This window comes from Neopsephotus bourkii, unplaced genomic scaffold, assembly GCF_033783945.1.
Source record: "Neopsephotus bourkii isolate Nb327-2 ecotype Australia unplaced genomic scaffold, CSIRO-AGI_Nbou_v1 NB_716, whole genome shotgun sequence".
NCBI lineage: Eukaryota > Metazoa > Chordata > Aves > Psittaciformes > Psittacidae > Neopsephotus > Neopsephotus bourkii.
The window spans coordinates 2230083-2374261 of NW_026901215.1; the positions used below are offsets into that span (position 1 = coordinate 2230083).

The window sequence follows — 144179 nt, forward strand, 5'->3', positions numbered from 1 at the left end:
TTCCTTTGAAAACTGCTTAGTCATAAAATATTCGTAATTATAACCTTGATGCTACAATTAAAGTAATGTTAATGCTTCTATTAATAAAACCTTAAATTGCAAGTAGGTAAAGTTTATATTTAGCTCCAATTTTTCATCGTGAGATATAGATACAAAGGGGGAGGAGGGGGAAAGGCCTAAGCACTTCGCTTTTAAAGGCCTAAGCATATCGCTTTTAAAAAGCTGTCTTTTGAAAGTTCATTGGACTTGAGTTTTCCCAGTGTTGTCCATACTCGTGCTTTCATCAGAGGAACAAGATTGAGTTACTACAGCTTTTCCATTTGCAGATATTTGTTAGCATGCACTTATTCTGATGTCTTTGTGTTACGTAACAGTGAACCTGCAATATTAAACTTAACAGACCCAGATTTTAAATGCTAACATACTTAGTGCATTTCTCTCATGGAAGACAGTTTTCTGACCATAGAGTGGCTACTGCAGTGAGTCTGTAAAATGCTCATTATTGTGAAACATTCTGGAGGGTACTCACATTTGATGTGAGCAGTAGGAGCCCGGCTGATAGCTAGCAATTAATTAGTGAAACACCATATGTTAGCAGCCACGCAGCAGATGTGTGTGTGTACATGGCAGAACAGAGCAGAAAATTCTACAGTTGTAATTCAAGCAAGGAAAAAAGGCTAATCTAAGCCAGGATCCCAAATAACAACTTTGATTTATTTTCAAGTACCTTTCTGAATGCTTAAAATGTTTATATTTTTAGTGTGGTTATTGTGGGTAAATTCTATTTGTGTGACTGCTAGTGGTATCTTGTTACAAGATAACTGAGCTCTTTTTTATGAATTTCCACTGACTGAAAGCTCACATGCCAAAGCCTGTTGTGTCATACAGCAATTTTTCCAGGTATATGTGTTAAGAAATCAAAATGGACTTTGTAACCTAGGCACTAAAACACTGCTTAGTTCTACATACTACTCTTAGGTATTGCTAAACCATTCCTTCAAATGAGGTTGTATTTTTCTTGCTGTAGAAAGTGATTGTTAAGAGCATCCTTTAAACTTGGTGAACTTAATTCTCAAACTGCTGTTGCTGTTTCATATCACCTCAAGTACTGCCAAATCCAACCAGACAAGAGATGGAGTCACTTAGTAGCAAGGCAGATCCAGCACCTAGGTTAAGTTTAAATAATAAAAAGGCAATATCACGGTCTTCTATTTTAGAAACAGTCTGCAAGAAGTGAGTGTTGAGAGATCCCATAGAAAATATGTAGGCAAAACAGAATTGTATGTAGAAGGATAACTACAGCCTATGGATGGAGCTAACTGGTCGCTTTTCCATAGAATTCATTTTTGTTTTAAGAAAGCCAGTATATTCTAGCTCTCCTAAACTTTGCTCATGGAAAACTTTAGTGTGTTTCAGGATGAGGTACAGGCACATGGAAGATGCAGTTCTCCCAAATCTTGCAATTTTAGGTGAAAGTCAAGCAACTGGAAATCACAAGTGCAAGTTTGAAATAGGGTCAAGAACAGCACCAAGAAAGGAAATGGCTCATCTAAAGCACATGAATAATAGAACAGGACGTTGTGTTCCTGAAATGCTATTCAATGGCTTTGTGATAGATCAGGTGTTTTTTTTTTATACCAGCAGATTTTGTACATTTAAATAAGCAAACAAAACAATATCTTGGAATTCTGTAATTAGCACTACATATAAATGTGCTGCAAGAATTTCCTTTGCCTTTAACAAAAGAGAGGTAGGCTATCACAATTGATTTCGGGGAATATTATGCCTGTACATACATCCCTGGTGCCATTCTGTTGTCTTCCTACTCTGCAGTGAATCACTTTTCCTGTGGAGCAATGGTTATTCTCATGAGGGCCTGCACAACCCAGGATTAGAGCCGAGTGAGACAGCCTTGAACTCTCTCTGACTCAGCTGAGCCGAGGAGGCCTGGAGTCGAAGAAATGTAAGCAGAACGTTGAAACAGGAGCTTGCTGGCCACAAGGAATGCGCTGCTTATCGCAGGGCATGCACCCTGCTGTTGCAGAGATATGTGTGTAAAACTTAGCTTAGCCAATAGCAATGTATAGACAGGCGCGTGGACAGGTTTATGTAGCCAATGAAAGATGTACAGCTGTCACGTAAACTATCACCAATGGTATAAATTAGGTGAGCCTGTGCAATAGATGAACAGGAAGCATAACTCATATTGGGATTGTCTTCTTGATTCGGGTCACTCCTCCGACGTTTTCCCTTGTTCCTAATCTAGCCATTCTACTTCTTTGTCTGCCCTCTATCTCTCTGTACTCTCTCAGTTTCTTTTCTTGTCAGTTAGGTTGAAAAAATGCCTTGCATAAAGAGAGGTATTTAAGACTGAGTAAATAGATGGTTGATCTAGCATATAGACAGTTTAAGGGAGCATAATTCAGTTGTTGCCTTCTTAAAATTGGGAATCATGCAGCCAACAATGTTGGGTATTTTTCTTGTTTCATGTTATTTTCTAACAAAGTCTTAGAACCTACATCTCCAACTTTTTGGCTTTTTCAAGGTCATGCAGGGCCTCTGTCTATTCTATTATTTTTCTGTTGTATAAAGGAGCCTTTTTTTGCCTGTTTTATCAGTGGTTTGTTTCACCACTGGTGGAAATACCATCGAGGATTGCCTGCTCCCTAGTAATAACAAAGTTGTAGGTTTTCGCTGGGTATGAAACATTAGTGTTTACTCAGCCAGTGTGAGCAGTACAATGTGAGAGATTGGGCTGTAATCTGTAGTCTCTCAGAAAGCTGCTTGAAAGGCAAAATTGTAATTTTGCATTATGCAAGTGTAAAAAGAGGAGGATGATGTATATAGAAGGATTCATTTTTATTAATATGTAGTGCTTATATGATTAAAAAACCTTAGGAATTAGGTGAGGGAGAGATAATGCAGAATTACGTTTTGCCACCTCATGGATGAAAAATTAAGTGAAACCGATGTGTAGTCTGGGCAGCCTTTAACACAAAGAATCTCAATAACAGAAGAATAATACGTTAGTGTTTCCCATGTCCTGTATCATGTCAGTTGATTCAGTAAGCTAAATATGTAGTGCAATACAAGGCTAATACCAGTAGAGGTCATGAAAGCAGGAATAAAAGCATGAAAAACACCAAGGTTATCTGTGAGGGTTAAAAAGTAAGGGCTGAAAAGCAAATTGAACAGCCAGAGAAAGTGTGGAAGTACCAAATGAAATTCAGTAGCTTACATGGCTGTATAATATCTTGCACTAACTACAAATTTACTGAAAGTGTCTCCATCTCAGAAAGAATCAAACTAATCAATACAAGTTAGAGGTTTAAGGTGCATCAATATGCAGTGTTATCTGCTAATAAGATGTAACTAAATCATATACTGGATTAAAGAACATTCAGGAAGATATTTCATAAACCAAAAGCAAAGCGTCATTCATCCTGATCAGGAATGGCAGGCTTTTAATTAAGACCAAATCTGTATTCAAGGGAAAAAACAAAATCAGTGGAGGTAAATCCTATTTACTTATTCAAGCTTCTCTTTCTAAAATATCAGCATTTATATATGCAAAATTTTCATGATAGTATGCAGCAAAATTATTTTCGTTTGGTTATTAAATCAAGACGAGTACTTCTATTAGAGTCTGGGAAGGTTAAGCTTAATTAGGAAGCTGTTAAATTCCATTTAATTTTCAGGAGTAACTTTCAGTAGTCTGATTTATGTAAAATACATCAGTCTGTATGCACAGTGCCAGGAGGGCAAATAAAGATATAAGGAAAAAAAAAAGTCTATTTATCAATATAAATAGTTTGACAGCAAAGCACTGCTACCTACAGTTGTGGCCTTTATTCCCCTACTTTAGCAAAAGCTGTAAGTCACTTGGATGCAAAAGTGGGATAATTTTAAATACCAAAGGCAATACAAAGCAATTCCCCTAAATGCCTTTTCTGATTTAAATGGTACTACAGCTATTTCTTTAGAATGAAGTCTAGCTCCATTACAGACGAATCTTTAGTTTTTAATGAAATACTATTGATCAACCTGAAAGGATTGAGCCAAATGTTTGAAACTCATCTATCTATGTGTTTGCAGGTCCATGGGTTTGAATGCTTCTAGTTTGGGTCCCACTGTTTTTTGTTTTCTTTACAAAGGTCTAACCATTATTATTGTAGGTAACACTATCCTCCAAAATTTAGAAGTTTGAGGCTTTGGCATGTTTTAGCCAGTGTTTGTTGAGAAAAACAATCCCCCCTTTTTAAGAAAGATTAATTTTAATCTACTGAAAAGTAAAAAAAAATATAAATAGTTTTTCCCTCCTCATTTGTGGCACCGCTGTTGTAAATAGGGAATCTGAGTCATTGAAAGACCTTTGATTATACTGTGGTGAATTAGACTTTCCTAATTACTCTGACACTAGACAGGAAGAGAGAAGCTCGCAGTTTTCTTTCTTAGTCTTTTTTCAGTCCTCCTGGACAGGCATAAATGAAAGTATACTTGGACTGTAAAAAATGATCTTCTGATAGGTATTAAAAATTCTTCCTCTGGTAAATCTGCTGTACTGTGATAAACAGAATCAATTGTACAAATTTGTAGAAAAATGACAGATTTCAGAGATCTATAAATTTTAATTATTGTGGGGGTTTTTTTTTTGAAAAAAAAAACAAAACAAAACAACCCAAACCCAAAAAACCCTGCAAAAACCCCAACCAACCCACCAGTACTTTTATAATGAGAGATTCAAGGTGACATATATCATGATTAGCATAACAATAATTCTGAGAAAAAATAACTGTAGGACTCAAAAAATAACCTGTAAGTTGAGCACTGATAAAATCCAGAATTAAACTCCAGGTATTATTCTGATTGAAAATGAAGCTTTTCAGCTATTTTACGGGCAAGAAAGTTGGCCATTAAAAGTGGGATAAATGTAGCAGTGTTCATAGTTATAAGTCACTTACAGTGAGGACAGCCAAGTGTTCAGGAGCTTGGTCAGGTGCCTGTGTCTGGGATCCTTTCTGCTCTCACTTCTCAAGCAATGCCTATATTCTTTATATCATGTATATCCATATTATCCATACTGGAGACATTGTGAAGCAAACAGCTAATTCCATCTGAGTGTGAGAGAAGAGGTCTCAAAGAATGATTTTAGTTGTAAATACTTTTGCTAGGTAAAACAATGAAGCATGAGAAAAGCTGACTGATAAACCTTGACATGAACAGTGATCAGATCTGCAGTGACTCTGGTTTTCACTATGTGTGGACTCATTGATGTGTAATCAAGAGTGTGCTCCTGTTGCAGCATTAGCACAATTCAGCTTTGAAAAGACAGTTACCCATAAGATACAAATTCTTGAAGAACGAATTTTTCATGCCAGTGCTTGCAGAACTACATACTTAGAACTCTGTCTAAGCAGTTAATACTGTTTGATAGCAGTGACGCATTCCCACTGCCCTATTAGCATATGCCTTCTAGCTTTACCTATTTCAAGAACATGTAATAAGAAATTCAGGCCACTGTACCTCTGACATTTATTTATGTTTTTGAACTGCATATTTCATTGGGTTTACAAGGAACTGTACATTCACTTTCTGTCCCTGTACTCAAGCTATCTGCCCTTTTTACCATGCTCCAGCAGTAGCTTATTACATTGCTATGGGTTCTGCATTTTAGATTTCTACTGCCTGAATAACATTTAGGCAGTTGCCTCTCTGATCCCTCTATGCCTTCACTGGAATAATGCATGTGCTCCAAGTAGAAGTGATCAATCCATGTAACAGCCAGAAGGAAAGTTTTCAGTTGTGAGCAGGAGCAAATCCTGCAGAGACAGTCAGTCAGACAGTGGGAGGGTAAACGTGACAGTGGGGGTATTAGTATTTTTTGGCACCTCTCAGGTAGGCAACTTGAGAGCTTCGGAGGTCACAGGCAAATGCTGAGCTAACTGATCTCAATTAAGCTGGGAGGCAGAGGTTTGGGGAGATGCCTAGAAATACTCTATTCAGCAAATCCCTTTAAAAAGTTTTGACCCCAAAAAACATTTTGTGAACTAAAATATGCGGGTGAAAAAAAGAAAAAATATTGCCAGAGGCATGCTGCAGAGCCTAGTGAGACTTTCCATAGATTAACATCACGTTTTGTAAAATCTAGTGGATGTAAATTTGAGCTGACAAACAACTTATTAAAATTGGGAATGCCCCATGTCTCAATGGGAATAGCCGGTGTCAAATTAAGACTCTAAACAGAGTTCTAAATTCCTTTCTGTGGGTTCATGGGAAAAAGGAAAATCGCAGATTTGTACATAATAAGAGGTACAAAATGATATTAGAATTGTAGTTCCAATTAAAAAAATGGGTATAGAAGCACTTCACCGAACAGTTCTTTATGGTGCAACCACTACAATGTGAGGAGCTTTGTGCTAAAGTTGGCATGATTATCGCTCAAGTATTTCTCCTCTGCAATGTTGAATAAACTTTTCTCCATCTCTTTAATCCTTCTGGTTAAAATCTTGCCCTCTAATTGCTCATACAGATTGTGTACTGCACTGGATAAGGTTTTGTCACCCTTTTTGTTTGATTTTCCTTTTGGTTTTGTTCATCAAAATGTTAAAAAAAACCCTCAAACCCAAATCCCATAACAAACAGAAAAACTCAAAACAGAAAAACTCCCCCCCCCCAAGAGTTTTCTAACATTTAGTATTAATATCAGTGTTCACAGAGTCAGAAATTTGATTATGCTAACAATATGTTTGCCTGAGATCCCAGAAGCTGAAGAAAATGAGAGTGAGTAACCTTGCACTAGCTGTAAAATTAATTCATACTGAAAGATACTATGACTGATTTTAAAAGATATCAACTGCATAACAAAGCAAAGAAACTCAAGCTAGAAATGCTTTGAACTAAGTATTTGCACTGAAGTTTTAGGACTAATACTGAGAAACTAATGCTTGTATTTCAAAGCACTTAAAAATGTGAAACATTTCAGTAAGAGGGGACTATGAATGGTTTAGACCCAAGGGAGTATGTTTGCACAGCAGAGGACAGGGTGCTGCAAGTGATTGCAACAAATTTGAGGTAGCCAAGAAACACTGGGACAAATTTTGTCTCAGGCAAAGCTTTTATTGTGTTAGAGACCAGAGCAGTTGGTAAGTTAGATGTTGCTCTAGAAATGAGCTTTTGGAAGGAAAATCTTGGAGTACTTAGTGGCTTGAATTTATATCACGAAAGCAGGTACAATAAATTAAAGCAAAAATGGAATGTGTAGATTCGCGAGGATGTTCTTGGAGTTACAAACCTCCACCTAAACAATATTCACATTCACTTAATGTTTTTAAGGAGGGATAAAAATAGGAATGACAGAAGTACAGAATGAGTCAGTGCAAGCCAAGGGGAAAAGTGGATGATCCACCCTTAAGGGGCATGAAATTGGTCATGACTTGTGTCTGAAATACTGAGCTTTTATTTAAACTCTGATTTTAATAGGAAAAACAATGACAAGAAGTTGAGCATTTAGGATGCAGTGGGACAACTACTGACCTTGAAGAAATCATGCTTATTTATTTGAATGTGTGCTGAATTAGCCTCATGGGAAAAAACCATAAGGAATTAAAAAAGAACTGTATGAAATGTAGCCTGTCAGCCTGGGGATATGCATATGAACAGGACAGGACCTAGTTTATCAACTCACCATACATCTTTCTCACCTATTGACCATTTAGATCCTTAGTTACCAGATAAAATGAAGTAAATAGGACACTGTGCTTGACAAATGAATATTGATGAGGAAATGACTTGCGGCTTTTAACATTTTATAGTAAGGAGGATAAAGGAGGGTTCCTGAATTCATAAAGGTATTATGCAACTCCGTGCCATAGAGCAACTTCCTGATGATAATGCTCTTAGAGGAACACCACCACCTGCTCTTGAGAAAATTGCCCTGCTTCTAGTGGCTCCCTTACTGTATTTTGACTAGAGTCGAAACTCTAAAAATTTACTTGGTTTCCAGCTTTCTGTTTTTCAGCTTTGCACAGCTTCTGCCTGGAAAAATAGAAATAGAAGACTTAAAGGCAATAGCTGATTTTTTTAAAAAAATATGCTTTTCTCATGGCTTCAGGTGTAAATTGTGTAGGACTCCTTTCTCCAACCAGGAAAGGAGAAGAGGCTCTTAAACTCATTACACAGAAGCACCTAACTCCCTTTCTGATACAAATGTTGTAAGCAATTGAAGGCAGATAATTTTCTTGTAGTGAGTTATCACAAAGTGTGTCTGTTAACCATCAGGAAATGAGGAACTGTGAGAAACTTGTTCTGAAGTAATTGGCAGCTGTGTAGGGGTTTGGATTTTTCCTTTTTCCTTCCTTTTTTTTTCTTTCTCTTAATTATAATATACTAAGAGAAATTTACTTGCTGCACTTGTGAAATTATTTCCTAGATTTTCTGCCTTCAGATGTATATTTTCAGACCAATATTGCTAATCAAGCTATGGTTTAACAGAAGTTAGTCCTTTAACTAAGTTCAACTGGCAAAAAGGAAGGGAAAATACCACTATTTCTGCTCAAATCAGAATATATCATGACGGCTATTTACCTTAATCCATGACTATGAATTTCTTATTCCTGTTATCGACCAGTAACTCACACTTACAGGGAAAACCCCTGCAGGTAAGCAGTCTTCCATGAAGCAGGCTATTCCCTTACTTGGCTCACAGTGAGACTTGAAAAAAGGCTGTGTCAACTTGGCCGCCTGACAAACCTCTTACTTTATCGACCATCGTAAGATAAATCTCTAAAGCATATTTAGTTTGGAAATGAAGCTGGTATTTAATCTCTTTGTGGGCATTTTAAACCCATTGTTTTTTTTCTATGTAATAACATTTTCTATTGCTTATGACAATCATTAATGTTTTCTGAAATGCTGCATTTATTTGCTTAAGTTATTCCAAATTTTTTCTAACCAGCACTGAATCAAGCATGCCTGGCTGCCGGGAATGCTGACAAATATCAGTGTCCATGGATGGTTAACTAAGCAATGAGCTATTCATCATCCCAGTGTAGAACATACTGTATCTTTGAAAGGCATAAGAACATATGTATTTCTTTCCCATGTAATACAGAATGTAAATTAGATTTGTAGCTGGCAGTAGCAGAAATAGATTAATAGATACGGTAAACAGAAGCTAAACTTTGCTTCAGATTTGGGCAGGAGCAGAGCACAATGGCTTGTTTTCTAACAGAAAACTCCTCTTCCACCTGGTAAATCAGTCAGTCAGTTAAGGGTCACTCATAATGCTCCAGGCTGCATAGGTGGCATTGTTGTATGTATTATACCTGCACTATAGTACCTGTGACGCATCCTGCAAATTGGGCAAACTGCTTTTTCAGCAGCTGTATAGGATCCTACTTATGTGAAAAGATTTCTTTGCTGCTTCGCTGGTCTGTTTGACTCTTTCTGTAGCACAGCTGTATTTTGAATCTGAGTAATGATGGTGACTAATAGATATTTCAATAATATCTTTATTTTCTGGATTGGCAGAAATATGTAAGGTTAAAAGTAAGTAATGAAGTACATAATTTAAACTGAGAGTATGCTCTGTGAGATGGAGACAGTCATGAGAAGTTTATGTTTTTATACTGGTGAATTTACTGTTTTAAAGGTGGAAATCCACCTAAGAAAACTCAACTTCTAGCTGAAGGTGTATTTAAATTTAAGAAAAAAAAAAAAAAGATAACAGAAACCAATCCAAACTCTGATGCACTGGTGTAGCTGGCATATGTTTCAGCTCTGAGGTCTTGGTTCCCAACCAACCACACAGTAGAGATTGGTGCAGCTTATAGTAATCTTGTCACTGTGAGTAGTTCTGCCTGCAATGACCAGAGTATGTGGGAAATGGCAATGGCATGGTCAGGTCTTAGAGCAGAAGCAGGCTTAGAGAAAAGGTAAAGTTGTGGGGTTTGTCAAGAGATATTGGCCACTTCCTGAATTCAGGGTTATTGACTCAGGTTCAGTATCCTGCTGAACAGAAGTGTGGGACTGTGGGTACATAGCCTTTCCATACTAAGTTCCCTAACCTATCAATGAGCACACCTTTAAGCTAGCTTGCACCATGTAATTTTTAAAAAGAAAAGTTTATTATTATTTTTAGAAGCACTGTATTGACTTTGCTGCAGGCAATGGGTAGAGGGATAATGGCACTGTGTCTCAGGAAAGGATTGTTAGCATTCAGTTAGAGTAAATGATTGCTGTTAGCATTCAGCTGGAATAAGTGATTACTGCCAAGAGACAGCTATACTGCAAGCTCTTCAGCTGTTCTCTTTCAGTGGTGGTGCCTATACTTGAAGAGCTTTCTCAAATCTTACATTCGGTCTTCCAGAAGAGTTATCGGGATATCAGATCTCTGCTCTTCTGGAGGAGTGAAAGGTGAAAAATCCCTCTGTGTATTAGAGTATTTGGAATAAAGGAAAAGCTATAGGAACTTCAGCAGCCTCAGAAACAATTAGTGCTTTAGGTAGTTGCTTTGTAATGAAACAATCACTTATACATTAATTAGGGGAGAAAAAGATGGTGAGAGGTTAAAGGAGAGATGTTTGCTTGTGACTTTTTAAATGTGATACCAAATGCAATTGGCCACCTGCAGGCAGAATTCATTAATACCAAATTTTATTTAATGTTGGAACAGCAGGAATTTACTGAAAATAATTGGGAAAAAAAAAAGAAAAGAAAAAAAGATGGACCATTTAACTCCCTTCACAGAAAATCCTTCTTCCAAAAGCAGCTATGAATTTAGCAAAAATGTAGATCTTATAGTCATCCAAGGAAAAGGGAAGCAATGGTAGTACAGTTCTAACAAAAAATACAAGATAGTGTTAAATTGTCCTGTCATGAGACTAGAGAGTCACTTTGTGTTGTCTCATTTGCTGGTAATGATAGCTTATAAAGATTTCAGAGAACACACAACACGGCCCTTTCAGCTTTAATTGTGCAGGTAGAATACACAGTCCTCTGCAAATTGAATTCTCTCAAAATGTACCCCTTTAGCTCAGTTTCTAGTGTAAGATTTAAAAAGAGAGGGTTAGGCAAAGGCAATGGCTATTGTGTGGCAGTCTGCCAGAGGAACAGTGGCTTTCCACCTGAATTTGTTTGTGTAGAATGAACCTGACTTTTCCAGCAGTATAACCTGTCCAAAGAGCCAGTGTCCAGCTCCTGCCCATGTCTTGGTGCTGCTGCTGGTGCAGGACAGAGCCAGACCCAGAGTGATGGCACAGAGCTGGAGGGTGGCTGCTCCCAGAAGCTGCTCATGTGGCTTCAGGAGCAACCAGCGCTGCTCATCTCCTGGGAGCAGCAGGAGGAGCAAGGAGCAAGGCTCTGCTGAGAACTCCTGGTCTGGTTCTGTCAGCAGGATTTGAATAATGAAGTGTACAGCATCACTTCACAGTATCACAGTATGTTAGAGATTGGAAGGGACCTCAAAAGATCATCTAGTCCAATCCCCCTGCCGGAGCAGGAACACCTAGATAAGGTTACACAGGAACGTGTCCAGGCGGGTTTTGAATGTCTCCAGAGAAGGAGACTTCACAACCTCCCTGGGCAGCCTGTTCCAGTGTTCTGTCACCCTCACTGAGAAGAAGTTTCTTCTCAAGTTTAAGTGGAACCTCTTGTGTTCCAGTTTGTACCCATTGCCCCTTGTCCTATCATTGTTTGCCACTGAGAAGAGCCTTACATGTCTTTTCTATAGTTATGTTGCTATTTACTTGTAACCATTCTGAACCTGGGTCCTGTTTCTTCAGCTGGCTCTCTGGAGGCTATGATCAAAACCCCCTTGGCTGTGTGGAGCCCTAGCATGTACTTTTTGAAACGTAAGTATACCTGACGGAACACATCAGGCTTGCAGGAGGAAAGACAGGAGAGAATTATGTAGGAATTCTTTAATAATGCAATATATAAAAAATTGAATATAAGATTTGGTTTAACAGGAATCTGTCAAATGTGAGGATTTACTGTTACCTTTAATTGACATAATTACAAAAATGTAATTATGTACACTTCAGTGTACATGCTCATTTCAGTGTTTTTGCACAAGAAAATCTTGCCTGTTCTGTTGGTTTTACTGGTACATTTCCCATATTAGCTTCCTTGTTTTTTGTCCTAAGACAAAAGTGTTTTTTCCTGTATTTTTGCTTTGCCAACCAAAAAAAGGTGAGGTTTTTTGTTGGTGGTGATGATTTGGTTTTTTGGGGTTTTTGTTTGGTTGCTTTTTTTGTTTGTTTGTTTTTAACAGCACAATAGTTTTATAAAGAAAAGGTAAAGGTTTCTGGCTAAGTTCACACAAGTATTCTTACTTCAACATCCAGCAAATAGCATTAGGAAGGTAGGGGGAGCCGGCTCATTCATATAGCTCTGCAAATATGAGAAGGCAGAAATTTTTGCTGTCATCTTTTGCTTGCTCAAAATTGGATATAGTATGTACAAGCAAAGGTGAAATTTTAGCTGTCACCTTTTGCTTGCTCAAAATTGGATATAGTATGTACAAGCAAAGGTGATGGTTCAAAAGCCTTTGTGAATATGCACAATGTGTTATGTACTGATTGACATTTTCAAGAGAGATGACTGCCAGTTATTCAGATTTAATTTTAGGCCACCTGAGCTAAAAAACAACCCATCCCAAAAAAACCCCAACAAACTCAAGCCCTCCTTTGTCTTCACAAAGCACCCTAATGCAGTCTGTGTGGGTGTGCTCTTCAGTTGGTTTTGAGGCCAGCAGTTCCTACACTGAATATGCCCTCAGTTTATAGCAAGCTGTTGAGGAAATGAGGTGGAGTGTAGAAATGAAGAGTGAACAGTGCTTCACTGAAACACGGCCTTGTAGGGTCAGCTACAGGTAGAATTTTTTTTGCATCCTGAAGGCAAAACATAACGCTTCAGACATAGGCAGTAAAACAGTGCTCGCACAGGCGAGATTGTACCTGGAGTGAGGACTACAGATCCTGATAGTTTTACCAAACTGCTCAAACCCAAAAGCACAAGGCCAGATTTGTAACTGAATGGACTTACTGTGTCAGGCATGGTGCTTGGTTAAAGCTGGGATGCCTGTGTTGCCTCTGAGGAGGGAGTCAGGCATTCACATTGAACACAGTAACTTTTGGGAGGGTTGTAACATAGTCCTTTAATTGCTCTTACAGAATGAATGGCACTTATTTCAATATTTAGTTACCACTGCTATTCCTGTTGCTGTGTTTACCCCCTGCTGGTTTCTGCCTCCTAAGCTGGCAAATATAGCTCAGTGTCTATAAATAGCTGTTATTCATTGCAAGTATTCAGCTCCTGAAAGCAGTCACATCCTGATGAGTGTTTTAAGTGCCAATCTGAGACCACATATCAGCACCTGCTGATCTGAGATTCATTCTACTTTGAAATTCACTGTCTTTAGTAATAGCATTTCAATCAACATATGTTTGAAAACATCTTGCAGTCTTTCATCAAGACAAAACTTAGCACTGTGAAAATTCTCTTAAATGGGTAAATGTAAATACTTGGTGGCTTTAGTAATGATATATTCTTGTATTTGAAATCAAGAATAAAGACATCATCATTTTCCAGAATTCTTTCCTTGCTATAACATTCTAGCATATTCTTTTAGCAAATGGTTATGCTCTGCATTTTTTACTTTAGAAATACTGTAGCTTGGATTGCAAAGTTAAGTCACAGGCAGCTCAGTTTGTACTTTTGAGATGTGCTGAAGCAGCCATGAATCAATATTGACTTCATTTCTCCACTGTGGCTTTGAAAACTGCATAGTTTGGTGTCTTGGGTAATTCTGGAGGGCCATAAGAATGGGCAACAGAAAAGGGATTGCTAATATGTCTAAACCATAACTTCTTTCCTAGCAGGCAAACCTTCATTCTCCATTTGTTGCTCTGCTTTTAGTCTAACCTTGACCTTTTCAATTGGCTATTTAATTCAGGATATTAACAACCTCACTACGTTCACGGTTTAAGACTTTTTTTGTACAGTTTGTTACGCAACTGAGAAAACTGACTTAAGGCCTTCTGAATACCTTTTCTTCTGTGTAGGAGCCTGCGATTTGTTTTTCAGAGAAACACTCTGGTAGTAGCTCAACTGAACAAATTTCAGACTAGACCTTTCAGCTCCCTTGTCTGCTTGCTCCCTACCAAATCCAAATTTTGAGATGCAGATGGAGTGCTAGTGCCTTAACTGTACAGCTGCAGCTTGTTCTTACTGGAGGCTTTCTGAAGAGCCAGCAATGCATTTTGAACTTTCATAGATTATGCAGGAAAGTGGCTTTGGATCTAGGGGGTTTTATAATTATGATTTGTTTTCTGCAAATGAACTGAATTTTCTCTTTTGAAAGGTGTCCAAAAGTTACAATGTTGATTTATTTCTAGTGCCTGTTTGCAAATATTTCTCAGCTGGGTTATGATTCAGTGACTGCAAAATGGGCATTCACTGGCTGCAGTATGTACTGCTTCAGGTGTGCCCGAACCAAGGGTTCTCATATCTGCCTGCCAATACTAAATATTTCAATAAGCTTGCAAAGGAGAATTAAGATTATCAAAAGAAAATAGGTGGCTAAAGTTCCATTTGACAAGACAGACTGCTCTTCCCAGTTTTCAGTATGTCCACAGAAATAGTTTTCATTTCAGGAAGCCTTTAGGATGTCTTTAATTGCCCTTTTCTCCTGTCTCAGCTGGCAATAGTTGTTGCTCATATTGTTTTGTATTTCTTTTTAATTTACTCTTTCCTATCGGAAAACCCCCAGAAAGGCACAGTTCCGGTGGACATGAAAGACTCAGTTTACTCTTAATGCCTGGAGAAGTCATCTGTGGAATCTGTGTATCTGGTTGTGTGTAAGGACTGATCAAAGTGGTATTGGCACTACTGGGTGCTGTGATTAAGTAATCAGTCTTGCTTTTGATACAAAACCAGAAGTATGTTAAAAGCATACTTATGATGGTGAACTAGCAGATTTATTTCACCACTGTGAAAGGCATTTTATAAAATTAGCTATTTCTGCAGGCCAACAGTTTGCAGTGTCCTCTTCATAATGTTTTGGGGTTTGCTTTTTTTTGTTAAGGAGTACTATGCATTATGATTCACTTGCCAATTTTCCATTTTCTTTTCCTCATCTGTATCCTTTAAGGTAGTTTGTTATGTGTGGCAAAGTAACTTGCTTGACATAGAGCAGACCAGAACTGAATGAAGCTGACTGCAATTTAATAGGTAGTATATGGTTGCCAGTGTTACATCTGTGCAAAACTGGATTTCCAATTAAAAGATTGACTGGTTTTTTTTGGTGGTTTGTTTTTGTTTGATTTTGTGGTGGTTTTTTTTTTAATATACATACTTTCTATCATTCAGTGGTAAGTAAATAGTTTTTTCTGAAAGTTCTTGACAGAGAATGAGGTGAAATCTGCCTTGCAAACAAACAGGGATACAGATTGAAATAGCTAAGGACCCACCTACATACTCAAATACTGAGATTTGAAAATGTAAACTATGTATAGACAAGAAAACACACCAGCAAGAATTGTCCTGTCCTGTTATGAATAGCATAGTATGTGAGCAACAGTGATCTGCCTTCTGCACACATTAGGAAATAACTTTTAACTGGTAGGAGGTCTCACAGGTGGAAGAATGCAGCCTGGTCTGTATGTGCTTTATAGATAACTGGGCTATGTATGGGCAGATAAGAAAAAAGAATGGATGCATCAAAATATTCTAAAGCATCTATCAGTTTTAAGAAAATAGATTGAAATGTGAAATGTGGTGGACAAGAGGACTTCAACATTTTTATAAAACATTTCCTCTTAAGTAATCATCTTGGACACAAGATTACTACAAGAATTACTCCTTTAAGGAGACAAACAACTGTAAGCACCAAAGAGATTTTTATAGTGACAAAGTACAGTCCCATTACTGAGAAAATGAGAACTTTGCTCTGCTATTGAATCAAAATGTGCTGACTGGAGCACTGCCCCCAGAGTTATTGAAATGCCTTTAAATAAAGTTAAAATAAGTGTTTAAGTGGTTTTCTTGTGTGCTAGCATGAAGTGGTCTGGGCAGATTTGCCCACTTCAAATTAGAGGATTCGGTTTTACTTCTCTTCTTAAATGGGAATGGGTTTTATTTTAGTTTATTTGATTGTGAAACATTTGAATTTAACCTACTAATAGCACACTTGAGTCTTCCAATTAAGACTTACAGTAAGGTTACATATTTTGTGATGGGTATGGACACTACACAAGGCATAGATTTAGACCAACTCCATTCCATCTATACCATCACGCAATTAAGAATGATGGATGTATAAAGTAATATAACATCAACATGATGTTTTAAGTTGTGTTACTGTAAGGTGTGATAGAAAAGTGACTGAAGCTTTTATTTGTTCACTGAAGATTTTTTTTAACAGAAGCCTTAACACTTTCAATGTCAAAAATAAAAATGCACCACTCTGTAAGGCAACTGAGGAAGAAAAGGTGGTAGTAGCATTTCTGTTCAGTAGTGAATGACAAGTGATGTATATATACTTATGTAGACAATCTCTTCCTCTCTTTGTAAAAGTTCCTCTTTTACAAAGGAACTGTGCTTTCAACTGTATTTGATTCCTTAAATAAGGTTATCTTATAGTTATCTGGAGTAAAGTTCTAAAAATTGTTTAATGGGCTGGGATATATGTGGTGTCAAACTGCACAGTAGAGTTTTCATGTGATAGGTACATTATAGAGCAGGCACAGTCCTGACCAAACAGAATTTATGACTGTGAAGGTCAGCAAACTTTGTAATAGATCTCTCTAACTTGAAATTTATTGTGCTTATCTTGGTTGGTCTGGTTTCTGGATGAGTTCTAAATTGCGGTGTACAGATGTTCTCACAGATTGTCATGTACATTACCTCTTAGGTTATTCTAATGTAGTTAATAGAGGTGTAAAACTATTACAATATCAGTATCAAAGTGTTGATTCCAGAATTTCCTTCTTCATCAAGTCCAAATACAGATTATGAAGGTACTCTTTTTGCAGACAGTATGAAGAATAGGAAGGTAAAGATGCACTGACTTCACATTAGGGTGTTTTAGAATGTGTTTGCAAGTCATAGACTTGTTGGCAACCAGGTTTCTCCTGGGCAACCACAAACTCTATTTCAGTTAACCCAGTTTAGTTACAGGAAAAACAACATGAAATTAATTATCTGTGACTGATGCATCTAAATGTGAATTTGCATATCATACACCTTCTAAAGGGATTTGCAAGTGGCTATTTCTGTAAGCAGTGAGCACCCAGATATTCTGACTTGGGGCATCACTGATATCTGAGAGCTGCAACTAATTTGCATATTGTTAAATCATGAGATATTTTGTATTAATGAATAAATTTCATCTAACATGTCTAGATGTTATCTGTTCATAATCATGACTTTGTCAGGTACTCTCAGAAGACAGCTAAGGAAGTGCAAGGTACTGTGTTGCTTCATTTCATGAATTGCTTTCTTACGACCTGAAACTCTGTTCTGGCACCATTGTCCCTTATGGACCAGAAATAGTGTGGATAATTGTATTGGCTTTAGCTGGGGTAGAGTTATTTTTTTCCCAGCAGCTAGTATAGGGCTATGGTTTGGATTTGTGCTGGTAGCAGTGTTGATCACACAGGGATGTTATAGTTATTGGTGAGAAGTGCTTATAGAAAATCAAGGCCTTTTCTGCTCTCCACCCCAACAGTAGCGAGGTTTGGGGGGGCATGATAAAAGGGGGCACAGGCAGTACCCCAACTGACCCAAGGGGTACCCAAAGCCGTATGATATTTGTGCAGCTTTTGCTTTCCCTGTTAAACTCTATCTCAGCCCAGTTTTCTCACTTTTAGCCTTCCTATTGTACCAACCCATCTCACTGCAAGGGGAGAGAGGGAGTGGCTGGGTGGTGCTCGGTTGCTGGCTGGCATTAAACACCAACAATTATGCAGGTAGCTACATTGTGCAGGTCTTTTTAGGGATCCTGAGTGGAAATAAGTGCTATTGTGTGATATTTGCTGGCAGTGAGAATCCAGTGATCACCTGGAATCTGCAGGGTTCTGTTGCCTCATGAGACTTACTTCCTTTCTGACTCCCTTTCTGTTTTTTATATAGCCTACTTGAAGGACTTAGAATGATGTTTCTTTGTAAAATGTGTCACTCAGAGGGACTGTCTATTGCCTCAGAGGTTGAGGAGGGTTTAGTCAATAGATCTTTCCGATAGCTTTATTCGATACCATGTAAACTCAGCATGTTTTGATAATATTTGAAATGAAATAGAATATTTCTCAATTCAGCTTCTCAGCAAATGTCACTACTTGTAAAAATTTTATCATGCTACATATGCGTCTGTTTGACTTTTATTCACAAGAATACAAAGCTCTGAAAACTTCTTTAGTTTCCTGAGTGCAAACTGTATGGAAATTTACAGAGAATATCAGAAACTGAAAAATTGAGCTATATGCCAGTTCTAGCAATCAGTTTTCATTAAAAATAAACATTGGCTCTTGCCCAGCATAGGGTAGATGCTTTTTTATTCACACAGCTTTTTCCTGCATATTTTCTTCCTTATTTTATGAAAGAATGGCACCACAGGGATTCAACAAAGTGCTGTATTTAAGAGTTGTGATTCATAAAATGCAAGAGAATTCTGGCATCTCAATTTTGCTGATCTGTTTTCCAAACACACTATTTATTTGTGTGACAGAAGAGTTGCTTGTCTGTTCCTAGTTAGTAATATGAAGAATTTGCTTCTTGCTATTGCAATCTGGGATGTTGGTCTGGTTATGGAACAGACTGAACTACAGCTGTGAAGGAAGCCATCATTTGTCATATGGGTAAAAGCTGCAGCTCAGTAATGAAGCTGAGAAAAAAAGGGAAAAGTAGAACACTTTTACATGTAAAGTTAAACTTCTACTAGCTGTTAAAGCAGCAATAACTCTGTATAGTTCTATGTACTTTGAAAGAGATATTTTTTTTTTCCCAGTATTCAGCAAATACTCTTCCTAAAGTTTAGCAAAGCAGAAACAAAGGAAGAAGCTCAGAACTGGTGAGCTAGAACTGGTGGTACTGAGGAAGTATAAAGCTTTATAGACTTAGTAATAAAGGTAAAATGCAACAGCTATTTTCCTAATGTTATATTTTCAAAAAATCACAAGAAAAATACAAGATTCTGAGCAGATGTGGAGTGGCTTATTGGGTCACATGGGATAGATCATGGCAATACAGCTCAGAAGGATACACACAAAGAATACCAAAGGAGTTTTGATGTGAACTGAATGTAGAATATTAAGTAGATTTGGACCAAATCTACTTATACATAAGCACTAATCCATGGTAAGTATCCTATCCTAATTTTTCTTAAATAGGTTACAGTACGTGAAAACACTTAACTGTTGTGGTTTGAGCTGATTCTAAAGAAATGTCAGAACAAGTTACACAAAAATATGTTTATATCTGAACTTCTTGCATTCCATATCTTTTATCTAAAAGTACCTAGATATGCCAAAAAAGTTTAATGTTGTTATAAAATGTTTCTTGACTGTTAATTTTATTATCTCTTCTCCCAGGACACTCCTGTTGTATTAGAAACCTATTGACATTGTGTCAGAGTAAATATTTGGTGCTCAATGAATAAGTTGGCTATATTTTTTTTTTGCAATGGGTACCAGTGGCAGACTAAGTCTAATAGTTTCCCAGCACAGCACTGAAGATTATTCTGAAGTACATAGAGACTAATCTCTTATTTTAAAACTTAAACCTGATCCATAAACTACAAAGTATAAGGCAGAAGCAGAGTGAAGAGAATAAATAGATGGACCACAGTGATGGGCAGTAAAAATGCTATGGGGCTGCTGGATTTCAAGTGGTAGTAAGCTTCTCAGTGAGAAAAAACACAGAAAAACCCAAACTGCATCTTAGAGTACTGTGATAGAGGGATTGGAGTCCCTTAGTGACATACATTATATAAGTAGGTTAAATAAGTAATTTTGTGGTTTAGAGGAAATGCCATGCCACTTCTGCAAGCTGAGATAGAAATCGGATCCATGAGCACCTATAGGCAAGAAAATGGATAAAAGTGAATCATTTCTGATTGTGCCACTACAGTAAAACTGTAAGAAACAGCAGCTATGAATAACAGTAGAAGGAAAGACAATAAATATTATTATATGCTTTAATAATGCATTTCTCTCTGGAATTAGGGATTATATTGATGTTTCTATCTCAATTAAAAAAAATAATAATTCCCAACTGGAAAACCCACACTAGTGCAATAGTTAGTACCTTTCCAGGAACAGGAAGCTCTTCTTTTTGTTTTCCTTTGTTAATGTTGGGGGTTTTTATTAGTCATCTAGCTGAATGCTACTGCTGTTCCGTATTGTATCTGATTAAGCCTGGGTTGTAGAAAAGGCAGATGTTCTTATCAATATTTTCATATAGGCCCTTTCAAAGGAAAGATGTTTTCTCAGATTTTGAAACATCCAGGGTAGGAAGCTTCTGAAGTCCGTGATACCAGTTGCTAGAAGAGAGTACAGAGGTATCTTTTCCCATTATAGAGCATTAACAAAAATTCACAGCGAAAAGTCTAGAAAGCTCATCTTTGTCATTGGGTTGAAGATAACAGAGCAGGGAATGGGAAGGAAGATGTGCAATTAACGTTGCACTAAGAGAGGATTAAAGATGCAAGATGGGAAACAGTACATTGAAAAGACATTTATTCCAATTTTGGCTTGGCTTTTTATAAATACAAGCTATCTAATGGTGCTCTGCACTGCTAAACTCAGCATTTCATTAATACTGTTTACATTTAAGCAGGAGATTCCTAGCAAGGAAGTCTGTTTAGACAATCTTAATCTCTCCTGTAATGGGAAAGGAGTTTACAGTGTGGCAGACAACTGGGCGCTCAGTTTGGTTTGACTTCCCAAATACGTTGATATGCTTTCTTGTAACCAAAAACTAGTTTAGGTGCACCAGATTTTAAACTAATATTAGCTGCTACCTGCCAGGAATATTTATGCTTTGCTACTGAAAACTGATGTCCTGACTCAACTTCTGTAATTTAACAGCATTTTCCCTTGAAACTTGCCTGACATGTGGCATTTTCCAGTGGCAAAATAACTACTCTTTAGAGTTACTTTTATCTACCTCACAACAGTCAACAGTGGCAGAGATGAGTCAGTCCTGCAGGCAGTGTTACCTGAGCAGGTATTAGCAACTGGGGGTTTGTCACAATATTCCCTGTTTCTCTGTTACTTTCTGCTAAGAGAGGATGCCTGGAACTTTGCTCCAACATGTAACTGTAGTTCTTACAAGGAGATTCAGGGCATGGTCGTACCTGGAAGTGAGCCATCTGGCCCTCCCAGTAAGCAACTAAGCATTGAGAGACAAAACACTGGATTTGAACTGTTTTGTGTTTCTGAATAAGGAAAACTAGGAACTTACATTGAAAGAAACAAAACCAGAAATACTTTCTCATATTTTTAAAGCTTGTCTATTATTTGGGTTTTGGGTTTTTTTTTCCTGTTAATGTTCAAGGTAAAAAACTTACTTAATATACGCTCATTAGATTTAAAGCCAAAAGTCCACAGAAATGCATTTGCAATTGAAATGTAATTTGCAGCAAAGAGAACATTCTCCCTTTAAGCAGTATTGGTTATTTATATGAATCACCTAATCAGAAGTTTAAAAAATGACTTTGCATTACTTAGTTTATTAACACCTCATATATATTTTGAACTTGTGATAACTGCTCCAGATGAGATTCATAAACTCAGAATTGTTTGCTAAGGGATATGATTGAGCAATCCAATTGATAAAAGAAATTACAGGCAGCTTGAGGATGAAAAGAGGCAAAAATAACCGACCATCTTTAGAGTTCATAACTGCTCTTAAGAAAAGAATTAAGAAATTACAAGCTAAATGTTGGCTAACTATGTTCAGTGGGAAACCAGCAAACATATACGAGGCAGGGGTGATATTTAAGGTCCCTTCCAACTCTAACCAACCTGTAGAACCATAGGGTTCTATGAGACATCAAGTGAAAATTTGCAATAGAATTCTAAAGCCCACATTAGGCTGGTGTGGTGGTAACACTTTTTTCTGCCATTGTTAGGCACTGGACACAGCTATAGGAAATAATCTGCGAGGAGGGAGTAGAGGGAGCCAGCCAAACCACTGTTAGTGATTATGCCTCTTTCCTTGGTAAGAAAGGAGACAAGCAGAAGCCACTCGTTTGCTCCTGGTAGTTACTTGAATAGCCCTTTATCTCTGTCCTCATGCTTAAAACTCTGCAACTGGCTTGGAATTTGACCTGTGATTAGGAAATCGAGAAAGAGTTGGTCTTTTGGTGTCCAGGTAGCCTGTATTATAGCTAGCTGTCAGTCTCTCAGAGGACAAGATCCACATTTAGCTACTGTCCTTCAGGGGAGACACAAAGCAAGTGCAGAGGTGGAGGAGAGATCTGAGACCTCAGGAAAACCAAAACCAAAACCCTAGAAACAGGACCCCTACAACTGGGAGTGACTAAATGAAAAAAATAAGGATTTTTAATGTATTTTTTTTTAACCTAACGATTAAGATGAAAAATTCTCCAAATCCATGAGGTGTTATGAGCTTAAAATATGGAAATGGAGTTTCAGATTTGACTAGGTATATTTTTTAAGACCAAACAAAATGAAGCATAAAAATGCTTTGGATTCTCCATCACTGCCAATCTTTAAGAACAAATTAGATAGAAATTTCTTGGAAGCATGTAGCTAGGTATAGCTGAGTCTGCTCTGAGGCACTTAAAGGAATCCCTTCTTCCCTTGTGCTTTTTTTACTGTGTCATGACTCCAGTGTTGATTTTGTTGTCATTGTTCTGGTCAGCCCAAGTGAGGAGAAACACATTGGGGCGTTTTCCTACTTTTGCTTCATTCTTCATCAAAACAATGCAATGCTTTCTCTGTGTCTTAAAGGAGGCACGAGGAGGCATGTTTCTAATAAACTTGAACAGAGGTTTGGTATCTGTCAGCAGAAGTGATCTAATACCAAAGCATAACTTTATAGAAAGAGTTATGAGAGCACATATTTATTCAAACACACGAAGTTTTCAAATGCATACTGCTGAACAGGTTCTGTACTGTAGTAAGATGTAGGAGGTTGGAAAGGAGATAATTATTATTCCCAAAGACCATCTTTCTCCCAAGTGGATAGTGATATTTACGAGGCAGTGGGAGTAAGAATGCTTGGCTTTCTTCCTGATATGTTTGTTTGCCCATCAGTGAATTTTGATGTGAACGTAACTTGTCTGAAATTGGCAGCCACATCTGTCTATCCATATCCTGTGCCACCCATGGTCATCTTGGTGCTGTGTGGGAAGATGTGTGAGTGGGCTAGCAAAATGTTATCTTTAACAATAATAAAGTGTAACAGCTTGGGAAAATGCCGTTCTGTGGAGTTGTCTAGACTGAAAACAAGCCAAGCACATCAAAGGAACTAAATCCTTGACAAGGGGTTTGAAAAATAGATTTAGGCATACAGAGGAACCGGAACCTGGCAAACATGGAAGGGAATGGAAGTCTAATGGATAAAGTCAAAGATAAAAGTTTGAGAATGGACACCTCTTTCTAGAATTCAGTTATTGCTTTATGAATGCTTTCTCTTGGGGGGTTTCAGAATTGGTATTTTGTGTCAACCATTTGTCCTACACAGCTGCCAGTTTTTCTATTTATTCCTGTTTTTAATGAATCTCTTTAAAAATACCTTTTGAGAATTACACTGGCCTGTAGAGTTTGTCACCTTCAAGAGAACAAAATCCTCTCATGTGTCAGGAAAGTAATAAAGGATGAAGGCTTGGAGTAGAGAAGCTGGTAGCTCATTTGTTATTTTCATAGGAGACTTTAAAAAGTGAGCAGGTATATGTGGGAAATGAAAATTGTAAGAAGAGGCTGAAGGGCAACAAACTACACATTTTGACAAGGTAGCTTTAGTAGGATCATAAGAGCTTTGGTCAAGGAGTTCAATTTAGTATGATTTTTGAGTCATGCTGTGGGGTTTTTTTTGTCTGTGAAAGTAGGAGTAAGAAGTGGTGCTTGCATCAAAAATGCTCAGGCAATTGCAGTGCAATGAGGGAGACATGCCTCCCCCCTCAAAGTTGCGTATTAAAAACATATATACACCATAGGACTTGTTTTTAAATCTGTTTCATTTGCTTGTGCTGCTTCTGGGAAAATGGATAAGAAGGGAACTTACTGCAAATCAGAACATTTACTTGCTTTGTTGCTGTAGTTCTGACTGTGGAAAAGTAGACAGGAGAGCTGTGTCTTTATTAGTCCATTATATTTTGCTGAGCTTCCATTTAGGCCTACAAGTCCTTCTCTTGTCAGCAGTGCATAATCTTTAGTGTGTTCGGGCTTATGTGTAATGGCATTGCACTTAATCTGTTAAGGCGACATGATTCAAACCCAGTCTTCTGGAATTTAAAAACTTTTCTTTAAATATTCCTATTGCTTCTCCTCCCCTCACCCCTGTTCTTTTAATACATCAGTTTTTCATTTGTATCCACTCCGTTATAAAAATATTTTAGGCAACTTTCCAGAAATCTTCTAGATTTTTTTTTGGCAATGCTTATTAGTGATAATTTCTCCAGCAGGTGCCTTCTATCCTGCATCAGTAGTAGTTTTAATACCTAACTGCTACTTGGCCCAAAACTACCTCTGGTAGCTTTTAGTGACCTGAATTTCAAATCTGAAGGCAGTAGAAGCTGTGGGGCTCAGAAGCTATGAAAAATCAAGGCAAAATTGGCTACTTGAGATAGTTGTCTTGGGCTTTCATCTGCAATAAGGAACTTTATAATTTTGTCTCCAAAACACACTGCAGTGACTTGTCTTCCTGACTATGGTCCACTTTGTAGTGCAAGTTCCAGGCAAGGCACCAGCAGACCTGTCAATACTCCTCTGCCCTTTCTAGGTCACAGGCAGACCAGTAAGTTGTGATATTCAGTCCCTCTCTAATGGATTTGTACACAGTTAATTACGAAGGGCCATTCTCCTGGACTGCAGCCAGAGTGTAAAGCTTTCTGAAACCCACTTTTCTATATGTGTCTGAACTTTTTGCTCCCAAAAGGTGAGGACTGTGAAATTTGCTCCTCATCTGCAGAGCAGATGGTAGCAGTGCCAGTTTCTATAGGATCAACTTACATGAACGCTGACGTGGAGGATCAGTCCTTTGCAATGAAAGGTTAATTAAATGTCTTGTGCTTGAGTCCTACTTTTTCTAACTATAGTGCTGATTTATTCTCTGAAAATTTGAATACAGCCAAGTTGCCTGCAGCAGCACTTACCAGGTATCTTCATTATCTCTCAGAAGTGTAAGAGTCAGACTGCAGTTCAGCTAGACTTGGATTCTATTTTCTAGTGAAATGTAGCCTTCAAGTTTGAAATATTCACATTGCATGAGGCAACCTTGGTCTGGCAGAGGTACTACATAGGCATGTTTTGCATCAGCAAAACCTTTTGCAGTAGGAATTAAGGAGAGAATGTGATTAAATCTTTTTGAGTGTATTTTTTAGCTTTAAAATGGAGAAGAAAAGCATAGTAGGTTTGTGTTCAATTGCATTTACATAATAGGATAATTCATTTTTTTATATAATCATAGTGCTAGTTCGCTGAGGCTTCTGACAAAAGTAATATGATTAAGTTGTCAGCAATAGGACTTTGAAAAACCTATGGTAGACTCTCAATGTATTTTCATGGGATTGGGAGTATGGGGACACAGCTGACCAATCTGACCGTTTTTCTTCTGGAAATTTTGAGAATTTCCTCTGACATCAACAGAAATAAAAACATGTTTCTAAATCATAAATTTTGGTAAAACTCATAATCCATCGTAGCCTGCTTGTTTCTAGAGGGAGGTCAGTCTTACGAGAGGTGATGGCTCATCTTCTGTGGGCTGTAAGACGTTTTTTTTCTTGCGCTGCATTTTCATTTACCTGTTGAGATTCCCATCTCCAGTGTGCTGAGGGGACACTACTCTTACATAAGGATTGCCACTGTTGGCCACCACATTTAACACAACCTAAATCAATGCCTTTTTATTGTGTGATGGTTCAGCAGTTACCTCATAATAGCTGAAAATACTGTGCAGTGGGAAAAAGAGTACTTTCAGACACAGGCAGAGACAGGGCCAGAGAGGAGAGTTTCCCAGGATAAGCTTTTTCCCCACTGATGAGAGAAATCCTTGAATAACCTTATGATCCTGGTGTAAGTCAATACCGTGAGGCTTTAAGTTACGAATTCTCAGTAAATCTGTCTTACACTTCTCTACTCTAAATCAATCTCTGATATTTGTGTGGGTTTTTTTCCACTTAATTCAAGATTAGCAGATTTTAAGAGCAAAGTGGACTACAGTGAGCCTGTCAACGAGATCAGTTGGTTTTCCTAAATTAATTCATGACTAAATTTGGAATAACAATTTCTTCAAGAATGGGAAAAAAAATAAATAATGGTGTCCTGTTGTTCTGGCTTAAGGAAGCTAAAGATATATAGAAAATATAAAAAATATTTCAAAAAGAAACATTGTAAACTTTTGTTCTGAAAAAAATGGAAATGAACTTTTAAATTTGTTGATTTCCATTAGTACTTTGAGACAGATAAAAACATGTCTATAAAATATTTGATACTCGGACATAGTGGAGGTCTAAGTTTACATATTGTGTAAAAGAGCCTACTGTAAATAATTACAGATCATAGAAGCAACACTTGTCTACCTGTTGCATTTGGCTATGAATATAATTTCCATATTTTCAACCTGAATAATCATAAGAAAGAATTCATCTTTGGTATTTGGACAAACTATTTTGTTATAATAGTTGTAAAAGGCTCCCCATTAGCTTTTAAGAAATGGGTTTCTTTTATTAAAAAATAAATGTTGAAAACAAGAAGTTTCAAGACTACTTCGAGTCCTACAGCCATACCTCTTGTTCTTTTCCAACCAGCCATTACAATAAAAAGGAGTAGGAAAGTTAATAACTGAATTGTCATTTGGGGATGGATAATGAATCTCTGAATTTAATAAGTATTTGTCATAATTTAAACCCAGTCAGCCATAAATCATCCACACAGTCTCTCTCTCACTCCCCCTTCTTTCCCTCTGCTCGCTCCTGGAGGGATGGGGAGGAGAATTGAAAAGAATTTAACTCCCAGGGGTTGAGATAAGAACAGTTTAGTCACTAAGGTATAACACAAATCACTACTGCTACCACCAATAATAACAATGATAAAGGAAATAACAAGGGAAGAGAGTACAACACCTCACCACCCGCCAACTGATACCTCACCCCACCCAGCAGTGAACCAGCCCTTCAAGGTAACTCCCAGTTTACATCCTGGGATGACGTGCTGTGGTATGGAATACATCTTTGGCTAGTTTGGGTCAGGTGTCCTGTTTCTTGTTTCCTTCTGGCTTCCCCTCCTCCCTGGCAGAGCATGAGGCTCAGAAAGTCCTTGGTCAGAGTGAACCATTGATCAGTAACTGAAAACATTGGTGTTATCAGCACTGCTCCCAGGCCGAAAGTCAAAAACACAGCGCTGCACCAGCTACTAAGAAGAAGAAAAAATGACTGCTACTGCTGAACCCAGGACAGTATTGTATTTCTGTCTTGGGATATGCTGTTCCTTTGATAATTTTTAGCGTTTCAGAAGTTTCTAACAAAAACATTCATTACTTTGTGGGGTAGAGAAGGATGTAGGATATCAACTGTCTTGTCTTCCTTTCTCTGGCATTATAGCTACTATCTTGAAAGAGGCACTCGCCTCAGAGTAGTGAAATAATAGTTCTATATGGTGTGCACTTCCCTTTTCAGAAAAACAGGTTCATGAGTGCAGTTAATAGATAGTAGTGAAAAATATTTCGTGAATATTTTGACTTTTAACTAGAATACTGTATCCACGGTATTTGCTCCTCACGTCCTGCCTCTTCATAATCCTTTTTTTCATCTGTGATTTAGTTTGTGTGAATGCTGATTAAACACAATTTTTTATACACTACTAAGATTTGTATAATCAAAACATGATTTTACCAAGTATGAATAGTTTACAAAGGTCAGCTCACACAATCAGAACAGAATCAATCAGAGTTTGATGATCACAGTGCAAGGGCTGAATACTTGAACAGTCCAATACATATTTTGAGAGTTCTCCATAGGTTGAAATTCACAACTTGTAATAAATTAATAAAACATAGATGGTTTTGAGACAGAAAAGGGCAAATCAGTTAAATGAATTCTCACAATGTTTGTGTATGGCTGTTCCATTCATAATGTCACCACAATTTATTTAATGATGTGTATTTAAGGAAATTTTTCTCCTTTTTTTAGTTGCCATTTTCATATAATGTTGCCTACATCAAAATTGGAGAACCTTGAAAAAATAAGCAGTCATGAGTTTACTGAATTAACTTACTTAAGAGCAACTGATGTGTGATAGATACAGAATTTTAGGTCAATTAAGAAATTTAGAGAAGGTTAAATAGCAGAATACTTCCTGATAGCTGAATAAACAACGTATTTTAGTTTGAGTTTTCTGCTAGAACACCCAACAATTTCTTGTTGGTATTGCATGTTGAAAATTAACACAGTAATTAAGCACATTATCTTTCTAATTTATATTTACAGTGTCATCTGATGCTGCTTATTTGTATCATTAATCCTATGTAATAAAAGTGTAACCCATTTTAATGTAAAAAAATCTGTTAATTATTTTTTAGAAGTAATATTTTTCCTTGGGGACTTGTGTATTTCAGTAACTGGGAAGTCTAGATTCACAATGGCTGCCACTGTTGGAGGCTCAAAAAGGAGAAGCAGAAAAAGAGCAAACCACTAATCCTCTAAACTGGAGAGCTAGAAAAAGGTGAGCAAAGACTATATTCCTAATAATAGATTAGATTGCTGTCTATGCTAAGAATTTTTCAGATATGTTTGATTCAACTTAGCCTGTGATAAACTTAAGATATTAGACTGTTACAGAGTGCTCTGTGTGTAGGATGATGATTTACAATACTATTCAGCCAGGGACCTTGGAGCAGAAAGTCAGATAGAGTCAGATCACTCTATATTTTAGCACTGTCGAATTACAATACAATGGAGCAATGGTTATGACCTGTTGACATTTTATGCGAGAGGAGACTGAAAACAAATATGTCTGCAATGTTAGAAACTGTTGTCAAACCTCCGGAAAGTTGCCAAAGTATAAAGAAAGATGTAAAACAGAACCACAGTATGAGCTCAGAGTCTTTCAAACTGTCACTGTCAAAATGATGCTTCATATTTGTGTAAAAGGGAACAGTACTTGAGACAGTGGTGGGTAGTATCTGGTTTCCTCCTAGTTGTAAAAGCTTGTCACCAGAAACAACTGAATACCATAGTGCAAAAGCTTTTTCCAAATCCCAGTGGAAGAAACAGGAGGAAATGTTCCATTCAGTCTCAGTAAGCATCTATGGTATGTTAAAAAAATAGAGCCATCCAGAAGAATCAAAACAGGGGTGGGCTTGCCATCTCTCAATACCCCTAGGGTATTTTAGCACCCATGCTGTAAAGTGGAGAAGTAAGTAACAAGACCTACTGCTTGGAAACTCAACAATTAAAATAACTGTAGACAAAGAGAAAATGTTAGTTCGACAGAGCTCACCTTTTATACTGTGTGGCCATAGTAGGCAGCTGCTAACATTCTACTACATCTTCTGGACTTCAAGTTGATTTTGAGTAGAAAACAGATCAGGGATTTGGGCTGGTGAACATTTGATATAGCCTGATCCATTTTCTCCTATTAGTGAGACTTAATGTGATTCCATTCTGACCTAGGGTCTAGCATATGTGGGAATACCTCGTGGTTTTGCAGTGTGTTAGTTAAGGTACAAGGCTGTTTATCACATTACTTTTAAGATAATTCCTCTCCAGTTGTACACATTTAGCCATTGAGTGTCCTAACACGCTTTTATCCACAGTAAAGTTTTGACTACCCCTCTTCCCCCTCCCAAAATCTTTATTAGAGCTCTGTATGACTTTGAGATACTAAGAAAAGGGAAATAAACTTGCACTGCCTAATTGGTATCAATGTGAATTTTAGGACTCAAACTGTGTCATTCTCTACTGAGTAGTCCCAGGAAAAACTACAAAAGCTGTAGAATCTGTTAAAAAACATTAATTTATTGAGGAGCATTTGCAGAAAATATTAACTGCTCATCTGTGAGAGATAACAAGATTTTCACATGTATTTAATTAAACTGTAGACTTCCATGTTTGTGTAATAGGCTGCTTTGCTTGCTTGCTTGGTTGCGTACTCTTTTTGCTCTTTTTAATTATTTCTATTTCTTATGCAAGAATCCTCATCACACCTGCTTTTTGCTCTAAGCACTTTGTTGTTTTTCACAGCTGGGTCTTCAGTGACAGCTTTCTTTGCTGTGTTTTTTGTGCATAAAGAACAAAACATACATTTCAAACTCAGTGACTTTCATTTTAGATTAGGAAACTGAAATACAAAGCAAGAACAAATCTAAAATCTTCATAAGAGGGAAAGCAAGGAATCTGTAAGATCTGCAGTTTAAAAATCTCTGTAAAACCTTTTATCTTTAATCCTCTTATAATGCTGTCACTGGCTGACAGGCAGGTGGAGAGATTTTTCATTTAATGGCATAGAAAGGACAGATTTGTGATTAAGGCATAGATTGAGTCTCAAAGTATTCGAGTGCAGTTTACATCTTTTGATGTAAACTTTGTATGGGTGTCGTTCACATTGCCTGTATCTTTCCTTTCCTCTTCTCTAATGATAGCATTCCTCTGCCTATTGTCATAAGCTAAAAAGTGCCATGTTTTGCACTGGAACCATTAAATTTGCTATAATCTGAAATTTAGGCCTGATATATTGTTATACGGTAACTCCAGTTCAGGGATGCAACTGTGTGTGTGCTTGTTGCCTTTGGAATGTCACACTAAGAGCATACTCAGTGAAATATCTCCATACACTCACTGAACTGATACCGAAGAAGGAAAACCTGCAGCACTTTTCAAAGAAACGTACCTAGGGATGTGTCTGTTAGCAATGTACAAGCACTAATCAAATTTCAGTGATGTGAGAAGGATGGGGATATGTTTATATTTCACTGTGTTCCTAATCCTGAACTATAAGGACAAATGAATATTCATCTCTGATGCCACACAGGCAGCAGTGGATATTTCAAGGGCAGCTTCAGTAGAATTTGAAATGCATATCTATGTTTTAAAACACTCCTACTGGAAACTCTTATTTCTTATTCATGTTATCGGACATAAGGACAGTTTACTTTGATGCTCATATTTAGGTTCTTTGGCTTTGTATCTCATTTGACTTCTGTGTTACTCATCTCATCATGAAAACAGGTACTTTTTCAACTAAAAGTAACATGCCTTTTTTAATTTTAGTCTTATTTTTGTGCACTGGGAAGATACATGAGCACTCACATAGTATTCAGTTTTGTAGATTTACAGGATAAGTGAAGGGAAGATTTTAGCAGCAGAAAAACTGATCACCAATTTGTGATGGTTTGGGGAACAAAACACACTTTTTCCAACTTAGGAAACTGCAAGTTGGTTCTAATTACACATTTGTATTTAGGGGAGGAGAGCTGTATCTCAAGCTAACTTTTCATTTCATCCTTTCTATAGACCCAACTGGAAAATAATCAAGTAAAAGAATGAGAGGGGAGGTGGGGTGGGGGAGAAGAAGAAAGAGTCTTGAATAAATGTGGCCATTGCATTTACCACTTTTCTGAAGAGTTGAACCATCAGTAAAGTTCTTGGTAGGAAGAATTGTTTCCTACCAGTGTGATGCAATTTATCTGCTTTTTGCTTGCAGATCATGGAAAGCTCTGTGCAGGTATCCAGACTTGCTGCAGGTGCTCTGTCTCCCCTATTCTTTTGTCATTTTGGTTTAGAAGGTACAGGAACTGAGTTATCGTCACACTGTCCAGTCAGTTTACAATCATTTAACCTTTAAATTCTCCTTCAGAAAAATAATCTTTTAATTCTCTCTCAGAAAAGTTCTCCTTCAGAAGCGTGAGTTATCCTCACACTGTCCAGTGAGTTTACAATCATTTAATCTTTTAATTCTCCTTCAAAAAAAGCTATTAGAAATAATTTTTCTGTTTATCATTGCCTACAAATAATGCATTTAGCTTTTAAAGTGAGTAAACTCAGGGTATGTGAATAACATTGTCCAGATCAGATGTAGAGTATGCATCCTTGGTTTCTATGGTAGCTAAAGGAATTTCTTAAAAAGTTGCCTGTAAAATTCAAGGTACAGTTTGTGTTGTTAGCTGAGTGTGAGGAGAGTTATGGGTTTATTGTTTCTTGAAACAGAAAAACGTTAATTTTATGTAACGGTATTAGTCAATGATTGGGGAATCATTCTGGGGTCATAGAGACTAAACCCTGAGGTTTTCACTGCCTGTGGGTTCACTGTTCTGACATGAGAACATACTGGCCTGCTAGCAGCCCAAAATTAAGATCATTAATTTTATCAGTGTAATAGTAACCTGAATGGATGTAGCTGGATGTGGGCTATAGATTTTGTAAAGATGAGGTAAAGGTGCTTTTTGGATTAAAAACCTGCAAAAAAAGACTCAAACCAAATCACTTGAGATGATTAGGACTAATGCTGTCTGGAGGTGGCATTCGTAGTTTTTCCCTCTTTAATGGGGTTAGGCAGTTTGCTGGACAGTTGGAAAATGCAAAACAATGCTTCACCTAGTCTCAAAATATTCCAGGTAGCATGATATTTCACAAAGAATATTTGAGTAATATTTATGAATCTCGTAAACGAGAACACTTTTTACTGCAAAATATGTATTATGATAAAACTGCAGCTTACTGAAGAAGGTGCTATAACCAAATAGTATTTTTAATATTAAGTGGTGGAATGAACACTTTAAAGGTGTGAGTGAGACACACAGTAATGAATATTGTTGCCTTTTTAAGCACCTTGATATTTTGGTTTACATAAGGAAGCGTGGCAAAGAGAGAATGCATCACAAGTGATAATTTTTATTCTGTTTATACCTGTCCAGCTGTCTGAGAACTTGTAAAGACCCTTGTAACCGTCTCCTGCACTACTTCTGTTACGCTAATCTGTGTGTCTCTGTTGCCTTCTATACATCTCTGCAAGTTTGGGTGCAGTCAGCAAAATACCTGAAAGAATGCAATAAGCCACAACCACCAGTGGTTCTGCAGTTTTGGGGACCATTTTTGGTAACACATTTTACAGTAGTTGTGTGCTGGTGTGGTAGATCTCAGTAGAAACTTCCTCGGTACCTCTAAGCTCATATAAATGGGCATGTGCAATCTTAGGCTAATGGCAAAAATGGGCATGTAGGAGGAAATGACTACGTCCGTATCAGTTTAAAGGCCAATTTCCCCTGGTTTTCCAACATATAATAACGAAATGTCAGTGTTTTCTCTATAAAAGCTCTGGAGAAAATGCGAAAATAGGAATTCTGAAGTTAACATTGATGAATAAGTGGTAACTCTCTACATGGGGCTTTTTTAATGTTCTAACTTCTGTCCTTAAGTTCTGATTGTCTAAACATACTAAAGAACAGGAAAAAATGAGATTATTAATTTAAATATATCTATGTCTAAGGAAAGTTTTAGAGAGAGGATTGATGTCTCTTTCTGAACAAGGTAAAACCAGATTAAAATATAGATCTACAGAGCTAAGTACAGATGCTAACTTAGCTTTATGTGGGGATGTATTCAATGATACCTGTGATATAAGTCTCAAATGGTTCTGATTTTTGAACTGTAATATATTTCAAATTACGGAAAAGAGGAATGTAAACACTTTTAAAGTGTGTTAACTCTTAAAGATGTAGCTAGTGAGGTTTTACATTTGTGGGTTCCATATTTCTAGGATACAGTTTTGCTTTATTTTAATTTCCTATCTAATTCTTATTAAGCAAAGGGCTTCTTTTGTATTTTAACTCTTTGAAAAGCTTTTTTTTTCTCATAACTGATGATAATTGCTGAGCATCCTTACAAAACTGGCTGTTGCTATTCAGAATAAAATACAATCTGTTCTACTATAGCATAAATGATTTTCATGAGCCTTTTTGATTAGTATTTTGCCTGCTACCTACAAATTAAACAGAGCTTTAAAAGTTAATCTGATTTTTGTTGCTAAAATTCATAAGCTCATATTTTCCCTTTCTGTTTCAAAATGTTCATTGAACACATTTTCTAAGCAACATCAGAATGTCAATCCACTTACTGGAACTGTGGCAAATTATTCAGATGGGGTAAAATTATTTAATTGTACTAGTACTCTAAATGATTGAGTACTGTTAGGGATCTAGTGTGCGTCTCACAGGATTGGTTATGAGTGGTCTTAGTTGACCAAGATTATTTCTCTAAATTACTAGTTTCTTAAATTTCTGAGATTTTTAGTAAGAAAAATAAGGGACAGGAACTAAGCTGCCAATAATTTGATAATACCACTTTCCAGTTCTAGGCATTGTTTCTCCCTTAGAAGACAGGGTAAAATAAGGACATTTTGATAGGGAGTATCTTCTCACATTGTACTCTTCCTTTGCACTGCATATGAATTCAGGTGTACTGAGGGTAGCTCCTGTGCCTGGGTGCTGGGATGAGTGGGAGGGAAGGTAGGAGGAGCAATACCGAATACTTAGCATTTAGCTGGCAAAATCCTCTGAAGAATTTTTGCAATAATCTCAAATGTGTCTGGGATATGAGCTTCAACGTGCTTACATTATCAAAGCCCATGTATACGCATTTACCACTCAACATTATTATTAGTTCCTCTTTGTAGGTAGGAAAAATAAACTCTGAAGACTAAATTATGTGTTCACATGATGAGCTTGTATCCATCTCTTCCCCTAGGAAATTTTATCCTAGTGTCTTACTTAAGGTTTGAGATGAATTTTAAGAAAGATAAATGTTTATGCTTAAATTCACTGTAAAAGACAAAATCACAGAAAAAAAATGGATCAAATTATTTTCAAATTTCAGAGATCTTGAGCAGAAGTAACCACTACAGTTTTAATGGGCAAGCATCCTGGATTTTTGTTCGTAATAGCTCTAAAATACGCTATTTCAGAGGAGATGTATGCTACCGTTTACACTTTGGCACTAGCAGCAAGAAGCTAAACAAGAGTGGTGTAGAGTAATTAACAAAAACTTAAGGTTCTTAATTTTAAGTTAGAAGCCTGCGTCAGTTTATTAATAACTATTACTAGGTGATAGCACTGAGGTATTAATAAAGTCTCCTGTTTATCATTAATGCTGTACCATCCTAATCATAGTACGTTTCCCACATTATGCTTTTATGTGTTGCCAGAATTTCTCACTGCTTTGGTTTAGGAACACTGGACCAGCAAACATGGGAGTAAAGGCACCAGTAGCACTTGAGTAGTAAATCAGTAAGTAAGGCAATTGGCAGAATATACTAGTGGAACACATAGCTGCTCACACAAGTTGCAGCGCTCTGAATGAGAATTTTCCATGATCTAAATTCCTTCATGGGCAAGTGAGAAGGCCCTTGAGAGGATTTTGCAAGAAAGCTATGATTTTGGTTAAAAGAATCTCATGATTTTTTTGAGTTTTCTATTCAGTCCTACTTTTAGATGTATTTGGGACTTAGGTTTGTTTCTTTGCATGCAAGGGATAGGGTATGAGGTCAACAACAGCAGGAAGGAGGAACTGCCCTATCTTTGCTTTAAAGTGAATGCTCCAAAGGACAGAAAAGGCTTCCAATGCCTAAAAATGTTATTTTATTGAAACAAAGACTAATTTACTAGAACAAGATGACTCTTCAAACTGAGACTGTTCTGATCAACTATGGCAGATCATGCAGAGCAGTTTGAAACTAATATTTCCATGTGTGTTAAGAGTTTGTGAGCTGGTTTCTTTGACACAGCTTTGCTTTCTACTGTACAGATTTTGGACAGATCTGTGATGTGAGCTAATGCTTCCCCATGTAATATGCTCTCAGGGAAACCACCTGTTGTGGTGATTTGGACCTGTCTGACCAGCTGCTCTGTGGGTCCTAGAGGGGAGCAGAAGGCATAGACAGTCACACTCCCTGTTACTTACTCAAGCTGGTAATAAAAATCTAATTTAGGATGTTTCTACAGTAAATTTAAATAAATAAATTATTCTAACAAATAAGAGGTAGAGGTGTAGTTGATATTCTTTGTAGTTTAATGCAGGAAAGTCATTAAATTTGGGTGGATGTTCAGTGAGAACAAAGGAGCTGGCAAAAGGAAAATGCCTTTTCCTACCAGAAATCTCATTGTGGCAGTAAATTAAAGAGCATGCATATAAGTAAAACACAAATGAGAAGCAGAAAAACCTGTGAAATCTAAATAGATCTGTGATACAGAGTTGCTGAAGTTGGTGGTCTGGTCTTTCACTTCTAGTCTTAAGGGAAGCACTGAAAAGAATTGTGAGAATCTGTGAATATGCATTGTTTTGTCAATACAAGCATGCAGACTTTAAGACATGGTAAATTTTATGTTTTTGTTTGGGCTTTTTTCTTTAATAACAGTGGCTCTTTAACGAAGTGTTTCTTTAACAGCAAAGTCTCCTGTTGTGCCAAATCTTCTCAAGCAGGTCTGTCTGACTTTCAAGCACTTGATAGCCTCATCTACTATTTTCCTAAGCATCTTGTAAATATATTAGCTGGATAGATGTCTCTGTGTGCTTGTGTCTCATTTTAGGAATGAAATGAGAAGTCTTGGTTTGGAGTTTTTTCTTCCTATGGGTAAGTTAACATCAGGCTTCTCACACCAGAGTGACTGAACCTGTAGTTAGGCTTACAGCATATACCTGATAATTCTGAAGAGAGTGATGGCTGATGAAACCTCATCAGATATAGATTTCAATATGCCAGTATCAAAAAACATGTGTCTGGTGGGAAGATTGATACTGCTAATGTTTTTCGTGCTGGTTGAATTAAATCTATATTAATCTTCTCATTTCTTATTTTCCCTTTTTTCATTCTGATAATCAGTATGAATTTTATGTGAATCCAAATGAGAAAACTTTATCATATTGTGCCTTTTTTTTTCCCCTGCAAGAAAGAGAACCTTGTTTAATATGTTTTTCTGAACTAATCCAGCATTGTTGAATGAGTTATTCAAATGGTTTGCTGACTTGTAAGCAAAGCCTTTAGTTCATCTCTTATTCAAGATCTTTTTAAAGGTCATGAACCTTCTTTTATATATTCAACAGATATGTTTTTCATTGTAAATCTTGACTTTAAAAAGAAAAGCACAGTAATGTGTAAAAGTAATCTTTTCATCTGCAGGACCCTTCTAAATAAGGAGGGAAAGTGCTTTGGTTTTAATTTTTACAAATGGAACAGTAGGTCTCTCACAGGTATAATAAACTGATATATCTGTGAAGCTTTTCATAAGATGTAATTAAATTCTTTTTGCAGAGGAACTGAAACGGGCAACACTAAAATGTCAATTTTTCCCCTGGGCTGTAATTAAGTTCCATTTAGGTGGGTCCTTCATATTTTTTCTTCTTGTGGTCATACTTATTATTGGATTCTGCCTTGGATCCCTTTGCTTAAAATAATGGGCTTTATTCTTCCAACTGCATAAGCCCATGAACAGTCTTTACTTTCACTAAATCCTTATCTTAGACCTAGCTATTTATTACCCAGACTTTGGGGTAAGGCAGATAATCTAAAACTGTTTTCCCAATTCTTCTTTTTGGTTCTGTATAAAGTTATGCTATCTACTAAAATCTGTGCAGTTAAAAAAGTTTTCTTCACAGGTTTTCTGATTTCACACATTATTCATATGTTCAAGTATTTTATAAGTATTATTTTTCTACCCATGTTTTTAAACTGAAGGGCTTTGGGAGTGCAGGATGAAAGAAGTCCAAATATTTGGACTTTTTGTATTTGCCAGTATGTGCTGCTGTGCCTGGGTCATTGAGACTAATACACATAATAGATTTGCGTAGTCCATTCAGGTTAGATAGATTTATGCGACTGTGGGGAAAATCAGGTAGAAATGAGTGAACTAAAAAACTGACTTGCCTTTTTTTTCCCCTTTCTTTCCTTTTCTTTTTTTTTTCTTTTGTGTGTGTGTGTGTGTGTGTGTACATATAAGCTGTGCTGGGAACTGCACCCTTAGGAGCTTCAGCATTTTGTATTGTACAAAGGCTAAATTTATTCAATACTGTCTAATTAAAGTATAGTCTTTCTGTGGTTGCCTAACACTGAAAATAGGAGAACTGTTGTAAAGTCACGTTATCTTTCTGGATGCTAGCTCTTTATTTACAAACAAGGGGTTGTAAATATAACTGTATAAAGATTTATGAATGCTTTTGAGGGTGTTTTCTTTTGGTATGAGAACATGAGGTGTGTTGCCAGACCTTGTACTAACAGAAAAAACCAACCTGGGATACACTGGGGAAAAAATCCGTGTTGGGGATATGAGGGTTGGGGGGCAGCCTTGGCTGAAGTGACTGTGAGATGGTGGAGTTCAGGATCCTGCATGGAGGAAGCAGGGCAATAAGTAAGATTACAACCAGGAGAGTTGTAAGCTTCAGGGGAGCTAACTTTGCCCTCTTTAAGGATTTACTTGGACAAATCCCATGAGTTACTGCTCTAGAAGGTAGAGAGGTCAAAGGAGGTTGCTTAACATTCAAACGTCACTTCCTCCAGAGATCATGGACTCTCCTTCTCTGGTCTTCATGATCCACCTGGATGTGAGCTTGTGCAACCTGCTTAGGCAGGGGCATTGGAGTAGATGACTTGCAGAGATCCTTTCCACAACCCCAGCCATTCTGTGATTAGGTGTATTGTGCCACTAGCGCATACTTGATAAAACCCTTAAATGACCAACTGAACATCCTCAGGCATGTCACAGAGCAGTAATAGCTACCTGCAGTGTGAGTAGCTTGAAAACATTTCAGCAAGTCTATTATATTAAGAGTGAGTTTATTGCCTAGAATGCAACTGGGAGAGTTAATATGTGTAACGTATAGATTAATATAACATTTTACATGTGAATATGTCTGTATAGATAGGTTTCTGAGTAGTTTTCTTCTAAATAATATCTCTCATCATATCCAAATGCTGTTTTGCTTGCTGTTTTGCTTGCTATTTTGTTTGCTGTGGTGGCAGTCTGGCTTTACAATGCAAAGGTCATCTTTTAAATCTCTGCTGAATAGCTCATATAATCTCTATTCAGAGGAACACTGTGCTTTTTGGTCAGTTAGCACTAGGTTGTGCTAAGGTGTCACTGTCTCCCTGCGAATTACGTGTTTCTCCATCAGCTGTTCTTTTGAATGTCGTCCATTTTCCACAGGAGGAAATAACATCACCAAAATAAGTGGGGCATGAGTGGAGATGTTGGGTAATGACCAATTAGGATTGATTTCCATTACTTGGTGTATGATATATGGTAAGAAAAGGTTTGGATTTTGTTTGTTTGGTTTGGGGTTTTTTTTTTGTTATTTTTAAAAATAAGATAATCTTCAAAATGGTTTTAGAGATTTAGTCTCCATCTTTGAAAGTTGTGTGAACCATTAAAATGAGACAAGGCAGAGGGTTATGAGGATTATAATCACTTATATTTAGGCATCTGATGAACCCAACTAATCAAGTAGTCTAATCTTTGAAGCTTGCATTTAACAAACGGATCACGAGAAAACTGGGATTGAGTGCAGCAGTTTTATTGAAAAAGTCCACAGGTGTGTGCAATTCCTTTATTAAAATGTTTTCAAATGCATTGGACAAGGAGCAATTGATGATCAAGAATTATTCCTTTTTTATACATTTTTATTTCCAAAACTATACAAACATAACATTGGAAAACTTTCCTTTTCCTCCATTTTAGCTATTAATAATACTGTAATGATAAGTTATATATCTCCCTTTTCAACCTGCAAGCCACTTTCCTGGAGGTGACATTTTACATCTTTGAAAACTAAAAAAAAGGTCAGTCATATTTACATGTGCTTAAGGTTGCATAATTGAGCATCATACAGGTTCTGAAAACCAGTGGATAAATGGTCTTCAAGAGTCGCCCTCATGGGTTGGAGGTTTTAAATACACATAAACTGCATACATGTGATTTAGTAGCCAAGACGCTCTCTGTTCTTTTTTATTTTCAAGGCTATCTCTAAACTGTGTGCTAGCCATGGTAAAGGTTTGTTTTTAGTAAAGGTACTCACTGAGTGAAAAGCAGCACTGACAACAACTATTGCTGATGAAGGACATGAATGGGCAGAGAACTGTATGTGTATATATAATACAAAATCTAATGTTTAAAAATGAACTTGCATCTTTCATGTAAAAATAATGTGTAGAATAAAAGCTATTTCCTGGACGGGATTAGAGAATCCAAAAAAACAAACCCACAAATATTTATGTAAGGAAAAAAAGTAGAGCTCAACATGGGAAAAGAACAGTAGAAGCACATGGATTAAATTCAGAAGCTGATATTGCAATGTATAATTACTGGAAATTCAGTTGAAATATAGCAACATTATCAATGAAAAATGAAGGCTACAACTGCAGCAGACACATTCAGTACATTTTATGAACTATTATATTGGCCATACAGATTTGTCTACATGTTATTTATTTGAATCCTTAAGGCTTTTCTAATGTCTTACATGAAAGTGCTGTCTGCTTGGATCTTCCATGCATGAGGGAAGGGGATAATTTTTCAAGGAAAAAAAAAATTGTCCACATTTCAATTACAATAGCACATCCAGAGACACAAAATAAAAGACAAAACTTTATGGTACCTTTGTTTCATTTATTTTGGCCCCCAAAAGATGCATGCACTAGAATTTATGTACTACAAGGTATTGAAATATTTACAGCATTGTACATGTGCTCTTAAAGGGATGGCAAATGGAAGGGTTTATTTTTATCTTGGTGGGAGTAGAAGTTTACTTTCCTAGCTTAATACCCATTCAGAGTGAGAGATGACTCTTCCAAAAAGAAAAGCCCACAGAGAATCAAGCTATAGCATAATCATAGCCAGTGTTAAGCTGTACAGCACGTTACCTGGAAATTCTTCTCTCGGACTTCTGTCTGAAATACGAGTACCAAGTGATGTTGCCATGCTCCCCTTACCCTGCCTGCTCTGTTTCTCTCTATTCCAGCAGGTATAGCGGTGTATTACCTGTTTATTTTTATTTCAAATTCTTTTGACATGTTGAATGGACATTTAATTCACAATAACCTGGTGGCAGTTTTTGGACAAATGATATGATTGATATTCACGGGGTTATGGCACTAAAGAATTCAGACCACTATAAAGCGCATCATAAATACTTCAAGTGGATTTAGGAAGCCATCTCTCTAAGAAATTCAGTGAGTAAGGCTCATATCACTGATTTCCTTCTGCTTTTAAAGGTAAAGATATGATACCCAATACACCAGGTTAAACAAGCAGAAGGCAGTTGGGAAGAAGATGCGGGCATAGGAGTCCATTTTGGCAATGCGGATATGTATTCTTCCATGCCTCCATGCTCCTGTTCGACAATCCTCAAAGCAGCAAAAAAAACTGGCACAGTCCTTGCCATCAAGACACTCATACCCGTATTCTTCATCCCTTTCTTGGAGGTGTGTAGCATTGTTCATTTGAATAGTAGCTGATCGAGGCCGGATGTCAATTGTAGGTGCCTAAGGTGGAGTAGCAAAAAAAGACAAAGATGGCAGGAGGGAGAGACATTGTTATTATCACCAGACCAACAGATAGATGGAGACTTATAGTCAACATGTGAATGATGGTTCTGCATGGAGTACATGGGAGATTGCTGAGGACTTCTAATGGCAGTATTACCTTAAACTCATTAAAATCAGTTGCGTCATATACTTTACAGGGAAGCAGCACAAATCAATATGAAGTTAATAGCTGTGGACAGCTGGCTTGAAAGCCAAACAAGGAAACATCAGAGGTTAAAGGAAACATTCAGAAATGTAATTGATGGTATTTTTTAATTTCTTATGGTTTGTATTTTACATAGCTGCTTGATATCTGAAAGCAATGTGTGCACTGCACATAGAAAGAACTGGAATAATCAGTGGAAATGCAGGATTTTAAATTAGGGCTGGTTCATGTTCAGACAGGAGCAAATATATATATATACACACACACAGAGGGAAAAAAAAGGAAAAGCTGGTTCTTTTGAATAAACAAGCTAGGACAATCTCTGTAAGACTCTCCACTTGTTTGAATAGATGCAGTTCATCATCTACTAATGTTCACCAACTAGAAGGTTCAACATGTTCCAGATTTTATATAGTAGCTGCACATAAATTTCTATACATGTATAGATATACACGTATATATTCGGAAGAAATTGAGCAAATGAAGCATTTAAAACACATTTGAGCACTCGGTGAACACTAGGATGATGGGCGCTGAAATTTCCTACTGATGGTTAGTAGGGTAAAATAACAACAATTCCATTCCATAACTATGCGTATTTGGTGTTTGGTTTTTGTTGGTTTTGTTTGTTTGTTTTTTGTTTTGTGGGGGTTTTTTTGTGGTTTTTTTTTTTTTTTTCCCCAAGGAATCTCTGCATTTCTGAATGAAGAGAATGTTTAGATGTGGCCTATAGCTAGATACATATCCTAATGTGCTAAGAGTCTATTGATCCAGTGATGGCATTAAAAATATATATGCAACTTAAACCCTTTCAAAACTCTGACTTTTTTGCATAAGCATAACAGCATTTGAGTAATTGATGATGGGATTAAATTTTCTTCAGGTCACTGTCAGAACACATTTAGTTTTATAATTCGGAGTGAAATCACAGAGGTTGAAAAGGTGGGGTCAGTGTTGAGTTGTAAGAGGGTGCATTGCAGGTTTCTGGTGTAGGTGCTGCTATTGAATCCCATGGCAACTTGAGAAAGAGTGGAGCAGAAACGTTTTGACGTTAAACTCAGTTCACGGGATGCAATAATGTTGGCCACTCTTGAACTTACTTCAGTTCGGAACCGTAGTGAATCATTATTTAGGCTGCTGAATCAGCTCTACAAATTGTCTAGAAATATGTAACCATTCTACTGAATTAGGAAGTTACCTGAAGTAGAATGTTTAGATGTCTCATTAAAAAAACCCACCCAACAAAGCACCACTCTCATATAAGCTCTGATAGTTAAATTCAGCAGTCGCATGCAGTGAATTTCCATTCCAAAAAGCATTATACCTTGAAGGAAAACATCCGAAGAAGCTTTCATTTTGTAGACAGAAAAGAGAATCAGAGGGTTTTGTTTAAATTAAAGAAAGGAAAGAAAGAAAGAGACAAAAATAATGTAAATTAAAAATATGTTTCTAAAACATAGTAAGTCAAAAAGAACTAAATTTATAGAAAAGTTGGGATAATAGCAATTTAAACAAGTATGTAATATAACCCCCCCACATTTTTGACTTGTCACTGTCTTATAACTAAACCTGGGCCAAAGACATAAGGTATCAAACTCAATTTAGATCTTTAATATTCCCAGGGGATCCCAATCTTTTATGTTGAACTGTTTTGAAAGAAACCATTCACAGTTTACAAAAACACTTTTAGTAGAAAAAATTCTTTTTACCTGCAGCCTGCATCCTGAACACTCTACTTCTAAGTTTTTTAGACTCTGTGATTTTGAACCTGGCAATCATCTACAGTTCTGTTTGTCCCCAGGTGCTCATAGATAAGTAATATAAAGAACAAGTCATCTGCCCTTTTATGAATATCTTTGAGACAACTCAGTTTGAGGTAGTTAATCTTGGCTCCTTTACTGCACTGTAAAAGGCACACGTGCACACAGCCGGCCTTTTATTGCAGCCTAAGACAGGCCAAGATGCATCACCTGCCAGCAGTGCTTCTTTCTTTTGACCAGAAGAGAAGCCTATGATGAAATCGTACTTTAGCATACCTAAAGTAAGGTAAGAATTCTTGTGCTGTATGTTAAAACAAAAAATACATAAATAGCATCTTCAGAAGTCTTTGAAGATTTTAGGACAGCAAATCTGAGTGACTAGATGCCTGAAATGGATTTGACAGTGCTCTCTATTAATGTAAACCACTTTTTCTTTGCATTTTTCACGGGCATATTTGGGCTGTTTTGTAGACAGCTAGGCTACTTTTCTCTCTAGGATTTTACACTAATTATTTTCACTTCAGAGATTCTATACGACAGACCTTTTAGTTCAGGTGCAAAAGGCAAGAAGAAATCTGTCCTGTACAAAATAAGCAATGAACTTTTTCCCTACCTGGGCAAAACCTTAAACACCTAGTGAAGGTGCTTCCAGGATTTAGTTATTGTGGCAATTGAATACACTTATTTATTACTGTGTAGCGCACATCCATAAGTAACATTGTTAACTGCTATCTGAATCACTCTCTAAGGGAGAAAAGTAGATAAAGGGGATAAGAAATATAAGAAAAGAAGATATGAAAACAATGAAAAGTAAACAGATGCTTAAGGGGAAATTAGAAAAAGCACACTGTAGTTTGAATATAAATGTTTAACTGTAGTCTTGATAGTAAGAAAAACAGTCATATCAATAATACATGCGTAAGTTAATGCCAGAGATTATTGCTAAAGCTAAGACAGAGAAAGTGACAGTCCTTCCATAAAGGTCACAGCGAGAGCTCTATCTATGACATAAATAATGGTTTTGATGATAGTTGTGATTTGCAGAACACTTTGGTTAAAAGGATCCTTATTCTAAGAAATTAGTTTTTCTGGCATCCAGACAACTGTAATGTACGAACTTTTCATTCTTGAGGTGAATTTTACGTTCCTATTAATACAAAGGAAGAGTATATATCACCAGTGTCTGAAAAGAAAGTACAAGCATGAAGAGGGAGTTAAATGCTTTCTTAGAAAATGTAATTAAATTTTAGACCTTGCTGCTAAAAAGATACATACTGGGTTTTTCTTCTTTTTGTCTTTATCCTTGCTTGGCTTTCTGTTGCTGACAAAGTAGTGCAAAGTTCCATATTCCACCAGTGCAGAGAAAACAAAAATAAAGCAGACTGACACAAAAAGATCCATTGCTGTCACATAGGAGACTTTGGGAAGAGATTTACGAGCAATTGTACTTAGGGTGGTCATTGTCAGGACAGTTGTAATACCTGGCAGATAGAGAGAAAACAACAGAAATATTACTTCAGTTGCAAACTGATATTGTTGGTTCTCTCTGAGAGGTTTTGAAGTATGCCTGGAGTTCAAACATATATTAAACAGCACATCACAGCAGTGAATGTGGATTCAGTGAGAGCTTCAAGGATGAACACGGGATATGAAACATTTTTGCATGGTCTCTGCAAGTGTTCTTGTGCAGAATAGCTTGGTTAGATTGATTCTGAGTCTAAGAAATTTAATTTACTTGTTTAGTTCTGTAGTTTACTTCTAGGAGGCCTTCACTTTCGTGACATTTATTTTTAGGCTGTGTGTGCTCAAACACTGAAACAAGGTGTAGAAAAAAGACCTTGTGTCAGTGAGAAAATCATAGTGGAGAATAAAAATCTCTTTACTCCATTCTTTAAAGTAAACTCAACACCAATCTCAAACGTTTTGTGGTGTTGGGATAAGTTTTTAGTTGCAGAGTGATAGCAATGCCAATAAGAAAGAAACTTGCAGCCATTTTAGGTGGTGGAAATTAAAATTCTTAAAGCATGTAATCCATGAGGAACTGCAGGACAAAACGTGTAGATTCGTATGTGTGCTCTGTAAGGGAATAAAACTGTTTTCTTTCTCTTGCTTAAATGAATTCTAGTTGTGCAGGCATGCTAGCCCCACACAAATTATCTGCTGCTTAAGTGATTTCTTGCATATAAAGCTGGAAGAGAGAGACTCTCAGGGCTCCTTATAAATGTAAAACTGTGAGGTCAGATTTCTCCTTGTGCCAGACCAGTGTCTCTTCTGGTCTTCATAAGTGACTGTACTCTATAACTGTAAAGTACTGTGACATACTTCACTGTGCCTTCTCCTTTCAGAACATTACTGCCTGTACTACAATGTGAGGAACATTAAAAATGCAGCAAAACAGTTAAAATCCATCACATTTATATGGTAAATTTCATGCCACTGATTTCTCCTTCTCAGTGGTACAAATAGACTAATTCTCAACAGAGGGAGAGAAACTGTTCTGTATATTCAAGTAAAATTTAAATAACAGCTGAATGCCTTATTGTTTCTATACTTCTTTAAAGCAGATGTTATAACCTCATTTTAGAGAGGAAATGAAAAAGGCAATACAACGCTTAAAACTTTCAGTCATGGGAGCCAGTGGTCCTCTATTCCTCTGTTTCTTTCAAGGGAGATCTGGAATGAAAATGCTGTCCCTTCCTTTGCATTCCAGTGCTCTATGCTGTAGTTCTGTGAAGAAATGAAAATGCAGAAGGAAATACTAAAATGATTCTCACTTGCGTGGATTTAATGGAGAAGTAGAAAATGTGTTTAACTTTGTCTAGTTGAAAGTTTCTATTTTGCTAATCCTTGCAGCTCCAGCTGCTTTGCACAAGCAACGTTAATTTGGTCTCTTATTTTATTTGTGGAACAGTTGTTAAATGTGTAGAAATTGCTAATTCTGATTATTTGCATGTCACATTTTCACGGATAGGATTTTAGATGCCACCAAATTCAGTTGTTTTTGTTGCCTGGAGGCTAGATTTGATTATTGGTCTCTAAAGCAGAAGTCAGGGTAGTACATTCTTCCCTTTTTACCACTATAGCACATAGCCAGAAATTTTGATCGCTTACTTGATATGTACTTCATTTGTATTGCCAGTCACCATGATATGGAAGTAGAGCAAGTAAAACTAACACATCCCTGCTTTAGTATACAGCAATGTTCCCCATTCTCTTGATGTTTATAAAAATATTACTGTCATCAGAAAAGATGCAAAAGTTTTGGTTGTAAGCAGTTTACAATACTCAAGATCTGACAGTAAAAAGGAAGAGATGCAAATACAGTTTAGGGTGTATTATTCTTTGGAAATTACTGAATCCTTTTAAACGAGGAGAGCTCATGTGAATTTGCCTTGCCTCTTACATTTGCAAACTGATGATCTGCAGAGGTGTCAGTTAAATGTCAGAACACTTGCATAAAATCTGGAAGAAAAAATAGCTCACCTAGTGATGTTCTGGCTGGAACTGCATCCTTGTTAATCCAGAAAGAGACCCAGGATAACACAACAATAAGCGTGCAGGGAATGTAGGTCTGAATAGTGAAATAACCCATTCTCCTGCTCAGGTTAAAGTAAACAGACATGACTACGTAGTCTCCTGTAAAATAAAAGGATACTGAAATAGAATAATATATTAAAAACCCAATGCAGGATTTCTGTATTAGCTAGGGTTTTCCTGTTGTGTGTCAGGGGTATATATATTAAACTAATTTACCAGATATATTCACAGCAAATACATACCTCTTCAACACTGGTATAGCTCAAGAACTGGTGGATTTTCTACACTATTAAAGAGAACAGTTTGGCAGGTTTAAATAACTTCAAGATTTCAAGGGTAACCTGCCTTGCATAGCACAGCGGGCTTCCTTCTACCTGCGTCATTCCTCATAGCTTGCAAATGCCTGGTGCAGTCCTCTTACAACAACTGACTGGTGGTGGTCCAGCAAACCTCCAGTCACCATGCTGTCCCTCTTAGCATGCCCTCAGCTCTGCTCTCAAATAATGCATGCTTTCAGATGTACTTTCTAAATTATTCATGCTAGCAACTCTTCTTCAGGGCTAGGCAGTGTCAATAATTAATTTTTTTATTTGCCTGAGATCTTCTATTTTATTATTTCCTCTAAAAGGATTTGAACCCACACCTCCTAATTGCCCCCCAAAAGCCACGCTATATGTTACTCTGTGCATAACACGTTATTTCCATTCAGTAGTTTTATGATTCTTTTTCCAGTTGTTTCTCCCTTTCAAGCTATTAAGTAAATTCCGTCTGGATTCAGGAGTACAGCAAAGCTTCAGGTTTAGATGTACTTTTATTAAACTAAAAGAACCTAGTTCTCATCCTCAGATTACAGCACTCCTGGGAAATCTTAATTGCAAAGAACTACAGAAACCCAGACTACAAAAGACTTCATTGCAATTCAGTGAAAGGCAATCCGGAGAAGTTTCAAACTGCAACAGAATAGGATTTGCAAATTGAGAGTAAGATAGTTTTCCAGCATTATCAAAGAGACTGTGACAAATGTGTATTCTGCTTAGATCAGTACCTTTAGTTACCATTGAGTTCTCTGTTTTCAGGCATAATTAAAATTTTAATTTCTCCCAGAATAATTCCTTTGATCCTGGTCACAGAAGAAACTTCAGAGATAATATTCCAGCTGGTGCTTCTTTGGGGGTTTTGATGGGGTTTTTTTTCCCAATGTGAATGTCCACATCCCAAGGATTAACTGGTTTTAATTTAATTACAATATCTTACAGTTAAACCAAGACTTAAAAACCAAATTATATATGCATGGTTTATGAGGCGATATGGCTGAATATGAGCAACCAATTCAAGTAACTACAGTCTGTTTATCCTGTTAATTTGTGGGTAAGTTTGCATTATATGTGTATGTCCTGAATGATACAAACACACCATCCCCCCTCCAAAAAAAAACCAAACCAAGAAACATACCACTGATCAGGAACACTGTAAAACTGAAGCCATAAAATTACTATATGACTCATTCTTCATCCATCTGGATCATCTGTAAAGTTCCTGAGAAGTTATCATTTTGTCAATTTGGGGAATTTTTATTAATTCGTCTTTATATATGCTATTACTATCATATATGCTATCAGGGATTTCTCCTGCTATACAAAGGTAGGTATTACTTTAAGCTGCATCTGTATTATTTCCATTCAAATAGTTTAAAGGGGAAGGCTGTTTCCATGTTCAGCGTTATCATATTACTTCAATGTTGAAGTACTATATCAGATCCTAGGCAACTAGTTTTATTCACATCTTTGTCCTGTTCTTGGACCCGTCTTTTTGTCCAACTTTTTGGTTAATACTAGCCCTCTTGATTTGTAGAATCTTTAATTCAGAAAGAACAGAAAATATCAGAATCTAGTACACAACCAGAACTTTGTTACAGGTATTAGATTCAAATCCAAAACTCAACACCTGTGCTGAGAAAACAAGCAGATGAGTCCAGATGACCTAGACCAAGGCATGCTGTAAAGACTTCATGCATGACCTTTCTTGAGTAATAGTGTGTGCAAGCCAAGCCAAACAGTGGCGTGGACAACACAGTAATATCCCTGTATGTGTATATTTAGGGTGAGTAGCCTCAATCCTTCAATTTTATAGACTGTTTCCACATAGTTTCATTGTGTTTTTCTCTTGGTGGTTGTCATCTGGTCTCTGTGGAGAAAATTTTGATTTTTCCCTTAATGCAAGGAGTGGTTTTTATCCAGTAAGCTCTTACAATCATTTTTTACAATACTTTCTTAATTTTAAAATGAATGTTTTTTTCTTCAAAATATAATGTGGAAGAACTTTTAAACCATTAAGTAACTTGTAAAGGCCTCAGTTCATTCAGCAGCAATGAGGCATTACTTTGAATTCTCTGTCATCTTAAAGATGTACCAATCCATTTCCATAGAGCAACAGCAGAGTTCTGTCACAGAACATTTGCTACACAAACTGGAGATGCTCCAGGTAGAAGTGTTTTATATCGAGTTGAACACAATTTCTTTTGCTTTGTTTTTTTTTCCTTTTAAATACTGGACTTCTTAACCAATTATGTTTCAAAATAGCATATCTCAGCTAACATGCTGCAGAAGGTAAGTCATGATGTAACTGTTGTAGATTTTGTTCAACCCTCACGAACATTATTGCACCTTCCTTTATGCAAACACTTTTTTCCCTAATGGATATAAGTAAAAAATCCAAAACACTCCAGGATGATATCCATAGGAAACACTGTATCAACTCCTGATATTCATAGACAAAATCCACAGAATTATTCTGGCAGACCTTATTTCTCATGCCTTGTAGAATTTGGAACATTTTACTGAAAGCTCAAAGAAATAAGAGGCCGTATAAATGTTATACAGGCTTCAAGGTTTCTACTAATGGAGAAGTTAAATCAAAGGAAACAGAAATTTCAGTTTCAACTCTAACTTGCCAGGCAGTATAGAATTGACTACTCTGAAGAATCATTGAAGGATGCATAAATTCCTTTAATACATGTTGCTTTCTAATCCAAAGTCCTGCTGGTGCTGCAGACACTGCTGCATTTTGGAGTAAATCCCACTGTTTCAGAGAATCTTACTAAGGAAAGGAATAATATTAATACCTCAGAGAGGTGTTTTGTCTATTTCTTACCTTTCTTGGTTGGGATTTTGCGAATGATGATTTATTTCAAGGTAAGAGTGATAATAACAAATATAATTTAGGAAATGTCAGGATAAAGCAAGCCAATAGTTCTTCAATGTATTGAATGTCTCTTCCAGCTTGAAGTAGTAAATAAAGGACTAAGGAAAACAGGACTAAGTGGTGGCATGCTCCAGAGAAGCATCTTGCTAGTATTACCTAGTTTATGTAAGTGATGTTGGAATGATAAAACAGCAGGCCTTCTGAGATTTTGAATAAGAGAAGTACTCTGAGTATACAAATTAACGTAAGACCAAAGATACGCCATTTAGGACCTAGTATCAGTTGTCAGAATGTGTACATCCTAAATGTAAAATACATTAACTCCTCTGGGGAGCATGGACTTGACAGTATTTCACTTTAATCACATCTTTTATGATGGAGTCTTGCCCCAGCCCTGGTTTCAACCACATTTGTTTTTCTGACTCTATTAATGGAATTCTTTGCTCTTCAGCTGGGGCCAGCTTAAGTACTCTCTGTTATATTCAGATCATCTCTGTGCCTGAGGTGATTTTTCACTCCTGGTGTGATGCCTGTATGGAGCTGTCAAACTGAGGCATTATTTTAGTAAAAAATGGCCAGACTTGATCCTTAGCACAGTGTCATTCATTAGCCCTCACTTGGCAAATTGATAATCTTTTCATTATTGCTTCATCCTCTTTCCCAGAGCTCTGACTCTTGTTTATATCCAGTATTGTCTACTACAGCAAGAAAGCTTCTCAGGCTGCCAGATTGCTCTTTGGAGGGCTAATATACTTTTGGATTTTTCTAGAAATGAATGATAATACAACCTGGCAGTATCTTTGTAAGACAACATACTTAAATATTTAATATTTGGCATCCTAATTAGAAGATTTTTGGATTACTTAGCCTTTCACCAGAGACATCACAGTCTTGCTGTCCTCCCTAAGGTATATATAGCTATTATATATGTCTAGAAAATAATACCTAGATAATTTTCAATTTTTAAAGAAATAAAAAATTTCCCTAGAAAAAAACCCTCTTATTACATGGAGTACAATAGCTCATCCTAAATATATTTAGATCTCATCTCTCTGTTTATGAATATACATAATTATTCTATTCCTCTGTATTAATCTATGTTTCTATAGTTGAGATATAGCCATGTTCATCTGAAGGTGCAATAACCTGTTAATCAGCTTCTTCAGTGACATCTGTTTAAAATGGACCACAGGAAAATGTTTATCCTCATGTATAAACACTCATCATGCTTTCTACTGAATTCATATTCCTGACACTTATGTTTGGAAGATCATGAGGTGCAGGGCAGGGTTATGACTTGAGCCACATCTTTATTCTGTTACTCTGAATGGGAAGCTGAATATTGCTCTTGGTGTCAGTAATCTCTGTTGCACACAGAGGAAGTGCATAGTACTTAAATCACTTCTGAAGTAGGAGTTATTTTGTAAAGAAGATGCATACCATCAGTATCCAGTCATCATGAGCCTAGTAAGACCTTTCAGAAAGTTTTATTTTTAACAGCCCTGTGACATCCTAATTTACACAGACTCAAAGCAGTCTGTGAAAGTTTTGGGGAGCTCCTCCTACCATACGCTTTATGATACAGTAGTTTGAATACCAGGATTCAGGCTCTGTTAGACAGTAGGGAAAGTGAATTCCTGACTTGAGGAACCATCTGTGCATGTGCCCTGGCCTAAGTCCCAAAAAGTTCAATAGAAGGAATTAGTTGTGCCAGGAAGCATAGCCAGAGGGAATGAACACTAAACTGATTTAATCAGCACAGTGGGTGTGATCCTTCATTGCTTCCTGGTTGTGGAATCATTTATACCTGTGCGAAGTGAATGGGAAATTATACCCATTAGTACTCTCTTTATGCATGTTTAAGTGACTGTGCAAAGTGTAAGGTACTGGGGAAACAAGCCTCTAATTTGTACTCGGAAGTGATTTGGAAGCTAGTACAAATGCTTGAGAAAAGAACAGCTTTGTAACATCACAGGAAATTGGTGTCTTAATTACAGTTCGGGTAGCAACTCTTACAGCTAAGATTGTCTCACGTTTACTATTATAAGATCCTGTTTGCAGGTTTTTAAAAATTGCTAGATTTGCTGCTGGATTTAACCGATTAAAAGAACTGCCGAAGAGCTTCAAAAATTATATGTTTGCCACCTGGTCAAGTTTTATGTATGTGTCTTTGTGTCATTTCAGTTCATTCTCATAGAGAGTTTGGGAGTGGATAAAATGGTTTAATTTCTGTTGAATATGTGGAGTTTTGAAGGGTTGGTCTTTTTACATGTGGGCATTTCTGTGAAAATCTTGCATGGCTAAGTTAAAAGTCTTGGAAAATTACCAATGTGTGCATAGACACGCGTCCATACACATAAGAAGACTTTATTCTGACTAGCCCAGTGCTATCTCTGTTCCGTACAAAGATACACACCACTCTGAAGGGTGGCACAGCAAGAACAGATGGGTGGCAGAGATAGTTCTGTACTTCTTAAAAGTTACTTGTTTCATTATACACTCCGCTACCTAAAATCTCTAGAATTTCTTTGTGTGCTGACAGTCTACAGCACAAAAAGTCCTCACCTCCTGCTGTCTCCATGGTGTCAGGGAGATGCATTGTGGAGCTGCTCCCCTAGGAACTGGATGTGTTCTATCCCAGGGTCTGAAAAGGATTTTCCTTCAGTATTTGGTTACCTTAAATATTGTTGTCAGTGTTTCGTAGGGTGAAAATTAATGTGTTTTATTAACTCTCAAATTTATAATCTAGTGCTTTTGATGCCTAAAATGTAAAAATCAGTGGAGAAAATAAGTTATATAGGAGGATATTGATGAATCAATAACTGGCAGAAAAATGCTGCCAAATATCTTATTACATCTTTTTAAAACCGGACATTTTCCTCTACTTACATGGATTTGTGAAACTGCTGAGAATTGAAGAAAAAGACTAATGTATGAGCCAAACTCTCCCAAAATTAAGGATCATCTTTTGTTCTTCAGTGACTGATCAAATGACTAACAACTAGGATTAGAGCAGGTCACTGTTTATGTGGTACCTAATAGTCACAATTTTGTTAGTGCGGCCAATAGAGGTTCACACAGACCCAGACATGCACCAGCTCTCCGAATTTCCAATGGGTTTTTCTCTCCTAATTTTACGCAGAAGCCATACAGAAAAGAGCAAGAAAAATGAAAAGAAATGTCTAGAGAACCACACGAGATAGAAATGGAACCTGGTCTCAAAATTTACTCATATAAACAAGTGCATAAATAAATGACTTGTTTATCTATGGGAAACCCTATGCAGTTCCTCTTTCTGGATGGAGTAACATAGGAAAAAAGCAAATGTAAGAAAATGGTGCCACAGGAGGGCACTGTCACTTCAGAATAGACATGAGAAACGATTGCAAGTCTGCCAGGGGAAAACCTAATCCTAAAATTCTAATTATTCTGCCTATTGAGTGTTTATGCAAACACTGAAATGGCATCATTGACTTCTATGGCTCTGTTAATAGAGGAGCACTTGTAAGACCTAACCCAACTCTTGTATGATACAAATATTACCAAAGTATTACCTTTTGTGCTACAAGTAATGAGTATAAACTGCATAAATTGTTAATGAAGAACAACTGTGACAGCAGAATTTAGCTTCTTTTCCTCATAAATACCTAATAGATACATCCTTGTTCTCTCTTTTCTACTGTTAACATGGCCAACAGTCTCATTTAGGCAGAGATCCTAACTATCACTGTTGTCCAGGTTTTGGGGGTTTTGTTTTTTTCAAGAATAAACAGGTAAATAGTAGCTTAATGGAAAATTCTCCTGTTTTCAGTCATGGTACATGGAAATATCATTAAAACATGTGATTCTTATAAATACCTCCTTTAAGGTAGGAACTCTGTTGTAAGCTCACTGTTCTCAGCACTCTAAGAAAACTCTCACTCTGAATTAATTGTATTAATAATAATAACAAAAATAAAAACCTACTCCAGATGAATTTTGAGGAAAAAAAAATTAAATGTCTAAAATATTTTAACTGAACTGAAAGGCAGTAATCATTGACCAGTTTGTTTCATGATGTAGCCACACATAAACCAAGATGACTCCAGACCCAAAGGGTTTATTGTCGAAGTGGCAATATTCAGATTTCTCATGTTCTCTGTTATTTTTCTAGATCTGGCATTATTGCATCTTGCTGTGTATTAGTTCAGTGCCTTACAGTTCCAAGCTGCAGCGAAGTACCCAAACGTTACTGAATACAGTACTTCTCATTCTCCCTAACTCTTAAAATGACAGCCTACTGGGTCAATATTGGCTATAAAAATAGGAAATAGAACCAAAAAAATCTTAAATGCATACTTCTTAAAAAAATAAGTCATGCTTGATGCCATTTGCATACATATTTTCTGTAATAATGAATAGTGAGTTGGAAAACCTGTGGGACATTCCCTGCAAAACAGCCAGTTTTCTTCAGATTGTGTGCCCTTCTTCCACTTCTGGCATACTGGAGGGCAGCAGGGTGACTCAAAACCTCCTACAAGTGGAAAAATAAAACAAAAAGAGAACAGAGGCAAAGCCTTTTCTCATTCATGTCAAAACAGGTGATGGTACCAGAACTGCTCAGCAGCGGCTGGATTACTGCCCCCAGGAAAGGCAGGAATAGGGGGAGAATGGGGGAACAGAGTCAGACCTTTCTCTCTCACATTAGGGCTGTGTCAGCCTATGGAGTGTATTGCACACTGCAGCTCTAATCTAGGATGAAAATCCTAGTTGAAGAAATAATTTAATATTAGTGTCTTTGTCCTGATGCATCTTCATTTGGCTTTTGTCCCCATCTCTCTTCTTGCCTTGACAGGGTCTATATTTGCAATTTACTTGTCTGGTGAGCGTACTGAGTCAGCCTCAGAATGCAGTTCAGTGTGTATGAGGAAAACACAATATTTGCTGTAAACACACAGTTTTCTGTGAGGATTCAGGTTCAACCTATTCAAATTATTCTCTTGTATAAACCCCGAAGTGACCTATTTTGTTTTTTTTTTTTTTTTCTTCTTACAACAGATCAGCAAGTCCTTAAGTGTTGCCTAGTTTAGTACTAAGTAAACAGTACTTCTAAAATTGGTCATTTACTGCATGAAGAGATGATCTGAGCTCTTCCAGCTCATGTTTTTTACATATATCACGGCAAATAATTTTTGCAGAAGTATTTGATCACTGAGCATGAATGTATTTTCATAAAGATAGGGCGGAAACTTGATAACAGTGCAGAACATAAACTGATATTTATGAGATTTATTGGTGTCCACAGCCAGAAATGAGAAGTCTGGTGAAATGCAAAATCAGAAAGAACTGTACCCTAGATACCTGACCATGAAACCTTCTCATTATCTCCTGTGCCAAATGCCTTTTCCATTGTTTCTGTCCTTCACAGTTTTCTCTTCTTCCATTGGCTCATTTTTAGACTGCAGAAGGGCCAGACAGTTTCAAGAAATAATGAAGTTTCTTCCTTTTCAAAAATGCTCAACAATATCTTTCCCTCTGAGGTTCAGCAGCAAAATACCACTATTGCGTCATAGGGAAGTCATGATGTGAATAAAATACAGTGAATGTTTAGGGCAAAAAAAGAAAGAAAATCTGTCATGGCATTGTAGATGTTTGCTTGTAACAGACTTGAAGGATTGAAGCGGTGCTGTTCTCTACCTGATGTTTGGCATTGCATAAAGAATGGGTCGATTCATGGTCATGGATGGTACAGTATAGCAACTGCATTGTGATTTCATCCCGGTGCTAAATACCCATTCCTAAGCAGTGATTAGAGCTTGATTATGTAATGAGGCAAAACAATATTAAGGCTTTGACAGAGCTTGCACTGTAGTCCATTTATACAAGATTATCTCTGGGATTCAGATAGCTGCAAGCCTGGATTTCAATTTACATTCCAAAGGATGAATCCTGACTACATTGCACAGCAGGGTGAGGACAGAGGATGGGAGGAGATCTTCTCTTTTTATTTTCTTTTCCTGTTTTTAAAGAGCAACATGTATGTCTCTCTGTGAATGTGCTTGATATCAAACACCCCGATTTCCTGCGGGAGCAGGGAGGAGAGAACTGGAATTAGTTTATGCTTGTGTGAAATGACAACCCAGCTGATGAAACTCCTGCAAAATGAGATGAATCATTACAGCCATCCAAGCAAATGAAATTTCTTTTTATATGACATGACTTTCTGCCCCACAGTTCTAAATTTTGTTTGGTCCTTGGCCACTCATTCCACTTGAAATGATGTTTTCTCAGTTCATTTGACAGAATGTGTTCCGTTTCTCATTAGTGTCTAATTATAGAGGAAAGAATGTAATGTCACTAGACAGTAATTAAAATCTTTTACTGTTGTTCCCACCTTCCCTTTGAATTCACAGAGACAAGATTCACCCTAAGAATTTCTTGTTGCTGAAAAATACCAGTATGTAAAAATGTAGGGAGGGATTGAAGGTAAATTTAGGTGTGTTTGTTTCTGAGGTTCTAGCAATGAATACTGGAAGGTTAAAGGGAAGATGGACATTACTGACCCTGTATATTTACATGTGATGTCTTTTTTTTCATATTTTGGGGCATGATTACAAACAACTGTTCTTTTTTGTTTGTTTTTGATGGCAGCTAAGCTACTACGCTGGCATTAGCAAACACAGGATTTTTACTGTGCAGGATTAGTGTTCAGATGTGGCAGCAGCATGATGTAATAGGTTGCAACTGCTGTGAGTGAACCATTATGCTCCACTGTGTAAATAATCTGCAAATTATATAACCTTCTGCTCCCTTTCCCACTACCCTCCCCTCCTGCTTAGGAAGCATCAGCCCAGGATAAAAGCTCAGCATCTCATCTCTGAATCATTAGGAATGGTTAAGTTTCTAAATAACCTGTTTGATTTACTGTGGTATAAAATTGGAACAGAGATGATAAAATGTGAGAATGACCAAAATCCCAAGTAATGTGAGGAAGCAAAGACCCACAATTTTGAGATAGCACAACCAGTTGTGATGCTGCCCTGTTAGAAATCTTGCTGTGCCTGAAACAGTTGGGTATCCTGTGTCCTTGGCCCTTTTGGATGTCTGGTTGTTATCTGAATACCTAAGAAAAAGCTGCCTGCTTCAAAATAATGAAGCACCTCTAACTAAGAGCTCCATGCATGTTTCAAGCAATGACTTGATTAACTATGAATATTTGACCTATTATCATTATAATAATGAAGGTTTTGAGATATGGTGAAATCACCAATGTGAGCAAATAAGAAGCATGTTTTATGATATTTCATTCATTTCAAGGTATCCAGATGGTACAGTCACTTCCTAGAAACACCCAACCCTGTCTGCTTTTACATATAGTGAGCATAGGAAAGAAGTGGTTTCCATACTTCACAGCATGAAGTGATGGTACTTGAGATCAAACACACTACAAGGATGATGAAATGGCATGAAATTAGAACTATCAAACCTATGTAAATTTTAGCATGCTGAATCTGATATAAGACATCAGGCTCTGTTTGTGGTCAGTGACTGAGTCCGTGGACAGAACTGCTCCCATATTGGGTGAACAGGAAACCTACATGCCTTCTATATACTCTACTGCAGGCTTTATAAAACTTCAGAAGTGTCTGAGAGTTAGATGCAGGCCTAGTGAGAAAATGCCATAGCAGAAGAAAAGAAAGTAATACTTTTGGCCTAAATAGCAATAGTCTCACAGACATGTTAGAAAACTCCCTTGAAATTAGTACTGTGTAATGAGCTTTGTGCATGTCCCTTTTGCTGAAATGGCTGGACAGGGCTAATGCAATTCATAAAACACCAATTCTAGGATTTGCTTTTACATCTCTATAAATTGTCTTGCATGTCAAAGGTCATTCTGAAATTCCTTTGAAAACCTTCCATTCTGAGAGGAGAGGAATTTGAGGATACAGTACATTTAATCTTTGATCTTGATGTTTCCAGTTATTTTCAGAGGCAGGAGACAGTATTACATAACCCGAGGCTGCAATAAAACTTTGTGTTTTCTTCTACTTCCTCTCCAGAGGAGAGAAAGCATGACTGCATGGAGACAGTGTTCTGCAGGGGAGCTACAGATTTCACAAATGCATTCTGTCTGAACCCCCCAGCAGAAGAAATATTTATACAAGTACCAGTTGAACCAGCATCTCGCTTCCACTACATGCACAGGGAGATTACTGGAAAGACAGTCCCATAAACAAAGAGCCTGAGGGATGCTGGGAGGAATACAACATTCCTGATTGTTTGACTTCCGGCACTTGATTGGTTGGGTTTTTTCAGAACTTCAATTTATTTTTGGTTTCCTTTTAATATTTTATAAGATTTCATCAGTGAATAGTTAGTTTTAAACCCCCAGGAAACCAATCTAAATAACCAAGAAAAGACTGAAATTCACCCGGGTATGAGATCCTGGAAGGCAAAACATCAAGAAGCAAAAGTAATACAGATCAAACTCAACTTTCTTCAGAGTTTAGTTCAGAAGCCAAATGCTATGGGCTTCAGAGAGCAAGGGAAGCATGGTAATAAAAGATTACTTTGAGCACAAGAACCTAACAAAGATACAAAGTAAATTGTCTTATTGGAAAACAATATAGCCCCAAAATATCTCAAAGGAGTGTAGATTATTGATTAGGACACTTGAAGCAGCAAGCAGGATAGGGTCTAGGCCCAGCTCTCTCACTCAACAGCTGTAGGACAATTATTTCTCTTCTCTAAACCCATCTTTCCTCCTACGGAGGTTCTCTGGAACATGTGCACACTGTGTTTCAACCACATCTGGCAGATTTTGCTTCAAGCTTACGTGAAACATTTAATGTTAAAGTACGTGAAAAGAAAAATAATATTTTACTTAATTATGTAATATTGTGACTTACGTTTATACTTATGTAAGAATTGTTCTGTGTCTTCTCACCCAAAAGGAAACTTGAAAGTGTTTGATTATTATTATTCTGTTTCTGGTGATATTAAAAATTACCAAGGTAGATATGGGCATACAATAAGCAAAATAAAATAAACTCACTAATATTCCTATTTAAAATCAGAGCCCATAATCAGTGCTATAAAGATTGGCTTGACATTTTCTGCATTTTTTTAAACTTTCTTTTCTTAAAATACAAGAAACAAACATAACCCAGTTTTGTCACATTCATGTCTTGTCATGTTCTTGGGTTGCCAGAAAAGAACCAAACAGGCTGTATGCTTTGAAAATTCAGAAAGCAGAATTTTGGGAAAGAATAAAAATCTCATGCATTGGGGTTTACAAAATACAAAAATATTAAAGGCAATGCATACATGAGAGGTGGATTCTTTCATTGCTGTCTAGGATTGGATCCCTGCACCTCCCAGTGAAAAATCTGTCTATATTCAGAATCTGGCTGAGCACTAGATTAGATGGGTTCTTGAGTGATTATGGTAATTTTGAATTTCCTGATACTCCTGATTCTGACAGGATACCCCAATGTAGTTGAAGGTAAACAAATCATTAATTTTGTAGTTAATTAAAATGTAAGTGCATGACCCAGGTAGTGATTATGCCATTGAGAGAGACAGTCCACAGTTTTCAGTTCCTTTTATCAATGACAGATACAGCTGGCAGCAGTACACAAGCACATTTTAAACTTCCGTTATTTGCCTCTGTTGGATATTGACTTAAAATGAAATTACATGCCATAAAATAATTCTGTTGCTTAAAAATTCATGGTTTTATCTTAAAGGCTTTCAGTGTCAAAAAGCTTGCAGAATTCTGCAGGGAATATTCCCAATCAGCTTTCCACTCTTGCTTGTTGACATATTAAGTTCTTCAGAAACCTGTTGTTTACCCAGATACACAGTCAGGAAGAAAGTATGTTAACACACACCTTGCTAAAATGAGTTCTAATGATAACTTCATGTTTAAGATTTACCAGTACTTGTGCAGGAATTCCAGTGCTTATCTTAGTGTTCATCTGCATTATAAGATAAACATGTCAATTGTTACACCAGGAAGACTTGCTCTTCCTGTGTATGTGTATCATAGCAGAGTAACCCCAGTTTGGACTGGTTGGAAGAGCAATGAGAGAATGAATGGGACTCAAAATTAATCAGTTTTCTAATCTGAAATGTAGGAATCCTGAAAAATATGCTGTATTTGGCTGTTACAGAGGTCTGCATTGCTCAGAAAACAACTTTTCTTTGTTTTGCATGGTCTGTTCCAAGGCTTGGGAAGAACAGACTTTTCTTTTGCAGTGAACATATATCTGTTGCCTACCCTCTTTCTGAGCAGTACATGCTGTCTTGCACAAGTACATTCTCTCCCACATGAGCTGTACTAGTCTCCATGCAGATACCTATATTGCAGCAGAGTACTCCCGTTACATCTTTCATGTACATGTATGTGTTTCAGGAAGGTATGTATCTGCTTCGAGATAGTCACTATTAGGATTTAGAGCTTAATAAAAGATCATTTATTTATGTAATATACATGATGCAAAGTCACGTATATTACATATGTGACTTTTAAAAAGCTTTTAAAATAACATAACTCCTACACACAAAAGCTTAGAATGATTTTCATTAGAAGACTCTGGATCTGTATTTAGGCTCACTTATTTGAGAATAACTTTTATTGTCAACACATTGTAAACGTCTAAAATGTATTAGAACCATCCTTTATAGCATCTAAGCAAGCCACTTACCTCTAAAAATTATTTTTCTAATGAGAAATGCAAAAGAATTTTAGAAACATTTTGTTCCATATTCTTAAGTAGATAAATCCATTATATTGCTGTAAAATATTGCCAGATTAGCTAGAAGAGTGCTCCAGAGTTCACACATATGACTATTAAAAATAAAATATCTGACTCATATTTCTGGGGTTTTTATAACTGCTTAAGTCAATTTTAAATAAAAATATCAGAAATGTATTTGTTTTCCAATTTGAGGCATTCCTCTGGAAATGGCTATTGTAGGACTAACATTTGAGAGGTAGCCAATATATCCATTCTCCTGCTATCGGTCTGCCTGAGGAAAATGCCTGCTCCATGTGCAGATTCCAAATTGTTTCTGGTTTCATAAGGATTTTTTCTTGCAGAAACCAGGTGCAAAATTCCAGCGATGTGCAAATTAATCTTGTTCACAATCACAGCTAACATGTAACAGCAGAAACATCCGCTGGTAAAAGTAGGTGTTGCAAAATAGTCTAAGGTGTGATTGGAGAGGAAATGAAAAGGAAAAGGCTAGCTTTAATGGAACAGTTATTTATATGCTAAGAAAGGAGATGGCAAACGTTTTTGAGTGTATTTTTAATCTCTTGAGCTTTCTAGGAGGATATTACTGACATTGAGTATAAAGTAAAATTGTTGGAGTAAAGAAAAAGAAGCTGTCAAACCCAGATTCTCTTTAGCTATTAGAAGAGGTGGCAAATTATTTTTAAAATCGTAGAACAAGAAGAAATAAAAGGCACTGAAGCAGAAGGAACTAGGTTATGGTTACAATAGTAAATACAGAGGTAAAAAAGAAATAATGGTATCAGAGGTAGTGAAAGAGAAAACTATAAAAAATGACAAAAAATGAGATGATGTTCTAAAACTATACTTATTGCCAAGCTCAAGACAGGCGACAGGCCTGCATGCAACAGGCCTGAAGGGAAGAATAGAGATGAAGAGGATGCTTAGTTTGAAGATCATGTCTCAGAGACAGCTATGATTCATGAATAATTTATAACCAGTATTGCCATTTGAAGTCAAACAGATCAAGCTTAGGATGTAAAAAAATTCTTTAAAGATGACAGATACCATCTTGAAGTTTCCGTTACCAGCTTCACAGGAATAAAGGTAAAGCTTCTAGATGTATGTAATCACCCTAGTCCAAATCCTACAAGGTATTTAAATGGTTTGACCTTTTCAAGAGGAGACCTTTGAAGAACTATTTCTGAAATAGACATATTCAGGATAACATTCACAACTACTACAAAACAGGTTCCCCTGAGAGTCTCCATTCCATGTTGCAGTGTGAATATCATCACATTGTATGTTTTCAGGCCAGGAAGTGCAACCTCTTAATCTTTCCTTAAAAGTGAGGTTATTACACTGTGAATCCCACGGGCTAGGTCTTTTTAAGGCTTTCTTCTTTTAGCGTTTGAAAAAGTTATGTTCTGCAAAGCTTTTAAAAGTGAACTGGCAGTTCTGCATCTGAGATACTGTGTGGCATACAGAGAAGGACGCATTTGGAGTCCTGCAGAACCGTGGAGTGTACCCTCCATATTGGTAATGTAAGGTAAAGTCATTAGAAGTTAGATCTTTGTAAGGTCTCATACATTGGTTTTTAGAAGTTTAGGTTCTGTGTTTGTAACTTCATGAAGAGATAAGGCTGCAACTGGTGTTAGGCACCAGAAAATGTTAAGATGCTTTTTGTATATATCTGTGAAGGTTGCTACCATGAAAAACTTAAGGTTTGAGATGACAGGTTGGATGCAGAAATGATGCAATGATCATCCATATCTTGCAGGAGCAGCTTGTTATAGAGATTCCGTATGAGACAAAGTTAGTTATGATGTTAGGTCAGATGACATAAGGCACAAGGATACTCAAACCTAGGAGGCAAAGCAATAAAATTGCAAGCAATAACTTCTCACATCCAGCAAAACAATGCTTGCTTTGAAGGGGCTCGTAGTTTTCAGGAAGGGATGTGGATATGGAAATGCCATCGCATTTCCTTCCAAGAAACCAACATTCCCATCATGAAATGCAGCACTGGTCCTCCACTGCGTGGTGCCCAGGAGCAGGCCTCCTGCCTGGTCCAGGTCTGCTCGCCCCGTTTCCCAGCAAGTGCTTTGCCATTCATATGCAAATACTGCAGGTGGAAGAGAAGGGGTAGCCAAAGCCACGTAAGAATTTAAAATACTTCATTGGAGTGAAAAAGAGAAGTTGGAGGTTTGCTTTTTGTCATGACTTTTAGTTTTCACTGTGGAAATGACAGCAGTGTTCTCAAATTGCATCCCAACAGTTCCCAGCTAGATGAATTTCAAACATTTTATCATTTCTAGAAGTAGAATAAGTTCAAAAGAAGATGACTGATGGTAGGTTTTGAAAAATACATGTTTTACTGATTTGCCTTCCTCCCTTTTCTTGATCCTAACAACTATGAGAAAAACCTTTTTAAGCAAAGTGAATGTTTGAAAATATGAACACAGGTGTAAACACAGCTCTTTCAAGCATCTCTCAAGGGGAGCCAATCTATTTGTTGTTTAGTTGTATTACTATGAGCAAGCAACCCTGGTCTTGGATTAAAATTCCACTATCATAGAAATTATATCTGGAAGAAAAAAAAAAAGTTTGTATATCCAGAGCAAGGGAATTATAAAATTAGTGTTTTGCCATAGAAAAAAATTATATTCTTCATTGTCTTTTTCTGAAAGGCTTCTTTTTCCTTTAAATATGTTTTTATATTGTATTTTAAAATTTGTGCATGGGGGTGGTACCTGTGGTACAGCATTCAGACAGGCATAGTAACAATTATCATACGTTTATCTTTGATTTTAAGTAGTACGGGTGGAATAAACCTCCTTCATTTAACTAGCCTAGTCTTTTTGGCTCTGTATATGAAGGACTAGCTTGGGCTGATTTTTTCATTTTCAGAGGTGCAGGAGTAGTGTATTATTTCAAGAACATTTATATGCAAAATATTTGTTCTCAAGTCTGATACAGAATCTTCATGCAAAAGTTCAGTCTACGATAGGGAATTACTCTCTAATTCCACACAACAAACCCAACTGTTACCTGAACTGTGCATATAATAATTGGCATTTTTTTACCTAAATATATTGGGCTGTGCACATCTCAGATTATTTCAGTTGTTTCCTCATTTCAGTTTAATTCTCAATATTCTTACTGTGATATTTTGGCTCATAGAGCTTGAGTCCCATCCAGAGGTTGGAATTACAATGACATGTGAAATGTAATTAAAAATGAAACCAATACTGAATAGCTCTTTTTTTTTTTTTTTATTTATTTTATAAACTGGAAAACTGGTACTGGTAAAGCTTTTGTTAAAATTTAGAGAAACATATTGCTTTGTATCCTCTTCCTCTAAGAGAAAGGGTTTATTATCCTAGGTCCTCCTTGCTTGTAATTCTGAATATATGGATCAGTTATAACTATTAATACAGAAGCTGCAAAGTTTCAAAAAGACAGGTAGAGGGATTTGAGGGACTCGTGTAATGGTCCCCTGTTGTTTTCCACAACATCAGCCGCCCCTTACACTTTTCCTCCCAGGAAAGGTTAAGCCATGAATTTGGTTCCTGTTAGACTCTAGAGAAATGTCTTGGAGAACGCCTGCAACGAATGCTTCAGCTGCTGAAAAAGCTTCAATTGGCGTTTACATGTTCATTAGACAGTACGGAATTTTGCCATTCATCCATGAGATGCAAAGCTATCAGAAATCAGCCCTTCTGCTCACAGAACTATTAATTTTTTTTTAAATTTTCCTTAGAGAAAAATCTCTTATGACACCAGGAAACAAAAATCCATTATAAACTTTAAAGGGTATGGCACTAGGAATGAGGTGGGCCAGACAGAAAGATGCAAGAGGTAGAAACTTTTTCCTTCCCAACTCATCTAAACCTAGTTATACAGTTTTTGACAACTCCTGTTTAAAAAAAAATAATAAAAGTAATTTCTTCATATTCAATAATATTATTACAGGATGACTAGAAATGTTGACAGTTATTCAAGAGCTCTTATTTCATAGCTCAAATCCTTAGCAGTAGAGCAAACGTAGCTGAAGTGACAGCATGCTGTCATGAACTGCCCTGGTTATTGCTACTGCACTCGTACAACCAAAGTGAAGATATGCAATTCCAAGGCATTGCTGTTTCACTTTATGATTTTGCAGCTAGATCAATCTAATAGCTCTGTTCGAGACCAGTAGTTTGGTACAGTGATGTAAGAAAAGAATTTTTGGTGAACTACAAGGGTGGTTGGAAGTATTCCAACTTGTTTTAGTTTGTTTTTAAATAAATGTTACTGAGAAAGAGCAGAAAACCATCTAAGAAATCGCTATTAATTCTTTATTGACTGTATATTTTGTATTTTGCATAACTAGAGAAGGGATGTTGAGTAAGGTGAAATAGTTGTTGCTATCAGTAGTTTGAATGGACAGGGTATGAACTCATTTTAAGATTTTTGAAAGGGGGTGAACGAAGAGAGTTTTTTGGGGGGGTTTAATCTACGGACTCGGAGAACAGAAGCAACTTGTATGACTGTGTTACCTACATAATATGACTCTACTTCCTCTTCAAACTCTTACTGTCAAGATTAAAAGAAAAGCGTTGAGCTACAGTCAGCAAGAGCACATTATTTGCAATAGTGTTTTGACTTTTTTTTTATTTTTATTTTTTTATTCATAGGACTATATACAAGAAAGAACAAATGGCAATTTGTTGACTAGTTTCATGACCATTCCTAGTCAGTGGCACTGACACACACGAAGGGTGTGGTGGCATGTTGGTAAGTTCTCTTATGTAGGGCATGATGCAGGAAAGTGTTATTACATAAATTTTATCCTGCAGCTCCTTAACCTTAATTATGCAGTCTTCTTGAGAGTAACAGAGAGCTCACTTAATAGACTCTTATCACTTTCTGAGGTAAGTGGCGTATTTATAGCTTCTATGGTATACATGAAAATGAGGATGATTATGCCTTGATGAAAAAACTGATGTTAAAACACATGCTATTTACAATTAGGAATTTATTATAACAATAAAAATGAGGGAGTTGATGTTTGTGAAACATTAAACAATAATGACAAATATTTGAGCATTACTCCCATGCTTAACACTGTGCCACTACATTCCTCTTGGAGAATAAGTTCTCAACTTTATAGGATGGTTTTATGGAACTGTAGATAACACATTTAAAAATGTAAGTAGAACTTTTTGTAGTTACAAGGTATTGCAAAGAGTTTTAGAAATTTTTGCATATTGTAGACATTTTCATTTAACACCATAGTCTATTTACTTTTTGTTTCTCCTGTTTTATTTGATACAAAAAAATTAAAAAACAACTCTTACTGGTAAGATCTCTCTAAACTTAGTGATGTTAAATTGGTTGCATTTGCATTTTTCATGGGATGTTTGGCTGGATTTGGGTATTATTAGCTCCCACCAATGCCGCCTGACTCAGATACTCTTGCTATGCAGACATGTATGACTTGCTTCCACTCAGCCTTTCAATTACATCTGTTCAAATACAATGACAATGTCCCACAACAAACCAGCATCTTATCTAAGTAGGCTACTAAAAATGCTATGTAATGACATGAGATTGAGAAACCAGAAACTGCATTTGCAAACTGAGGGGATTTAACTGTAGGAACAGCCTTAGAGGCATGTATTTATTATTTAGGATATATATGTGTCCCAGGGAAATAGAAACTTATTTCAAAGGAGCTACCCCTGCACTATACAGATCCTGATCATTAAGCTGTCAGCTTCAAACATTCTCAATAAACTTATTTTTCTCACTGAAAGAGCAGGAAGATGATGAGTAATATAAGACCAAGGGAAAAAAACTCTGAAAGAAATTAGCTTAAAGTCATTGCACTACAAATGTGGGTTTTTAATATAAAAGGTTCTAGAAGTAAACCAGTGAGAAATGTTGTGCTGTGCTATGTTGTGCTCTGCTGTGCTGATCAATGAACAGGTTGCACAGATTAGCTTGTGACTCCATCTGAAAGGCTGAAGTGCTCAGGGACCCTCCGATTTCTCACAGGATTGCTTGATGTTAAATTATTTAAACAGCACAATAAATCATGTATTTATTTAAATTGAGACTTTAAACATACTTAATCACTATGAAGAAAAATCTTTAAAAAATGCTTACTATTCCGAGCTTTTTTAATGCTAAATGTGAATATGAATTATTCTTTAAGCCATTGTATCTAATCCTTTGGATCAAAGATCTTGCCACAGTTCATTGCAAATAGCTCTAGCTCCAGTGGCAAAGAGTGGAATTACAGTGAGTTTTCTTTTGTGATATTGTGACATTTTCTGTGAAAATCAGTCAGTAGATGGAGAATTATTATTTCATTACCAAACAGGAAATAAGAAAGGGAGTGGGGGTGTTAGTATGCTTTGTGTCTCAAAGAGTCATCAGTACTCATGAAAATATATTCATAGGAGCATTAGGGGCACCACAAAAATTTGTATGCTGGTTATTTACAGGAGAAGTCTTAAGAGATAGAATCACTGTTAATCTGCTGATTTTTTTTATCCTAAAACTAAAAACATTTTAAAATGATGTTTTTTCTTTATTGTTAAATAATTTAAATTATCTAAAAGGCCTAATTATTTTATTGGCATGAAATTAATAAATGTTATTTCTTAAAGCCACTGTTGTCTTATATCCACAAAACCATATTTACTACAAAACCAAGCCTTTAATCTATGTGCTTTTGCAGTTACCCTGCATTAGGTTCAGTGCAAATGCTTGTAAGATTCCACATTATCCCTTATTCTTCGGTTCTTGTACATTAATCCTTTTTAACTTTACCTGACCTTTCTAAAGCTCAGTTTAAACTATAGCAAGCTATGCTTTCAGATATGGCAAAGCTACAGAAAGACAAACTCAGGAAAATAAATTTGACCCTCAAGAGTGTTCAATTGGGAAGACTCTTGAGAGGGTGGATTGGTAGAGGTTTCAGGCCCCAGCAACCCTTTTCTTCAGGACTAGTCATGATTTCACTTTGGTGGGCTGACTCAGTTGACATTGAGTCTAAGAAAGAGTAACAAAGGGCTGAATTACTGTCACTGGAATTTTAAGCAAACCTTTAACCCCTCTCAAAAGATAAAATATAATATTCAAGTAAGATTCTTTCAATCTCAAAGAATTTGAAACATACAAATTTCACAGGAATATTGGTGTTTTATCCCCTGCCTATTAAACCATACCGATCTAGCCCATCACCATAAAAGAGGTAGTGAAGTTGAGGAACTTTTTGTTCTCTGGACGTGTTTTGCATTAACCCCAGAGCTGTGATGGCCCCTCAGTCCTCAGTCAAGCTTTGTCACTACTGCCATGGCTTGGCAGTTTTCACTGCTTACATCGAGCTCTTTACAAGGAATCTTACAGCACCTAACAACATTATGGAAGTGCAGCTACATTTGCCACATAAACTGGAAAGATCCTTATTATTGCTTATAACTGAGTATGGGTCAGAAAAACGGGTCAAACCGAGCTATTAATTACATTTATTATTTGGATCCATGGGCCTTCTTGTTGGATATGTCATTTGTGTTAAATTCTCTGCTCCTGAGCCTGTACTGTTAAGGTGGCATGAATTTTCCTGTTACTGTGCTGTCACAGGAATGGGCCCATAGAGATTTAAAAAGCAACTATAGATCAAGTGTTGAAAAGAGTCATTTGGGTGAATAAAGGAAGTGGGAAGGCAGCTGTGCAGGTTTTCTCAGGTCTTTTGGGATGCTGCCAAGGGCTGAAGCAGCCAGTATCTAAGATTCCTGAATGCAGTTGCCTGAAGTCCAGCCGAGTCATTTCAGGAGAGGCCTCTGTCCCTCTTGTCTGCAACTCATTGTGTGGTTTCTCAGGGAGCTTTCAGCTTGTCCCTGTCATCTTGTCTGCCTCACAGGGGTTATATAAAGATAAATGGGTTTCGCAGTTCTGGAAAAATGTACTTATTTTTGTAGATCTTGGATGTCTGCATGACAGGGAGGAACCAAAAAGCCTGCTTACTGAATTAGTTCATTTATGCAGTCATGTGGATTCATCTATAAAGATGCATTTGCCACACAATTAACCAACTTGGATGAGAAAGTGTAGAGTATACAACAGGTATGGGAGGGATGTAACTGTACTACAACTTTGCTCTTTGAAGACATAATCCTGAAATATAGACGAATTATTTTCAGTGACCAAACTTTTCAAAATTACAATTTTAGCAAACTTGCATTTTAATTGTTATGCTTTGATGAATGATTGAGTAGATACTCATATCTGGGTTGAGAAAATATTGTTAAAAACAATAATTGTTAAAAATGTGTTTTATTCATTACCCTTCAAAAATAAAACGTAAAAAAGCACAAGTAGTTACCTTAGCCTGGTTGTATTCCCTGACAGCAATATCAAACTATTGTAAACTACAACCATAACAAAAATCTTTCTCTTGCGCACAGAATTGTGAGCCTTCATAATGGTGGTATATGAAAATTAAATAGCTAAGCCTTCCTGTATTTTCTTTCAAATAATTATGTGTTGGATATAGTGATGTTAAACTGTGGCTTATGTGAGTTAAAATAAGGGAGAGTTTGAAAGGGGGTGAAAGAATAATTTATAAGCAAAATTACTCCCTAGTGCTCTCTTTCTGGACAGGTGACAAGAATGTTTATGTTGAGAGTAATATTTTAAGGTATAGCTGTTCAGATATTTTAGGGTTATCTTAGAGGTATTTGCTGAGAGCTGAGAATTTCCTTTGAAACAGCAAACATAAAAATAGGCCTTTCAGTTGGTTGTGTCTGCCTACTGCTTAAATGTTTCACAATCCTACAGAGACAGTATTCTTTTAGAAAGTTTGTTTAAGGTAATAATTTAATATAGCTTTTCAAAAAAACAAGAGTATTGAGATAAATCCTCTCGTAAACTGTGAAGACAGTAGTAATACACAGCAAAATTCAATACTAGGCTGGGCTTTCTGACTTAAAGCTTGTCATCATTCGCTCCTCTTCGAAGTGGATACAAAGTATGTTTAAATTTTGCCAAAAGCAAAATGCTGGTACTAGTAGTGTCTTGTACCTATTCACTAGATTAAAATCTTCGGACAGGGAAAGTTTTCAGTTCTCAGGGGGAACTCCCTAACAATGCCATAGGCTATAATCAGCTCATGCTAGCACCTGGAGCTGCATATGAGGATGTCAGGGATTTCTAGTCATAGTGGCAATCTGCCTATGGCCATTTTTTAATGTCAGGCCTATTTCCCAACACAGATCTTCTAATATAGTGTGCACCTGTCACATCATGCTTTGACTTAATAAAGAAGCATAGGGAGAAGACTTCTGAGGGTTTGGAGCATTATGGAACCTCTGGGGACTTCATGCCTTCCAACAGTTCAGTTCATTACACTACAGCATTAACACATACAAGTCTGCCAAGTACATCCTCCTCCACAAAATAATAGCCTTGACCACATTTTCCTGATAAACCAGAAACCAGACCTGGATCTATTTATGTGATTTAATAGATGCATAGGAAGATAAATATTTAATTGCCAGTTTGACACTGTTTATCAGTTATGAGCAATACACTCTCTGCTGCACAGTTCCGATTAGCTCTGTAAAACACAGAACAGGAAGAAAATAAAAAGGAATTTACAGATATTGGCTCACCAGTTCCATGGATCCTGTGTAGCTTGTTGAATAGTTATTTATTGATTAGTTTTATAGTGCCTTTGTATCTAATTAAAAATTCAGGACAGGCTGTGTGAATAAGAAATAGGCAATGTCATGTCTAAAAATGGAACTACCCAGTTAAAAAAATGAACTGGGAATACCAGAAGCTCAATCTGTCCTGAATAATTACACGTTCACAAAATGGTTTGCATAGTACAGTATTTTGTACATGCAAAACCAGTGGAATAGTGAGTAGAAATGCATTCTGTGCAGTAATTTTGTGAAATTCATGGGAACTGTACAGTTTCAAGATCTAAGGTAGTCCTTTCCTCCTGGTCTGAGGTATGATTTAATAAGAAATCTGACTTCAAGGTTTCTGCAGTCTCCCTAAATAATATGTGGCAGTGCTGACTATTGTTATGGTATAAGCCTAGGGTTTTTATTTTAATTCTTTAATAATCACCAATTATGTTTTTTTCCAGACTGGTTCCATGCTTCTAAATGTTTTTATAGGGCATGTTTTCTAACCCCTTTACTTATTATACTCTCCTGCACTCCTCTGTCTTTCTTAAAATGTTGCCCTTAAAAGTGAACTTTTTTAATAAACCATTTGATATTAGTTTGTCAGAGTAGGACAGTAAATTTTTCTCCCTCATTTACACACAACACTGATTAATGCATCCCAGAAAAGGTGGGTTTGGGTTTGGGTTTTTTTTTGCAACAGTGTCACATCCTCTGTCCATGTGTACTTCTGGACTATTACAGTCCCCAGAATTTTTTACACAACTGCTGATCTGTTTGTATTTGTGCTGTTGCTTATTCCTTCCTGCAATCTTTTCCTCTTTATTTGAAGTAACTAATTAAAAATTCTGGAAATTTCATATTTTCCTGTTCCCAAAGTGCATCACGTTCCAGATAGGCGTTAACTACTAATCCAGTGGGATTTTGTAAATCTTGATAATTTTTTTATAACCACTACTCATAGCAGCATCGATCCAAATTTTAGGAGTTGGCAAAAAAATCTCTAGAATATGCCATTAGTTCATCCCCCTTTTATTTGAGAGCCTCACTGTCATTCAGTGGATGGGGCCTTTTACTAAGATCAGAAAGGTCACACAAGAGAATTGGTAGCTTCTTAATAAATGACTGATATGGACTGTTTGAACAAAGATTAGAGACATACTTAATAATACAATAAACCTTAAACCTATCTCAGTTTACAGGTGTATGAGGTCAACTGTAGCAGTTTATATAACTCAGATTATATTATGTCTTAATATGCACTTTATTGTAAATAAGCTGAACTAAACCACTGCTCTTTATGTAGCAGTTTGTAGTGAAAAATCAAACAAATATGTATGTGTAATATCTTATTAAATATACAGACTATTTAGTCATCTTAATGAAATGAAATGTTCATAGGGCAGAAGGTTGAGAGTTAACACTTTTAAGACCCCACTGTTAACCAGCTGTGGGCTTCATTAGCTCAGTAATCTCTTAGTGCTTGGTCTGTGACTTTTGAAGAAAATGAGAATCACATTTGGATGTTGACTTTGGAGTGAATTTGAATTTGAAATTGAAAGGAGGTTCACTTCAGATAAGAAACAGACAGCATGGTTTATAATAGTCCAGTTGCTTTTTTCTGTTGTTATTGGGATTTTCTAAATTATAAGGGACAGAATCCCACATCTGTCCCTTTCAGTTAATCTTGTTTGTGCAGTGCATGCAAGGGAAGAGCAGCATGTAAATGTAGTTACTTCAGCAAGTTCCTCAAATCTTATGAAGCTTATACTCAAACAGTCCTTGTCGTTCTCTGCCCATAACTCAGCCTAAATCTCAAATGTACTTTAATATTCTCATGCTATGGCATGACAGGAAAAAAGGTAACAGATTGTAATAACTAAGTCTCAGCCACCCTTCCTGATTCTCTTCTCTCTTTTGATCAGGAAGTAAGCATAGCTCTTAAAGACTAGTATCTGTTAGTCACTGGAGGGCATGAAGCTGAAAACAAGAATTTGTTTTGGAGTAAATGAATATATGAAAAGTTAACTCCAGTTTCAAATGCTTTAACGCTATTCCCAAGCTCTTTCTGTCTGTAGCTGTTCAATCTCATATTCTCTAATTCCCCCTTCTTGTGTTTAGGTTTTTCTGTTTTCTGTTGTCATCTAAATTTACTTTTGGGGAAGAGTTTTGGAAGTATAGTCCTCTTTCCAAGATCTTGTGAATCTTCCTATTGCCTCCTCCACTGTACCTTGGCTCATTGGCATTTGGTCATTAATTGGTACCTAAATCCTATTATACACAGCACTGCAATTAGTTGCGTAAAGTCTCAAGACTTATTTTAGCAATATAGGCATTCAAACATTTAACTTGTGTACTCAGGCTGCACATCAGTTGCTAATGAATTTGTAAGCTTGGAATTATTTTCTTTTCTTTTGGGAAACTCTTGAAAATGTGTGCATGTAAGAGAGTAATAACAGGTAGAATATGGGTCTGGCTGAGGAATAGTGGACTTACTGCAGTTCCCAGCATGCTAATAAGGCACTTAAGTAGAACAATAAACACTCTTTAGGCTCTGCCAGCTTTAGCAAAATATTTGTAGTAGACAGACCAGATTTGTGACAACCCCTGTTTTGTTGTGGTTGTTTTTTCCCCACTTTCTAATTATTTAGATACTGCACCTAAATCAAAATCAAATCCAGTTTTCTGCATACGTACGGTCATAAAAACAAAAGGAGCAAGGGGAATCAAACATAAGATAACTGCAGCAAAATAAATGTATACACAAGACGTTTCCCCAAGGTTGTATACTCAGCAGGTCTTTGAAAGCAGCTCAGCAATCTGAGTAGCTTTCACAAGCATTTATTCTTAGGAATCTAGTGATGGCTGGAGTGACTCCTGCTTTAAAGTGCATGCTAGTTGCTAGTTACTTTTTCTTAAGGCAAATTAAAAGGGTTGGTGTGTGTCATCAGATTAAAAACTAACAATGCAACTCCAGGTGAGAACCATGAGCTTGAATGGCTGAAAAAAATAAAAGGTTTTCTTTGCATGGGAAAGTATCTTTTTACTTTCTGTGTTTTAATGTTTATTTCCCAGTATGTGCTTTTGGTTCACCAGTGCAAGCTGTGCTGCATCAGTGGATCTGTAGCTTGTAGTATGTTAAGATTTTATTGCTTTCTACCCCCAGCACCCCCCAAAAAGAAAAGAAGTTTATTAGAGAATGGCTCAACAAGAAAAGAAAAGGAGCAAATAAAAGGAACTTGAATTAAGGCTGAATTAAAGTTAGTTTTCAACCTGAGCACGTTGAGACCTTTGGCCACACTAGGGTACACTGCTGCCTTTTGTGCTTTGCCTATTCAGGGGGAGTCTGAGGTGAGATGTATCACTGTTTATATTTCTGCTTCGAGAGCAATTCCACCATGCCACGTGTAACGATGGTTATTAGCAGCTACAGCTCGCACACACACTGCTCTCTTCACTTTTGCACCTTTATTTGTTGGTTTTTTTCCTGGGAAAATGAGAAAGGTCAAATGCTTTCTTGAGCAGCTGACTAAATATCTTCCTCATCTAAAATGGCAGAAGATGCCATAAGGCAAATGTGGCTACAGCTGTGAGGCTTCATTCCATTTTTGCCCTGCTTGTAAGACTAGACATGTCATTTGTGCTTAATGTCTGGTGATTCAGGAGCTGGAACTTGAATTGCTTTTCAACCCCTTTGTTTGCACCCCGGTGTAATTCACAACGGGTTTCTCTCCTATGTAGTATATCTCACTTTCTTTTGAATAGAACAGTGCTGACCTTTACGAAATAAAATGGATGGGGATATTTCTTTATATTTCTTAAGATATTTCTTAAGTCTGAATTAACACAGATGTCTGAAGTTAAATCAATATATACACCAGAAAAGGAAAATAAAGTAAAAATCAAAAGCAACCAGAAAAGAAAACTGCTTTCATTTCACTGATCGTTTTGAAAGGGAGAAACCAAAGGCAAGGTATATCATACACATACAATATTAGTATTTCCTCTTTGCATCCTTTCTCATATTCACTGATTTTCTTTCCACTGAGAAATAAAACAATATATATGTCTAGAAGCATGTATTTTGCTGCTTAGTTAGTAGTGTTAAAAATCACTATTTTTATTAAATATTGAGTACTTGCTCATTTATCATTTTAGATCTCATTACTTGTTTCCAAGGAGACAGAAATATGCAGGAAAATCATCTGAGAGTGATTTGTAAGGCTGTTCTCTTTAATGAGAGTTGAATGTGCCCTGTTTTGAGGAACAAAATAAACTTGGAGCTGCTGTAGTAAAGAGGTTGGGACTTTGTATTTTATTTCTGTGCAGACCTACTTTCTGCAACTAGAAGCTGGAAGGGGGTTGTAAACTATTCAAATCAGTATCACGTTCTCATTTAGTGGCTCAGCTGTGCTGTTTTCTACACTGAAACAGGGTAGGAAGTTCCCTTGCCTACACTCCCCTTGCAGTAGTAGCTTTCTCCTGACAGTTTTAGGTATTACTTGGGGGATAAGAATGGACAGTAAACAACTTACTTCCTGTGTAGTGTTCTTCAGAAATACTAAAGCCTGGATTGTTCCATAGGTATTAGAAAGCCTATAATTGTTCAGTGAAGTGCCAGTGTTAACTTCCAAACTTCTAAATCTCTTTTTTTCTTTCTGTTAATGAAATCCAAAATGAATCTAAACATAAGCAGATAAGTTGTCTTACCTGAAGTAGTCTTCACCACCTCCGTTGTATTTCTTAATCCTGTAAAGGAGAACTGGTAAAGCCTCCAGGATCTGGTGTCCCCCACCTCCACAGAGCTGCGCTTCCACTGGTAAATGATCTCTTCCCTTGGGTAGCCATCTTATTGCAATGGAAAATACAGAATGCTTTGGTTTATAGTCATTGCAAGGGTTATGGTGCACTTTAGGGAGTAAAAACACTATTTTCCAGTTCTGGAAAAAACTAGAGAAGCTTATTGCAAGTAAATTATAAATATGTTTTTCTCAAGTTACTTAGTAGTGCCTTTTAATGTTACATTTTATTTTATTTATATATAAATCAAAATAGCCCTTGAGATATTTTTTTTCTACTTTCGTGGACCCAGTAGGATGCAATTTTGCCCATCCTTCAATTATGGCCAAAAAGTCTGCAGCTGGACCAGAAATTCATACCTTGACCTGTTTGCAAAATGTCAAACTTTTGACTCAAACTATTGCAACAGTAAAACACTCATATGGAGAGAAAAAGCAACGGGCCATGAGACACTGATTCTGATTGTAAATATTTCTACTGTTATGCTGAGTTATTACCATAAATGAATCACATGGGTTCCAGAAATTATATAATTTTCTAGCATTCCTCAATAGTATTTGTGAACGTATATGAAACATACACTTGAAAATAAGGTAAAAAAACACATTGGTCTATGTCTAGTTAAGAACATAATTCTCGCTGACTCCTAGTATGTAAATATAAATAATATAAATTTATAGTAAGTTGTTCACAGTGGGTAAAAAAGGGATATTGCTAAGCATGTTACTTACAGCTTGAAAATTCCAAAGGGCAGGAATGGGCATCCATTGGGAAGTTGTGTAACTGTAGCTGGCACTCAGCATCAATTGTCAGCCTGAGGAGAAAGAGATCAGGATATACAGAATGCAGTTGCGAAGTTTGTCCTGAAAGCTACATTGTGACAAGCAAAACAAATGCAAACCAATATATATATATATATATTTAAAGCAAAAATAAACCATTGATAGGTATATATTAATTTGGATATTTCAAGCACAGGAAGCCATCATGGTTACTAATAAGCAGTGTTTGATTTTTGTTACATAGGCCCTAATCATCTACTTTCTGGGCTGTGTATTAGAATAAGGTACTAAAGTTCTGTTCCTATGCATCTCAAGTAGCAGCATTACTCATGACTAGCAAATCCATAAGTAAATATACAGGTCATCTCACGAGCAGTGACAAATCTCTGTGTCACAACATGCCATAATGCACCAGGGAAATGTATCTTACGTGATAAAAATTCTATTTCAGAAATGATGGATGAGAGTCTAAATTTAGACATCTGCATCCAAGACAGTCATCTAGACTACACTGATAGCTAGTGAAAAGGTGCTCTGAGGATGTACTTAATTTCGTTCCAAAATAAGATATTTAAATCAGAAGAATAATATACCGGAAAATGTTTCTCTCCACTGAATATCAGGAGCACCTGCATGATAACTCAGGTGGTGTAGGTGATCAAGTAGAGATATGTACTTTTAGAAATCCAAAATTAGATGTGGTTGTATCCCTTCATGGGCCAGCTAAAAACTCTACCATTTTTCATTCACTCCCTTAATTGTTGCTAGACTATACATAGCTCCAGCCCTGCCATGAGATGCATGGTACTTGCACTTTGGAAAGGATGGAGGAGGGGGGAGGAGAGAAGAAAAAGGGGAAAGGAAAAAAAAACCCCAATTTTGTTGGCTTAGGGTGAATGTTCACCAGGATCCCCAGGTCAGATTTGACTCTAGATGAACTTTGGCTTCTCTAACCCTGTCCCTCAGTGCTTGGTCAGCATCTCTTGTTTTCTTCCTGGGTCCCCCTGTCCCTGCTTCCACCTCTACATTTTCTTTTCACACTTGCTAACTTTGCTTCGTTTCCTTCTGGTCAGGATGGACTTGGGGGGGAAGTGAATAAACAAAATCAACCAGCTCTTCTAGAGCCCTTTTCTATCCAGGACAGAACCTGGATCTCTGCTGATACTATCAAATCTGACTTCTGGATTAATCCAGGTTGAATCCTTACTGGTGCTTGCCCCAACTCACTAAGTATACATTAATAACAGATAACTGTTTCCATCAGATATATCTCTTTCTAATGAGAGAAACTGAGGGGGTTGAAGAGAAAGGTAATGGAATTCAAAGAAACAGTAGTGTAGCTAAGTCCAAATTTAACATTTCAAAAGCAGACGTAGGATCTTCTTTATCAGACTGACTTTGATTTGCACTGGTTTTCAACTCCAGTAGTTCTCTTATCTCTTCTGGAGATGCAATGTGTAATGAATCTAAAATAACTATGAAATAAAACTCTTTTTTGTAATTCAGACAGTTGCAGCAATAAAAGGTTGTCTTAACCAAAGCTTCAGATCTATTCATTAAAATTATGATGGGTATACTTTTCTTCAAAACTTAATTCTTGGCACCCAATACAGCAAAAGTGGAAAAAACAGTGGAAAAAAAAATGCAGTCTGGAAGTCAGATGGCCTATGTCTCACAGCTTCAGTTCTGTACTGTGATTTAGAATTATCAATTCTCTTGAACAAATGCTGTTCTTACCTACATTTTACATAGTTCTAAATACCGTATTACATATCAGAAAAAGTAAAAAACTCACTTAGGATTTTCACATTTAGGAAGTATCTTATGGTCATTGGGAATATGATATCTGAGTTGTTATATATTGCATATGTTGCACTTAAATGTAGGCATATGCATAACTTCATGATTAGAAAGATAGATTTTAAAGGCAATCTGTCTCAAAAGGAAAGTGTACACATGACTGAGGAATCCACACATGAGCATATCTAGTTCGGATTCATAAAGATTTTAGTGGGACAGGGCATAAATGTCGGTTTTGGATGAAACCTTAAATGACCAATGCTGAAATCATAGTCCTTATTCATTAGCTAATTGAGGAATTAAATGCTTTTGCAGGGTGGAGCTTCATGTAGCTAAATTGTAATTATTCAGAATATGAAGCTTTTGATGTATATAATACCTCTATTTAAACTATTTACTGAAGTCAAGGATATTTTGAGTTCATTGGTTTAGCCCAGTAAAAAGAAAAAAGGCAATATGGATCAATCCAGTGTCAAACGCTAGAACATACCTGAAAAGGAAGATGAATTTCTATAACAACGCTTATATTCATTTTAGTATAGGAGTATGACTACTGTAGAGTAAGACAGTACAAACTATAGGAAGAAATAAAACTCTTTACCAATATAAAATAAATTGCATGCCAATAATATCTTCTAAATATTTCCCTTTTTCAGGATTGTATGTATAAGTAAATACGAAAAAAAAACCCAGGGTTAACGTAAATGACCCAAGTTCAAATGACCTTTCTCTTTCACCTTCCCTACAGAAACTGAAATTAAAGTCAGTTATAAATACCTCAATGTGTATAGCACTCTGCCATCATTCCAGATCCTGAGCATCCTATTAGGAGTTGTTATCCAATGAGCATCAGCTTTCTTGGAATTTCGGAAAAATGTGTCTGGTATCCAGATCTTCCCAACCATGTTGCTGTTTAATCTGAGCACTTTTATAGTGCTGTTGAACTTCAGACGTCTGTCATACCACGTTTGGGCGAAAAATATATCAATTGTATATTCCTGTTGTGTTAACCAGAAATACTGATGAAAACATAGCTCTCAGCATTTCACATAACTCCTGATATGCATTCCTTAACTTCATACGAAAAAAGTATGAACTAAGATGATGCTAGAACTGGTAATATTTTTTTAGTCAATTTTTGAGGGCATGGTTTACCAAAGATTATTATTTAAAATCAAGTCATTCTGTTATTTTCCCACTGATAGGTGGAACTAAGATTTAATTGGGTAGTATATGCACCTTTCTGATTCTGTGTCCCCCCACCTCAACTCATACCTGATCAGGTCAGAGGACAATTATTTATTCCCTTGGATCTAGGAAAAGAAAAAATTGAGCTTACTTTGCTGCCTTCATTGCCTGTGCCCCCAGTTAATATCAGAAGTGGTCAAGCCTCACATTCCCTGGCACCACTGGGTAGCCAGAGCTGCAAAAGTAGTTGTAGAATGGAAAAGAGCAATCTTAAGGTTTATTTCTACACATAAACCTAACAAGAATGGAACAGGCATTGTGCTAAGGCTAGACCACTTTCCCTCACCTGTATGAAGATATATTTGCATTTTTTGTTGGAACTTTGGAAAGAGGAGAGGAGAGAAGAGGATTTAGGCTTTTCTTTTTATCTGTTGGTGCTTTTTTCTTTTTATTTCAGGAGTGCTAATATCACTGGTAAATGGTTTTCCTTATTTTTTAGCAATCTGGAAGCTCAGTTTTACAGGAGTTAAGCTGTCACATAAAAGTGTGAGGATATGTTAAAACTATATTTATTACATTTTTTCAGCATAGAGCTTAGTTTTCTTGTCTTGTAGAAATTCATATCTCATATAGTCCTCACATCCATAATAATAATGATATTTTTAAAATATAAATATAGCACAATGTTAAAACTAATGGAAGCTTTGTAATGTCAAAAATAATGGAGGCTTTGTAACAAAGTCAGCATTGTAAGAAAACTGGCAATCATTTACCTACCATATTGATAGCATTCACTGGCCCAATGCTATTGACATACATATCAGTGTGAATTACTGTCGGTTTAACTGTAAGAGAAACAAGAAGAATCAGTAACATGAGTGAAGGTCAAAATAAACTACATGAAAGTCAAACACAAGCAGAAATTTGCTATAGTACTGCTCTTGTATGTTTCCTCACATTTAACAGTGATGTCTCCAGTTTGAAATTAGTTAGAAACACTTTGAGACAAATTCTTAGATGGTTTATTCTATCTGAACAAATTCACTTATTTAAGAACAGATGCTGAAACCAGCATTGTAAATTTTGAGTGCATTGTATCTGATTGAGAGTATGTGTATTTTCTGTCAGGTCACAGAAACACCACTGACAAAACACCATCAACATAAGCAGGCTTGTTTTTCTTAGCATCTCATGCGTTACTCATTTTACATTATAATGCCACATACAACGTAACTGCTGGTGCCTGCAGAGACAGCTGTAGGTAAGCAACAATTTCATGAGCCCAAAGCAAAAAATAACACTCAAGGCTCTGAAACAGGAAGAAATAACTGTTGTTAGATTAGTTTGTTTTGATATTATTCTTATAAACCTTGACATAAACATCATTGCTTTTTTTCCCAGATTCTTTTATGAATGCTGAATTCCTTTCTATTCTCTAAAATCTTGGATAGGGAGAATAAGACAAGTTCCTATGCTAATTTACACTATATGCATACATTGAAGGTTAAATATTTATGTTATCCCTCACTGTGAAAAATACCATAGTTAATAAGCCTTTATAAATTTGTTAGAAACTGCTTCCTTCATTGACCTTGTTGCTCTCTGCTTCCCTTGCTTTCCTCTGCCTGCCTCATCCATGAATTCTCGTTGCTTTTCTGTATAATCTGATTACTCCTGTATCCTTTTCTACAGAGGTATTTTCTGCCTGTTCTGTGCACACGTGGGGCCTTCTCAAGCTGACATGCAACAACTCAGGGAGATCTATTACTTTGAGCTCCCTCAGTAATCACTGGAGAGGAAGATTCCTGCAAAAGGTGATTCTGTCAAATAAGACCTCTGTTCAGAGCCTAAGCTTGGGCTATGAACTTATATTGACTGTAGTGGAAATCTGGGGAAGTTGGCCTTACTCGACAGCAGTTTTCTTCTGTGAACCTATTCCTCTGTGCCCTATTCCATAGTCACTTCTTGCCCTGCTGCGCAAGTAAGGTCTCATGCAGCATCAAACAGTACAGATCTGCTGCTTTTAGGGGCTATGTCTGTGTCCATCACAGCATGCAAGGATCAGGCTCATTTCAGCCTTCCTTTCCATATATTACTTGTGGTTTTCTAAACCCCTCATTAGATATAAAAAGAAGGTAAAGACTTGCTTTTTCTTTCCACTGAAGTTAAATTGTAAACTTCTATGAAGGTGAATTGTTACAAGCAGCCTGATTCAGTAAATCACAACAGTCTTATTAGAAGGTCTCAGGATAGATTTAGCAGTATTAATTTACATCAGCTTCTGAAATCATGGCTACTTTTCATGCCACTGATGTCTTATCACATTGTAATTTGTTTTCATAACTACTGTGAATGGATTCTGCTTCCTGTGTAGCATAACACAGCATGAAATTTCTTTCTCGTCACTGATTATTTAAAAGTGGTCTAAAAAGAAACCAAACATACCTCCTATGTCAGGCCTCAACTTGTTGTCATATCCTTCCAGCAAGCCATTTAAAATAAGAGTGACATCACTCTCATGGACCTTGGGAGTCAAAACCCAAGTCTTATTTGAAGTGTAATCTTCATAATCATCATCTCCCTTTTGGGTGGAACTGTTAAAGAAATAAAAATGAAGACATGGGAAGCCTTGAAAAGGATGAATTTGTACGCAACTCTCTTTGGAGACAATACACACTTATTAGGTTTTAATAGGACCACATAAAACACTGAAGGATTGCCTGCATTATAAAAGGAGACAGACTCACAGTAAAGATGTCATGTAACAGCTGAGGTTACAGTTCACGTTAGCAGCATTTCCTTTTAGTACAGTTCAGATCATATTCTGTCTGTTAGAAGGAACATCAGTGTTTATCACCTTTTGTATGCCTATTTTTTCTCTCACTGACTCAGGTGGGAGTTGTTATTAAACAAATCTAATTGTCACTTTGCTTATGCAGCTCTACAGCAAAATATGACATAGTATGTACACAGTGCTGTTGCATTGTTTCTCTTTGAGCGAATGATTTGATGCAACACATTACTGACAAGACCAATAATTAGATTCATTGCAACAAACTGTCACACAGCTTTTCTTCGCTCTGATGAACTTGAGTTTATTGTGCATTTGGAAAGTTCAGCACAAATTTTTGCCAATGGTATTCATTTTCACTGTCTACCAGGGTCTTCTTTTCTGCTACTGAGCAGTGTGATAGCAGTTCTAGTGTAATTCAACCTGCTTAGCACAGTAAAAAGAGCAAGTTAAGAATCAGAAATATGTAGACGAGCCTTAATGGACATTTTTGTTTCTCAAAATCTGTACTTCAGTTCTAGAGGAGAAAATAGAAACTACTTTAGAATATGACATCATTAGATATTTTCATTTCAGAATGTCAGTGGTAATCAGCTGAATGGTGCTAGGCAACTGTGAGGTTTTTTGCATAATATGTCAGTGCCCTTCTTTCCTGACCTGCTTCTGTGGCAAAGTTGGAGCAGTGTTGGATATGAAAAAGTATTAATGATGCTACAAATGTCTTAAACTGATGGGTGGAGTTTGGGTCAAATGCAGAAAATGCAGGTATTTTCCTGTTTCAGCCAGAATCTTTATGAAATTGAGAGAGAACACAGAGAAGTTGATTCTCGTGGGGGCTGGAACTCATGCTTGCCACACGAGATTGAAAGCAGACACAGCTGACCATGGTCATGGGCACAATAGTAAAGGGTTAACTGGTCCCAGAGTCTCACAGGGCCATTCTGTTCACATGGATCTCTTCTCAGCTGAGGTCTTTCCCACCCCTCCCTACAGTGCTGCATCCTGCTTATAGCTACCTAGAGCAGATGGCCTGGAGGCTTTTGGTGGGCATTTGGGAGCTGTAAGCCAACTGCACAAATACAACTTAACTATGAAAGAGGCTTTAGAATCTTTCCTCCCTGTGGGCACATAGGGAAAGCCTAACAGGAAAGAGCCACAACACGTCTGTGCCTCTCTGTATAGGATTCTGCTTCCCAGGAGGTGCTTGAAAGTACAGTGAAATTTGAAGCAGCCTGTGACTGCACATATGGTTGTAGCAACTAGGAATGTATAGTATGAGTGAGAGCGCCAGTCTTGCATGTATTGCATGGAGTTAAGCTGGGAAGCTGCTAGCGAAGCTAGGCTGTCTATGCTTTCATTACATACACTGAGTGCTGCTGCCTGCAGCCTCCAGGCACCACCTCACCCACCCGTGCCAGCAATGTGCAGCTGGGAGCTTCAGCTTCCCAGATCAAGAATAGGCAACCCAACCTCCTCCCTCTGGCTACACAGGCCTGAAACTGTAGTGCTTTACTGGCAATCAAAAGCAGAGTTTTAATTGGCAATGTGCTTTGTAGTATTCTGCTGGTACTACAAGCAGGCCAGGATAATTAAATTGGTAGGGAAATTTGTTTATCCAGCTGTCTGGAGTTCAAAGTTCTAATTGTAATTCAAAGGAATATAACTGAAGCAAGGTTCTCCCTCCTGAAGGAAAGGAAATCCTTCTAAATAAAGTCTTTGTGAACAGAAGGCTCTAGATTATGTTTTCAGTCTATGCAACTTGAATGAAAAAAATCTAACTTAATGTATAAAAAGCCACACTCCTGTTTTATAACCAATTAAATATCTATTCTCCAAAAAGAATATTTTTTTCTGAATGGGAAAGAACAAGTAAATCAAGTACATTGTTTCACAAAGGCAACGTGGTCCTGAATATTAATGTGATGACAAAGCTTCAAAAGCCAGACAGCTACTTAGTAGAGCCTGGTGTAATGGACAGTTCAAGGTTAGAAGATGAAAAAGCATGTGTGTCTAGGACTTGTCTCAAATCTAGAACAACCTCATAGAACAGCAGCCCACAGTCACTAAAACTTCCTTTTTCTCTTAGTAGTTATTTGTAGGAAAGAAATAGCTATTTGTCTGCTCATCTGCCATTTCAAGCCATTTTTTCACTCCAGATCTCAAAAACCAGCAAATGCTTTATGAGATCAGTGTGAGAGAGAGGAGAGGAAACATAGCCAAAGTGATGAGGGAAAAAGGTCATTGAAGTCCAGCTTTTATCTGAATTCCAAGTGGATCATAAGTTAGTGTGGTTATCCAATTGTCCAAATATCTGTGTAAAACTGCATACCAGCCCGAACAATCAGAAGCACTTCCCTATCCTGATGAGCAGGGCTTTAGCTTTGCAATGCCATTAATACTAATGAAAATTACAATGACAAAGCCTTTTTCATCTCCTTGAGACTTTCAGATCTGTTCTACTGATTACATGGCCTAAATTTTGCAAGTGCTTTTAATGTCCAGAGCAAATTTGATGAAGCCTGGATTATACTCAAATGCATATTGAAATCTGTTTTTATTATGACTGCTAGTTTTAAGATCTAGCAATATAAGTATACAAACTATTTGCAGATTGCAGCATAATTTTTTGAAAGTTAATGTTTCAGACACAGATAGTTTGCGATATTTTGACTTCTGACATTTAATGCTATCACAAGATGTGTGCAAGACTGCTCTACATAAATGCAGTTTCCCTGTTTGGAAAAGAGAGGGCTTAGGAGGGTCAGAACCCCCCACTTGAAACTTCAAGTTGTAGAGTAATTAAAGTTAGAAGGTGCTTTTGGAGGTCATCTGGTCCAACCCCTACTCAGATTGCCAGCTGAGCCTCTGAGGTGGCTGTGATTGTCATTACTTATATATATATAACCATGCATGTGCCTAACATTTGGGGGGTTCATTGTATGTGTCATTACTAGAAATGCATCTTCATAAAGCAGCTAGAGGGCAGAAATCACTTCATGCTAATAAACATTTATTAATTTAGACCAGAAAGGAATATTTGTGAGGGTTGTTTTTTTTTTTTCTAAAAATGTGCAAATATCTATGAACTGGTAACTCACCCTACAGTTGCATAACCACCTCATTCTGCCAGTGAAGTTTTTACTGTGGTTTTAACTCATGTTTCTTATCTTTCTCTCTATAAAATACACATAGCAATTCTGCATTAAAGAAGTTGTTACTCCATTTGTAATGTTTATACAGTTCTTTTGAGTGCTCACTGGGGAAGTGTAACTTAAGCGCACAACGTAAATGTTAAGGACAAGATTATCCAGCACTTTGCTAGTGCATCTGAAAGTTCCTTGCAATAACATGTGAGCAGCATTTAATCATTCATGGAGCAAGTGTAACCTCTGGGCAGAGGTGCCTGCTACATGTAGAACCAGTTTCTCCAATCAAGGGATAAAGAACTAAGGAAATGCTGCCCTATTTAGTTAGCATAGCCTCTTTTATCCTTAGCTCTAAAGACGTTGTTTCTGTACTGGAAATACTGTGAAATAGTGTAATATATATACTCCTCAGTTAGTCCCAGAGGATATCTCTGCTGAGAAGTCACTTATGCATTAGGGAAATACTTTTTTCCCATCTTTCTTTCTGAACCTTATCCAGAGGACATAGCACAGCTGATTAGATAAAGGTTTTGCTAATGTGTTGATAAACTATATTATTAACAGACCAAAGCCATGAAAGTGCAGATTACAGATTGGGAATCCATTCCTCTTTTTAATAGATTTGTTAGGATTTCTTTTTGCTTTTATTCCCATGGAAGTAAGTTTGATACCTATGTAAAAATCTTGAGTTTAGTAAAATTTAACAAATAATTACATTAATGGTGTTTAGCTGTCTTACATTAAAGGGTGGATTATCCACTTCAAAACAACTGTGTTTCCATTAATTGCAGACATAAAGTCACATTATAACTTCTGATCATCTCTGCTGTTCCATGACAACTTTATATGAGAGACACTCTAATGTAGCTTCCAGAGGAATCATACATAGGTTTTCTTGGAAAGACACTACCATAAGTTGGTACACTACACATTTTTTAAAACCACAGACAGCAGCAATAATTTTTCAGTTTAAACTAAGGGACAGATTGGGCACATCTTATTTCATTAATGAGCAATAACTCACAAAGTATATCCCTTTGAAACAAGGTAAATATTTCCTAATTCACAAGAATATATTTTTTCACAACTTATTACAAGTAGTAGAATGGAAATGGTATTCTCTGATGCAAAAACCTGCCATCGCTGCTCAGTCTTTCAACATTTACATGTGAGGTCATATATTTAGCTGGACAAAATCCCTATAATTCCAGTGACTTTCAATAAAATATGCTAATTTGTACCTGCTGTGGCTTTACCCTTTAACTTTTCTAAATATAGTAGATCAATTTTAACAATTTTCAAGTGTTCTGTGAAGAAACTTCACAAAAGAGTCAATTATCCCTGCTGGAATCTGCCTGCTATTGCACTGCTTTTTACAAGCAGAATCAGAGTAGGCACAAAGTGCCTAAAGAAAAGACCTGCAGCAGTACTGTACAGCCAACAACTAGTTAGTTCACTGCTAATTGAAAACTTAAGCTTATTTGTCAAAAAAAAAAAAAAAAAATCTGACCAATTTCATCTTTTATGCCCAGTAGGCTAAAGAAGGTACAGAGCCTACAGCACAGATTTAATAAACTACTCACACACAGAGTGAGCCTACAACTTACAGCACCAGTGTTTTCGACGTCTCAGTGAAGGACTGAAACAAAGCTTGCTATTTTACCTGACAGCACTGTTTAAATTAATGAATAATCAAAGTAAGTTAATTCTCTGATGTGCATAAAAAATTACCTTAATATATAGGTCATACATAATTCATTGCAATAATGTGGTCACTGTGAGGGAAGAACATATTCCAAGTTCCCACTGTGGATACAGTGATGCTGTATGCAGATATGGCATATGAGTATGTAGAGAATAGCATATTCATAGGAGATTACAGAGTCTGTGGAAATCTAGCTGTGTCTATATTCTCTCTTGTTCACTGGCAATCATATTTTAAGTAAAGCTATCTCAGTTGAAATAGAAATGTTTTCACAAAGCTGAATGCTGTATTCTATTCCTCTGTTCATGTTTCTGTTCTGTCCATTCTCATTCTTTAAATCCTAAGGTTGTGCCTTGGACCGTGCTTCTGTCTTTACCAGAAAAAATGGTACCTGTTTTTTCCTTTACTACTAAATGTCCATCACAATACTTCGGGGGGGGGCTTGGGAAGGGGGGGAAGAGGGGATCAGTCACTTATGAGAAGCTCTGTAAAAGGAAATGGAGATTATGCTGAGAGATTTGGGCACATAGCAAGTGTCTTCTTATCCTGCTCCCTCCACCTGGAGCTCTGGTGCTATTGAGACTGCAATTCTGGTACCTGGGATGGAGCTTTGTGGCAGAAAAGCCTCAGGTACTCGATTCACAGTGTTCCCAGAAAAGCTTGTTTCAGGCTTGACAGCCAAGAAGTATTAGCTGTGTTTTGGCCACTTGCAATAGTCACCTAGTGAGGGAGGCTGAGGAAGGTCACAAGGGGCAATAAAATAGTAGTTACCTCTACTTAATGGTTTGGGTAGATTGGATTTTAGGTAGGTTGCCTATGGAAGATATGTTAATTTCCTATGCAACTGCTACTGCTACAGCTATCGTTCCATGAGCTATTCAAATAGTGTAAAGTACTTAAAATCTTGTCCCAAAATGATCACTGCTTAAAATCAAAACAATGCTGAGTTTTTCCGTCATTCCTAAGTCACAGAGGCACTGAAGTGTACAAGAAAATAGCTCTTAAAATAATACTACAATTCTCAAAAATAAATCTCTACAGCCAAAACACTAAGGTGAAGTAGGAACTGAGCACACAAGTCTCAAAATGGGTATTCAAGACCCAGAAATCACTAGAGTAGCACAGATGAGTACACAGATGACTTTTCAGTCATCTTTATGGTACGCAAAGTCCCTAGATTGCCTGCAATCAAGCAGTCATTTCAGAAAACTATGTCTACATTGATATTTAAAGGCCAGCTGGATTCCTGTGAACATTTGCAGTGCTTTCCACTGAATGAGATGATACCTGGCAATGCAGCACCTAACTATCATGCTGTGGATTTTACAAGCTGCCTTCTAGTCATTCAGCAGCTCACAGTATCCTCACTGGGGCTTATCAGCCATTTTGAGGGAAGCAGTCCAATTCTTAAACCTCTTCCCTAGACCTCTAAAATACTGCATAGCAATGATGTTTTTGTATTAGTTGCTATAAAACTGTTAATTATAGCTGGCTGGTTTATTTTAGTCATTTAATGTCTTCCCTAAGGCATACGCTTACATTAGTTACTGCTCCTTATCTCATCATGAATTTTAGCCCTTTGAAGTTACAGTTAAAATATCTGGTTTTGTGAATGTGGCTACAGCAAGTATTTACCTAGAAAGGTTAAAAAAGAAAAATTTAACTTGGTTTAAGTTTTGTTCCCTTCCTGTAAGGTTGTGTGGGTTTTTTTTAAGAAAGCCCTTTGAAGTGCATTTATAGAGGGCTGCCACTAAACCCTCTGGTTTGTAGTATTTGCTGCTTTTTCTAGGTCACTGTACTGAATAATTGTGGTGTAATTTTTGCATTGCACAACTGATTGGATTCGAGACATGAGAAAGCACGAGGATTATTTTCCCTTTCAAAATAATTCTAGTACCAACATTATGGGCTTATGGCCAGTTGTCACCAAAATTACCAGAAACCAGTGCTAGTAGTCCTGGCAAAGAACCAAAATCTGAAACGTAATACCCAGTCTAGAATCAGTGTCTCCAGCAGGAAGTTGAGGCACACTGGTTAAATTAGTTGATAAAGGGTTTCCATCTTCAGGTCTATCAGAACAGATCAATGTAATTCACCAAAACTGAATTACACCACAGCATACAACTTGTGGGCAGGGAGAGGAAACATATGCTACCCCCAGGGAGGATAAGAAAATGAAGAGGGATGAACCAAACTTGTATAGTCAGTAAGGAACAAGAGAGATAATTATAGAAACAAGCACACATCATTCATTTTGAACAGCCTGAGCTTCAAGTGCAGCTTATGAGAACTCTGAAGGAGTCTAAAATGTGACCAGATAATTCAGATAATCCTCCATAATTTAAGATTATTATTGCAATTTTTTTTGGAGCTGGAATTTTGTATAAGGATGTTTTCTTACATTTTGTTTGCTAGAGCTAATATAAGCAACTCACACATCTCTTTCTACTGTGGTTAGGGCTACTCATGTTTGTGGCAGGTGAAGGAAAGAATTAGATAGGAAGAAATAAAAAAGGGGGGAAGAGTTTCAGATATTCTTCTGCATTATAGGGTTAGCTCAAGTTGATCTACTTTATTTGAAATTGTCTAGCTATATCTAATTTTAAAAGGTGTAATCTTGGAATTATGTGAACCTCAGAAGGTTTATTTTTTTATTTACCTTCCTTTCCATTTTATTACCCTCCCATCCCTTCTGTCCTCTTTTTTTGTTTCATTTAGAACTGTTTTGTTCACTTCTGCATGTGAAATTTTATGCACATGGGGCTTGTTTTTTTCCTGCTGCTGTAACTTGGCTCCTGCAGATTTCTGCTGGAGCTGGGAGAGCTCAAGAGAAGGAGTTAACGACCAGTGCTGCAATGCGATCTGACGAGGTCCTTTTTAATGTGACCTCTCTTCATTTTTTTCTGGCTGTGTTTGATTGTATGTAATTTCCATCTGTTACTATCATACGTAATTTCTCTTCCCCAATGAGATGCATTGCTTTTAGAAAAGCTTACTCTAAAATCTCACTATAAGTTAACAAGAAGTAAAAAGCTTAATTCTGTTCTCAGTGAGTAAGATTAGGAAAATGTAGATGCCCTCCAGTCATCTATTTAAACAACATTAGCTCAAAACCCCCAATCCTATTGCTCGATTAGATTTGAAAAATGAAAGAATAAAGATTCTTGTTCTGCAGTACCCTATGTGGTACTCATATTTGTGCCTTTTCAGAGTACTTGTACAACATTTTTCTGTATTTTGCCAGCAAGGTAATTTCACTTAGAGGGAAATCACTTCTGGAATCAGTCATTCATGATGTAGCCATCTTCTCATAACTATCTGTCAATGTTTAAAAACAAACATGTGAGGTGGTAGAAATGTCTCCAGTTTTGCTTACTGAGTAACCCTCTGGAGCGTTTTTTTTGAGAATTAAAACACCCTTTTTTGTCTCTGATGTGAGCTTTCAAAGTTTAAGTTAAACTGACTATAAATCTTCGTTAAAATGAAATCTGTCTGGAAATGTTTTCATTCTCCTCTTCTGTGTCTCAGGCACTATAATGTAGTGTTCCCAGTGTTGGGCTGGGAGTAAGCAACCTTGAATGCTTACCCCAGTTAAAGGACCAGTGTCCTTCTACTTGCTATGATATACTAAGTTATATCATCTCTGCATGTAAGTGTAAACCATTTTTACAATATAAATAAGCACATAAATGTGCTGGATTATCTGTGTTTGGTGAAGACTAGGTATGATGGTAAACCCTCTCATTACAGAGGAAGAGTCACTAACCATGCCTTAGGAAATGACACTGCAGTGCTGGGAATCACATTTCCCTCACACTTACTGGCAATGTTATAGCCCGTATCCTTGATAAACCAAGTGGGACAGATAAACCCCAAATGACTAGGGAGCCAAACGAAAAGAAATTTAAAACCAATCTGGGTTTATTCTGAGTGTATCTTAATCCTTGATTCTTGCAGATCATGGAAGTGTTATTACTAAAATGCTTATTAGACAGAAATGTGTCTTGAAGAAAGAGCTGAATGAAAAGAAAATAGTTGCTCAATACACATGTCTTTAATTAACTCATCATGAAGCTAATTCATTCACAAAATGCATGTAAGCAAATGGTGAAATTAAACAGGGGGTTTGTTGTTTTTTTTTTTAAAAACAATGCTTCTGATTTAACTTCAGTTTTAATGCATGGTAACCAATAGTAACCCATGTGTTCCCACTTAAACTGACTTATATCATGCAAGACGCTGTTTGCACTCATGCTCACAAAACAGACTGTGCAGGGGTGGATGTGGAATTTAGTTCTGATAACAGGGTAGATATGTATTACAGTAAGAATATAAGTGGCAAGCTAATGTCTCTGTGTCAGCTGAGCAGGAAAATTGTCAACAAGTGTGCTGGAATTTTGCCTACAGAATTTATTTTGATAAAATAGCCTATGTTGATTTTTGTTGTGGAATTCTGGTGGACTTTTCTTGGTGGTTGTTACTGTAGGGATGGCTTCATGGCAGGGACTCTTAATTTTGTGGGGCACAGAAAAATCCTAGCTTCTGGATAAGGACTGTCAGCACCTCTGCTGTAATACACACCCAGACAAAGTTATTCAATGGCAGTGCCACCCCATGCCTCTGTCCCTCTGTGCTGCATCCTGTGTTCACTTCTCAAGAGCTCTGCTGTCAAAGTAAGCTTGTGTTTCTTTGCACTACGTAATTATGTAATAACTTACTCTTCATAGAGTTACTGCTTGCTACTACTCTCTATAAAAAGCTATGATTGTATTATACAAAAAGTCAAATAAATTAGCCATAGAAGCCTGCTCAATTAGACAAATTGCTGTGGCAGCTAAACCAAGGAAACCAAAGCTGTAGTTGGGTCAGGAAAAGTTCAGAGCCTTGCAAGCTCAGTGCGGAGGTTATGGCCTGTCACTAGCAATGGCAATGCTGTGCTGTGGGGCTGTATGCTGCACTTCACAAGCATGCCTTCCAAAGTAAATATCGATGCAAAGCTGCCACATCTTCATTTCCTATTTATACCCCACTATGACAATCGTGTTGGAATATAGTTTCAAAAAGAAAAAACGGGGTACAGAAGAAGCTGTAAACACAATCTTTTGATATCTATTCCATAGAAAGAAAATCTCACTGTTAAGTATATTCAACTTCTTATGAAAGAACTTAAAAATGTTTTTCTAAAATACAGTGAATTATTTTAATGGTTTTTAACTAATAAATAATATGGTGATTCTACAACTTTATTTTAATGAGAAGAAAATGCATATGAGTTCACTTACTGTCTTATTTCTCTCTTTTTGGTATTTCTACCAGTCTCCAATAAATAAAATATAAAGCACATAACATGCAAATTTACCTAGTACTGAAATTTTTGACATTTGAGTGGGCTAGGCATAATGATCACTGCAAAGCCTATCTTTCCATCCCTTGTATTTAAATGTGACTATTAAGGCTAGTCAAAACACCAGGAAAATAGGAGCAATTTCCATTTCACACATATACAAACATATATCTTCCAGACTTCATTTTTCCTCCAGAAATATTTTGGCATACCTCTTTTGACTCTTTGTCTCATCAATATAGTAGAATTTTCTTTTGTAAGCTGTCATTTTTCTGATTCTGATCAGAGAAGTTTGGTTTTTGTAAAAGGAAAGAAAGTTCTAAAGAGAAAGCTACTAGAAATGTATTTTATAAGTAGATGGTTTTCAGGGAGAAAGATGGATGTCTTATAACTGAAAAAGAGGGCAAGAGTCAGAACAATAACTGAGTAGAAGCAGAAACTAAGAGTGAGTTTGATTAATGTGTGAAACTGGCTACAAGGGTCAGAAATAGCAGTAGACGTAGTCATAAACTTATTCCTAAAACGTTATTTTGAAAAACTGCATTGGGAATCATCTTTATAAGGTACACCTATTACCAGTTTATTTCTGGAATCCCTGAAGGGGTGAAACCCCATTAAGGTCTAGGAGATATAACTAGAGATTCAAAGTAGGCTTAGCAATGGAATAATACAGAGTGCAGAAGATACTACAGAGAATGAGACAAAGTACAGAAGACATACAGAGGTGAAACTGTTTCCTTCAGTTCAAAAGATTATATAAGAGGATTTTCTTTTTCTCCCCATCTTCACTGCAGCTCTCTGCTGTGGCAAAATCAAATTAAATGTGCTGCAGAGAGCATTTCAGATGTAAACCAAAATGTCCAGATATTCAGGCCAGATCCCCAGCAGGTTTCCTTGGTCCTTTCTCAGAGCTCTATGGAGCATCCACCATGGCATGGCAGCAATAAGCTTTCAAGGTGAATTGATGCAAGGCCAAGCCATGAGAAGCAGCTGTTACCACCTGATGTTAGTGGGTCATCTTGAGCTCCCAGCTGTGGGAGCTCTATTTAAGAGATATAAGCACCAGCTTCATGTGGTGTCACTTATGGAGATTGTACTGATGGTGAGCACTCAGGCAAGATCTGTAAGTTATTTAGTGTAGCTGCACAAAGCATCATGGTAACTAAGTATACGTGAATTGGAAAAATCAGGTGGTTTCAGACCCCATTTTCTATAGGTACAGAGAAGACAACGTGATGCTTCAGAGATTTTGTTGGTCCTTTGAGGATCTTATCCAAATTGTGTAATCAGAACTTCTTAAAAACAGGAAGAGTCTTTTCATGACTCGAACAGATGCTGGATGGAACCATCAGGTGAAGATGGAGACCTGAAAACCTGGGAAAAATACAAACCCCTAAAACTAATGGAGCATGAGTGGAAGCTAAGGAAGGATAAAGAAGTTTTACCTATCATAACATATCTCACACATGGATAAATCCATCTTCATTTTCCCTTGCTGTGGCTCCAGCAGCTTTTTATGGGCTACAGACTTAAGCACAATAACTGGCAGGGTATTGATGTGAAGAAATTCCACTGGAAGCCGCTGAAGCAAAACTTCTGTATGTGCTTTATCATCCTGAACACCTTAGGAATTTGGAAAACATACCTCTAAATTTGTTAAAGAAGAGGTGCTATTCCAAGCCCTGTAGTATCCCAGGAGACGTTACCAGTGAAATCATTTAGAGGAGATGACATAGCTGGAATACACTTGCTGGCAATGTTGGCATTTTTGGCTTATATCTGTCAGATTTTCCAGGATTATGCTTTTCATCCTGCCAGCTGCTCAGTATTCTGATCCTGGTGTTGGTAAACATTTAAACACAAGTGAAAGTGCTTTCCTGGAGGACAGCTTGAATTCTTCAAACCTTGCAGAATTGAACCCCAGTTTATCTGCCTCATCCCAAGATGTCATTGTAGACATGATGTCTCTGTTAAACAAATACATGCTGTTTGGAATTCTTGCAGATAACCTGAGAAGCCCTATTTAAAATATGTACTACTTATGATTGGACATTATTTGACTATTAAGCTTCTGCTTTTTTGCATTAAATCCTTTCATTACTGTTGTATTGAAGAGCTCTGAACATTGAGTACGCAGGTAACGATTGCAGATGATAAACATTTCTCATTTTTTAATCTGAATATATATTGCAAATATGTAATCACCTCTGCTGCTTATCTACTATGGAGAGATTAAGAGATAGTACTTTGGGGACCATAACAGAAGAAATGATTTTACAAATGTAGTATGTTTCCTCTTTCTTTTTTTTTTTTTTTTCCCTCCCTTAATATATTGTAAAAGCTGGAAACAATTTTATCTTCCAATACTCTCCAAAAGCCTTCACGTACTCAGAACTTTTCCAAAGTTACCATGTGAGCTAAAATTCTTGGTTTCTGGCCAAAGATTAATTTTATTTCAAAGCTTGAAATAAAACCCACTTTTTTAAATCTGTAAGGCTAAAATTATTCCTATTCGCTTTTAAAATTAAATTTATATAGGGTTTGTTTTCACACATTGAATCCCTCGGTGACTGAATAGTAAATTCTGGAACTCATTATAGAAATAATCCATATTAAGAAGTATACCAAGGGTAAAAGTGATTGGCTATTGAGGGGTTAAAGTGTATTAAGTGGGTGTAAAAGTGGTTGGGTATTAATAGCAAATAATTTGGAATTGATAACTTCTGAGAAATGAAATCTCTCTAGAGGCAGCGGTGGCCTGTTGTGAGAGGAAAAGAAACACTGTCCTCACCTCTGTGAACCATGGGTGTCTCTGTTTTACAGCCTTTGATGTCAAGGATGCAGAGTTGTAGATCAGTACCACAATAAGCAGTGACAGAGAAAAATATTTTCATGTTGTTTGTCATTGCCTCTTAAAATGGTATTAAGAGGCTCATTAGTTAAACTGGACATGGAAGTTAAGAATTTAGCCCTAAAGATTTGTTGTGACTTTAATCTCATGTGCTGCATTAGAGCTTTATTAAGGTTTTAAGTCATTTTAAGTGCATGCTTTAAGTCTTTAAAGCAGCTTAAAGCATGCTTTAAGTCTTTAAAACAGTTTTCTAGCATTTCCTTTAGAAACTAGGAAAATAAAATGAAAAAAAAAAGCCATTATTAATGTAATGTTGATTGTCCTTGTCCCAAAGAGCTTACAGATATCCAATATGTTCATTCAATACAGTGTAGTCTTTGATACTTAATTATTTTGGTTCCATAAACCCAGCAATATTTGTGATTATATTCTAAGATTTTCCAAGTGTTCTACCAAGTGTCATATTAACCTTCCCCTTTTCCAAACCTTTGCCTTCCAAGAAAATAGTGATTTCTTTACTATGTTACAAAACAAAATTGTAATACTAAAACATACTTGGGTTCATAGCCCTCACAGGCTGTGTGAGCAGCATGCATCATTTCAGTTACATATACAGAAGCCAGAAGGTGTCTTTGAGGTCTTCAAGTTCAGCTACTGAGACAGTACTTGGCAGTGTGGATTTCGTTACATGGATCACAAGTCTCAGCTGCTTTTCAAAGCCATTTTGCCGCAAGACCAGTCAGTAGTATGTCTCCTACGTTGGAGATATTCAAGGCCCGCCTGGACAAGTTCCTGTGTGATCTACTCTAGGTTACCCTGCTCTTGCAGGTGGGTTGGACTAGATGATCTTTTGAGGTCCCTTCCAACCCTTGGGATTCTGTGATTCTGTAGTAAGGAAGTTATTTTCACTGCTTTTCTGTCCTTTTACTACATAACTAACAGCTACTACCAGCTTTCTCACCTGTGTTCTTATTTCAGTATGGCATGTCCCTGGCCGTTAACTTCCAAAACATATACACTATCACCACTTCATCTAAAATGTTGCCTTGCATTTGTCATCTTTCTTAATTTGATCATAACTGATATTTTTGAATCCATAGTTTTCTATTCTAAGTAATAGCAGGCTACTTGTCACTTCATTAAAAATGCTGCATGATTCCAGCCCTCACAATTCACTTCCACATCTCCTTCAGTTCTGTCTCCTTCTCACAGGGACTGTGCAGCTTTTCTGGACTCATAGCTAAAGTCCTTACTCTATTAAATAACACTGTAAGAGCTAACAGAGCTATTAATCTGTATAAGGTGACTGTACAAGCTGACTGTAGTTTTAATTATATGTCAAGTATTTGGTGGCATTCTTGATTCACTGACATTTGTGTGCTGTTTGCCTTTGGTGTGGCATCTATCTGGGCAACAGTTTCACAACTGTTTTGAAAATACTGGCCATGACCACAAATAAGTATAAGCTTATGATCTACACACAGAATTAGATTATTGAATGGGTTTTGATAAGATGATTACTTTTCTGCACACAGAGGCAACTTGAATGCCTAAATTTTGGAAGAATGGCTTTTAGGTCTATAAAAGTAGAAACTAGAGATGTTGTTCAGGAGATCAGAAGGGGAAAGATGTTTGCAGACTCTTTGATGAACTGTTCTCTCCTGCCTGCATCAGTATGTGTTGTACACCTGATTGAAGCCTTCTTAGTGTGAATCCACAGTGTGATGTCTTTTGTGTCTTCATCAGTTTTTGTAGAGGGAAAGCAGAGTACATCCTATACTACCCTTTCATAGTGTGTACGTGAAATGGCCAAGAGATGACTGATCACTTTATCTGACCATTCTGAGTGTAATTCATTCTGTTTTGGTGACACTCTTTCTCCAGCTTTGTCAAACCTTTGCATGGATCAGTAGGTCCCAGAAGCGCATTATCACTTAATAATAATATACTGAATAATAATAATAATAGTAACAATAATAATAATAATAATAGTAATAACAAATTAAATAATGCACTGATGATTGATTAGTTTAGTAAGGCTTTCTAGCATTGTCTTATTAATATTAATTGTTCTTAATTGTTCTATTTCTCATTCTTTCTCTTTCTATCTCTTTTTATCTCTCTTGAAAAATAATCTAAGGGAATTAGATGAACGTGGAATTCACTAGATAAACCTCAATCTGTTGCAGCAGGCATATTTCTATTTCGCTCTGAAGATATCTTACTACAGATTAACAAAAGCTTCATTTGACCAGAACATGCTATTTGTGTTACACAATATAACATTGAGTCAGTATTGAAGGAAAGCAGTCATTTTATCATATCACCCACTGTTTTTCAGTGAATTTTGTCAGAATGTTATTTTGAGTATGCATAAGATCCCCTTTAAGATGCATTTCTTATTGAGGTATAGAACGATAGGTATTTTTCTGTAGCACGTGTAACATTCATAAGCTTAAGATAACAAATAGCTCAGAAAAAAGCTAGCTTTTTATTTCAAGGGTTGTCACCAAAGTACAAGATGACATTCAGTAAAAAATGTAATTCCAAACATGATTACCTGCATCATTTAGAAAGAGCTAATGCAAGCATGAAAAGCAGATATCTTATAATTTCATTCTTTTGAAATGCTCATTATTATCCTTCATTTTGTTTAAATTGTTTATTTTTGTGTGTTGATGTTTTATTTCTGGTAATAATATATATTATATGTGTTTGCTTAGATTTTATAAAAGTGTTATTTCTTTAATGTTTTGCTGGCTGTCTGAGAACAGATGAAAGTTCTGTCTTGTAAGAGTTATATTTAGTCTCATATACAATGGCCAGATTTCACAGCTAGGCCTACGCATTGTGTTGTACTTTACCGAGCATGTGTGAAAATGTCCTTCCACTAAATCTAAAAAAATAGAACCAATCCTGTAGATAAGAAAATCTGAGTTACACATTAGTGATTTTCTTCTTTAAAGATATTAATTTCTTTCAGTGAGATTCTTGTATAAATTACTGAAGTTCTATTACCTGCTACCACTTTGCAGTAATCTTAATCTGATGTTTACTCTGGGTCACATCAGCTATATATTGTATTTTGAATCTGGCAGGTGCCAGTAGCAGAAGATAAGAGCAAAAGTTCAGGGTAAGAATACAATGATGCTTCCCTTGTAAAATCTCTTCAGTTCCAGAAACATGCAGTTAGAGATGTCCTGTAAGGAAATGTTACCACTGAGTTTAATGGACTTTAAAGTATTTTTCTTCTTTTTGAATCCAAATGAATTATTGGGCTCTGTATTACCTCACTGATTAGAAAGAAAACCATTTTTATAAGTTTTCAGGCAGCCAATGATGATTTCATTGGGTGCTCTACACCCTTTATGTAAGACAAAACAAGTAATGCTGCTGTAGTCAACTTTTTCTGTGTTGCTTAGGACATCACATGAAAAAACGTTATGCAGCTGAGGTAGTCATTCACATGATAAGGTGTTTGCTACAATTCTCTTATACAGTTGCTGATGGTTCTCAGCACCATTAAGCCTCCTTATTTTTTCTTTTTTCTTTTTTTTTTTGACAGTAGTTGTGTTAAAAATATCACTCATTTATGTAAATAAGAGGGTATCACTGTGTGTCAGACTGAATACCCCGTATTCTCACAAGACTCACATATTAACTTCCTGTCAGAACTATACAAATACCCCAGAATCCCACTCGATGTTATACTCGGTGTTCTCTCAACACATTTCTTCAACCTACCACCTTCTCCCCATTTTTACCTTGGTTTCTCTCAGTCATTTTGCAGGTGCTGGGACTTGTGAAAATGTATATTCACTATGTCCCACTTCCTGATCTTTTTTCGTATGGATGAAAAAAGAAAAAAGATATTTTTTCAAGTTTTTTGTGAATTTCTCACATTGAAGGAGATGGTTACACATACTGATATAAATGAATTTCCAACCACTTCATATGACAAGTTTAAAAGCAAGTGATATTAATTTATTTTTTCCTAAGATAAAACTAAATGTGGTTTTCTCCACCTTCTGGCTTAGTGCAAAGCTCAATTTCTTCGTAGTTGGAAGAATCAAGCAACAGGTTACTTATGGACATCACAGATAAAAAATTGGACCCACTTCAAACAACAGCAAAACTTCAACATGCTGAACTTTAGTTCTTCTGAGCTGGGAGCTCACCTAAATAAAATGCCTGGAGCAAAACCACACCTCTATAGGTGTACACACTAGGCGAATTTGGACTCTGCTGATAAAACATCAGTGCATTTAAAATAGACACTTTCTGCTGTTTCCTTCTCATATTTCAACTAAAATAACACTTTGAGATTTTTTTTCTCCTTTAGATATATCCACTAGAGGCAATTGTAGTCTCTAATTTCATTAATGCTCAACATGTTTGTTTTAAGTCTCATTCTATGAAATAGACTTTTCCTTACATAGTAATAATTATAGTTATCTGACTATGGTGATGGCCCCCTTTTTTTTTTTTTTTTACCAGTTTGTGGTCCTTTCCTGATATAGTCGCAGTCTTTTTCTTCATCATAGAATGAATATATCTTGTTCTAAGTAAAGAGCCTCACCTTTGAGCCCAGGAGAGTACTTCCACTTCCAGTGAAGTTACCTGGACGTCTATTTTTACCTTCAGTTGTCACATCTTTTCTAAAATGAGATAAATAAACATGCCACTTTCTCTTAGTGGTACAAAGCTTCCCTAGTTTATGTTCAGAACTTCCATTCACAGAAAATACGCTCTGTTCTTGAATGGAGAAATTCATTTATGTCCAGAGGGCCAGGACAAGACCCATGTGCCACTTAAGATCAATTTACATTATAGTCCGTGGGATGAAGTGGAGTGTAAAGTTTAAGCTGATCTTCTATGCAGAATAAAAGAGAAGGAATGAAGATAAGGTGGTGTTCAGAGGTATTGTAAATCAGTTAGCTGGAATGTAGGTTGAGAGCTTTCTGCAAGAAAAAGCATTATGCAGTGTATGAAACACTTCTTGAAGTTTCTTATTGAGTTATAATTTAACTTTGGGTTATTTTCTAGCTCTAATTCATGGATGCATAGCTACCTGTAAGAATTTGTACTGTATAGGTCCTGGCTTTCCCTTGGCAAGAGACTGAGTGCAGTGGGTCAGGCATTACTGAGAGGCTAAAACTAGGCCTAACATGTGAGGAGATTTCTAAAACTGGAGAGATTTTCCACATTAGGTGTAGGATAGGGTGTTGATTTCTTAGTAGACATAACTGGGAAAATAGCAATCAAATCTTACAGTTACTGTTAAAGGGAATTTGTATTGCAATGTATGTTCATCAGAAAAGTACAACACTTGATAAACTGTGAAGCATGAACATTTAAAAAACCCACTTCAGTTCTAACATCCCTATGTCAATTATTTTTTAACATATATATTTTCTATGCCCAAATTCATATTAAGCAAACCCTCAGCTAGCATTGTATTCTTCACTGCTACTCTCTGTATAAGACTGTGAGTGGGGCTGCAGTAAAATAGTTTGTAAAGAGGCAGTTCAGCCTGTACCAGTGGAGACCCACAGTACACTCTAGTTATTCTGTTGAATATTTATAAAAAGAAATAATCAGATGACCACCCTAATAGAATCTTTGTGTCTAGGTATATATTGAATCTTTATTGCTGGAGTGGCTGAACATAACAAGGGAAAGGCTGCAGGGTACTGAGTGAGCTTCAAATGAACTGGTGCATTACCACACTGCAGGACAATGCCTATCAGAGGTACTGCCCTCAAAACTACCTCTGCTTTGGAACTTACTTGAGTGTATCTCTACAAGGCACTGTGCTATCAGTACAGATATATTCTAAGCAGGCACCAGAGGCAGAAAAGAGAAAAAAAACCCAACTTTCCTATAAGCATGTGCATGTTATTGTTCATCTGTGTCTAATGCTTTATCTAATCCTTTAATAATTCATGCTTTCAATTCACAGATCAGTTTTTTGTTGCAGAAAGTGCTGGCCATTACTTAAGTATATGAGAATTTAATTGTACTGGGTCTAAGATGTGGAGTAAGTTTCCTTTGACCAGGTATTTGCTTCTTTTCCCTTCATCTGTTCAATCCTGTCAGAGCCTTCTTGCCTTTAAAAGTTTTGTGCAACTATCACTGAGTTTCTCGACATGTGCCAATAGAGCAAATGTAGCATAAAGAGGAAACAGTGTGACCACAGTCCAAATCAACAGGGTATTTTTTTTTTTGCAGATCAGCACTACTCATGAACAGTTTACACTCAAGACCCAAAAGCACGATTTGTATGGCCGTGAATAACACATATAATATGAATCACATGGGAAATATTACATTAAAATAGTATATTAATTTCCTAAACTGTTTTTAGTGTAGTTAGATTATAGAACTTTCTTTATTAGCAAGTTTCATTTCTTGGATTTTCAAAGATTCAGACTTTCTGAAAGACTTTCCAACATCACTTTGTGTATTCATTAGAGTATTTTGGAGTACCTGAATTTTGGTGTGTATTAGGGCTAGGTGGTTTAGTTACCAAAGCAGAAGCTAGTTAAAGGGCTTAAACTGCATTTCCAAATCATTATGTAATTGCAAGTAAGAAAACAGTGTTTGTAATCTTTCCTACCCTATCAAGTTATTAATAATGAAATCGGGAGAATTTTATTAAATCATAGAATCATAGATTTGTTCTACTTAAGATCAGTGGGTTTGGTAGTCTTTTTATTACAACACTATTTATTCCAAGTTCCTATCCTGCCATTACAGCTGATAGCAGTCAGGAATACAGCATGGCTATGAAAAATTAAAAGGCAGTCTCACCCTCCTTGCTACCCCTGAAATATTCAAGTTGAGTGCAGCTTCTTACAGCCTTATCCAGGCTGTATATCCATACAGCCTCAGCTCTGCTGAAACAGACACGGTGGTATATAGGCCAGTCAGCACTAAATATTTTATTTCATAGTATCATAGGCAAGGTTAAAGTCACAATTTAACAGCACCTACATTCACATCTTCTGTCATGGCACTTCTCTAAAATGGACCATTCCATCTTCGCTTAGAAATAGTCTCTTGCTGAACAACATCTTATTCCAGTAATGCTCCAAGTGACCTCTGACTTAATATTAGTGCTAGACACTGTATGAAAGTATTGGAAGCTAGTGTAGGAATAACTACAGTTGCAGGATTGATAGCAAACTGATGTTAGCTAGCTTTACAGTAATTCTAAATGACTGTTCAGCTTAGGGATATTCATGCCCCTTTTAATCTTTGTTAGTATATTGCTTATCATGCCCTTTTTAATCATTGTTATTGCATCACTTACCACACAGTGCAAAAACCCAACTGACACTGCTAAGTGCTTTACAAGAGCAAAACAAGTTTATTTACTCTCAAGTTTGGTAATTTACTACTAAAAATACATATATTCACATATAAAACAAACTATTTCAGTGCTGAAATGAAACTCTTGAGAGTTTTCAGGTTTAGGTATCTAGTTGCAACATAGAAACATTGCCATGGCACTACTTGGGCACTAACAAGTGAAAAAAGAAAAGTAGCTAGTGTCCCGCATTTCACATCTGGACATGACTTTGTTCTGTGTTTCTCTGATTTTTACTGACAATTCTTTAAAGCTGAGGACTGTGCAAAACTAACTAAGAAAATCTGTATGTAAATAATGTGCAGAATATAACTAAATCTATTTGAAACTTTGCTGACAAGTGAGCTGTAACATGTTAATTACCTGTTATGTGAAATAAGTGTAATCAAATAATTACTTCCAGTTAAACCCCATATGGAGGTTTACGATTATCGAACTATTTTATTTACCTTTCAGAAGTGTTTCTCAACCCAAGATTGCACAGTTTTTAGAAATTTGGAGTTTGGTTTGACTCATTTTCACTGACCCGCACCTTCAGCCAATATGAGGGGCTGCAATGCTACTGTGCTAGACTTAGTGATAAGATGATGGGGGGACTTTATGCAATAAGTTTGCAGCACGGTTATGAATATCAAGAAACAAACTGGAAAAAAGCACTTCCTAAAACTTAGTGTGCACAATTGTAAGAGTGTGCTCTGTGTGTGTGATTGAAACTACTGCATAAAACTATTGTGAAGGTAAAACACTGCAGGTCTGCAATATGACATTTGCTCTGAACTCATTCAGATCGTACTTTGCTGAAGTCAATGCCAGAATTTTAGCTAATTCCATTACTGTCTGAATGTCTTAACTTCTTTTTTCTTCAATCTTTTAAATATCAACAATTGCATAACAGTTAATTTTTCTACATAATTTTATTAATAGTGTTTTCTTATTAATTAATATTAGTTATGATATTGGTAATCCACTTTGTGTGTTCCATTACTTTGATCAGATTCTATAAATAACTTTCATTTGTTTTCTGATTGATGTCACATTTATTTAGCTGCATAACATAGAGTATATGTGTTAATGTTCAGTTGCATTGGCTTTTCGGAATTTCTGTGTCCAAGACAAGCAACAGATAATACAAAAGCTATTCCCCTCCTTATGAAGTGTTAGATGTGTTTTTAGCAAAGAAAAACTTTCATCCAGGCTATAAATAAATGGTATCTAAGCTCAATTCTGTAACTCTGTTTTGGTCCATGAGTTTCCAAGACTAATAGTAAGGTTTCTTCTATAAAAGTAGGAGAAAAGTGTCCCAATTATTAGAATTAAAATCTTGTTGAAATATTTAAAATATCTTTTTTAAGCACTAAGGATAATTTTCCCTTTTACTTGTAACTTGTTAAATTTGTTTCTTTATCTGTTATTTATTCTTTAAAATTATGAGGTCAGGAAGCTGTCAGAGGAAATCATCTTGGCTATCAGAAGGCTTTGACCAGAAAACAGAACATTTTGCTGAGATGAAACTTTAATTTGCATTATGAAGTTTCTTTTAAAGCTTATGAAATAGTTTTGGCAAAATTCCTCTCAGGCTATGTTATTCTGAAAGATGAGTGAAAAGAAGGAAGTGTGTTAACATAAATATCTGGGATTATTTTAGTGGAAGCTTTATGTCAAAATAATCTGAGACTATGTTCATGAGATCCTGTCAAAGCTTATTTTTCATTGCTGTATTCACATGGTGATCATAAACAATTCTGTAAGGATCAGAGACACCTTGCACCTGTCTTACTCCCAATAACAAATCATCCCTCAAAAGTATCAATCAGGGTAGTCTCACCAAGTGTTATTTCACTTTCTACTCCATTTTCAACCATTTTAAGTTTCTTTTCATAGGAATTCTTCACAAAGTTCTTTTTGCAAGAAAAAAGTTATTCTAAAACCCAGCAACTTTTAATTTCCCTGGCCAATAATTTTGGCCTATTTGTTTTGCTTAGAAACAAAATCCTACCACTGCAGCTACAAAGTCTGATATTTCTTAAACAAACAGAAAAGCAAACAGGAAGAACCCACTTTCTAGTATGGTAGTGTCCAGATAAAAGGAGGGGAGAAGAGAAAAGGTAAATTTGAATGAGGAGCAAGTCTATGTCAGTACAGCATTAATAGTATAAGAGAGAGTGGGCACTAACTTCACTGGTGTATCGATGCCAGCATGGTTTACACAGCTGTGAGGATATGGCACATGAAAGGCCAGGTACTTTGTGATGCAGTGCTACTTTCTTATCTAACCTGCTAAATGCACAGTCCACAGATTTTTGCAGTTATGGTTCAGCATAGTGCTTGGCACTGCAGCAGCACTCACATCCCCCTCCACTTTGTACTCATCCACATATAAACTCCTTCTTCTGCTGCTGTTAAGATTTTTACTTCTTTACATCTATGTATACATACACATGCAGCATGCACAGGTTGTCTTCAACCAGTACATGTGTCAGTGAGGGGGTGAATGCTGTGGTAAACGTTTGTCTCGTACAATCAGTGAACACTATTATATTCCATCGCTTGTTCCGTCAGCATTAAAAACACTTCTGTAACAGGGAAATACAGGCAGCCCTTCTGCCTGCCTTGGAGGCTTGTGCAGGGAACCGCATCTCTGTCCTTGGCCCTGGATCCCTGCACTAGCTCCTTCCCGAGAGTGAGTGGTGCCTCGGAGCCCGGAGCCGGGCACAGCCATGATGTGGCTGCTTAGGTGCAAACAAGCAGAAATGCACTGACATTCTACCCTAAGAACACAGCTGTATTATAACTCCATGCACGGTACCAAACAGTAAATCAGCAATAAAAGGCTTCAGTAATATGGCATCAAATTCTGTGAGAAACCTGGCATGTACCACCATCATACACACCCGCTGCTTACCCTCCCTGTCCATTTCAGAGCGACAACAATTGTAAGAGAAATAAAACATTTTAAGATCTCAGCTCCTAGGAGGTAGACAAATGTAATGCCACGATCCAAACCTCCGGCATTCTCACACAGCTCTGCAAATTTGCAAACAGATTCTTCACCCCCCAGCCCTCCCTCTCCCCCCCACCCCTCCCAACAGAATCAGAAAGCACATCTTACCACTGGATGAGAGAGAGGAACAGAAGTGCCCACACCATCATTTTGAGCGAAAATGCAGGATTCAAGAATGCAGTGCTCCCCGGGCTTGTTGGATTTGAAGGAATCATCTCTTTTTCTCTCCCTCCCCCCCCCCCCCAACCAAGTTTTTTTTCCCCTTTCCTCTCGGTTGCAGATGGATCCGTCCCCTTCTTTATTTTTTTTTTTTTTTTGGTAGTGGTTCTGCCCCCCTCCCTACCAGGTCCCGTCAGTGGGATGATACATTGCGCCCAGCTGCGGGAATTAATATGCAGGGAGACAGAAATTAGATCTGCAGAAGCCCTTTGCAGATATAATCAGAAAACGTCAGCTCAGGCAGCAGGCAGCAGCTTCCAAGTCTAGGGGAATAATATAACTGGGAAAAAAAAGGGGAAAAAAAACCCACAATGACCAAACAGCAAAATCGCGGACACTCACAGAATAAAAGCAGTCAAGGAAAGAAGAAACACAAACACATGCAGACATTTACAGAACCACTCAAACACATGCAATGAAATCCGATCAAGCAATAGAAAGAGTAAATGAGAGGAAAAAAAAAAAAAGAAAGAATAAAGCAATGGAGCTTCTGCCTGAATGCAGATTAACTCTGAGGTCAAAGTGGAAATGATGCACTCTGCTGCAGCACAGATTAACACATGCGTGGTGTCAGCCGGGGTGCTTTTTAACCTTTGATTACACATATGCAGGCAGCCTGGATTTTCATTTTGGAGGCGAGAAGGATTTGGCAGGCATAAAAAGGGAAGTTGGAAGGAAAAGCTTGCCCTGTGCTGCTGAGCATCCTCATTTTTCTAAACAGCCTGGAAATCGTGATTGCAAAGGAGGGGGGGAAATGAAAGGATGGATGGGGGAGTGGAAAAGGGAGGGATGGTTGTTGCTAAGTAACTCAGGAAATGGTAAAAGCAGCATTGGTGGAGTCAATATGAATGAGGTGATTTAGTGTGTGATAGGATTAGGGGGAATATGCAAGGCTTTTATCTCCCCTCCCCCTAATAAAACCAGGCTACAGAGACACAGGAAGTGCTTCCTGGCCAAAGGGGAAACGTTAATAAGTGCTGGATGTTGCCAAATTCTGGAACCAGAATCCCAAGTTCCGTTGTCCAAAAATGCAATTTAGCAGCTACTAATGAAGTAAAAAATTCAGGTAATTCCAAGATTTAGTGAAGTGAGAGCACCTCAGTCTAAAACAGCTGTATGAGCTACAATAACTATTTTTTTTATCTCACAATTTTTTTCTGCCAAAAGCCAAAGCAGATATAGAGAGCTTCAAGCCTCCCCAGTGCTGTTTTATAAACCAGGAGGCTGATGTTCAAACATAACCATCAGGGCCTGGGAGATGTGACCTGACACTGAATTTTTCTAAAGAACACTTAAAAGGAGAGAAACTGAAATGGTCCTAAATAGAATAAAAACATCAAAATTTCCCTCTGGACTGGGTGTAGTCTAAATGAAATCTGACATATGGATCCTGCTCAAACCTGCCAATACTCAAACCAATCTGAACTTCATCAATCAAAAATAGATAGTGGCAGTAGCTGAGTTCCCAAATAGTCAAAAAATTAGATCCAGCCCTCAGCCATCAAGCTGCTTTTTTTTTTCTTTTTGTTTCCAAAACTGATGTATTTTAGTACAGCAATAAGCAATAGATCAATATTATCAGTTGAATGAAATACATCTTGCCCCCTAGATAGACAGTTCTGTGATTATTTGGGTCCATATCTAATGATGTCACTGTATTTTTATCAGTGTTTCCAAACAAATAACAAGTTATGAACCTGGTTCTTAATATTTTCAGTCAAGGTTCCCAATCTTAATTAAGTCACTTCACTAATTTGTGTTTCAGTACAGCCACTCCAAAGATAAAAAGGTGTAAAATATTCCACGTGCTCTCCCTGTATCTCAGTATATGCATTCAAACATGAACATTTGCTCATAGTTCACTTCATTAACTCTTAACATGAAACTTTTGTGATGTTATTGCTGTATTCCCTCGTATCAGTTATCAAAACATTCCTTTGAAAGTTAAACATGCTGTGTATATTTTGATGAAGGAATCAAAATTGTTGATAGATAAGAATTTGAACTGTTCAAATAGTTATTGTATTAACTATGTATTAGCAACTATGTCTGCTGTATTTTAACAGCTTTACACTGCGCTTTATTTCCTGAAATTTGTCCTATAGCAAAATGTTTCACATCCTTCTTGTCTGAGAATAGTAGCCGGACTTCCTACAAAATTGTTATACACTTAGACTTGAGAGGTTCAACTCATTATCCTTGTTGAGAGGGAAGGGGCTGCAATAGAAGAAAAGCTTGCTGGTGTCAAATCTAAAGAGGTTTTTTCCAGGTTTCCATCACTTAAAGGGTATGTCAAAAGGAGTTAGATACCGTAGTGCCAATCTTTCTTAGAGTTCATTAAGATGTACAGAGACATGGGTCATTGATACTGTTGTTTCTGTAGGTATTTTATTAGCTGTGCCATCTATTCACATTCTGAATATATCAGTAGGTTTTGATGGACAAGCGTAAACTGAAGATTATGTAGACTGTTCTGCATGTTAGAACTTGAATCACCATTTTATGATCATTTTTTCATGTCAGATGCATCTACCTTAATTTTATTGTCACGTGTGTACAACAGACATTTAGGCACCGACTTAGGTAGAGGGAATTAGGGTCTTCAGACTCTGATACAGTTAGTGGACCACACAAAGGCCAAGGCAGGTTTTTTGGTGCTCCTAGATAGTAAACATAAGAGGTAACATCATTTGGGTATCAGAACACTTGACCAAAACACTTTAAATGTATCCATCAATAATCAAGCAATAAAAATGTTGGCTGTAATTTCGAATGCAAAACTGGCCTTGCAGGTCTTTGCAACCTTGCCCTGAAGGAAAACAAAACCAGATTCTATGCTTAATGTATTTCAATATTTTTATTTTTGGTCATGATGATAACCTTTGCTGGGAGAAAAAAGAAATGTTTATCTGTAGCAGATATAAGTGCTACAGAAAACAGAAATTCAGTAGGCTGCTTTCTGTTTAAACACATGTTGTCTTTGAAGCTCAGGTCAGCTATGTCTTAAAATTCCATCATAATAAATTGTCACAAAGGACCAAGTTTACATGAGGACGCTGCCTAGTGTGAAATGTTTTCCTGGCACGTTTAGTGTGATAAACCAATTCCAGATAGTAATTTGCCCCTGAGCACAAAAGTGCTATCTTCACAACAAATGACTTAAAGTTTTTTATGGAAAAAATGAACTATGAATAATAATTAAACAAAGATATAATTGTTCCAAAAACTTGCAGTCTATACCAAACCAGAATAATATTCACAAGGGTATCTTAATATACTTTGGTTGACAGCTTGTGCAATTTACAAGGAGGCGCTCAGCTTCTGCTGATTTCCCTAGGTGTATCTTTAAGCGCAAAGAAAACATGGCTGTTCCTTACTCTAAAATTATTTTTCCTTCAGCTCAGGTATTGCATCATACTTTAACAAAGAGGAAACAAAGATATATTTTTAAAAAGCAAATGTGAAAATAGAAGTATTATAAAAGGTAAAGTAAAAAAAACACAAAAGGACTGACAATGTCACATATATTCAACTTCCCCACAGAAAAGAGTGTTTTGATTTTCTTTTATCACACGTTCATATCTGGAGGTTCTTCTATTTCAGTTTGTAATTCCTTGTGTTGCTTTAGACAAAAAAACCTAAACAAAATAAAACAAAACAAAAATCCAACCAAAAATAAAATACTAATTTCACTCTCTCTAGAGTGGCATAAAATTTGGGTAAGAGGTAACTGGGTTTTATGGGTCATGTTAGGGATGGTTTCTTAAAGATACAAGAAGAAAAGATTTATGTAGCTAAATTGTCTAGTGATGTTTTAGGAGACTGGTCATTACATATCAAGTAATTTTTTGATGCTTAGAATATACATTAGAAGTTTCAAATTATTTTTATCCAGAAATGAAATATCCTAGTTATAAAAAACCACTTTAGAACTGCATTAATCCAGATCTTAAAAAATAGTTCATTTAAAGCTCTATGTAAATACAGATTTTATAGTACTAATATTAACATTGATAACATTTTGGTTTCCTCCAAAATTCTCTCAGCATATTCTAGCCTTGGTGAAATACCTCAATACTGAATTCCTGAGGAAAAGAGCATCATGTATATTTCTTAGATGGAATTCTAGGATTTTATGCAATCAAAAGAAGAAAGCTAGCTCATGTTTTTGTACGTTTATTGATGTACATATATGTTTATGGTTGTGTATGAGAGCATGGGTGTATTTTCCTATTAGTTTATTATCTCACTCATAAAGAAAATTCTGTGCTAGAGCAGGAGCTGCCAGGTCTGAGTACTTACTGCCAACTCAGGGGTCTGTGCATGGACTTCTCATTTAGAAGACCTAGATAGCTGGTTCTCTTTTAATTCATGTGCACAAAATGCAAATATTTTGTGAAGGATTGGTATGGTGGTGAACCAAATAGAAAGTACATTCCTTAGTGCTAGACTAAGGTCATAGTTTAAAGATGATTATTGACTTCTTTGTGGACATGATCTCTGGGCCTTTCAAAGATGTTATTTTTAATCAAGTATAACCACATTATTACAACTGCATGAATTTATACATTCCTATCAATACTGAGTAGATGAACTCAAAACTACAGTGCATCACGTATCCAAATACAGACCTGTCTATTTTGGCAGATGTCACTTAAATCTAATTATTTTTTTGTTACATAACTAAAAATAGTCACTTCTTCATATTGAATCTCACTGCTACTTTCCCTGTTAGGTACTGGATGAAGGTTTCAGGCAAATTGCATGGCGTTGTATAGAATATGGTAAGGTAGGATTCCAGATACATTTTATTATTTAACTGAAAAAAAATACCATTGAAATATTATTTTAGTGCAATTTGTTAGAATTGAGGTAATTGACTTGAGCTGCAAGAATAAAAGAAAAAGAAGTCTAAAAAGGCAAAAATAATAATTCTTTCAAGAAAGCCGTGAAGCTGAAGCCAACTTCGTAGAGGACTCAACCTACTACATTTTTTAAAAAGCCACAATCTTGTGCTGCTTAGGAAATTAGTTTTTAAAGAATTATTTTAGACCTTAGCAATAAAAAAGTTTGAATTCTTTCCTAAAATATGTATGGAGTGATATTTCAGGGGATTATGCAAAGAGAATATTTGTCCGAAATATTTTTATTCAGACTGTTTCATCAGGTTTCTATTCCAGGCAATCACTTTCTGGGTATTTAACTTACAAGAAAAAATATACTGGTAGCTGTAATACAACCAAAACACAAACCCAAAATACTGTGTTTGTTTATATGCTTTGATCTTGTGCTAAAACAGTACAGAAAACAAGTTTTTGGCTAAGAGCTCTCTCACTGTACTTAGATTTACAAGTTCCTGCCAGCAACAGACTTAACAAATGCTGTTTTGTGCTATAAACATCTAAGATTCTCTTGTCATAAAACTCTTTCAGCAAACTGCATTCCCCATCTCTCTGGCACGACCTGAGAAAGCTTTCTTGCCCTACAATATAACCAAGAGGACCCAGTTCCATTAGTCTAAATTCTCATGTGAAAAAAACGCTACATTAAGATACTTTCTGAGGAACACAGTAATGGTTGTTTTCTGAACAGTTCTATCAGTGCCTAAGAGAAGTCTCTTCTCCACAAGACTTTCACAAATCATGATTTTCAGGAGCCATATATCGATATATATTCATACTAGTGTCTATCAAGGTTTCTCCTCATGTGTGTTTGTACTACGTGAAAAGTTTAGTTCAAAAACCTGTGTCCAAACTATAGCTTCCTCTCCATACTTTGTGCTAAATCTCTAAGTTCAAGGCCAGTGGTTTTTTAAACCATCTCAGGAAGGCAGTCACTGCCTCCTGTAGTCACCCATAAATCGAAGGGGAAAGGAGAAGACTTGAATTGTCCTCACTACTGAGAGTAAAGAGTGAAGGAGAGCAGGCAGCAATGCTGCTATCACTCCTGAGATGCCAGAATCTTTACATGGGGGAATGGGGAACCTGACACGCAGTGTGTACTCGTAGTGGGATGAGTTTAGTACTATTGTTTCAAGTATGATTATGATTAGTGGTCTTTCAGCCTACTTGCATCTTTCTTTTGGAAGTTACCTTTCAATACTTGTATGGCATGAGTAAACTTGTAACTGTATGTATTTTCTATTTAGCAATGGGAGAGGAAGTAATATGGTGAGTATGGAAGCAGCACTGAATACCAAAAGGAGAAACACATTAGAATACTGAAGAAATAATTATGAGGGAGTACTTTTCAATAACTGTGTTCTGGTACTTGAATATATGTGTATTGGAATGAAACCAAACTGGTATTTTTGAAATTATCTAAGAAACAGCACATTTGATGGACCAGTATGCTTGCAAATACATTTTCATCTGTGTATATTCACAAAGAGCAGGATTAATGTGTTCTGCAAATGATTTTTTTTTATGTTCCAAAGCACTGTATGTATAACAGAGAGCTCTCAATGCTCAGTTGTTTCATTCTGCTAATGGAGAATGTGCCATTATATTAAAAGCAGTCGCTATCACTCTATTTTATATCAAGGTATAAGTGAGTTATAAAGTGAGGAATAGACTTCTGCATTTTTTTCTTTAGTTGTTCAATTCAGTGTTTTAATTTTCTTTATAAAAATAATATTTTTAATGCTTTTGGAAAATTAAAATTTTTGTACTTACTCTTACAAACAATAATAAAAAGCATTCTTGAGGATGCTAAATCTGTTCATTTAAACTGCAGACATCTACAATATTGCCTTTATTAGCAGGTAAGAATGTGGTTCATTCATTTATTGGTTTACTTCAATCTATAATGTAACACCAGATACTTGGTTTCCACAAAAGAAAATTACCTCAGCTATCTTAAGAGTGAATACTTCTTTCAGAAAGAAGTATTTTATCACTTTTCCCACGATTATATTTATTTCTGTTAAGATTCAAGTCTACAAATTCCTGACAAGAGGCAACAGGAAGCAGCTTGAAATGCCAAGAATAAAGCCAAAGCTTAAGTCTCACTAGCTTTGATGAGAATTACGAGTATGTTTAACTGCTGTCTGTAACATCATGGTTATCTAAGACCAGGCCTTAATTTGCACAAGGAGGTTTTGGGGGTTTTTTCTTTTTTCTTTTTTTTTTTTTTAACATTAGCTCAAGAAAAGGGCACTACTTGACAGAAACCAGTTCAACCTCATAATGTCAATTTTCACAATTGCAGTCACTATTTTTAAGTAAAGCCATTTTTGCTGTTTCTGATCTTCTGTCATACCAGAAAAGTGAGATCTAAAAGTGAAAAGGTGAGATTCAGCAATACAAATACTGAGTTTGTTCATCAGTGAGTATTTTAAGACTCACTGGTCTCCAACATCTGCATTACATTTTGAGCATTTTTATCAGACCCAGCCTCATTCACTTTTACTGTAATTGTTATCCCTTTTGTATAGAAAATCTGATTTGACATACTATGTAGGTTTGACATTTTACTTACTGTTCAGTAACACAGAGTAAAAAGCTCTGTATTTCTATGCCAGATTTGGTATTTCCTTTAGACAGCTTACAGAATCTTAAGATCTATTTTGATGTATCATTATTTCCTATGACTGCAATATTCAAAGTCTATTTCCATCAGCAAGGCAAGATCTCCTCCCCAGGTAAATGTGAGGAAAAGCTTCCTACCATTTGCATAAGAACATATTTGGGCACAGGTTTGCTGGCATGACTTACTGTTTTGCCCATGACAGTGACTGGTGATTGATCTCTCCCTGTACTTATCTCAACCCATTAGCCTTTTGTTACATCTTCTCTCCCCTGCCCAGCTGAGGAGGGGTTGATGGAGCAGGTGGTGTTCAGCCAGGGTCAATCCACCACAGCAGCCTGTGCAGTGAAAGTCTTACAGGCAGCATTGCCAGGAGAATGTTATATCCATCTGTGTATCATTACAAATGGGTTTTGATACTCCCCTCCAAAACATTAATGGAAGTAGTAGGACATAAAGAATGCTTTTGCCTGCAGAAAGGAAGCACTCTGTTCTCTCCTTTGAAGAAAGAAGAAAAATCAGAAAAAGTCTGTGCTAAAGTGTTATATTAATTATGCAAGAGTAAGGGTACACAACAGTACAGTTATTAGTACCATATTCAACATCTGTTTTTCATGTCTACATTTGAGTTACAAGGTTGGCTTATTTTTTGTTCATGTTTTTGCTTTTATATAAAGATGTCTCTCAGTATGACCATGTTTTCTGTTCAGGGTAAATTCTTTTGATCTCTGTAAACAAACTTCCAGCATTTTGAAGGATCACATTCCATACAGTGGATGCAAATACACATTAGAAGTGATACCTGATAACAGTCCATGTAAGCTAGCAGGCAAGGAGCACACATTTTGCCTCTGGGCTTTTGATATTGTGTATGATATTCTCATGAACAAATAGGGATAAATGTCTAATTCTATAGATCAGTTCTCAGTTGTTTTCAGTAGTTTGTTTTTAAAATGGGGGTAGGTACTGAGGTGGGTACTAGGATTTATCAGGTGCTTATTCTGAACTTTTTATTACTAAATATATTAATTAATGACCTGGGTGATAGTATTAATAACAACCTTACTAAATTCAGGATGTCAAGCCAGAGGCAGGAGGGGGTTGGGCATGGGAGGAGATAGGGTTAGGCATTAAAAAAATAGAAGTGGATCTGAAAAAAAGTAAGGTGAATTTCAGAATGTTTGAAAAGAATGGGCAAGAGTCTTAGGAAGTGTTTTCAAAGAAAAAGTCAAAAAAGAATAAATGCGTTTCAGCCTGAGAGGAATTATGCCAGTTTTCAAATATATACTGGTGGACTGAGGAAGGGAATAGCTGGTATTTCTGTTTTGGAGAATGATAGAGATTCATCACAACTTTTCAGATTTGGATAACTGAGAAAAAAATTCTTACGGTAGGAACTGTACTGGAATATATGATCAAGCTGGAACAGTTTGATGAGGTCAAATCTATCTATGAGGTCCTTTCAGTATTGTTTTTTGTGACTTATAGAGAAATGCGATGTATAAATTAAATAATGGCCTGATGTTAAACAAACTTGTTCAGTTAAGCTTTTAAACACAAAAGTAAAAAGGTGGTCTCCTGCATATCTTTTTTGTCTGTGAGAACTGATAGAAATTACATTAGTAGGTTAGAGGGCAGGGAAAACATCTGATGTCACAAAAAGAAAGGCGTACATTTTTCATGATTTAGGTGTGAAAAAGAGTATGAAACCCACACATGTTAATGGTAGTGAGAAATGAAGAGTTAGAAAGCAAATGCAGAAAAAGTAAAAGGAAATTAGTAGTATTATTTACCAACCAAAAGAAAATATATGGGGAAAAAGTAATTTCCAAGGATGTTATAGAGAGTTTATAACCACTTCTCACTTCTTTGCATCAAGTTCTATTCTCTGACATACAAGTCTGCATTGAAAATCTCTTCAAATCACTGTGACTGAGAGACCTCTAAGGCCTTTATTCCCCTTTCCTGTTTGTTTGTCTGCTGGCTTTGTTTGTGTGTTTTGTAAACATTAAGTAGTAGCATCATTCCTTTGTAGTATCCTCTTTTGCACCTATGAATGATATGGACCGTGTAATAACAAAAAAAACAGAGCTGAATCATCCCTTCTCCACAGCAATGTAGATTGTATGATGATCTCAGCTGCAGGCTAGATCCTAGCTTTTACTTAGGTTAACAGATTTCTCTTTCAGTGTTTCTCTGTGGTTTTAAGTTTTCAAGAATCCTAATGCCCAAAAATATAATCTTAGTAATATATTTTAAACAGTGACTCATCATAGGAAAATGAAGTGATGTAATTCTATATCATCCATATACAGCACTTAGTAACTCAAGTGTATACTGGAAAATCCAAACATTTCCCATGCTGTGAAGTCTTGTACTCACATCCTTGTCCTTAACTGGCTACCACACTATTTTCTCAGGTGAAATGAGGCTTCAGGAGCTGTTTTGAGGCCACCCAGTGACAGCAAGTACAGAGATTGTAGGAATTTAGTGTTTGACTCTTTTCAGCACTATAAAGCTCTCAGAACCGGGACTGAGAACATGAAATCTCTCTAAAAACTTGTCAGAAAAATGTAACTTGTCACCAGGCTGAAACCTGAGGCTTCAGTGCTGGGATGTACAGACAGGAAGGGACTGAATGAGGCCTCATCTAGCCTCCTACTCAAAACCAGTGACAGCATGGACTGAATTTAAACCTGACTTTGCCTTTCCAGGTCTGGAAAAGCTTCATGGATAGAGATTTCACAGCCTCTCTGGGCAGTCCTAATCCTTACTGTGAATTAGTTCTTAGCCTGCTTTGATTAATGACCCTTTTCCCTTGCACTGCCTTCTGAGCCCCCTCCACTGGGGGTCCTGAGGAACTGCAGCCTCTTTCATGGCCCTCTGGGGATTCACTCAAATTTATCAATAACTTTCTTGTACTGGGGCCCCCCAAAAGATGCAGAACTCCAGATGTGGTCTGATGAGGGCCAGGCAAAGATGACTGATAATCTCTTTACTGTTTGCTTTCAGCACTGCCAGGACACAGTACTGCCACTGCTTCCTGCTTCCCTGCTGGTCAGTCCCCAGTCCTTGCCTTGGTGGTGCATTAGTTCATCCCATAGATAGTACTTTGTAGCTTTTCCTGCTGAATTTTGTGGTATTCCTCTTGGTTTATTCCTTCAGCCTCTGGAAGCCTCTCTGAATGGCAGCCCTGCCTTCAAGCACATTGCCAGCATGCCCCAGTTCAGTGTCATCCACAGACTTGGTGGGGGTGCATTCAGTCTTCTTTAGTACAGAATTTTAGTAACAACAGGATGTAAAAATGTAAAACTGGTAGCTGAAGCAGACTGAGAAAAACTAAAATTAATATTCATTTTAAATTAAAAAAATTGTAAAGCACTGTCACTGACAGCTTTCCAATGGTATATTTTATATTTTGAAAGTATTTATGTCTACTTTGTATGCTAGGTACTTTGTGCCCCTTGTCAAGGGGAAAAAAATCCATAAACTTACTTTATTTTCAAAGGGAACTAGTTTAGTGTACCAGTTCTTTTACAGTAAAGGCTTTATTATCAGAGGGGTTGTTACAACTAATGAGTTCATGTTTCAGTGCAATCCCATTAGAACTTCAGTAAATTGAGATGCGTTCTAAAGCAAAAATAACGGGAAAAGCTCAAAGAAATGTAAGCATACAAAACACTATACTATCCAGTCAGCTTAGGGTATTGATTATTATTAGCAATGGTATTTATTAAACACTAATGCTATTACTAAAATTGATCATGTGAAAATCACGATTAGGCAGCATTGCCTAGTCTGAGATCTGAAGGCTTTGAGATGTGTGTGCTGGTATTCTAGAGGTTTGGACTGAAATGAATATTAATGTCTATTGAACTAAACCAACTACTACAAGAAAGTTTCAGTTTGAATCCCCCCCTACTGCCACCGTTAGAAACATAGGATCAGGAAAAAATTAATATGGGAGAATCCAAAGAGTGTATCCACTTGCAAATGAAGTGTACCTCTGACACAGTAGTGAATCCACCAGTGAATCGATACTACAAGAAACCATTAGGAGGAGGCTTTCAAGTACTTTTTAATTACTGGTTAAATGTTGCACACTCATCTTCCTTTACAATACAGTCTCAAAAGCCGTGGACTGAGATCTATTTTACTGAAACTTTTGATCTTTTTCATTCAGCAACATTTGATTTATTTTCTCATACTTTTCCCAAAGAACAAGCCAAGGGACTAATGGACTGTACACTTTAATCTTTGTCAGATGATGTCAACAACAGTGATGTCAGAGTGAATCCAGGCCTAAAAGCTAACCTGCTGCTTTTCTGTCTGGATGTTTAGCAGCAGGGGCCTGCACCTTTATTTAAACTGGAATTCAGAAGGAAATTAAATAGTTGGGTTTTTTTCAGAGATGCTACTTAACTAAGATCTGTATAATTTCAGAGCAATAGTGAGGAATAACAGAAGCATATTCTTATGCCTCTGAGGTAACATGTTTGCATAACCATCAGCAAAACATTTACTTATTTATGTATTACTCATCAGAGTCCATGAAACAGATACTAGGAAAAACACGGAGAGGTGTGACAAAGGTCACAAGTTTAGATTCAAACCTGAAATTCCATGGACCTCAGTGGAGATACAGGGAAATATAAATAAGGAATTTCAGATTGTTTCAAAGCTGATTATCCTACTGGCTCTCAAATAGATTTTTACATGTGAAATTTCTTTTCTTCCACTCTTGAAATAGATAAGGTCACTGTACTGCCTGGAGTTTGCCTGTGAAGCATCCAGGCAGGGGAACACGCAGCTGCACCAGCCCTTCTTGGACAATTTCTCCCTGCAGGGAGGGAAAGAGCATTGCTGTACACTGGGGCTGCTGGCTCCCACTCTTCTTCACCAAGGCTTTACCACAGAGGAGAACAAAAAGTGTCATTTCTTACAGGCAGCGTGCATTGTTGAGATACGAAGGGATTTAAGCTGCAAGTTGTAGTGCATTAATAGATGCACTTGTTTTTATGAGTGTAATTTTCAATCTGAAAGTAGGTTTGTTCTTACTTTCAGGTAATGAAATATTGCTTGAGACTGCTTCACTCAATTGCATTTCCTGAGGTGTTCATTCCAGGCTGCTGCTGCGCAGTGGTAATGGAATATGTGGACAAGTTTTGGAGGGAGGAAAAAATATTACTTAATATTGTTTAAAAGAGACAACAGATGGGGAGACTGTTTCTCAGAATAATCCTCCCTAATGGACATTGCAATCACAATCTTGTAGAAGGAAAAGGAAAAAATCTCTTTGAAGCATCTGCGAAAGGAAATCCTGGGAAAGCAAATAAATTAGGTTCTTTGAAACAGACTAACAACTGCACAAGGTCCCAGAGTAATTTATACATAACAATGTGTTTCCTTAGTTGCTTCCTTCATTTTTTTTACGGATGGTTTAACTGAATTTTCAGACGTGTTCTGTCAGATCACGTTCCTAACCCTGATTCTTGTACAGTGCTTCAAAATACAGGAATTTGCGTAAGCAGCTAGGGAATTCTTGGCATCGAGATCCCAAAGGTAATGCCAGCCAAGCTTAGGCCAGCTTTTTTGCCACTTGTCCTTCTCACCAACATAGAAAGCAACATGTTGAAATAGAATATTCTCCCTTTTCTTACTTGAAATGCCATCCATATATGCAGATATTTCTCATCACTTCTGTTCTCATTTTGGCACTGAATAAACTATTAATCTATAAAACTTCACAGAGTTTTAGTTCTGTCCTCATCTATTTTTTAGTGTAATTAAATAATATTTTCTTTATTCTGTTTGCTGATCTGGGCAGTCTCTTGTATATTCCTTTGTGGTGTCTAGAGGCTAATTATAATACTTGTTCTGCATCGTAACATTCATTACAGCTGCTCTCTAACATTTCAGTTCCGTATTTATAAGTTGACAGTTTGGTTTTTTTCACAACTTTCTTCTTCAAAAGTCTTGCTGTGCAGAATTTGCATATTCATTGTTTGATTGCATCTATTAAATTCTATTGAAATAAACATGGATTTTCCCTGTAGCAAAATGACACAGAATGAGCTCCAGTACTGCTAAAATGAGTTAAACTAGGAGAATGAAACAGAAAAAAAAAGTGTGCTGAAAATAGGAATAAGAACAGATGGCCTATGTTAGCATTTTTAGATATTATATTACATAAAGTAGTAGGAGGGGAACTAAAAAGGTAAATAGCAACCTTTTTAATCGTAGAAATGTTCTGTTGATATTCTCTTTTCTAAGTTCGTCTACACTAATGAAGTAAATAGATAGCCTTAATAAATGGGAGTTATTTTCTCTGCCTTGAATGTATAAGGTGCCTTGCAACCCAAATCAGTCAATGATTCTATAATTCTATGACATGAAAAATGAAAATCAAACTGGTAAGGAGTACCAATTTCAACATGAAACTGGTTAACTAGTTAAATTGGAATTGCAATCCGATTTTTATGGTGTTTAAGACCTTTGCATTGATTTGGAAGAAAATATTATTTTATGTGATGAGATCTGCACAATTCATTTGCAAATTAAATTCACAGTAATATCCATCCTAGACACTGCCACAATGTGTCTCCAGAGGAGGGAGTGTCTCTAGTTTCTGGCTCGAAGCTGTCTACCACACTTCATTCCTGATTCTCCAGTATCTCACTCTTTACTTAGGAGCTCAGTTACTATCCAAAATTTTGTAACACTGCCAAGAAACTGACAGTTGAATTCAGGCAGCCCTTCCTAATTTTTTTGTGTGAAAAGTAAAAAGCAAACCCACTTATATATTCTGGGCAGTGAAAGGTTGTTCAACATAGAACTGAGACTAGACAAAAGTTTTTTGTGTGTGTCCTTATGTAGAGTAGAAATTGGACAGATCCTTGGATGATTGTTAAATCATCACTGGCATCATAATAAAACACATTTATGCATATAAGATTAAGTAATATAGGTCATGTTTAAAATGTAAGGAGTAGTACCAGAGACGCAGTGATTCTGTAAATGGTCTGGTATCGTGGTTAATCACTTTACTATGGCTGATAAAGTTGCAATCCAAAACATTGAAGTACTTTGTACTTAGCTTTTAGGAAACTGGTTAGGAGGTAACTAACATACCTTTGGAGGCATGCAGTGGAGGTTTGAATTTATTTAGACAGAAGATGACCTTGAATTTGTAACAGAAATTAATGAATGACTGTTTTAATGCTAGGGTTTTTTTAAATTAAAAATGCAAACCTTCGTGGTTTAAAGGAGAAATCTGACATATCTGAAATTTGTCAAAGCACTCTTCATTACATATGCTCCAAAAACATTTACCAACCTGATTAGCTGGGATGAGACTGGGAGCAGCACAGAAAGTGTACTACTTCTGATGATGTTTAGGAAGACTGGGTACAGATCTGATCAGCTTGGTCAAAACAGGAACTGGAGGTAAAAGCAGAATCAGCGACATCAGGAATCTCTTACTGGCAGCATCTGGGCCACATCAAGGTCACACAGAAGCTGCATGACTGCTGTCACAAGTCGTACATCAAAATGCAGGTGCCTACACCTAAAATGAAAAGCTCCCTTTAGGGCCCTGAATCTTTTTCTGAATTTGGACACATGCACTGAAGGTTTAAATAAAAACAGAAGGTAAAGAAAGGGTGAAATGAAAAAGAATTTCTAAAATATGTATTTATCTACCAAAGACTGAGCATTTTAGTGACTCCATTAAAGCCCAAAGCATCTTTAGATGGTAAAATTTAGCACTGAAGTCAGACGTTCTTCACTAATTTATTAGCTGAGAAACTTTTCATACTTACTCATTTGAGACATCGTACCACTGTATTCACGTCTAAACCAATTTTTAATACAAGTATTAAACACATTTCACTGGGCCATTTAGTTTGGCTACAATACATCTTTCCCGTTAGATAAGACCTCAGCAGCTGTTAAGAATATAGCCATAAACCTCTTTATGACTGTGCCTGTTTCATATGGAAAATCAGATAGTTTCATAATATTCAAGGCTTTGAACAAAGTAAAGCTCCTCTACATTATAAATAGCCATTTTCCTTTACCTTTTGATGTCTTTGCCATTCAAAGAATAAGTCATTTACAATATGATAGTCAAAATGTCATGGGAATTAAAGTTCCTCTGTGAGCAACTGTGGCGGGTCATTTTCATCTCTGCAATGCGAATGAATGCAGAAATGATTTATTTATGTCATTTTATATTTTGTGTTTGTAATTATGTTTAATATCATGTTCTTATTGTATACTTTCAAAGAAGTATTTAAAAATAGATAATGAATGATTAAATTACATAATTTCTTAAGATAACATGATTTTAAAGAGTGCTGTGAATGAAGCTCATCATTAACAAATTCAGCTGCCTGCAAATTTAGCTGCCTGCCTCTACTTTTAACAGCTTTGTCTACACCAGAAAAAAAAAAAAAAAAAAAAAACAGAAATCATTTTCTCTGGATTTGCTTTCATTTATGCCAGCAATATTTATTTGAAAGCATAGGCAAACATTGATGAGAGCATGATTCAGGCAAAACATAGACAAAGGGGTTTATCTAGATGAAGTATAGCTCATTGGTTCATTTAACAGATACATTAGGGACTAAAATAAAGTACATTATAAAACAAAGCTTTGTTATACTCAGATTAGAAGATCAGACTGCAGTCAGATCCTCACTTCAGCTAAATCTCTAGTGTTCATAAGCTCTAAAACAGTAATGGCATGCTTGCTCAGATTTCCAAGCAGTTTTTATAAATCTTTCACAGTCTCCGTAATCTTAGAATCATAGATTCATAGAATAGTTAGGGTTGGAAAGGACCTTAAGATCATCAAGTTCCAACCCCCCTGCCATGGGGAGGGGCATCTCACACTAAACCATATCACCCAAGGCTCTGTCCAAGCTGCCCTTGAAAACCGCAGAGATGGAGAATTCACAGCCTCCCTGGGCAACCCATTCCAGTGCCTCACCACCCTTACGGTAAAGAACTTCTTCCTTATATCCAATCTAAACTTCCCCTGTTTAAGTTTTAACCCGTTACCCATTGTCCTGTCACTACAGTTCCTAATGAAGAGTCCATCCCCAGCATCCCTATAGGCCCCCTTCAGATAATGGAAGGCTGCTATGAGGTCTCCATGCAGCCTTCTCTTCTCCAGGCTGAACAGCCCCAACTTTCTCAGCCGATCTTCATATGGGAGGTGCTCCAGTCCCCTGATCATCCTCGTGGCCTCCTCTGGACTTGTTCCAACAGTTCCATGTCCTTTTTATGTTGAGGACACCAGAGCTGCACACAATACTCCAAGTGAGGTCTCACAAGAGCAGAGTAAAGGGGCAGGATCACCTCCTTCGACCTGCTGGTCATGCTCCTTTTGATGCAGCCCAGGATACGGTTGGCTTCCTGGGCTGCAAGCGCACACTGAAGCCGGCTCATGTTCATATTCTCGTCGACCAACACCTCAAGTCCTTCTCCACAGGGCTGCTCTGAATCTCTTCTCTGCCCAACCTGTATCTGTGCCTGGGATTGCCCTGACCCAGGTGTAAGACCTTGCACTTGGCATACTTAAACATCATGATGTTGGCATCTGCCCACCTCACAAGCGTGTCAAGGTCCCTCTAGATGGCATTCCTTCCCTCCAGCGTATCAACCGAACCACACACCTTGGTGTCATCGGCAAACTTGCTGAGGGCGCACTCAATCCCACTGTCCATGTCAGTGACGAGATGTTAAACAAGACTGGTCCCAACACCGATCCCTGAGGGACACCACTCGTTACTGGTCTCCAGCGGGACATTGAGCCATTGACCACAACTCTTTGTGTGCGGCCATCCAGCCAGTTCTTTATCCACCGAGTGGTCCATTCATCAAATTGATGTCTCTCCAATTTAGAGACAAGGATGTCGTGTGGGACAGTGTCGAACGCTTTACACAAGTCCAGGTAGATGACGTCAACTGCTCTACCCCTGTCCATCAGTTCCGTAGCCCCATCATAGAAGGCCACCAAATTGGTCAGGCAGGATTTCCCCTTAGTGAAGCCATGCTGGCTGTCACCAAGCACCTTATTGTTTTTCATGTGCCTTAGCATGCCTTCCAAGAGAATCTGCTCCAAGATTTTGCCAGGCACAGAGGTTAGACTGACTGGTCTGTAATTCCCCAGGTCATCCATTTTCCCCTTGTTGAAAATGGGGGTTATATTTCCCTTTTTCCAGTTGTTGGGAGCTTCACCTGACTGCCATGATTTTTCGAATGCGATAGCCAGTGACTTAGCAACTTCATTCACCAGCTCCTTCAGGACCTGTGAATGAATTTCATCAGGTCCCATGGACTTGTGCACATTCAGGTTTTTAAGATGGTCTCGAACCAGATCCTCTTGTACAGTGGGCCTAGGGTCTTCATTCTCACATTCTTCCTTATAGACATGTCGTTGGCCTACTTGCCTGCTCACTGACCGAGTACTGCTGGTATATTCAGTTTAAAAGCTGTACTTTCACATGCATTCAACAACTTTTCTAGCCTTACTGAATTATATTCCTCAATAAATGCTTAAATATGTTCCTAAATCTTGGTGTGAATATTCTTAAAGAAAATGAAAAAAAGCACCCACCCTGATAAAATCAAGGAAACCCATTAATTTGGCTGGCAGTAATGTTGCATCAGAGGCATATTAGTAAGAAAGACCTCAGGAAATGAACTTTTTAAAGTCTTCAATTTACTGCCTAGACTTCATCAAAGGTTTTTTTTTTTTTCTCTCTGTAGCTTTTTGGAAAGTTTTCTTTCTATACTTACCCTCACTTTCTTGGACAACCCTGTACTCTTTAGCATTGAAATATCTCTTCTTCATCAGTGATGTCTCTGAGTAGGTTAAAAGAAGTAATGTTGGTTTTCCATCTGATTATTAACTTGTCCTAGCTTACCTGAAGAATGCTTCTATCAATTCCAAAAGCATGCATACAAAACAAGTGATCAAATTTAATAAAATTCCAGATGAGCTTATGAATTAATCTGTCCATAATTAAATTGTATTCCTCTTAAATGTATATTTATATCTGACCTGATTTATTAGTCTTAGTGTCATATTTAATTTTATTAAATTTTATTCTTGATATTTCTTTATAACAATGGAAGAAGTATAAAATAATAGACATGTATGTACTCAGCTATTGTTTTATGTACAGTTGCTCACCTCCAAGAAGGCCACAATTATGTGAATTTCCAGGAAAAACAATTTTATTTTGTCGCAAAATAATTATTATTTGGGTTAGTGGTAGAAAGGAAAAACACGTATCAAGAGTCAATCAATAATTTTCCTATTGCCATTGGAACAAGTGTAACTAACACTATCTTTTAAATATAACTGGGTTTGTTAGAAATGATCCCAGAAACTTCTTTCAGGCTCCACTGAACCGGCAATGCATGTTAATTCTATCAGAGGGAGAGAAGCTCTTGTAGCAATATGCTAAATGAGTCTTAAGGCAAGGTGTAATCTGACATTATACTGGTGAACCTTGAAGTGGATCTGAATGGAAAGAGGCCTTTACATGGTCAGTTTTCATCCATGGAGTAACTGTGTAAATTGTGTCAGCTATTGTAGTTGTATCTTGCTTATTGATGTCGTGGTTGAGAAGAGCTTCATTGTAAAAAGCTAATCCTATCATGGTACAAAAATAGTATCCAATGATCCTTTATAAATTGTCTTATACATTAGGAACCATACACTCTTTCCTACAATTTTAATTGAGTTTATTCAGCTTGATTGAGCAGACATGACAAAAAAAATGGAGAAATAAAACTAGAGGAAAAGCATTCCATGAAGGTGTTCTGTTCTGAGTATTTTCTGTTCCTGTCTTCTGGAAGGTTTTCAGACTTTTTGCTGTATGCGTGCACATCAAGTAGCTGCTAGAGTCAGCAATAACTTTGTTTTTTTTCTTTTCCTGTAGGCTTGCAGTGGCTCAAGGTAAATCATACATCCGTAAATATATTTACCATGAGTTAAAGAGTTTGTAAACACAACGACAGTAAATATGCATAGCTCTGTATGTGTTAGTTGATGATTAGGCTGACATAAGTCATATGCTTAAAAAAAACAAACAAACTGTTGGTTTGGCATCAGAATATTTTATGAGCTACCTTTAAATCAATGTTAACATGACACTTTCACAATGAATGCAAAGAAACATGTGAGTTGATATAAAACACTCATCTATTAAACAATTCACAGAACTTTTTTCCTGTCATCTATCCTGCTTTCATATGATGCTTATAGTCTTTCAAACTTGTTCACTTTTTTCAGCAATGAATGGAGAATTCCATTTCTACAGTTTTACTACTAAAACTGTAGAAATAAGTGATGGTTTCACTTCAGGTCTCTATCAAAAACAATAACAACAACAAAAAGTTCAAATAAAATCTTCATATAAACCAAATGTTTCCCCCAAATTTTTCCTTTTTTTTTTTTTTTTCCCAGTGATTTAACACTTGAAACTGCAAAAGCAACAGATTCACAACCTACCAAAAGCACAGGGAAGGCCCTTCCTCTGTCTTCAGGGAATAAAAAAAAAAAAAAGGATGTTTAAACCTGTGATTTATCCAGCATCGTGTAACACCTAAGTTGAAGTTCTTCTGTGTAAGGAGTTCTTAACCTACTGCACCTTCAAAAGCATTCTAAATGGTATGTTTTGTGGGGTGACACAGAGTAAGATTTTCCCTCACCATTTCCCCTATGTGATGTTATTGATCATTGTTTATTCATTTAAACAATTACTAAATTGAGGAAGAACAGATCTTCAGCATTGCCATCAATCTCTGTTTCTAATCTACATCCTGAATAGAGTAAAACTAGAATAATTAACAGAAATTGATTCGCCTGCTTTCTGTCAAAGTATCTGGTAAATACCACTTTATTGTATCTGTAGGAACAATGATATTCTACATCTAGGCTTGATCCAAGACTAACAGATGAAGGAGATAATATGAAAGTAGATACCTCGTAACTTGGGTGCTACCTCTTCTGCCATAGACCTTGTGCATCTCATTTCCCTGACAGTAAAACACAGTTAAAAAGCACATTTTGTTTTGTTTGTTTGTTTGAAATATATTGTAACACCTCTGAAGAAATGACCAGTTCTTGATGAACACATGAACTACATGTGCCAGTTCTGTTCTCGGGTGTGTTACTGTAATACAGATAAATTAACTAGCAAGGATTTAAATAAGATTAGGCTTCTAAGTGCTAGAGAAATCCTAGTCAACGTTTGTGTTCTCACAGTGGCTCTCCATCTAACTCAAAATCAAGCTGGATCCTCTTAATGAAACTATGACATCATGACAGGAGTTACTGTATGCAGATTTGCCACTTATAATCAAATCAGCATTTCCTCTATCAGTTTGGTAGCATTATTAAGGGACACTTAGAAGTAATCTTGATGATTAAATGAGCTGTTCTTCACAACAAGCACGTAATTTTCTGTTTTCCATGAAGAATACAAATCAAGACATAATAACAGAAGTTCTGTATTTGGTGCATCTATGCCAGGTGTGAGAAAATTGGCTTGGAGTTTTGCTTCCTTCTTTTCCTGCTTCTTAAATGTTTCCATCACTTGTAGTATTTCAGTTGCACTGTTTGTTTTTCTGTTGCATACTCAACCTTTCTTACTTTTTCCTTAAAGACAGTTTTATTTTTAATAATGTATTTCAACACAGGCTTTTGGAAAGCTCAAAAAATGATGGAAGGAATTTCCAAAATGACAAGTGCTGTCATACTCATCAAAGAAAATTTCTATCAATTCTAAGTGCTTTATTAAATCTGTGTCTTCAGAACTGACTAGTCAGTATCTAAACTCATCAGTTCTTAAAAAAATTAAAGAAATTTATACATATTAATATTCCATTCTCTTGGCTGGGAACATAGTATTATTGTTCAAATGTCTACAGCAATATATGACTTTGTTCTTTTTGTAGCTCAAATTCAATTTTAGATTATGTTTAAAATTATCTGCTGTATTCTTGGTATCAACTGCCAAGCACATGATATTCTGGAAAGCTTAAACTGCTAAATCTCTTATGCAGATTTTTTTCTAAATGTTATCCCTAATTTTAGCATTGTTAACATTGTCATCTTGCAATTATACAGGGGCATATACAGCATGACCTGCAAATAATGTATCAGCAAAGGGTTTTCCCTCCTACAGGCTTCTATTTCAAATGCTTTATGAAATCAGAAGGTATGTAAAAGTTATTCTGAGCTACTAGCCCACCTAAAACATGTCAGTGTGGATTTCTGAGAAGTACCATTAAAAAATGTATATAGGAAGGTGAAGAGGATAGATGGCATTATTACATTTGTTTTGACGGAATTTGTAAGATGTTGAGTTTTATGTGTCAGCTAAAATTGAAAGAGAGAATGTAATATTTCAATCCACAGCTTTACTAAAGTAGTTTAATGAGTTATCATATTGCCAAATGCCAGATGGTCAGTGACTTAACTTAGGGCTGAGATAATTTATTGAAGATCACACTCATTTGTTTCTATCAAATTTCTATTTGTGAACAATTTGAGGTTTTTCTGTATTACCGTCTTTCTTCCTATGCAGTGAGTGAGTGAATGAAGAGATTTTACATGTCCTTGTTACTTTGCCCTGTCCTTGAGCAGGAGGTCATGGGGGCACTTTGAACTTGTCGCAGATGGCAAGACAGGATATGTTGAATGTGCAATGGTTTTCCATTTATTAGTCATTAGGAGACTTCTAGCTGAGGAAAAGAGTTGAGCTGAGCCCGGTAAACTCGGTAGCATATCATTTAGCAGTCATTGACATGATCAAAAGTTTGCAGTTCAATAGGGTAAAAATGCTTCTGTGCAAGGACAGTTACAGTATCCCTAACACTGTTTCAGGTGACTATGTGAAGGCTGGGAGGAATAAAGAAACCCTATTTGATAATTTACCTTATTTTTGCCTACCTCTAGCTTTCCCCCCCCCCCCCTTTTTTTTTTTTTTTCCTTTTTTTTTTAATTTCTCAACTCTTGTTCTTGAAAATATTATTTCTAAGTGTGGGCCCAGCACTTCTAATCGGCAAGGACATGAGAGGTCCAATACAGTGGTGTAATAAAAGGTGGCAGTTTGGAAATTTTATATAGCTGAAAATGGAAGTGCTGAACTAGGGATAAACTTCTAAAAACTGAGCACAGGTATGGAAGGAACTGGCAAAACTCATTAACTTTGATTGCTTCAGAGTGAGTTTCTTAAAAACCCCACTCTACAATAATGAAGATTAGTGAGGTTTTCTAGCTGAGATTTTCTTTAACTCTAGGGGTTTTGAAACAGAAATAGAAATGATTTTCACAATGCTCTGAAACAAATGCAGCCCACAGAAAGTGTAATTTCATCATATCCTATACAGCTGTTCTCTCTCTCAGTGGTGTCCTTCTTGCCTGAATACTTGCCTAGCTGTACTACACTCATTCAGTCTTGCTTGAACTTGGGAGGTGATATATAAAGAAGGCAAATGTAGAGTTATATAATTAATTACTCTGTTCTTTAAATTGTAGGTAATTTCTCTTAACTGTTCTTTGATATCATTAGGTAAATGGTATTTCTTTTACTCATTAAATTGAAGAAGAGGAGGAAGAAAGTAAAAGACTAAAATTATACAATCAGGAGAAAATGAACAAAAATAACAACTAACAATATAATAAGGGAGGATGAATAGCAAAGAGATAAGGCACATTAATGAAGGTGAGTGTGAGTGATTTAGAGCCAGTCAACATTCAGGGCTGGTGAGGAAAGGAAATTAGAAATAGACCCTATTTTATTTCATTGCATAATAACCTCAATGAACGAAGTGATGCACTGGAAGTTACTTAGGAAATCTAAGAACTTGAGGCACTTAAAGCTCTTAAAGCTTAGCAAAAGCATTTCAGGGCATGATGTCTTCCTTTTAAGGCAGAATCTGTCTTTTGTTATGCTCTTTCACTGCCTTGGATTTGAGATTAGGGTTTTACTTTAGCTCCCAGGTACTAACATAATGTAACATAGGAAAAATAAAAAACTGGGAAAGCAGCTACCTGCAACATTCACTGGGGCTTCAATACTGTCATAAATTTTAGGTGTAAATGGGATGTACTGTCTGTCACAGGAAAACCAGGATATTTTTAAGCTTAGCTTGATATTCACAATGGCACTAACATCTAATTGTTCATATGGTGAAATCAATAGCAGCTAGACAACAGGCTAATACTGCGTATTTGGGGCCAATGTTTTACATTCAGTCACCAGGATGTCAATGGCAGAGAAGGTAATTGAAACCAGGATCCTCAAGGCATAAACTAATAACCTAACTGCTGAAGTCTAAACAGCAAAACTGGAGTAAAATGCTCTTAGCATGAGAGAAAGATGATACATTTTACTAGTGGCAACTTTGTAGTATTTGTGTCTGGTGGTTTTATTTCTGTTAGAGCAAGTTGCTTAGTTCAGCATAGTTGTCATTCCCTAGTAGTGTTGTTGGGCTTGCATATATGGCAGTAAGTGCAATAAACCTGCTTATGCATTAGAAAATTCAATCTTGCACCTATCACAGTATCATACTGAATGAAAAGTGGAATAGTTGAATTAAATTAACTCCATTGAATGTCTCATATCTTAGCTAAAAAAATATGAATAACTAAAAGAATCCTGCAACCTTGACTCTAATAAAAAGAGATAAGAGGAAAAAAAAATTCTGGCTCCAAGATTTATTTCTTTAAGGGCAGGGGAATAACTGGAAACTGTATGGTGTTCCATATCACACCCACATGACAGCATTGTGCCCAAGGGTAACAGAGACTTACCATACATTAGATATGTGATTAATGGGAAACACTGATAATGCTAAGGAATTTATCATATAAAAGGAAAAAATTGCAATAGAGTTACCCAGATTAAGAGAGAAAAATGAGTAAAAAATTTCTGCTCCGAATGATGTATTAAGCTACAGTTCTGTTGAATTTTTATTCTGTTACTTGTCTTAATAAAGCACTGTGTGCCAGTTTGGGGTATTCAGTGTGATATTTAATTTAAAGCTCTGATTGACTTCTGGAAAATCTAACAAGCATTTAGTTTCGTTTATTAACATCTAAAGATGCAGTATTCATCATCAGTGATTTTAATTAGTGCTCTCCTTCAGCAATGATATACCACAGTTAGGTGACCTTGAGAAGAGAGCATTTCACACTATTAAATAATAGACATCCAAAAGATTATTTTGATTTCTGTGTCTGCCTGATTCATTCATTCTTTTGGCAAAACTTGTTCTTGGTAGATTAAAGCCATGCATGCAATGAGACAATTCTTTGAGTTTTAATCCATTTTTCTTTAACTTTTAAATTGAAGTTTAGCTTCCTTTGGAGGGGATTATCACTAGATATTAAAGGTCACTTCCTGATGAATTGCTTTTGTCCCGTGACTGTGTGTGCTTTGGAATTTTTCTTATCTCTTCCAGATAAATCTTATAATACATAGACTGAAAGTTACAAGTATGTGTAACTGAATATTGAATATTTATAAGATAACTTGTCTAAGTGCTCCTGAAGGATGCTTTGGATAAAATTATTCACTGAACTTAATCAAAAGACTTGGGAGGAAAAAGACTTTTATCTGCTACTTACCAAGGAAATGATCTGAAGGTTGAAAAAGTATAATAAGGCTGGGAAGCATTTGAGAAATGTGTTTGTATGGTTAAGAATTTGATTCAAAAGATAATGCTTATTAATAAGGCAATTGAAAGAGGGATAAATGATTAAGTATTGCAGTAAAATGTATTTTGTGTTGAAAATTTATTCTTTGAAGTCTTCAATTACAGTTCATGGTCAGTTCTAGTCATGAACAGCAGAGGACAAATACGTTGTTTACCTATTATTTCTGTACTAGTCACATGTGTCATGGTTTAAAACCAACCAGACAGCTCCTTCACTCATTCCCCCCCTTCTTGCCCTCCCCCTCCTCCCAAAGGGACTGAGAGGAGAATCGAAAAGAATGAAACTCCCACGAGTTGAGATAAGAACAGTTTAGTAACTAAGGTATAACACAAATCACTACTGCTACCACCAATAATAATAATGATAAGGGAAATAACAAGGGAAGAGAATATAGCACCTCAGCACCAGGTGACCGATAACTCGCCCCACCCCACCCTACCGAGCACCGACCAATACCTTGTCCAACCCCGCAGTCCTAGCCCTTCCGGGTAACTCCCAGTTACATCCAGGGCATGATGTGCTGTGGTATGGAATACTTTGGTCAGTCTGGGTCAGGTGTCCTGTCTCTGCTTCCTCCTGGCTTCCCCTCCTCCCTAGCAGAGCATGAGGCTCACAAAGTCCTCGGTCAGACTAAAATGTCGGTGTTATCAGCTCTGTTCCCAGGCAAAAGTGAAAACACAGCACTGCACCAGCTACTAAGAAGGAGAAAAATGACTGCTACTGCTGAACCCAGGACAGCATGGAAGAGAGAAACCTTATTCTGGACACAGATACGTTGGGCAACGATTTCTTCTCAGAGTGGTCTCTCTTCTGCACCTAAGTTTATTGAAAGGCTTGTAACAGAAATACCACAAATGAGGAGTCACAACACGGGATTGGTTGTGCTGAGAATAAATTTTCAAGCCCTCCACTTTTGATTTGACCTCACCTGCTGAAATAAAATTTATGAATGAATCTGTGCCAAAGCAAGTTGGAATATTTGCTCTTAGTCATATCAGGAATTTGCCCTTATCACATTTCCCAAGAAGCCATTTGTTAATTCACTTCAGAAGTACAGAGGTTTTAGTCTATTTACTGTTGCTATTTATTGATTTATTTGGTGCTAATGTTTAAACAGTAAAGACACATCAGTGGTGGTATTCAGTTAATACCAGAACAAACTCTGTCCTCAGACTGCTACTTATGTTCTATCAACTACGCAAAGCTTAACTTGTTAGATTAGCTATGAAAATTTACAATTGTGCCATAAGTCTGCTGATGCTGACAAAGGTAATAGCAGCCATCTCATCTTATTCTCTCTTAAAAGAGAGACATGAGAGATTTTGAGTTTGGCAGTGGGTAATATGACCTTTCTTCGTGTGCTTTTTACCCTGAAAAGTTATTGTGAGACAAATGCTGAAGTGCTAAAAGCAAAGGAAACTGGTGAAATCAGTAGAGTTCTTTTTTCTACACTTAAGACTGTCCTGAATTTGAACAACTGAAATTCTTTTTAATCACTAGAGGGGATAGGCATGTTCAGATTCAAACATGTAGAAGAGGAATAGAATTCATTGAAAGTGGAGAAATTGTCACCTTTTCACCTATGCTGTAACTGCTGCTTTACTTTCATTGTCTCTTGAATTTTATTTGGTCAGGTCATAGGATATCAGGTCAATCTCATTGAATTATAAGGTCAATATGGATAAATATGAGATTTTTTTTTCCTAGGGTCTTGAAAAGGGTCTTTCATTAGTATTAATTGTTTGCATTTGGATATACATCAGTCCTTGATTTTGCTGATAACTTAGTTGACAATGCGGCAGGTGGCAGGTAGCACTTTGGAAAGTGAACTAAATATGTATCTATGTTCAGATTCTAAAATACCTTTGAAATCCAGCCTCTGGTCATTTGCAATGCAACTAATTTCTGTAGATTTTGTAGAAATACTTGTGGAAATGCAGAGTCTATCTTCTAAGTAGCAGTCTCTAATCAGGAAATCATATCTGCAGCTGGTTGATGGTATCCTCAGTGAAAAGCAGAGTATGTTCAGGTGTAGACACTCTGGTAAACTATCACAGTTCATATAAGAGTGGTACTAGAACAAACTGGTTAATAAATGAATAACAGGTTCGTGCTGCTAAGAGGAGAGAGGTAGGTGCTACGAATGCAATGTGGGACTTTGGGAAACTTGTTGAAAGGCTGTTAAAAGCAGGCAAATGTTCAAATTTCAGTAGTCATTCTATGATATTTGTTGGTGGCAGCGTAATGGAAATACTACAGTATCCTACAGCACAAAGTTTTTTGTTGATAAATTGTACTTACATTTTGTTAATCTTTAGGTAGCATACAGGTCTGTTCTATCCCATCATACAGAGTGCAGCTAATAGCTCTGAGCTTGATTGGTTTATTTAGAAAGTGATGTTTTAATCTTCCCTTGCTTCTTAAAAATGTGTCTTTAATTTTTTTCTGAAGATAATCACCTAGTTTACTGTGAAATCTTAATGAAAGAAGGTTCAGTAGTAGTATATCTCTCACAAAACTGTCAGCAGAATTAATGTTTCTTTGGTGTTTGTGAGGTATGGTATTGGTAGCTTTTCAAACTGTTCTGAGAACCTAGCACAGTGTGAGCTATTTACAGTTTCTATGGACCTGAGGCTACCCAGGGCTACTTATGTGAACAGTAGCCTGACTGTTGAGCACAAAAAAACAGTCATTATCAAATAGCGGTAGATTTGCATGTTAAAAAGTACACATGTTCAAAAGACATATGGACATTTTAGGTCAGGTATTACTGGAAAAGCCTAATACAGGTGGTTTAAACCAATCAGTTCTATGGTATATGAGAGGTTTGACTGCAGCTCTTAAAACTGGTCTCATGAGTGCTTTGTCTCTCTATGATTTGTGGAAAAAGGCTTGTTTGGGAAAATGTACATAGTCTGCAGAAAGTAATTAATACTGGTTATTTTGAATAATAAAAGTGTGTGATCAATGTTAAATTATGGTAAAATTATTTTCTTGAAGTTTTTAAAGGGGAAAGAACCCTCATTAAATGGAAGTCATAAGTACATTCTTACATGTTAAAAATCAAATAACTTCATTACATATTCTCAGTGTTAAATCTGTGCTTGTTACCTTTGTTTTATATGTTTTTATGGTGAAACTTCATCAGGTATGAACGCTAACACAACTGTGCTTCATGTACTGAAGAGCCATGAAAAATTTCCTAAACACGCTCTTTCAAACATCTCTAATCAATTTAGTTTTCTCTACTGTCTTTAATTTACTATGATTTCTTTTGCTCCTTAGGTATGATATGGAGGTGGAAAATATCAGGACACACAGGGTTCCTGGTTCTTGTGAAATATAGGCCAAATGGGGGTACTCCTTTTCTCCATAGCAAGCAAGTGGCACTATTTAGACCTACTAAAAAGCCTCACTCTTTATTGTTTGTTGAAGTTACAGTAATAGTTAAAGCATTCCTTCTTGTGACCAGTAATTTGCACTCATTGAGAGAATTTAAAAAGAGTAAGTAAAAATGATGCAGTGAGCAAACAGCTTATCATATGGCTATGCTGGGGTGTCTGTATTGCTTCAATACAAACAAACAAAAAACAAAAAAAAAGGGAAATTTTTACTTCTGAGTTTTGTGATTCATTTACCATGGTTTGTTTGAAATATATTATGACCGTAGAACAGTGACTTGTAGTTCTATCAGCCTTTCCAGACTCTTGTAAAATGTATTATAGCAAAAATCCATTTTCCTTTACTTAAAAAAAAATAATTACAGAAAAAAACCCAGATCTGCTGTTGCTTTAGGAATCACTTGAACTCCCATGACTGTATACAAACTGTCTAGCGTCTAGCACAAGCACTGATTCTGTTATACTGACTACCCTGAAGCTGTCCAAATGAATGAATGTTGACGTTGCTCAGTAATTTTGCTGTCACTCTTGATACAAACACCATGGTTGAAACTTTATTTAAATCAACACCCTTCCTGTTCCTATTCCTCTTTTTGCAGTCACTTTTAAGTATAACTTAATTGAAAGTAGGTATCTCACCAAGATAAGTTTAAAGGTCTAACCTTTTCATTGCACAAACTCTTTAGGATGCTAGAAAGAAATTCATGTGATTGTAATCAAATGTATGAAACAGCACCACAAGAACTGTTGAACTCCATTGCTGTTACGTATTTCTTGGAAGGGTGGTTGGCAGTGGAGGTGTGGGATTCATGTTACCGAGGTCAGGTTTATCTTCAATTTGAACTCATTGCTTAGCTTTAATAAAACAATGAACTGCTTCACCTTTAGTTTAGTCATCTGAAAAGTGGTCATGATAGTATCCATCTTATCAGGGTATTCTGAGGCCTCGTGAAAAAGAATATTTACATCTGTAAAATTGTTATAAGGCTGTACAACACCAGCATTACCCAGCCATGTTACAATAATTAAATATATTCAATGTGAAGGAAATTCTGGATCCCAGTGGTTTGCCAAGTCACATATTAAATTGGCCATCGATTTAGAGAATCTGAGGGGAAAAGAATTAGAAAGCTTATAAAATCTACCTTTTAATGAATAGGTATTCTTTTTCTGAAATTTGTAAATTATGTCTCTGTATGCAGGTTTGGAAAAAATAAATATTGGATACTTTAATCCCATATGTGTTTTGATCATGATTGTTTTAAAAATGTGTAAAGCTGTGCCTATTTTCCTTTAATTTGTGCCTGTGATTGTTCTTTACTTTGTATTTCCTTTCTCTGTAAGCATATGGTCATTACTGTACTCTGAAGTAAGATTTCTATAAGAGACCAACCCATTTTCTATTATGCAGTTTTAAATGTAGTGTGTGTACAAGCTAGCCAGTATCATTGAATTACACTTTCTAAAACTTCACATGTTGCCACCAGGGTTACATACTGATCTATCGGTTGTATTTAGGGATCATAGTGACAATTGAAAAAGCAGCTTATCAGCTGAATCCAATCTGATCCCATTTATCTCCTTTAGATTTATAAAGCAGTATGTCTAGGTGCTATGAAAGTTAACATTGCATTTACAGAAAAGTCTCAATGTCTGAAGAAGTCTACATTTATTTTCAAGAAAGAGTTCAGCTCTTAAGATTATAACAAATGGGACTTCTAAGAGATTCTATGTTTTTGTGTAGTCTTAGATATTTATAACTAAGCCTTTCCAGATTTTGCTATAATGAGATTCGGTCATTTATAAACTGTTCTTGGAGTGTTACTGGTTTCTCTTTTATTTTAACAAAATATTGTTCAAGGGATCAAAAGTTCAAACAGACATTCATGAAATAAAGTTCTTCAATTCTCATTTAATTTCACTAATCATTTCTTTCCACTAATGTGATTTTGGCCTGCTGGAGTTGTCTACTGAATTAATGAAGGAAATTTTATCTGGGATGTTTTGGGCCTGCAGTACTAATGATGTTTTGGAAAGGTTTCTACCAAATACTAAGGTAGCAATGTGGGATGGTTTTGCTAATTTTTTTATTTTTTATTTTTTTTTATTTTTTTAGGAATGTAAAATCACAGAATATGAGTATATGTTAATAACTTCTGTGAATATCCATTTGGGTGAAGAGCTTTGGTTTTATTCTTGGGAGCCTGGCCTACCACTTTAAGCCCTTACTGTTTCGTTTGCAATTAAATGTCTCTTGGGCAACATCCCTTCTCTTGCACTTGATGGAATAATTAGGCAGATATTTCTTGTAAATTTTTAGGATTAATGAAATATTTTGAAATAGTAAATTTGAAGTTTCCATGAGCAAGTCTTACCTTGCGTAGATGTAAGTAGCTCATACATACATTGCTAGAATAAATTCTGGTACTGCCAATGTACATACAGGGACTTACAATATATTTTACATTGTTCTTCACTATAAAGCATAACAAGTTTGCTATCACAAAAGAACTTCAAAGCCTTTAAATAGATTTTTGCAGAAATTAGATTATTTGGGTGGGAATTAATATTATTCAGTAATAATTGAAAAAAGCATGAAAAAACTAAGCCAGTTGATAGGAAGCTACTTCTCTTACAGTCAGAATAAGTAAACATGCAAGTAGCGTAGTATAGGAATGTGACAGAGCAAAACATTTTGTTCATTTACTTCTGTTTCCTTGCAATAAGATTTTATCATGCTATTTATCACCGTCATCTTCTCTTGACTTTTAATCTGCTGTCACTCATTTACTTAGCGCCCTTTTTCTATTTCCCCAGAGTTCTACTGTTTTGTTTTTCTAGCTTCACGCCATATTTCTGGAGGTTCTTATTTGCAAGCACAAATGTTTCAGCCCACCTTTAGAATGACAGTGTGACATGATTCCACCTGCTCAATGTAAAATCATGACATGTTTTTCTGACTTGTCCTCACAGATGACTTTATCTCCGGTTTAAGCAAACATACCTGTTTTCCCTTTTGTTCTCTCCTTTCTCAAAGACTACAGCTCTTTCATTTGACTCCTGTGCATCACTTCTTTGTTCAGACTTGTATCAAGGCCTTCATATGTAGATTATTGTGAGCAATGATCTGTAAGATGGGCTTTTCTTATCTACACAATCAGTAAGGCTCTTCACTTTCTTTCTCTGTTACCTGGTTGCTGTAATCTGTTTTTTGTTTGGCCTAAAGCACTTAGTTGAGTTATGCAGAACATCACAGTGCAGTCATTTGCCTCACAAATCCCTTTCATTATCTTGTCCCTTTCTTGATCTGCTTTTGCTTCCCTGATTCACTAAACACAAGCTACTTGTCGCAATTTTCACTTCACGGTCACCTTTTTCATAATCCATCAGTGAAAACCAAGAGATCAGTCTTCACAACTTGCACCATGATGTCAACCTCTAATCTACATGTTTGAACAAACAGATGCTCAATTATACTCTATCATTGTCCTTGGGGAGAATCTTTCAGCAATAAATACCATGATTTGAATACAAAACAAACACCCTTCTTTCCCCTGCCACCTTGCTGGTATTTTGTTGGGTATAATCTTATTTGCACAATTGCTTCTTCTGCCAGACTGTTTTGGGGATCTCGCAACTCTGTCTAAATTCACATTTTCATATTTGCATGATTTTTCAAATTCTTTCACACTTGGAGACAGATTTATCTGTCAAATGTTCATTTCTAAATTTTACCCAATCAAATCTAAAATACAAAAAATCCTGTAGAGAAAAATGTTGTGGCTAAATATCCTTGATTTACTTCACAAAATGGTGAACAAGAATACAAAGGTTGTTTCCTAAAATGATGTGACTACTGATGAACTTGCAGGGTAATATTATCCCACTGTTAGTTTTGTCTTCAAGCGTCTCGGATTTAGAATCTATGAAATATGAAGCACTGTTATGTGACCTTATTCTGAATTAAGTTTTAAAAGATCATCTGTAACTGTCTTCACCTTTGCTTCCGGTAAGTTGCTAAACTGTTTTATTCTAAGCTTCTTTGGAGGTTCCATTACACTTCATCATTCTCTGTCAAAAGTTTTGAAGTATCAAGAAGCAGCAGTGTGTCACTGGCCTCTTCATTTTGGAGGTGTTTTGATAAATCAAAACATAATAATTATTCTAATGATCCTATGACTGGACTTTTTACTTCCATAGTCCTTGATGTTTGTCAGTGGCACTACATATACTATATATAAATCTAATTAGAGAAGAGCCTTGATTACAGAACTGACTGGGCTATTCTTTTAACGCCTCACAAGATACTATCTCTCATTAGACTTGTCTTTGTGAAACAGTTATTTAATTAATGAAAATGGTGGTTCTGAAAAATATTATCAAGCATAAAATAACTCTGGGTTTTCAAAGGAATAGTACTGAGTCGAGAAAAATAGTACCTAGGCAATTCCCATTCTTCATAACTTGTCATGCAAGAAATGTTCAGATTATTGAATTACATGTGTAATTTATGTCTAGCCAATGCATTTAGAGTTTTTAAAATGAACGGGAAATCTGAAAGTGGTTATGTTGTTGTTATTCATATATACTAGACAACAAAAACTTATGCTAAAATTTTAATAGAAATTTGCTATGAGCCAATAAGAGTAAATGAATTAAGTAGAAGGGCTAGAATTTGATTATTTATCCTTGCAGGCAAACAGCTGACACTTTTTAAAAAGGATTTCATTTTATGATTTTTAAAACATTTTGTATGTTTTCTACAGAACTCTTTACAGGTATTTCTAAGACAAAATGATCATCCTTGGCTTTGAAATTAGACCTTCAGTGTTGCAAACTTTGTTTTCTATAATTCCCTTGCTGTAAATGTCACTTCCTCTTCAGTTTGTAGAAGAGGAATAAGTGTGTTGAAAATGTCTTTTTAAAAAGTATATGTATTAAAAAAAAAATATCCACAACTAATTTACCATATATCCATACACTGATCAGGAAAAATAAACAACCCAACATAATCAGAGATCAGGAAAAGGTGTTGACATGATTCTATAAATTTTGCCCTCCATCACATTCCTTTGTTGATTAAATCAATGAAATCTGTGAAATCTCTGCAGGTTTAGTAAAATACAGCAAACGGCAGGAGCTGAAGAGGGTAAAAAGTGCTAGCAGATACTTGATCTAATTTTCCCTTCTCCATTTTCGCCTGTAGATATTTCCCAGGAACAGTGTAAGTCATCATTTGAGGTGTTGTGCAAGGGCTGTTGGCAAGAAAAACAGACAGTAGACCTTGCTGTATTGCACTCCAAGAAGGATTTCTATGTTCCAAGATGGTATTGCACAATGTGTAAACCAATGCTTTCTAGGAAGAATATACCTAGACTGTGTAACCTATTAGGTATTTGTCCATTCATAACCTTTCAGTTCTTTCTTTATGAAATTATACCTTTGCAACTTTTCTTCTAGAATTACAATTAAAAAAAAAAAAAAAGCTAGGCTGTGCAAATGAATCAGATATTACTTATGAAAAGCACATGCATTAAGGGTGCTGAACTGCTAAATTTAATTTCATCTGCAGTTTTCTCCATTTATTTTACATTCTGCTAATCTAGCTCAAGTTTATGTTTCAGTATTCATGATGTGAAAGGAGAACCCTGATCCTGAGACTGAAAGTAGACTATCTGTTGCCTTGAGAATGTTTTACAGACTTGGATGCAGTATCAGGTTTTTTAAAAAAAAGAAAAAGTAAGAAAAAACCCTCAGGAAGTTAAATTTACATAACAGCTTCAAGTGCTAAAAAATGTTTTTTCACACTCTTCTTCCTTACTATTGATCCTTATTCTGAGAAACCTAAAATGTAAGCTTCTTCAAATAAGAAACTTTGAAAACTCAAGCACTAGCAGAAATATCACCTTCTTAGGCATTTTCATCAGACTGGGCAGATTTATGAGATGCTGTATCCTATTTTTCCCCAAACAGTATAGTAAATGTTGTTTTACTGAAAAGCTAATGGTGCGTGGCTATCAAATGGAGTTTACATAAAAAGAATCGCCATGGAAAAAGTATGTCACTGAACATAACCCCTGCCAAGGCTGAAATATTTATGAAAAATATTTTAAAAACATTGAATCAAATTTAAGTAACTCTTGCTGCATCTAGAAATTTTGTAGTTTGGACTCAAAGGAGGTTAATGCTTCCTTCCTTAGGTATTTAAAGTCTGTTTTTTAGCACCCAAGTATGTGCTTTGACTATTACATATCTCTCAGTTGACTGTTAAAAGGAACTTGGGCTTCTAGCTTTTGTCTTTTGATTTACACGCAGTTGTGCATCTGAAGCCCCTTGCAGTAAGTGCTTAGCAGCTTAATATTTTTTGGGGAGAGGAAGGGGTTTCCTTTTTCATGAATTATCAGGTTTTGGTCAGTCAAAAAGTAGAAGATATGCTGGATAACAGTACTCGTTAATAATTTAAGCCTATTGAAGTCAGTAGTACTGAAACTATCTGTTGTGGTACCTAATGTTTTCTCATCACTGTATCCATTGCATAGTGACTCCATGTGTTATGGTTAGTGTGTGCAGGAATTAGTCTTTCCACTTAGGCTCCTGTGCTTTCTTTGGTAAGAACTGGATGAATTCTGTAAGGATATGGCATATGAGTTACCCTGCCTGTATTTCATGATTTAGCATTTTTCTATGTTCACAGCATAAGTATATGATACTTCTTTAAGGCATTCTTCAGGTTGTGGGAATGTCTGAAGTTGTGCATATGCCCTGAAATGCCAAACCACTAGCAGTACTATTTCTTATAGTGGGTTTCTTGTTTTAGTGGTCAAACTATTGTCTGTGGCCAATACTACTGAAAGCTGTATGGTTGAAGTAACACTTCTTGAAATGTATTCACTCTGACTTTTAAAGCTGTGTGATTAGTTTGGATGTTACTAGATAAACCAGTCACATCTAGGCCAAATACTGCAAGAGCTCCTCCTAATGGAGCTAACAGAAAAAGAGAAAAAAGGGGAAAAAAAAGAAAAAAAAGTTGGAAAGAGGAGATACAGGGAAATTTCCCTGCATTTGTTAATCGGCATTTCTGATTTTGAATGATCTCATCACGTAACTGAAAAGCTTTGGTACCTACTTATCTGAAAGAACTTTGTTTGGATTATTTGAGAGCAAAATCCAGATTTTTTTTTCTGCAAATTAATTTAGCGTGAAATCCATACTTGGATACCTGGAAAAAAGTGTTCAAATGCTCTTTGGGTGTGAGTAAAAGCTGGTGTAGTTTTTTGTTGAGTGGGTTTCTCAGTTTTGTAGTGACATTCTAGGCTGATCACAAATGCATCCTCTTTCTGACTACATTAGTATGCAGTAACTTAAGTGCAAAGCTACTCTTTTGGCAAAGTCAGATCTGTATGCAGTGAGCATTTACACAATGAAAAAATGGCTGGGCTAAATTCAATATTTGGCTTATAATAAAGTCTTATGCATTCTGGTCCTGTAGATCCCAATCCTTATTCACCTCTTTAGCTGAATGCATGCCTCTACTCACTGGTCTGGGTAAGGATGACAAAACAGAATCTTAATCTAAGCTGACAAAATGTTCTCAACAAACAGATGAACATGTTTTAATTCGAGCTGTTGCCAGTAAAAGAATGGGCTGGTGGGGTACAGCAGCCTGTAGCAGGTTGATAGGGAGAGACTGTTAGGCTTTTATTGTTTCTTTGTTTTCTTTCTAATATAGAGCAAAGTCACCTTGAAACAAATTTTAAATAATCACAGCTTGTTACAATGACTATTTATTTTAATCTAATGCATTATCATTAAGTGATTTCTATGAGCTGTTACTGAAGACTTGAATATTTTGCAGAAAAGGAGCATGTTAAGTTTTAGGGGTTGTTTGAATCAATGCAACTGAACTTGGCAAAGAAAGAGGTGGCAGTTATGTCAAAAGCAGTTTTCTGTCACAGTGTTACTGCTGGGCACTTCAATCATAGGTGTAAATAAGAGCTCCCTGGGGACTGCTGTTTCACATCCAGCTGTAATAATCTCTGAGGGGCTATTTTAACAGATGGACATCAGCAGAAAGCTCCTCATACCTGATAGCTGTGCTGAAGGCTGTCAAAAGAAGTGTGTATGGCTTTATATTGAGGTTCTCCTCCCCTTTGAAATCCTGTGATGTATATAATCACTGTCTAATTTATATAGTGAGAACTGTGCAAGGTAAGAAGCAGATTTAACACAAGAGAAGTCTGTTTGCTAACTTTTTCCATGGCTGTTTTTATCTCCCTGGCCAAAATGTGTACATATGTTTGGTTCTTGCGTATTCCAGAAGGATGGCTGTGATAAATAAAAATGGCATATGTTGCTAACATCAGAGTTTGAAGACAGCTGGTGATTTTCAGCTAAGGCACAGTAGGCCCGATTCTATTTTCACTTTTCTTTGAAATCCAGAGAATTTAGTGAGCTACAGCAGTGTATTGAGGATCTGATTGGCTCTGTAACGGTCTAATGTGCAAAGAAATGATTCAGAGGACAAGGTGAAGGAAGGACTAAACCCAATTTGGGCAGATTGCACAATTCCAACAGCACATGGTTTTCAGCAGGCGTTGCTCTGGGTCTTTGAGAAGTGGTGGTATGTTCTTCACATCTGACTCAGAAATGCAGTAAAGGATAGTAATGAGGTATAATCTTTCTAGCACTGAACAGGGGTGTGGTACAACTTCTGTGCGTTTTCTTAATGTGTATTTATACAAAGTTTTAAGCCTCATAACTTGCTAGATCTCCCAAAGAGAAAGGCTCTCAATTTTTCCATCTTCATTCATGGAGGGAATGACTTAAAGCAGAATTCATTTGTTTAATCATCTCAATTAGAAAGGAACGTAAGCTTCCTTTCTAGTCATTTTAGGAGAAGGCCACTTCAAACAGCATTAGAGTACATTTGTGTCATTCTGTTTACATAGTTAATACGTCTAAGTTGCCTAGATGATGAACTTAAACATTTACCTTTTATTCTGTGTAATTATGGTACATAAACTATTTGCTAATAATTTAAATGAGCAAATTTGTATAGCTTATATGTATGTTCAATTAATTCACCTATGAAATTAATTTAAAAGAATGAATTAAACTAATATTTACTACAATTAACTTGTCCAATTCTAATAGTGAATTGGGTCACTTCAGCCAATTCTAGAATGCAGTAGATGACTGACTTTCATTTCAGAACTAATCTTATCGGGTAGGACCTACTAATTATGAACTTTCATAGATGCCTAATTTCCATGTACTTATCAGTTGCTGCTTCAGGCTACAGAAATGTGTCTTCTACTGAGCAGCAAGAAATTATATAAAAAAATTACCCCTTATTAGGACAGTTTCTTTTGTGCTCTTTCATCTCCATTTAGGCAAAGAATGTTTTCCTAGTCTGCCCTTCTGACTTGATAGTTTCTTTGTTCTCATTTTGTCACCTTCCCCTTCACCAAGCATCAGCTATTTCTCCACATGTTCAAAGCATTTGTACAACTGATTCTTAGAACCTTGCTGCATAGTTCAGGGAAAACTTTTAATTTCACAAATGTCACTCCAGACTTTGCATTTAGAACTGCAGAATCATGAGCATGTGGCTGTTGATGACCATTCCAACCACAGTTAGCATTCTGTAAGTAAAGTATGCTTTCCAGTGTACCATGTCGGTAATTGTCTT

General features: G+C 36.6%; 1 protein-coding gene across 3 annotated transcripts; it reads right to left on the bottom strand.

The window, feature by feature from the left end:
* Nucleotides 1–39720: 39720 nt before the first annotated feature.
* Nucleotides 39721–106567, bottom strand: GABRG2 (gamma-aminobutyric acid type A receptor subunit gamma2). 3 transcript variants are annotated; one of them, XM_061354083.1, is made up of 10 exons: nucleotides 105704–106564; nucleotides 81831–81979; nucleotides 80163–80230; nucleotides 78975–79195; nucleotides 76347–76429; nucleotides 75526–75663; nucleotides 47154–47306; nucleotides 44946–45151; nucleotides 43235–43258; nucleotides 39721–41702 (listed from the first exon to the last, which is right to left on the bottom strand). In XM_061354083.1, exons 1-10 carry the CDS (start codon nucleotides 105808–105810, stop codon nucleotides 41427–41429), a joined length of 1425 nt encoding a protein of 474 aa, XP_061210067.1. In that variant the 5' UTR covers nucleotides 105811–106564; the 3' UTR covers nucleotides 39721–41426. The 3 variants fall into 3 exon arrangements, with proteins under 3 accessions (XP_061210067.1, XP_061210068.1, XP_061210069.1); XM_061354084.1 differs by lacking the exon at nucleotides 43235–43258 and having other exon boundaries at nucleotides 105704–106566; XM_061354085.1 differs by lacking the exon at nucleotides 43235–43258 and having other exon boundaries at nucleotides 41521–41702; nucleotides 45058–45151; nucleotides 105704–106567.
* Between the last annotated feature and the right edge of the window lie 37612 nt (nucleotides 106568–144179).

Bases quoted from the DNA above. Each gene is read 5' to 3' on its own strand.
- GABRG2 (XM_061354083.1), bottom strand. From the start codon at position 105,810: ATGATTCCTTCAAATCCAACAAGCCCGGGGAGCACTGCATTCTTGAAT. The intron at 81,980-105,703 runs GTAAGATGTGCT...TTTCTTTAACAG, and splicing joins TTCCTCTCTCTCATCCAGTG to TTCCACCCAAAAGGGAGATG. The intron at 41,703-43,234 runs GTATAATGCTTT...ACTCCACCTTAG, and splicing joins TTCGGATGTTTTCCTTCAAG to GCACCTACAATTGACATCCG.